A 141,318-nucleotide genomic window follows, 5' to 3' on the forward strand; every position below is an offset into this window, starting at 1 on the left:
CTGCAAACCCTCCTGTCACAGCCACTCAGTCTCCCTCAACAGGAGAGGGAGTTTCCAGCTAGGTTTTTCAGGAGAGCATCATAAAATCACCATCAATTCCATAATGTTCCCCAGGCTCTGCTCAGAGCCTGCTCAGCCTCTTGTGAACATGCAGGAGGAACTCTGGAACAGACACCCCAGAGCAGCTGTGGCTGCCCCTGGATCCCTGGAAGTGTCCAAGGCCAGGCTGGACCAGGCTCGGAGCAGCCTGGGATGGTGGAAGGGTTCCCTGCCCATGGGATGAGCTTTAAGATCCCTTAGAACCCAAACCATTCTGTGATTCTGTGATTGTGTGGCGGTGCAAACATGACATGACATTTGCCACAGGATCTGGTAGCCTCATCCCAGCTCATCTCCAGGGAGGGAGTGCTGGCAGGAGCTCACTTGGTGGCTGCTGCTCTGCTCTTGGGAAGCTGTATGCTCTCAGCAGCTCCTCTGTGCTGCTCCTTGCTCCTGCCCTCACCGGCTCTCCCAGCCCAAGCCTGCTCTGGGCACTGGGACTCGCCTGCTTTATGCTCCACCTTGTGCATTTGTTGACCATCCATGTTCCAGGCTGCTCCCAAGCACACACTTCTCCCTAGCCTGGATCCGAGCTGTAAATGGCTGGAACAGGCTGCCCGGGGCAGTGGTGGAGTCACCATCCCTATAAACATTAAAAAAATGCATGGATGTGGCTCTTGAGGACATTTTTAGTGGTGGACATGGCAGCGCTGCTGGGTTAATGGTTGGACTGGGCGATCTTCAAAGTCTTTCCCAATTTTAATGATTCTGTGATTTTATGATGCAACCTAAGGAAGGAATGTCATTCCACGCACCCAGAGCAGCTCGGGAAGGGGGCAGAGCTGCCTCACTGCTGAGAGAAGGCACCCAAGGCTAAGGGAGATTTAAGCAGCCACTGCCAGAGCCACTTCTGTCAGCCTGGACTGTTTGTCCTGCTCTGGAGCAGCACAGTGAGGGCACAGGCAGCAAACCTGGGGAAGGAAGGTGCTCCCAGGCAGAGGCCTCGGCTCTGGAAGTGTCCAAGGCCAGGCTGGATGGAGCTTGTGGTCCAGTGGAAGGTGTCCCCACTTGTGGAATGAGATGGGTTTTGTGGTCCTTTGAGCCCAAACCAATCTGTAATTGTGTGACAGTCCTGGGGGACCTTGGAGCCTGAGGGGCAGGAGAATGGAGCCAGGTGGGGTTGGGCTGTGCTCCCAGGGAGCAAAGAACAGGACAGGAGGAAATGGCCCCAGGGTGTGCAGGGAAGGTTCAGGTTGGATATTTGGAATAATTTCTTCCCAAACAGGGGTGCCAGGTGCTGGCACAGGCTGCCCTGGGCAGAAGTGTTCAAACAATGATGGGGTGCTTGGGTTAGTGCTGAACTGACTGCTGGACTCGATGATCTGAAAGGTCTTTTCACTCTTAACTCTGATTTGATGAATTTCTCCCATCCAGTCTGTGCTGGGCTCCTGGATGGGCTGGGCGTGTTTAACTGGATTTAAGTGGATTTTTTGTGGGTGCTCCCCAGGGGCAGAGGCAAGGAAACAACAGCGATGCAGGGGGCAGGATCCACACCCAGAGCAAGTGTCTGAAAACCTGTCTGGTGTTTTCTTTTGTTTTTTAGTACAAGGCAAAGCCTTTATTCCAACTTTTCATTCCTAGGGATACAACATCTGAAGGACACACATGGGGATAAAAAACGTAATATTGTTATAAAATGTCACATTTATTGCTACATTACTGTTATATACAGGACAGTTCTCAAAATCTACTTTAAAAAAGTTAGGATTATTTAAAAATTCCAAATAATCCAGCCAGCTGTTTTGACACTTGTATAAAATTATTTAAAAAAATGAAAACAATTCATATCTTGAGGCACTCAGAAACACAATTTCATCCCCCAATTGTGATTCATTTCAAAGAGCAACGCATTTCCCACCCCCAAATACTTTATTTTTTTTATTTTTTTTTTGCTGGGTTAGGCATATATATATATATATTTACTATATATATAGTTCAAAACTATAATGTGTATCTGATTTAAGAACAAGGATTTCAGCCACTTAAGTACATCTGGATTTACAGGTAGGCAGCATAAACATCAAAAGCAAGGACCATTTTTTATTTTAAAGGCCAAAAAACCAAAAAACAACCCATAACTTTCTACAGGGTTAAAAATAAACAACTTCCGCAGGCATCTCCCATCTGCTCTCCCACCCCCCATTCCTACAAAAATATAAAGAACATCCCAGGAATGCTTTGTTTCCCCGGAGAGCTGAGAGCTGGAGCCCTCTGCAGCCAACAGGTCACTCCCAGCTGGGACCCTCCCTGTCCTGCCTCTGTCCCCTCTGTCCCCTCTCCTGGCACAGAGCAGTGGCTGCTGTGGGGCTCCCACGGCTCCTTCCTGCCCAGTGCCTCCGTGGTACAAGGTTTGCTCAAAGCTGCTGGTTCTGGTGGCTTGGGAAGACATGGCCCTGGCAAGGGGGACCCGTGATGTCCCCAGCTTGCTGCCTCCAGGAGCTCCACAGCTCCCTGGGTACAGCCCAGGGGTGCAGGCACAGCCCAGGGGTGCAGGGCACTGCCCAGGGGTGCAGGGCACAGTCCAGGGATGGAGTGCACAACCCAGGGGTGCAGGGAACTGCCCAGGGATGCTGTTTGCCCAAAGGCCTCGGTACCAGGACACCCCTTTGGAAGCAGAAACCCCTCTGCTCTCCCAGGCTGGTGCTGCAGATGTCCCAGGTGAGTGTTACAGCCTCACCCTCCAGCACAGCATGGGCTTGGCTGGGCCAGGGTGGGAATGGGGAGCCCTGAGCAGCAGGAGGGGTACAAAGCCAGGGGAACAGAGACACCAATGTGGACACCACGACAGGAGTGCCCTTGGCCCGGAGCTGGGCTGCAGATGGACACACAAGGTTTGGCAGAAGGTCAGGAGGAGCCTGCACCACCCTCCTAAGCAGAGCCCCCCTCCCCCTGGGAGTCCTGCAGGCCAAGGCACAGCAGTGCTGGCTCCCTAAAAGGGCTGAATTGTCCTGGAAATCAAAGTACAGAGCACCCCAAGGGCAGGGAGAGGCAGCTGTGCTGTGGGACACTGGCAGCACCCACCCCAGGGCTGGCATGGGCTGCCCCTCTGCAAAGGGCAACAGCTCAGAGATGCTGGCTGGAGAGACTGGGGGGCATGGGAGGAAGGAAAGCACCCCTGCAGGCTGAAGGAAGAGCAGCCCCAGCCCAGGCTGAGGCTCAGGTGTTGGGACAGGGCAGGCTGGGCAGCAGCAAGGTGGAACAGAGCTTCTCCTGTCAGGGGGCTGGGGATGAAGGATGCTGGCAGAGCCCCACCAGCATGGAGCAGAAGGCACAGGAGGATGAAGGGTGAGTGGAGGAGCCCCAGGACCAGGCCCTGCCCCCTCCAGCTCAGTGCTCAGTACGAGCTGGGTGCTCCCACAGTCCCATCTGCCCCCTCCCAGCTCCAGAGCACAGGTCTCAAAATGCTTTTGGAGCTGCCAGGAATGAAGCTGGACCCTGAGGGCAGCAGGGAGCAGGAATCATAGGCAAGAGCAGAGAGAATGGGCTGGGCTGGGATCTGCAGAGCCCCGAGAGAGGGGAGGGGATAAGATTTGCATAGGATTTTTAACAGGGCAAAGACCTTGTGCAAGCTCGGGGTACAGAAATCAGGCCTTGCTATTGCTGGTGCTGGGCAGGAATGGGGGAGTCCAGTGGGCAGGGCTTGCTCTGGGTTAGCCAGCACTGCACGTGGGGGCTGGAGGCTCTTCTGGCCCAGCTCTGCTTCACCTCCCAGAGCCCAGGGGTGGAACTGGAGCTGGGCCAGGCTCCCCACCACAGCACAGCAGGGCCTGCAAGAGGAACTCGGGTTCCACTGGCCACAAAGTTGGCAGCAAAGCTAAAGGGGTGCAGGGGATTGGGGGTTTCCAAAGCCTCCTGTTTCTTGAGGAGAAGAACTCCTCAAGAGTTCTTCTTGAGGAGTTCTTCTGGAACTCCTGGAACCCCCAGGACTGGAACCACCCAGTAAGGGCCCAAAGGCTCTGCTGGCTTCAGTGGGGACACTGGTGACACACAAAGGACCTTGGGGAGCAGTTCCTGCCCTGACTCTGGAATTACAGCTTGAGTCCATCCTTCCTGCAGCCCAGCTCTGGGGTAGCTGTGGAAGCAGGGGAGCAGAGAGCCCCCTTGGGCTGTGAGGGGATCTGAGGGGTCAGGGCAGGGGTGAGTGCCACACAGCTGGAATTCTGCTCCCTGGGCTGTGAGCAGCCACCACTGCCTGAGCACCAACCCATGGGAGGCTGCAGCTTCTTTGCTCTGGGGAAAAAGCACATGAAAAGGGAGAAAAAACAACAATCTGCAATTTTGCTGTTCACAGACTGGATTCCAGATGCTCCCCAGTCCTGTGGCATGCACAGCTCGTGTGCAGGGAGGCAGGGGCTGGCTGAGAGGGGCAATGGAGGCCCCCGGGCTGGGGACACAGGAGATGTCCCATGGCAGTGCCCCAGTTCTGCTGCTTCCCTGAGGCAGCCTGGGCAAAGAGGAACCAGAAGCTGCACAGAAGGGAAGGCAGCCCCCCATGTGATAAAGGAAGCTTGGGGGGGCTCAGTGGCCCCCAAAGAGGAGGGAATGTGCCCCCAGGAGCAGCCATGCAAGCAAAGGCTGAGAGAGGAAGGAGGAAATGGAATAAATGGCACCATAGAGCATGTCACCCCCTGGGACACCTCTCCTGGCAGCACCACTGCTGTGGGGACACACAGACAGGCACAGGAGCAGGTGTGGGCATCTCTAACATCCCGAGTGGAATGGAGCAGAGCTGTGGGCTGGGTGCAGACCTGGCCCTCACTGACCACAACACCTAAAGACAAGAGTTTCCTTGCTACAGGGTGACATTTCAGGGCTGGGCTGGTGGGATTTTGGGGACAGCACCTGGCAGTGGTTGTTTTTAGAAAAGCCACTTTCCCTGGCAGGTTACAGGCACCATGTTCACACTGAGCCAAACACACTGGCGAGACAAAGGAATTTTTCCTTGCTGCTCTTCCCAATTGTTTCCTGAGCACCTGAAAGCAGAGATGCCACTGAGGCCACACTGGGCTGGCACACACAGCTGTCACCCTGTGCCATCGAGGCAGCAGTGCCACCCCCTACATTGTGCTTTTGAGATCATCTCTCCAAGCCCTGGCTCTGAGAGCTTGTGCTCAAGGATCTTCACCCAGGCCTTGCCATGGAAGGACGTTGGCTGGATTTGCTGTCAAAGGAACATTTTAAACCATTAAATTCAGCTGAAAAGCCCCATTTTTGTTGCAATGCCTGGGGATTCAGGGATGGTGAGAAAGGCTCTGGCTCATCAGGACTCCTCCTTGGCCTGCAGGACTCGGAGGGGATAAAGAAGTTCAGCAAATTTGTGAACAACTCATAAATCTTCTCAGGTTTCCAATTTTGTTGAATTGATGGATTTTTCTTCACTAGTCCCTTTAAGTCCAGTTGTCCATTACTGCCACCTCCAATTCTTGGGGCAAAATCAAAGGCTTTGTGAACCATTTTAAAATTTTTTTGTAGGGTTTCAAGCTTTCCAGGGCTGGGACACTGCTCCATCTGTCCTGGCCCTGGGACAGGGGCACTGAGCCAGCCAAACCCCTGAGCTGTGGGTTCTTTGCAGCCCCAGCACTGTCACCAGTGGAGCAGGAACTCATGGATGAAACAAAGCAGCTGCTGAGCCCTCCAGTTTGCACTCCAGAGCATGAATGGGAGTCAGGGCTGTCACACAGGGAGAAAACCTCATCCATGTCCCTGCCCACTGCTGCAGCAACAGAAGAGCCCCAGGGAGGGAAGTGCTGTAACCTGTGGAGCTGATTAGGCTGAAATCAGCCTAGAAGCACCTGGGTTACGGAACCACTGAGTTTCCTGCCCTTCCCAGGGACAGAGCTGGGGCTGCTGAGGTCTCACCATGCACAGGAATGGTGGGAGCACCCAAAAGCTTCAGAGGGATGGCTGGATGGTGGGGCAGGGCCAGGGGCAGCAGGGCCAGCCCCATCCTGCCCTGGCACTTGGAGTGGCTCAGTTGGAGCTGCCACAGGGCTGAGGCCACAGTGCCCAGGTGTGGGTGGGAGACAAGCACTGCCCTGAGCACCTCCAGCAGGGCCTGCCAGAGCACAAAGCACGTGGAGGAGCACCAGGTTGTGCCAAGAGCCTGGGGTTCCTGGGAAGTGCCACAGGAGCACATCCTGTGTGCCAGTCCCTCCTTTCCTGGTGCCAAAGCTACACAGCTTCCCCAGGAGCCCAGGCTGGAGCAGCACAGGGAGAGATGGAGCCTGCAGGGGAGAGGGGAGCTCCCCACATCCCCCAGAACAGCAGCCATGTCTGCCTGACTGGGCCCTGCAGAGCTGGGAAGAACCAGGCACAAAATGTTTCACAAGGGGAAGGAGAGGGAAGAAACAAGAGTAAATTCCTGATGGATGTTTTTCCATGGCCATCTCCAGACCGGCTGCTGCAGCTCAGCACCTCTTTGTTTGCTCCACACCTCCAGGGCACCCAGAGGGGCTGCCAGGGATCCTCCTCCTGCTGGGGGCACCAGAGTGGTCTGGAGTGACTGGGAATCCCTTGGAGTGAAGGGACAGCTGGCCCAGCCTGGCTGCTGGAGCACAGGGACAGGAGCTCCTGCTGCCCTCCTCCTCGTGTGCAGGTGAGGTGGCCAATCCCAGCCCGTGGCAGGGCTGAGCTCAGGCTGCCTCCAGGGACGCCTGGGAGATGTGACAGCAGGTGACAGCAGGGTGTGAAGCCACCCCTCTCCCCGAGCCAGCACTTTGCATTTCCGATGGCTCCAGTGCCAGAAGGGATCCTGCAGCTGCTCAGGGCTTTGCCCAGGCTGGAGTGGCCGGGTCTCTGCTCCTTCCCTGCCTGCAGCACCCTCTGCTGCTGCTGCTGCTGCTGCTCCTGGCCCTGTGTCCCACTGCTGCTCCGGCTGCCTCTGCCTCTTCCCAGCGCTGCAGCTTTGTCACCTTTGTTCACTCGGTCTTTGTTCCAGTGCTGCTCCTGGAAGTGCCTCTGGCAGCTCTGGCCCGTGGAACAGGCACCTCCCTGTGCATCCCTCGCTGCTCTGCTCACCCGGCAGTGCCTCAGTCCCTTGGTTCTCCTCCCCACGGTGACGCTGAAACAGCCGCGGTCACATCCTCTGTCTGCCCCGGGGGCATCTCAGGAACAAAGCGACCCCGCCAGCGCCTCAGTCACTGCCCGGGGAGGGAGCACTGCTGCCACTCGTGCTGTTTAACTTCCTTTTCCCAAATCAGAAGTGGCCGAAGAAAAGAGATGGTGAATTCAGCACAAGAGTTTGTTTGTTGTCATGGAAGGTACAAGCCAGGCAAGGAAGAACATTCCCTCACTGTGGCTACATTCGCTTTTAGTGGCTTTCCGAGCCGAATCTGAGAATTCCTCTCTTTATATCCAGTCTCTCTTAATACAATTTTAATATTCTGGTTGATCCTAAAGATGCAACGTTAACTATAGAAACAGCAGCAGAAAAGCGGAGGGTACAAGACATGTTTTTATACAAAAAAAAAATTTTTTTCGTTGCTTACAAAACATATGCAAAAGAAGCTAAAAAAACCAAAAGGCATTGCTATTTGTTCTACATAAAAAATCTCATAACTAATGTTCTTTTTTTTTAAAAAAGAAATATCAAGCTTAGGCACAATTTTGCTGCTGGCTGCTTGTGAACAAGCCAAGAGAACACGCCACCCCCTCCTAACTGAGTGATATGTATTGACTGTTCTGCACTTTATACTTAAGGCAATTTTTTGTTTCCGTTTTGTTTCTGACAAAGTGTTTTTTCCACTCCTTACGTCACGCCAGGATCCGGCTGCGTGTGTCAGTATGAGCAGTACTACAGTTCATGGGTCAACAGGGCTGCAGGTCACACCGAGGGTTTTCTTCCTACACACCTCCGTATCCAGAGGAACAAAATGATCTACAAATAAAATAAAATAAGAAAAATTTGAAGTGATAGAAGCTAAGTGAGAATAAAACTGTGCTGCTTGCACAGGGGGGCCCAGGGCTGGCAGTCCCTGCTGGGCTGCAGCTGAGCTGTGCCTTTGTTTTGGTCAGGCTGTCCCCAGGCACTCAGTGGGGCAGGGGACACCAAGGGACTGTGTGCTCTCCATGCACTGCACGGGATCAGCTCCTGACCCACCAATCTGCTCAATCCCCCACCCACCACCTCTGCACTGCTCACATGCTCCCAGGGGCCCTTAAAAGTGGGAACAGCCCATGGGAGCCTGTGCCTGCCACAGCCTCACCAGGGGATTTGCACCTTCTCTGACTCTCTTGGCATTTTTGGGACTTGCCCATTCCCTCTCATAGAGCCACAAGGAAAAGGAATTGTTGGTTTCCAGTAGTCAACTGGGGCAGGACTGGGAGGTGCAGAGCAGAGCTGAGCCCACCAGAGAGCTCCAAACCCCCATCCCAGCTATGGGGCTGCACTCTCCTGTGGGCCAGAGGCTCTGGGTGTCCATGGGGCACGTGACACACAGAGAGAGAAAATTATGGAATGAAAAAAAATTCCAGTTGGGCTGGAAGGGACCTTAAAGTTCAGCTTATTCCATGGGCAGGGAGACCTCCCACCATCTCAGGTTGCTCCAAGCCCTGTCCAGCCTGGCCTTGGACACTTCAGGGATGGGGCAGGCACAGCTGCTCTGGGCACCCTGTGCCAGGCCTGGCACACATGCAGGTCATTGGTTTCGGGGAAATGAAGCAGGGCTGTGGCTGCTGCTGAGGGAGCGGGGCTGACCAGCCTGAGCAGGGCATGGGCACAGGGCTGGAGCCACGCTGGGATGTGGGATCAAAGGTGGGGACCAGTACCTTTACATGTGTCCAACAGGGTTGTGACCGTCTCCTAGACCAGGATGGGAAGCTGACAGTGTCATCTGGGGGTCTCCTACCACTCCGGACACTTTCTCCTCTTCCCGACGCTTCAAGCAGGCGGCTTTTGGGTTCAGATTGCGCTCTGTGCCCAAAACAGCAAGGGAGGGGAGCAACCTCAGTCTGGGCACCAGCATCACCCTGGCAGCAGCACCCCAGAGGGACAGAGGGGACCATGCCAGGCAGGCCTGTGTGAGGAGATGAGCTCCTGCAGTGCTCGCTGCTGCCCCAGTCCCTGCAGGATCCTGCCAGGCCCCTGCTCGAGCAGAACCCTAGGCCCAGATGGAATCATGGAATGGTTTGGGTTGGAAGGAATATTACAGCCCATCTTGTTCCATCAACATGGAATCATGGAATGCTTTGGGTTGGAAGGAATATTAAAGTCCATCTTGTTCCATCAACATGGAATCATGGAATGCTTTGGGTTGGAAGGAATATTAAAGTCCATCTTGTTCCAACCCCCTGCCATGGGCAGGGACATATCTCACTGTCCCAGGCTGCTCCAAGCCCTGCCCAGCCTGCCAGGGACAGGGGGCAGGGATCCAGGGGCAGCCCCAGCTGCTCTGGGCACCCTGTGCCAGGGCATCTCCATGTGCTTGTTACAGGAACCCCCAAGTGCCTCAGCCAGCACTCAGAGCTGAGGACTGAATTTTCCAAAGCTGCTTAATGGGATCCAGGTGCAAAATCATATTAAGCATGAGCAGAGAGAGAGAACAGCCTCAAATCCACCCCAGGCTGGGGCTGGGGAGAGCTCAGCAGCCAGAGGTGCTGCAAACACACAGCTCAGAGTGAAAGCAGAGTGAGGACAGAGAAGCAGGAGCGTGCAGAGACAGGGGGAGAGACAGGCCCCGAAATGCACCTGCAGCGGTACCATACCTCGTACTTGCTGCTCCAGGCCCAGAATGACCTGCACGGCCTGCTGCAGGATGATCAGTTTGGTCTGTGCTTTGTCCGTTTTTAAGTGCATCTGGCACATTCGTCCCAGCTCTTTAAAGGCCTCGTTAATGTCCCGCACTCGCACCCTCTCCCTGGCGTTATTGGCCATGCGCCTCTCCCGGTCCCTCAGATCTTTGTCCTCCAGTGACAAGGCCTCGTCTGTACTGCTGGGTTCACAGCACCACAGGGTTAGTCAGGGGGTGCCACCAGGGCGCCTCTCTATGTTGCCGTGCTGGGAGTGCTCCGGGTGTCCACTGGAAAGGGCCCAAATGGCCTCACTTTGCAAAGCCAATTCCTCCGGGTGCTTCCAGAGCAGCCCAGGCTGTGTCACCTCTGCAAGGCCAGGGAAGGTGCTGCCAGCACAGGGCCAGGTGCCCAGGGGGGCTGGAGGGGCCACTGGGGGCAAGGGTGGGCATTGATGCAGCATCACCCACCAACACCTTCCACCCTCTGCAAAATTTTGCCTTCCTGTTTGTTTTCAACTGAAAACTCAAAGACTGGGGGAGGCTCTCTGCCAAAAATGTCAGGTTTGTCCCCCATAGAAAGATTTTGGCAGGAAGCAAATCCTTCTTTGTAAAATTTCCTTCCCAAATTCCATGTGCAGCTTCCAGTGCTGGTGTTTGGAGCAGTGGTGCTGCAGTAGCAGGAGCAGCCTGGCCTGGCACCCTCAGGAGCTGCTCTGAGGATCACACTCGGAGGCAGACACTGAATCCAGATCTTTCCACACAGCCAGAAGGGGTGATTTTTTTTTTCCAGGCACAGTGAGAAGCTCTGTGAGAGCCCCCACTGCTGACAGCACCCCAGGGATGCCCGACACAGGCAGGGGTGGGGGAAGCAAAGTTGTGCTGGCAGCATCTTGAACCGTGGCCTTGCCCACCCCCTCGAAAGCCCCAATTTAAATACAGACGACCTTCTCCCCCAGAGCAAAACTTCTTGCAGGAAGACACCTATCTGAGGAGGGTCCTTGGGTGACACCTGACACTGGGACAGCCTGTGGGCTCCTGGGAGCCACGTGGGGATCAGCCCTTAGCAAAGAGGGGCTGCAGAGTCAGAGCCCTCCTGGAGAGCCCACGGACAGCGCAGGGCCATGTGAGGGGGAGCAGGGGCTCCCTGGCAAGCACTGCCTGTGTGGGACTGAGGGCTGCCCACTGGCCCTGCTGCACCCTGTCCTCACTGCCCTGTCCCTGCCTGTGTCCCCTGCTGGCTGCCCCAGTGGCACTGCCACCTCCTCTCCACACACAGCACAGGCAGGGGGATGGGGCCATCCTGTGCCCCCACAAAGGACCCCAGATCCTCCCTCCAGCACAGGCTGGTGGCTGCAGCTCCTTGCTGGTGGCCAGTCCTGGCTGGTGGCTCCCCCAGCAGGGACAAGGCCTGGATGTCACACCTGGGCAGGACAGAGCCGTGTCCCCAACACCAGCATGTACCAGTGGCAGCTTGCACTGTGTGAGGATGGGATGCTTCGGCTGCCTTGTGCCCCTGCAGTCACCAACCAGCCCAAAACTCCTCAGTCTCCTCCTTTCCCTTCCTGCAGCTGCTGTGGCAGTGGGAGGATCCTGGCAGCCCCCCTGGCACACAGTGAGCCGATGGCAGCGCTGCCAGAGGGGCTGTGAGGGTGGGATCCTCTCCTGGAAAGCAGCACAAAGCCAAGGAGGGGACACTGCCTGTCTGCACTCTCTGCTGAGGGAGCCTGCAGGGCTCAGCCACCTCTGGCTGCCTCCAGGAAGGGTTTAAAAAGGGACAAGCGTGGGAGACCAAAGTGAACATGGTGCCAACTCTGCCTAAGCCCTGCCCCACCCTCGGCCTGCCTGGGATCCGTGAGCAGCAAGTACAAGGTAGAGTGGGACCACCGAGAGGTCACGGCTGGGGCATGTCTGTAGGAGATTGGAAAGAACAGAACCAAAAAGTATAAACTTGAAATAAAAAAAAAAAAAAAATCAAAAGGAAGGGGAAATTAAAAAAGAAGACAGGAAAAAATATACATGTTATGAAAGGCAAAAAATTACAAACTGAAGAGAGGCACAAAGGACTCCAACATCAAGGCACAGCAAGGCCAGCAGAGAGGAGCACAGGCAGGCACAGCCCCCGACGCGTGTTACACAGCTCTGCAGAGAGAAAGGGGTTAACCTGCCCGGAGCGCCGCAGGCGGGGCAGGGGCGGGACAGGAGCACATGCACTGCGGGATGGGGACAGAGCGGCCTCGGCCTGGGGGGACAGCCGGGACTGCCACCCTCGCTTCCCCCTGTCATGGGTGCACACACACCGTGGTGCACTCGTGTGGAAGGCAGCGAGCGTGCCCTGAGTGTGCCCTGAGCGTGCCCTGAGCGTGTCCCGGTGGGGGCAGAGGCTGCAGGACCCCGCTGGCAGCGCCAGGCTCAGAATCTCAGAATGCACAGCGCTCCCACACCAGTGCAGGCAGCCAGAGCTGCTCAGCCCGGGCATCCCGCTGCCCTCCCGTGCCCCAGGGCTGTGCCCGGTGCCACACTGGGTCACAGCAGCACAGAGCCCCATCAGGCACACCGAGGGGAAAGGAACGGGCTCTGTGCTGCCCTTGGAGATGGCAGAGCTGGGCCCCTCTGGGAGGTTCTCTAGTGGGGTTTCTGTCACTTTGCTGGCCAAGCACCGAGCACTCCTGGCTGCGGGCAAGCAGGACATGGCACAGGCGTCCCCAAGGGGACCAGCATGCAGCACACGCGGTGGCAGCGGGGGACAAAGGAGAGAACAGCAGGGATGGATGCAAAAAAGGTAAAAAAAAAAAAAAAAATTAAAAGGACATCGACGGCCTTGGGTTGGTCCCCAAGGCCACAGGGGAGAGAGACAGTGCGAGGCACCACAGCACGTCACAGGAGACAGACAGACAGACAGCCCCGTGCCGATCAGGTACGTAAATATCACCACTCCGGGACCCTCACTGACCTCTAACTTGTTGCTCCAGGTTCAGTATGACTGATACGGCCTGGTGTAGGATTAGCAGTTTGGTCTGCGGTTTTTCGCTGTTTAGGTGCAGCTGGCACATGCGTCCGAGCTCCTTAAAGGCCTCGTTGATGTCACGGACCCGCAGGCGCTCACGGGCATTATTGGCGACCCTCCTTTCTCTCTCTCTCTCGGCTTTTTGCTCTGGGGGAAGAAGATCGTCCTCCTCATCCTCATCTTGACTAATGGTTTAAAATAAGAACGAGACAGGGACATTCCTCGTGTGCACTCTCAGCACTGGTCAACTCACAGACAAGAAACACACGGTGACGCAGCGAGATGAGAGCCCCCCGTGTGCCCTGCCAGGGCCTGCTGCCCTGTGCCAGGGGCAGGGACACGCAGGGGCTTCAGACACAACCAGCTAAGGCTCTTCTTCTGCCTCTTTTTTGTTTGCTTTTGGTTTTAAACAGCAAAGAAAGAACACACAATGTGATTAAGGCCTGAGCTTGCTGCCAGGAGTGTGCTGGGTGGCCCAGCCAAGGTGAAGGCCAACATTGGAATCCCCAGCTGGAATCGGGGAAGATGCAGCCCTCTGCCTGCAGGGCAGGAGTGGGGCTGGTGCTGCCTCTTTGGGCACCATCACCCTGCTGAGGTCTCCGAGCTGGTGGCAAGGCTGCAGAGCAGCCAACAGGCTGAAGGACTGCACCTGAGCCACGGCCACTCCTCTGGCTGGATGCGACAGAGGACACAGGAGCCCAAAGCAGACAGCAGAGATGCCCCAAGGCAGGGAGGGGGTCAGACTGTGTCTGACTGGGAGCACTGGCTCCTTCCCTGCACAGGCAGGTGGGGGATGAGGTGCATCCCTCTGCTTTAGGAGCATGGGGATGCCCTGAGCCCACAGGGACAGGAGCCAGCAGGAGGGTGGCAGGGACCCTTCCCCTGGGCAGTAGCAGGAGCCCAGGCTGTGTGAGACCACACCAAGCTCCAGGGTGGGCAGGGCTGGGGGGGCTGTGCACAGGATGACCCCAGGCCAAGCCCAGTGCCAGGCGGGTCCTGGCAGCTGCACCCCAGCCCAAACAGCCCTGGCCTGGGAGCAGAGAAAGTGAAGGGAGAGACCTGTTCAAAGAGCACCTTGTTCTGGTCCGGGAGGGTTTCAGCTCCTTCTTCTCCTCTTCTGAGTTATCTGCCACCGACGTGTTCTCCTCATCCTCCTTCTCCTCCCTCTTTATCTCGCTCGTTCCTGAGGAGACGCTGCTCCGGCCCAGCCCCCCGGACAAACCTGCAGAGAGAGCAGAGCCTGAGGGGCCTGACCCACAGGGGAGGCTGGGGGGGTCCCCAGGCTCTGCTCCTGCAGTGGCAGCCCAAACTCATCCTGCATTGCTGCTCCACACTCGGGGAAGATGTGAGGCTGCTGCCTCTGCCCTGCTGATGCTCCCCCTTCTCCCTCTTACTTCCAATTTGGGAACCCAACCTACACAGCAGAGCACTGGGAACTGTGCACCCACACCTGGCAGGGGGAATGGGAAAATACAGGTCAAACATGTAGGGTTAGATGGGATATTGGGCAGGAATTGTGCCCTGGCAGGGTGGGCAGGCCCTGGCACAGGGTGCCCAGAGCAGCTGGGGCTGTCCCTGGATCCCTGGCAGTGTCCAAGGCCAGGCTGGGAGCAGCCTGGGACAGTGGGAGGTGTCCCTGCCATGGCAGGGGTGAAAGGGGATGAGCTTTAAGGTCCCTTCCAAGCCAGACCATTCTGGGACTCTGTGAAACCTCTGGAAAAGGCTCTAGGTAGAAACTGCCCTGTGAGAGGTGCAGCCTTGCAGAAACACCATCCATCTCCCCCCAGGCTGCACAGGCCTGGGCCCAGCCCCACAGGTGAGTTCCCCCAGCCCCCAGCAGGTGACTCTGGGCACAGGTGACCCTGGGCACAGGTGAGCCCCCCCTGCAGAGCTGCCTTACCACTGTACGTGTCCTGCTGCCTGCTGAGGTCCGGCAGCGAGCTGGGCTGCGATGGAAGTGTGACATGGTTGTGGAGCAAGCTGGGGGTGCTGGACAGCCCATCCTCAGGGTGGCCTCCTCCCACCTGCAGGAGGGAGCAGAGTGAGCCTCAGGGAGGGAGGGATGTGTCACTGCCAGCAGGTAATGGGGACATTCAGCTGAGCCGTCACCCCAGGCCATCCCCGGGATCCATGGACTGGGCTGAGGCACAGCTGGGTGCTCTGGGTGCTCCCCTTGCCCTCCCAACCCTGGAGCTCTGGGAAGCAGCAGGGAAGAGCCAGCCTGTACAGCAGCAGCTCTCTGGGACTGCGCTGGGGACACTGCAGCTCCCTGCTCTGAGCAGGAGCTGCACCCAGCCCACAGCCCTGCCACTGCTGTGCCCAACGCCAAGGAAAGCCCCTCTGTGCCCAGTGCAAGCACAGCGGAGAGGACACGTGTCCTGTGTCACTGAGCACCACTGCCACCTCCCCAGTGCCACCAGAGCAAGGACATGCCAGCAACATGAACTTGGCTCCAAAGGGCTGGAGGCAAAGGGTGAGGGCCCCTTGTGAGCCCACAGCCCCATGGCAGTGCCACACAGGCTGGGCACTGACAGGAGACTCCCCAGCTGGCAGCAGCCTGCAGAGGACACATCTCATTCCCTGCTCAGGAGCAGAACCAGGGAGCCTGGCAGGGGATCACAGCTGCTTCTCCAGAGCTGTGTCACTGCTTTCTGCAGCAGGCAGCAGCTCTGCCAAAAATGTGCTGCTGCTGTGGTCACCAACCTCTGGACAAGGGGGTGACCCTGCATGGGACCCCAGCAGCTACCTGCCCAGGGTGCCCTGGATCCATCCCATTCCCTGCAGCTGGAATGAGCCCTCACACACCACACAGGGACGTGGTGCCTGCCCAAACCATTCAGAGTTCCTGGTGACACCTGGCACTCCTGTACCCACTGGATCCCTCTTCTCCTCCCTGCATATCCCAGGGATGCCTTGAAGTTGTTTTGAGGGATTTTCAATCATGTTGCAGGGAAAGAAGAGCACTCACTCACCACCTCTGCCTGCCCTGGGAAGGGGCAAAAGGGAAGGGCACACAGAGCTTGTGCCAAGGCTGGACTCGATGTCCCCAGAGCAGCTGTGGCTGCCCCTGGATCCCTGGCAGTGCCCAAGGCCAGGCTGGACAGAGCTTGGAGCAGCCTGGGACAGTGGGAGGTGTCCCTGCCATGGCAGGGGTGGAACAAGATGAGCTTTGAGGTCCCTCCAACCCAAACCACTCTGGCATTCTGTGACTCAGCTCTCCTTGCAGGAGCATGGGAAGTGATTTCTGTGCCTGTCACCCATGAACGCTGCCAGCACCTGACCTGGGCTGACCACACTGAGCTGTTCCTGCACCAAAGGACATCCCCCTGAATGCCACGTCACACCAATGTGACACGTGTCCCCAGCATGTCCCTGCCAGCTGCCACACTGCTCCCACACTCACCAGGCTCGGGTGCCTGCTCCCCAGGGCCATGACCGAGGCAGGGAAGGCCTGGCCCAGGCTGCCCACGGCAGCACTGTGTGCTGGTGCTGAGCCCAGCAGCCCGTGCATGTCCCCGTGGTTGCTGGCCATGGCAGAGGTCTGGCCCACGGCGTGGTTCCTCAGCACGTGGATGGCTTCATCCAACCTGTCTTCCATTTTGTTTTGCTGGAAGGGCAGGACAGAGACAGGTCTGTGTTAAGTGCCCCATCTCTGGAAGTGTCCAAGGTAGGATGGGGCTGGGAGCACCCTGGTCTAGCAGAAGGTGTCTCTCTGCCCATGGCAGGGGTGCAATTGTCTGAGCTTTAAGATCCCTCCCAACCCAAACCTTTGCATGATTCCAATCCAATTCCATGGCTGCAATCCCATAGAGCCAGCAGCCCCCTGCTGCTCTGCACCACAGAATGGCTCAGGTGCCACAGGGCAGGGATGGGGAGCAATGACCCCCCCAGCCAGTACCACCCCAAAGGCACAATGGCTCACATCAGTGGAACAGCTCAGGACAGGCAGAACCTGCCAGGAGTCCCCAGGGCTGGGCCAGAGCCCGGGATGGGCCTGGGGCAGTGGGGGACTCCAGGTCAGGGATGCAGCACTGGGCTCTGCTCAGCTGCTGCTCTCCAAATATCCATCCCTGGCACCCAGCTGATTCCAGGCGTTCAGGGAGAGGGTGCCACCCAAAACTCTCTTCACTGCCCTGAGGGAAGAGAGAGAGAAAAGGAGAACCCGGAATTTGTGGTGCCACTCACCAAAGTGTGGAGGCTCCCTTCGTAACTGGGAGATAAGGCACCCGCTCCGCCCGCCCGCGGCCACTGCGACGAGCCTGGGGACAAACGCAGAGCTGGGGACCGGCCATGGCCACGGCTGCCACTAGATGGGGCTGGAAGCTGGGACACCGCGGAGCGCAGCGGCCACAGCGCCGACACGGCATGGCACGGCACGGCACGGCATTGCTCGGGACACCGTGCCAGCAAGGCATGGCTCGGCACTGCTCGGGCCACAGCAGCATGGCCCGGCACTGCACAGGCCACTGCGGCATCATATGGCACTGCATGGGCTACCATGGCACTGCACAGGACACTGTGGCACTGCGTGGCACTGCATGGCACTGCATGGATCACCATGGCATGACATGGGCCACCCCAGGGCTGTGTGGCACTGCATGGGCACTGTGGCATTGCATGGCACTACATGGATCACCATGGCATGACATGGGCCACCGCAGCACCACATGGGCCACCCCAGGGCTGTGTGGCACTGCATGGCACTATATGGGCCACCACGGCAGTGCTTGGGCTACCATGGCACTGCATGGGCACTGTGGCACTGCGTGGCACTACGAGCTCTGCTCTGGCTCAGCCCTTTAGGCCTAGAGAGTTGTACCCAATGTCCCTGGGCTCAGTGACTCGCTGTGACCTCCCTGGGCACAGGGAGCCTGGGCACCAGCTCTGCTGGGCACAACAGGACCTGTCCTGCCCGAGGAGAACAGCAAAGGGCTTTCAGCAGGTGCTGAATGTGGGTTTGAACCACTGGCTGCTTCCCAGCTCCCACTGCACTTCTCCTGTGGGAGGCAAATCCAGCCACGGCCTCTCTGGGATGGGACGTGCAGGGACAGGGGCAGGAAGGGCAGGGGAAGGTCCCAGGGTTGCTGCCAGCCCCGGGCTGAGGTTTTGGGGCTGGCCTGGGAAATTCAGTGCCTGGGAGCTCCCCAAAGCAAACCCCACCCCCCTCACCCCTCACATTGTCACTCACCTGCGAGGCCCTGCGGGGACCCGACCGGGGTGGAGGGGTTGGAGGAGAAGTTATTGCTAGAGTGGTCGGGGGAGTAAATCTGCAGGGACAGAAGGGGCATGGTCAGCAGTGTCACCTGAGCGAGCTGTCCCCTCCCAGTGGCACCCAGCACCTGCTGGGACCTCTCTTCACAGACCCAGAGCCAGCACAATGACCGAGCCCAGTTCCCCCCAGTGCCCCCATCAACCCCAGGGTGTCTCTCTGTCCCCATTGTCACCACCCCTGAGTGCAGCCTCTGCTCTTTGGGTCCCCTCTCAGGAGGAAGCAGGAGCTCTCAGGAATTGTTGCAGAGTCACTGTCAGCACCCCTCTGCCACCGTGCAAAGATCACTGAACGGGACAGAGGAAACTCTCTGGTGACCCAGTGAGACCAGTGCCCTCCAGTTTGAACCAGCACACACCGGGCAAGGACTACTGGGACCTGCCACAAGGTTTGTCTTGGCAGAGCAGCAGCAGGCTGGGAGGGCACAGGGCAGCAGATGGGGCTGCAGGGCCACCACAACCTGCAGTGCCTCAGTTTCCCCATCCATCAAAACATGCTGGGACTGAGATGACAGCACATGGAGACGGGAAAACCCTCCCCAAAGGCTGCTCTGGATGTGGGGTGCATTCACCAGATGTGCTCCCTGCTGGGCAGAGGGTCCCTGCAGCAGCAGGACTGGGACTGGGTCAGGACCATCCCAAGCTCTCACCGAGGCCAGAGCCTTCCCAAGCGCGTCCCCGGAGCTCCCGGCCGTGGTTCCTCTGTTACCTGCAAGAGAGACACAGGTGCCACTGCCAAGGCCACAGACCCCAGCAGCACACAGCACCCTACAGGACCTTCCTTGGGGTCACCTGCTCTGGGGTGGAAATTTTCTGCTTTTAGTGCTTTGCTTGAAAATTAAATGTTTGTCCAGCTCAGACATGGGGCACCTTCCCCTGGAAGCCATCAAGGGGCTGCAGGGACACCTCTCCAAGCTCTGGGCTTGAGGTGTAGTGCCACCAACAGCAATAAGACATCTCTGCTGCAGCACAGCCATGGGGCATCTCAAACCCCAGCAACCACCAATGCACTGGATGAGTTTAGGGAAGTTTTCCAACCTTAATGATCCTTTCATTCTATGAATCCCCAACTTCCTTCTCCATAGAAAAACAAGGTATTTTCTACAAATCTGTGTCAGTATCCTCATTTCCTGGGGAGCATGAGCTCATTTCAGTAACAGGGTCAGAGATGAAAGCACTCAGGGGTTAATGTGGTACCCAAACCCAGCATGAACATTCCCATTCTGGATCTAGGTGAGCAGCTTCATACAGCTGTAAATCCATCCCACAACTGGATGGATTTACAGCTGTGTGAAGGAGGAGCTGCTGGGCTCCTCCCAGACCCACCCATGAGCTGCAAACCCCCAGAGCAGCACCCAGAACCTCCCTGTGCCTCTTCCCCGGGCAGACACACGAGGTGACACAGGAGGGACCCAAGGTGTCTGGGTGTGCTGGATGCCTCAGGCAGCAGGTGTGCCCAGCCCAGGCTGTCCAGGTGAGCTGTGCTGGCTGAGGGGTCAGTGTGAGTGCCATACCCATGATGGTGTCGGTGCCGCTGATGGGGGGCGTGTGGCTGGACACTCCGTACGCTGCGGGCGCCGAGGAGAAGCCGGACACGGAGGGCAGCCCACCGTTCACCTCGCCCGAATGCAGCTGGTAGTTCTGCAGGGAGGGAGAGGGGGTGAGAGGAAAGGCTGTGGGGCTCAGCAGTGGGGCAGGAGCCACAGCCAGGGGAGGAGGTGACACAGCCACGGGGACACGTTACCATGCGCTCGTGCTGGTGTAAACTGTTGAAGCCGCTGGACTGTGGGAGCGGGGACGAGGAGCTGCCCAGCATGGCACCGTAACTCGACTGGCTCATGGCACCCGGGGAACTCCACAGGTCTGCAGAGTTATGGAGTCCATCTGCAGGGAAGCCAGAGCTGAGTGGGGCAGGGACAGCAGCAGGCAGCCCCCAGCCCCAGGGGGGAACAGTCAGCCCTGGCTGAGGGGCTGGGACTGTCCCCAGCACATCCTGCCTGTGCTGAGCATCACCCACTGAGCAAATCAGGACAAACCCTCTGGGACAGGGACAGGAGCCCAGCAAGGGCTGCAGCTGTGCCAGGCCTTGGCATGGAGCTCAGGGCAAGGTTCTGCCCCCCGAGGCTGCTGGGCACTGCCCAGGCTGCCCAGGGAATGGTGCCAAGGCTGCCAGAGCTGCAGGAGCTCCCAGGGGTGCTCAGGGTGGGGGTGTTGGGGTGGCTGTGCAGGGACTGCACTGATCATCCCTGTGGGTCCCTTCCCACTCAGGATTTTGGATGATTTTGGGGCTGCATTGTGCCTCATGCAATGCTGCCCTGAGCTCCCTCCAGATGTGCAATCCCTCCCATGGTCCATAATGGGCAAGGCTGCCCCTGCTCTGCCCGGCTTGTGGGATCACAGGGCTGGGAATAACTCACCTGTCATGTAAAAGGCTCCAGGATACACAGTGCTGGGAGGTTTTGAGGGAGTATATCCAGCTGGATCCCTGCTGTAGTCATCACCTGAGTTGGATGGATACACCTGTGGGGCAGGAAAGGTGTTGGAGACAAGGCCTTGGTCAGTCCACAGCCCCACACCCTCACCATGGCTGCTCCCAACCCTGCACAGCTTAAACTTCAAACCTCAAACTTCAGCAGTGTTTGACCACCTCTGCCATGGCAACAGATCAGCAGGTGCTTCACTCAACTGACCTTTTAAGGCCTGCAGGGACAGGACCCAGGGAATGGCTCCCACTGCCACAGGGCAGGGCTGGATGGGAGATTGGGAATCAGGAATTGTGGAATCCATCCCTGGAATGGATTTCCCAGAGCAGCTGGGGCTGCCCCTGGATCCCTGGCAGTGCCCAAGGCCAGGCTGGACAGGGCTGGGAGCAGCCTGGGACAGTGGGAGGTGTCCCTGCCATGGCAGGGGTGGCACTGGGTGGGACTGAGGTCCCTTCCATCCCAAACCATCTGATGACCCAGGAGCTTTGCTTTGATTCATCCCACAGCAGATCTGGGGGGAAACTGGAGCAGCTCAGCCAAAGTCCTCAAAGGGCTCAGCCCCACATGGAGCAGAGCAGGGCCCAGGGCACAGAGGACAGGGCAGAGGGCACAGAGGACAGGGTGCAGCGTTCCTTTCTGTTTGTTCCTGTCACCCTCCTTGGTCCCCAGAACCTGTCCAGCTCCAGCAGAAGTTTCGGCTCTGCTCCAGTTCCGTTTTCCATGGTTATAACATTTTCTGGGTAACCACAAAAGCCACCACGGCTGCAGTGACCCCACACTGGGGGAACAGGCTGGGCAGTGCCAGTGGGCACCTGTGTCACCTTGGTACCCCCCTGTGCCAACCCTGCCCTGTGCCAGGCTCCTGAGCACAGCTCCCACTCAAAGCCCTCAGGAAAACCAGGCTGAGGGGAAACTGAGGCATGTGGGGCTGAGCAGCCCCTCACAGCCACTGTCACAGGGCAGGGACAAACCTCAGACAGCCCTCACACACTCTTGGGTCAGATTTCTGCAGCACTGCTCTGCTCTGTGATTTAACAGCACATTAAACAGAAGAAAAAGCTTTTCCTTCCCTTCTAAATTACCAAACCTATCCTAGAAAGCCCTGACCGAAAATCAGTTTCTGCCAGGACAAAAACAGACTTTTCTTTTTTTAAAGCAGAAATTCGACATGCAAAGAAACCGAAATGGCATTCAAAGAAACTGAAATAGCTCTCAGATGATGTGAGAACTTTTGTCACAGGTTATTTTCATCTCCTTTGATTCATTCTGAAACCGATAATCTTTTTTTTTTAATCCAGACGAAAGCAGAGGTGGGGCAGGGGCCAGGCCCTGCCTGGCACACACAGTTCTCTTTGGGAAGGAAACTTGCCTGAGTTTCTTTTTCCCCACAGCCAGCTGCTCCCTTCCAGCCCTTGCCCTCACCAGTAAAAAGAGACAAAATTGATGGTGGGGAATAAAAGAAACAATCAGAGAATCCTTAAGGTTGGAAGAGACCTTTAAGATCAAGTCCGACCATGAAAGCAGCAGCAGCACCATGCTCACCACTAACCCATGTCCTCCAGTGCCACACCCACGTTTTCTGAACAATTCCAAGGTGGTGACTCCACCATGGCCCTGGACAGCCTGTGCCAGGCTTCTTTTTTGTTTAAAAAACAACCCCAAAGCCCCCAGAAATCCAGCAAGGGTCAGTGCAGCTGTGGAAGGGTCTGGAGCCCCAGGAGAGGCTGAGGGAGCTGGGAAGGGGCTCAGCCTGGAGCAAAGGAGGCTCAGGGGGGCCCTTGTGGCTCTGCACAGCTCCTGACAGGAGGGGACAGCCCAGGGAACAGGGACAGGAGCAGAGGGAACAGCCTCAGGCTGGGCCAGGGGAGGTTCAGATTGGAAACTGGGAAAATTTCTTCACAGAAAGTGTTGTGAAGCACTGGAACAGACTGCCCGGGGTAGGAGTGGAGTCACCATCCCTGAAGTGTTCACACAATGTGTGAATGTGGCACTTGGGGACACGGGTCAGCAGTGGCCTTGGCAGTGCTGGGGAACAGTTGGACTCTGTGACCCTCAGAGGGCTTTTCCAACCTTAATGACTCTGCGACTCTACAGAGAACTCGTAAAATAAAGACACAAAAAAGAAGAGAGAGGGGGAAGGGCAAATCCTGACAGACACAGGCAGCTGCCCTTTGTCCCTTGCTCAAAACAGGGAATTCCAGGCCCTGGTCCTCGGGATGCTGTGGGCAGAGGGAGCCCCGCATGGGCTGGGGGGTGGGGGAGGCACTGCAGAACGGGAATCCAGCAAATTGACTTTTGCTATAATTTGATTAAATAGCGGGAGCGGGCTGGGGAATGGAGTGCAGCACGTCTGAGAGCCCCGCGCCATCTGGCAGGGGCTGGCTCGGGGCCAGCGCCCGGCAGCTGCACCAACAGCCCAGCCAGGAGCCCAGCGAGAAAACAACGGCCAGAAAATGGCAGGGATGGAGGGACCAGCGCTGCAAAGCAGGGAAATTCACCTTGCTGCGTGCCCACCCTGCTCCAGCACCCCTGGAACATCTCCTGCACGATCCTGGGGGGCCAAGCTTCAGCACACTCCTGGCCTGACCCTGCTAATTGTTCCTTTTGCTGTCCAGCACAGGGGGGGCTGTGAAAAGCAAATTCCAGCAAGAGCCATGTGTGGGCACGGTGGGGCTGGGCTGGGCACTGTAGGCAGCTGGAAATCAGGGCCAGGCCCCATTCCCCATTCCCCATTCCCCATTCCCCATTCCCCGGCCCCAGCCCCAGGCCAGCAGCCCCGGGACCTCCAGGTGAGGTCATTTCCTTTGGTGAACATTTGCCAGCGCGGCGAGAGCTGCTCTGAAAGCCCCAGCGCTGGGATCCGCAGCGCTCTGTGGTCTGGGGTTGTTTTTCCCTCCCTGTTTTTCTTGCTCAAATGCAGAAGCTGGGGTGGGACTTTGGGCAGACTGAGGCTAAACAGAGCAGTGACCAGACTGGGAATGCACAGCCTGAAACAGCTCCCAGGCACTGAACTCGCTGTGGCAACAACATCCTGCAGGAACCAACTTGCACAGAATCCCTGCCCGGGTTCCTCTGGCACTGCAGCCGATGTGGGGCCACATCCAGCCCTGGATCCTGTGCCCAGACACAGCAGCCCCTGGCCAGGAGCTGGAGAGCTGCAGGGAGGCTCCAAGGGGCTCCATGCCCTGAGGGCAGCCCCAAGCCAGCACCTACTGCACAGTCATGGAATGCTTTGGGTTCAGAGGGACCTCAAAGCCCACCTCATAACCCCCTGCCATTCTAGGGACACCTTCCACTGTCCCAGGCTGCTCCGAGCCCTGTCCAGCCTGGCCTTGGGCACTGCCAAGGATCCAGGGGCAGCCACAGCTGCTCTGGGCACCCTGTGCCAGGGCCTGCCCACCCTGCCAGGGAACAATTCCTGATTCCCCATATCCCATCCAGCCCTGCCCTTTGACTCCTGGAGCCCCTTCAGGCCCTGCCAGGGGCTCTGAGGTGTCCCTGGAGCCTTCTCCTGTCCAGGTGAGCACCCCCAGCTCTCCCAGCCTGGCTCCAGAGGGGCTCCAGCCCTGGGAGCAGCTCTGTGGCCTCCTTGGCACAGAACCACTGAGCCCAGGGGCCCTGGGTTCCCAGCACAGCTCCTCTGCGCCCGTCCCTGCCTGGCATTGCTGCTCACACCCCCTGAACCCCTCTGGCTGCCCTTGGCATCACTCTCTGCTCACCCACCCTCCCTCAGCTCCTGCAGCCGCTGACCTCGGCGAGTTTTCAAAGCAGCTCGGGAATTACAGATTAAAGCACTTCATTTGAATAAGATGCTGATTAACCTATTTATTTTGCACGGGGTCCAGCGATAACACGGGGCGGGCTCCTGCATGGGCGAGTCAGACAAGAAAGAGCCTTTGATCCGCTGCCTTTGAGGCCACTCCTGCCTCACACTTCTGCTGCTGCCTCGGCACAGATCTGTCTCCCCAGGTGTGGAAGTTCAAAAACAAACCGGGAAGCTGCAGCTCCCAGCACAGGGAGGGTGAGGGAAAGAGGCAGAACCAGCCCCTGCTCTGAAAATTGGAGCTTTGGCATCAAGGGGCAGCTGAGGCAACAGCCAGGGCAGAGACAGAGATTTAGGTTGGATGCTGGGGAAGTTTCGTCCTGGCACAGGTTTCCCAGAGAAGCTGTAGCTGCCCTGGATCCCTGGAAGTGTCCAAGACCAGGTGGATGGGGCTTTGAGCACCCTGGGATAGTGGAGGTGCCCCTGGCCATGGCAGAGGTGGCGCTGGATGAACTTTAATGTCCCTGCCAACCCAAACCATTCCATGATCCTATGAAAGGCTGGAGCGCAGGTGTCACTCACACACAGGGAAGGGGCTGAGCTGTGGCAAATACCAAGCAGCTCTTCCTGTGGGAATCTGGGCCCTCCAGGGCTCTGCCAGCAGGACGGGCCAAGCCCCAACACTTTGAAATTCGAGGCCAATAAAGGCCATTTGTTGGGGTGATGTTTTCCCCACATGTCGACCGGGGTTTAAAGCTCCAAATTTCCCACAGAAATCTGAGGCAGCGACACAGATTGTGACTCAAGCAGGTTTTCCCTGTCAAAACACACACTCTTGGAGCTGGTTTTGCCTCACGTGGATCCACATGGATCCCCAGGTCTGTGAGCCCAAGCTGGCAAAGCCTCAGTGCCCTCCAGAACCAGCACCTGGGGGTCCAATCCCAAAGGCAGGGCCTGTGGTGCCGGTTCCAGCTGTGCACCCAGGGAATGCCAGAGCAGGGATTTCCCCCAGGATGGGGGTGTTCCCTGGGGAATGGAGCACAGACTGAGGGCACGTCTCCAGCACAGCACAGCCCCGGGCCGGGGACAGAGCCCAGTGGGACAGAGCGAACATTCCAGCCAGGAATGCAGCCCCGGCCCAGACAGCTCCCGTGCTCCTGCAGGAACCCCGCAGCCCGCTCCAATTAGCTTTCCTGCAGATCCCATTACTTGCAGCCACAAAGCCATTGTTCAGTCGGTTCCCCTGGAGCAGCCGCGGGAGCAGGGATATTCCTGCAGGCTGCTCAGCTTTCCTATAAAGCAGCGCACACCTGGAGCGGGCTCAGCTGCCGGCCCCAGCGCCAGCGCGAAACCCGAGCCCGCGGTGTCGCCTTTCAGCCGGACACGGCGGCGAACGCGGCACGGGCTCACGGCTCCTTCAGCTCCCCATCGGCTCCTTCAGCTCCCCATCGGCTCCTTCCCCGAGCTCCCCATCTCCTTCCCCAACTCCCCATCGCTTCCCCAGCTCCCCATCGCTGCCCGGAGCTCCCCATCGGCTCCTTCCCTGAGCTCTCCATCGCTTCCCCGAGCTCCCATCGCTTCCCCCAGCTCCCATCGGCTCCTTCCCCGAGCTCCCATCTCCTTCTCCGAGCTCCCCATCGGCTCCTTCCCCGAGCTCCCATCGCTGCCCCGAGCTCCCCATCTCTTTCTCGGAGCTCCCCATCTCCTTCCCCGAGCTCCCATCGCTTCCCCAGCTCTCCATCGGCTCCTTCCCCGAGCTCCCCATCGCTTCCCCGAGCTCCCCATCGCTGCCCCTTATCCCGCACGGCAATTCCCTTCCCCATCCCGCCGCAATCCCAGCCCGGGAGGCATGCAGGGCATGCAGGGTCCTGGTTGCTGGCGGCTTTAGTTTGGGAGAAATCCTGCAAAGTTTGTGAATTTTTAGGTTTGGTACCCCAGTGTCTGCCAGGGCAAGTGGCCACAAGCTGAGGCCATTTTCCATGGGAAAAAGAAGTAATTTCCCCAGGCTCTGGGTATCTATGGGAATTAAATACCCTATGTCATCACACTGCAACAGGTATCAGCTCAGAGGTGGCATTTGGGATTTTAAGGGAACACTCAGTCCTAGTTTCTGCAAGCTTTAGCTTGGGAGAAATCAAGCAAAGTTTGCAAAGTTTTAAGTTGGTGTCCCAGTGTGGGCCAGTGTGAGTGGCCCCAAATGGAGGCCATTTTCCATGGGAAAAAGAATCATTTCCCTTGGGTTTGGGTATCAGATTAAAGGTGGCATTTGGGGCTCTATCAGCATGCAGGGTACTAGATGCTGGCAGCTTTAGTTTGGGAGAAATCAAGCAAAGCTTGTGAATTTTTAGGTTGGCACCCCAGTGTCTGCCAGGGCGAGTGGCCACAAATGGAGGCCATTTTCCATGGGAAAAAGAATAATTTCCCCAGGCTCTGGGTATCAGCTCAAAGGTGGCATTTGGGATTTTAAGGGAATGCTCAGCCCTAGTTTCTGCAAACTTTAGTCAGGGAGAAATCAAGTAAAGCTTGTGAATTTTTAGGTTTGGCACCCCAGTGTGGGCCAGTGTGAGTGGCCCCAAATGGAGGCCATTTTCCATGGGAAAAAGAATCATTTCCCCTGGGTTTGGGTACCAGCTCAGAGGTGGTGCTTGGGGCTCTATCAGCAGGCAGGGTCATAGCTGCTGGCAGCTTTGGTTTGGGAGAAATCCAGCAAAGTCTGCAATGTTGCCATCAGTACCCCACTGCTGGCCAGTTTGGGGCTGCAGGCACTCAGGATTTTGGGGCACAGGGAGCAGGGAATGGGAACACAAGTGCTGCACTTACCGAGGAGGGGAGTCCAGGAGGCACCTTCCGAACCTTTTTGGGCTGTCCATCTGTCAGACAAGAGAGGATCTGAGTTTGCAAGGGTTAGAGTGAAGGGAAATGAGCCGCAGCAAAAGTCTCTGGGGCTGGAAACTGCAGCTACAGACAGGGCTGAGATTCCAAATGTCCCATGGCCAAGGAAGCACCAACACTGAAAATGTCCAAGGCTGAGCCTCTCCAAATCTTGTCTGCTCCCTTTGGGGCAGGTTTCATACCCACACAGAGATCCCAGGACAGGAAGGGTTTGTTGGGAGAGACTGAGCCCATAAATATAATAACATTTAACGTTATAACCCCTCATTGGGGTTTTTTTTTGGAAACACTTTTAACTTGAAGTGGGTTTGTGGAGAGAGGATGCAGAAAGGGAACACATGCAGGGCTGGGCTGTATTTTCATTTGCTTCCTACACAGGGATAGAATTGGGAAAGCTTCACTGCTGCAGGAGGCAGGGGTGTGCTTCTCAGGGACAGACCCCAGCCCATCCCTCATCCCTCCAGTTCCAGCTCTGGAGGGGACACAGTGTCCTGGGGGAAGGGGACAGGTCAGGGAGGTGGTGGGGAGACATTTGAAGTGGTTTAAGGGGAAGAACTGGCTAATTTTTTTTAAATTCTATTTTTCATAATTATTATTTTTATAACTATTTTCCTATACTTTTAAAAATTATTTTTAATAATATTTTTTAAAATTTATAATTAAGGAAAGCCCTGGCTGGGGGTGCAGGGTGCTAACACAGCAACCTGCCAAGCCAGGGACTCTGCTGGGATTGCCTCCAGAGCAGAAATTCATCCCACAGAATGCTAGAGAATCATTTTCCAGGCTCAAGTGGCAGCACCAGAGTAGGTGCCTTTTTCTGAAAAGCATTGAAAAGTGCACCCATCACTGGGTCACTTCTGGTTTCACTCGTTGGGGAAAGCCCAAAATAGCAGCAGGAAAGTGGCTCTGGTGGGTGCAGGGGAACTGTGACGAGAAACTGCAGTTCTGGGGAACTGGAGCTTGTGTTCCCTCTCAAGTTAAACTCACACCTGACCCCAGCCTTTATTCCCAGATCCATCCAGACATGGGCAAGCCCTGCTTGGGAACAGCAGAGCGGGCAGGGAGAGCTCCTGGAGCAAACATTCCCTGGTCCCAGGCACAGCTCCAGCCCCTCCTGCTGCCTCCCACACCCTGCTCTGCCAGTCCTGCTGCTGCAGCTCCAGGAGGGCCCAGGCACAGGAACAGCCTCCAGAGCAGCCCAGGGATTGCCAGGAAGGATCAGTGATGGGCAGTGTGGCTGGAGGTGTTTTTACAAAAACCTCAAGCCATTTGCTGCTTTCAGCTAATCTGGCATTTTCCAGAAAGAGGGAAATTCTACCTGACTCTTTTGAGGTTAGATCTCTCTCTATACATATAAAAGAGATATTTATATGCATTCCTTCCCCAAAACAGAGCAAACACCAGATTCATGCCAGGGGCACACATGGCAACATCAGTCCCTCATTCCCAGCATCCATGCCCTCATTCCCCAGGGCAGCTCTGAGCAGGGCACCTGCCCAGGTGGCATGGTGGCACCCAGGGACACACAGTCACTCACCTATGCTGCTCTCAGCACCTCTCCTGCGAGGATTGTTGGGGTAAGAAAAATACTGAGCCCCCCCTTTGCCCCCGGTGGGGGACAGCGTGCTGGGGCTGGCGATTCCCATCTCGCTGGGCAGGAAACCAGGCTGCAAACAAGCAGAGAGAAAAGGCCTTCCATGGAATCACACTGCAAAACGACTCACTGGGAGAGAACAGAGCTGCTTTGAGCCACCTTCACACCAATTCAGCTGAGGGGAAAAATAAACACGAGCCAAGGGGCCAGGAGGGAAAGCAAATCCGTAAATATGGGGGTGGAGGTGGGGGAATAGGTGTGGAGGAACAAAAGAGGCTTTCAGCTTGTGCCTTCCTGCTGGACCCCAGCAAGGAACCTCTGCAAAGCAGGGATGCAAACCAGCAGGTGCCATGGAGGGGGACACTGTGGTCCTAGTCACCTTGTAGGTGGGGGACATTGTGATCCTACAGTCACCTTGTAGGTGCCATGGTGGGGGACACTGTGGTCCCATGGTCACCTTGTAGGTGCCATGGTGGGGACACTGTGGTGCTACAGTCACCTTGTAGGTGCCATGGTGGGGGACATTGTGGTCCCATGGTCACTTTGCAGGTGCCATGGTGGGGACACTGTGATCCTACAGTCACCTCGTAGGTGCCATGGTGGGGACACTGTGGTGCTGCAGTCACTTTGCAGGTGCTATTGTGGGGGACATTGTGATCCCATGGTCACCTTGTAGGTGCCATGATGGGGGTCACTGTGGTGCTACAGTCACCTTGTAGGTGCCATGGTAGGGGGACATCATGGTCCCACGGTCACCTTGCAGGTGCCATGGTAGGACCTGCATGGTGCCATGCTCACCTTGATGGTACCAGGCTCACCTTGATGTCCAGGAGGGCAGCATGATCCCCATGTCACCAGCCCATGTTGTGGCCAGTGCTGTGGAATGTTGCTGCCACTGCTCAGGGTGGTTTTCTCCTGAGTTTTATCAGGGAAAAGCCAAATCCCTCTTTGTAAAGCCAGGAAACTCCTCCCTCTGTTTATCCCTGCTGACCTTGGGCACGCTGGGAAGCAGCAGAGCCAGAGCCCAGGGTGCTCCCTCCTGGGATGGAGCCTCTCCTCCAGCACTCTCACCTCAGGAGGAAGCTCAGTGTATTTACATGGAATTGCACAGGGCTGCCAAAGGGCCCTCAAGTCCCAAAAGCTCAGCTTTGACCCATCTTCCGAGGGCAACACATGGAAATAAAGGAGGATTTCAGGCTTTTGAGAAACTGGAAAAAAACCCCTTTGCTTTCAAACTCAGTCTCCTCCAGAAAGGGGTCAGGGAGGGAAAGAGGAGCTGGTGTGTTCACAGCTGGTGACATTCCTGCAATCTGTTCCAGTGCTCAGGTTTCCTGTGCTCCGGAGCCGCTCTGAGCGCGGCCAAGGAAAGCACCCGGAGGGATCCCGGAGCTGCTCCTCCTGCAGGCAGGAGACACACTGGGACTTGGAGCCATTTCCCACTGAAAGGGGTTTTCTTCCCATTTCCTCTGCCTGGGGATGCCCCAGGAGATGGTTCAGGGTTAAACAAAGGGGAAATGCCCTGCCAGCTCTGCCCGACCAGAGCAGGGCATTTTTGGGGCAAGGTCCCAAAAATGATCCCCATCCCGGGCATCTCCACCAGACAATTTTTCATCTTTTCAAAAACAAACAAAACAAAAAGTCAACCCCCCTCACTCCCCCAAACTGGAGCCAGAAGCAACAACTGCTCTGGGGGCCACAGAGGCTCCACTGGCCTCCCCCCACCCCCACAAGGGGGTTTTGTCTCCTCTCCACCTCAAGTGGGATTTGCCACCCGATCCCCAGCCCTGTGCCCGCCTCTCCCGGGGCCTCCCCCGGCCATTTGCCCCCCCATTCCTGTTACCTTATATTCCCCCTCCTCCACAAAAGCCCAGCAAAACCATCACATCCAAAAGCAACACTTGGCACCGGGCCCAGTGTTCTTTGAGCAGCTTCAGTGGTAAATGAAATCCACTCTGGCACAGCCAGCACAGCTGCTCCAGCAAAGGAAACATCCTCACTTCAGAGAGGAGGAAATTATGACAAATTTGTGTAAAATTAAAACATGTAATATGTGTGTGTGTACATGGATAAAATAAAAGCTGTCCAGCCAAAAGCTCCTCCCTTGGCTCCGGTGCTGGGACTGCTTCCCCAGGCCAGGCTGGGCACTGAGGGGGCACTTGGAGCCACACATCAAAGGGAGGTGCTCACTCCTTCCCAAACAGCTATTTCTGGATGCTGCTGGCTGCAGGGGAGGTTATCTCAGGGCTGCTCTGCTGTGTTCCAAGCTCACATTGACACCTCTGGTATTCCCCACAGGAAGCAGAGCTGTTCCCCCCAGCAGAGCCCTGGTTCACATGGGGTGACCCAGCAGGGCTGGGCTGTGTCTGCCAGAGATGCCCCTGGTGTGCTGGGTCCCTTCCAGGGCTGTGGAGATCATGGAGTGCCAGGAGGATTTGTGTTGGGAGAGACCTCAAAGCTCATCCAGTGCCACCCCTGCCATGGCAGGGACACCTCCCACTGTCCCAGCTCACTCCAAGCCCTGCCCAGCCTGGCCTTGGGCACTGTCAGGGATCCAGGGGCAGCCCCAGCTGCTCTGGGAAATCCATTCCAGGGATGGATTCCACAATTCCTGATTCCCAATCTCCCATCCAGCCCTGCCCTGTGGCAGTGGGAGCCATTCCCTGTGTCCTGTCCCTGCAGGCCTTGTCCCCAGTCCCTCTGCAGCTCTCCTGGAGCCCCTTCAGGCCCCAAAAGGGGCTCTGAGGTGTCCCTGGAGCCTTCTCCTGTCCAGGTGAGCAGGCCCAGCTGTGCCAGGCTGGCTCCAGCCCTGGAGCATCTCCTCCAGCAGCTCCAGGTCCTGATGCTGCCCCAGGGCTGGACAGAGCTCCTGCTGCACCCACAGCCCCACCATAAAACCAAAGCTCCACCTGGCAGTCACTCAAATGATGCTGCAACACCACAGAAACCCCCTCAGAGACCCTGCCCAGAACTGGACACTGGACAGTGGCCAGGGAAGTGGGAGATGCTGCTGGAGAGGGAGAGGGAAAGCCCAGGGCAGGCAGAGGAGGGGAAGGAGCCTCCTGGAATGCTCCATGCCCATGCCCAGCCTGGCACAGGGAAAGGAGCTTGGATCTGACTGCTGGAACCCCCCGAAGGCAGCGAGGCTGGGCCAGGGCTGATCAAACCCAAACCAGGAGTAACAACAACAAAATGAATGAGGCTGAAGAAGATTGCGACAGAAGTGAGAGGCTGCTACAACCAACATTTTCCAACCTCTGACAAACCTCTAACCTCCTCTGAGCCAGCAGCACACACCAGTATGAGCCCCCAACACTGCACAGAGGTTTTGGAGCAGAGCAGAGGCTTCCCAGGACCCCATGCATGGAGATGAGATGGAAATCCAGGCTGGTTTCATTATCAGATTCCCACTCTTGGGAGCCAGTAAATGAAGCAGAAAATCTCAGTGCATTTTATCATTACCTGGTTTAGTCCTGGCATCCCTGTGTCTCTTCCAAACGTGGAGTATGAGGCTCTTTCACTGCTCTTCCCTGCAGAAGGAGAAGAGAAAAGACAAGGTTTGGGGTAAGAGGGAAGTGGAGGGGGGTTTTTGACCCCAGGCTCCTGGACCCTGCCAAGGGACAAATCCTGTGTCCCATAAAGGAGCTCACCCTGCCCTCCCATGAGGGGACAGCCAGAGAGCTTGTGCTAAAGCAGGAGCTGCTCTAAGTTCACAGAGAGCAGGACCAAACCCACCAAAAGCCCGGAGCTGCAGTGGCACAGGGCAGTGTTTGTGGCCATGGACACTGGCAGTGCCAGCCCCCAGCCAAAGGCTCCCTGCAGACACTGAGAGCTGGACCTGGCAGGGGCAGGGCAGAGCACACCAAGGGCCAGGACAGAGCCCAGGGAAACGCACTCCCAGCCAAGGAGAGCTGAGCTCCTGCCCTGCACAGGGCACTGGGCACCTTCTGCCTCTCTCCTGGGGGAGGTTCAGCTTCCCCAAACCAGCAGCTCCTCACAGCCAGCTGGGATCTGTGTGGGCACAGCCCCGTGCCAGCAGTGCCCATGTGAAGTTACAGATCCCAGAAGGATTTGGGTTGGAAAGGACCCTGAAGCCCATCAGTGCCACCCCTGCCATGGCAGGGACACCTCCCACTGTCCCAGGCTGCTCCAAGCCCTGTCCAGCCTGACCTTGGGCACTGCCAGGGATCCAGGGCTGCCCCAGCTGCTCTGGGCACCCTGTGCCAGGGCCTGCCCACCCTCACAGGGAACAATTCCTGATTCCCAATATCCCATCCAGCCCTGCCCTCTGGCAGTGGGAGTCATTCCCTGTGTCCTGGCACTCAGGATCAATGAGGGCTTCTCTCACAACCACCTCACCCTGCACACATGCAGCTGAAAATAAAGTTTTGAAGAAAAAAAAAAACCAAAAAAAAAAGGAGCCCAGATACCTGGTGGGATGTTCCCTGTCTAAAACATCCTGGCAGTCACCTGTCTCATGGTCCCTGCCCTGGGCACAGCCTGGCCCAGCCAGCAGCACCCAGGGGTGCCAGGGCAGCCAGGGAAGGGAGGAGGGAATGGTTCTGTTCTGCAGCAGCTGGGGGCACAGCAGTGTCCTTTGGGATTCTCTCCATCCCTCTGAAGCACAACCAGACACTCTCCTAGTGGGGAACAGGCACTGCACCAGCCCTACCCCCAAACCCTTCCTGCACAGGGGATCACACATCACATCCTGCCTCTGCTCTGGCTTAGTGAGCACAATGGGAGGGGCAGGATTTTGCCAATCTGCTTAGCCTAAAGCCAGCCCCAGGCCACTAAGATGCAGTTTAATGCACTGGGGCTGGCAGGACCCTCCCCACACCACTGAGAGGTTTGGGGAGCAGAGGAACAGGGGAGGGGAAGCAAAATGCCTCAAACCATCCCCCCTGAAGCACAGAGAATGCCAGAGTGGTTTGGGCTGAAAGGGATCTCAGAGCCCATCTCATTCCAGCCCCTTCCACCATCCCAGGTTCCTCCAAGCCCCTTCCAGCCTGGCCTTGGGCACTGCCAGGGATCCAGGGACAGCCACAGCTGCTCTGGGGCCGGACTCATGGACCTGTGGGTCCCTCCTAGCTCAGGACATTCCAGGATTCTGTCATTCCTGTGCCAGATGGGAACAGAGAGGAGGCTGCTCATTGTGCAACCTTACCATGGAGGTCTTGAACTCAACCCAAAAATTTTAGAGTGGATTCCCCCAAGCCCCAGACCCCCATTCCTGCTGGGGAGGTCCTGGCACAGCTCAGCCTCCCCTCCCTCCCTGCAGTGACAGCAGGAGGTCCTGGGTGCTGCTGCCATTTCCTTTCAGAGGCTTAAATGTTAAGTAAACAAAGGTCACAATGTCAGAGGATGGATCTCCTAAATGACCTAATTTCTAAAAGAGCTTAAGAGCTCCATCCACTGCAGCAGCAGCCACGGGCACAAAGGACACAGCAGGTTGTGGCATCAGGCAGGTTCTGATTACTCCTAAAGCAGAGCAAAAGCAGGGTAATGCCAGGGGGGGCTGGCTGGACAGCAGCAGCCAGGTCTCCCTCTGCTAACACACTGCAGCTTCTATGTGTGACTGCAGTGGGGAATCACAGAATCATGGAATTGTTTGGGTTGGAAGGGGCCCTAAAGCTCATCCAGTGCCACCCCTGCCATGGGCATGGGCACCTTCCACTGCCCAGGGTGCTCCAAACCCCACCCAGCAGCCTCTGCCATTACCAGAGAGCTTGGGCTCAACCAGGGGGCTCCTGATGTGTGTGGGAAGCTGAAGGGACACTGGGCAATCCCCAGCCACGTGACAAGTGACAAGGGCAAGTGTCAGAGCCTGCCCAGGGATGGGGCAGCCCTGGGTGCAGGGACAGGCTGGGGATGAGAGGCTGGAGAGCAGCGCCCTGGGAAGGGCCCTGGGGGTCCTGGTCAGTGCCAGTTGGATCTGAGTCACTGCTGGGTCCTGGCAGCCCCAAGGGCCACCCTGTGCTGGGGGCACCAGGCCCAGGGAGGGATTGTCCCACTCTGCTCTGCCCTGGGGCAGCCTCAGCTCCAGTGCTGGGGGCACTTTGGGCACCACGACATCAGAAGGACCCAAAGCTGTTGGAGAGTGCCCAGAGGAGGGACACGGAGCTGGGGAAGGGCTGAGGAGCAGCTGAGGGCACTTGGCTGGTTCAGCTGCAGCCCAGGAGACCGAGGGGAGGCTCCTCAGGGGCTGCAGCTCCTCCCCAGGGCAGGCACAGGGGCAGGGGCTGAGCTCTGCTCTGGCACAGGGACAGGAGCCCAGCAAGGGCTGCAGCTGTGCCAGGCCTTGGCATGGAGCTCAGGGCAAGGTTCTGCCCCCCGAGGCTGCTGGGCACTGCCCAGGCTGCCCAGGGAATGGTGCCAAGGCTGCCAGAGCTGCAGGAGCTCCCAGGGGTGCTCAGGGTGCGGGTGTTGGGGTGGCTGTGCAGGGACAGAGCTGGGATCAATGATCCCTGAGGGTCCCTTCCAGCTCAGGATATTCCAGCATTCTGTGAACCCAGTGCCAGCTCTGCACTGCCCCAAACCCACAACCTCCTCTGGATGTCTCTCATTCCTCACTCAGCATCTGCAGCACCCTCGGGTCTGTGGGTGCCCCATGGGATGGGGGACATTGGCAAAGGGAGTGCAGCCCTGGCAGCTCCAGCTCCTGCACCCTCCATCATCACATAACAAGCGAAAAATGCAGTAAAAAACTCAGCAAAAGAGATTTTACATTTAACTGGCAGAAGGAAGAATGGCACCTTTCTGGATTGGAATGTACCTAAGCCTGCTGAAATTCAAAAGGTGCAGAGCTGGGCAAGGAAGGGCTGAGCTTGCCAGCAGAAGGAGCTGTTTCTGTGGGCATGCAGATGGCACAGGTGGCAATCCCAGACCCATCCTGTCACCCCTTGGCAGCCACAGCCCAGGGCACCAACCAGGAAAGGTGGCAAAGTGTCAAAGGTGGTAAAGAAGGAGGCAAGGACCAGGATGGAGACACATCTCAGTAACTTGGGAAAAACCCACCAGGAATCTCCCCAAACCCCACCTTGCTGCCAGCAGAATTACTGAAATCCTGCAGATGTGAAGGGATCCTGTGGGAGGAGGAGGAGAAGACAGTGGGAATAAATCCTCAAAGAGGAAAGGGGTTTCCTTTGGAAAGGAGGTGAAGCACACTGGAGGCACCTCGAGCCAGTGCACCCACACACTCAGAGAGCATTCAGCATTTCCAGACCCTCCTGGCATCCCCTCGTGCCTCTCCCCTGCCATCTCCTGCCCCCATGTGCCTGTGCTGCCTCCAGCCCTGCCCGAGGAGCCTTTCCCAGCCTCCCTGCTCTCCCAGCATGTTCCCTCTTGCAGGATTTGCCTCCCCCAGCCCTGCCTGCACCCAGGGCTTTTCCAGAGGAACCCCCACGCTGCTTGTGCCACTCCTCCAGTGCACATCTGCTTCTGAGCTTGAGGTGGAAAAACACAAACTACTCTTCCCAGAGGTTCCCACCCACCCTGGCAATGTCAGGCATTGGCTTTGGCACCCTGGATCAGGGCAGCATCTCACCTCCACTGCAGCAAACTGCTTTTAAATAATAATAAATCATGGCGTTGCCATTTCTCTCATAAACCACAGAATCACAGAACAGCCTGAGATATGGGGGTGGAGGGAAGGAACTCGCCTGAGCTGGAAGGGATCCACAGGATCACTGAAGTCCAACTCCTGGCCCTGCACTTGACAGGCCAAGAATAAAATATTTAAATGCTGCCTACAAGTTTTTCCAGCAGCCACTGGCAGAACCAGTGCCCCCACATCACCTCAGCCCCAGCAGAGCCACCACCCACCACGCACCTCCCCCAGCCCCACTCTGCTAATTCCATTAGAATTCCATTACAATTCTGGCCTGGGGGAAAAGGGGAGGCAAAACACAGCCAGGGATTAAAAACAGGGAGGAAAAAAAGAAAAAAGCAGGAGCAGCGACCACTCCCTGATTAAACCCATTGTCCAGGAAGACCCCAATCTACAGGCACTGACAATACCCACCCGATTAGGAGCACTGCTCTGAAAGGCAGCTAATTACTAGAAATAATTACTAGAAAGAAATCTGTTATGGCTTATCAGTTTCCTTGTTGTTTAACCACCCCACTCCCCACCCTGTCCCTGCTGAAGATGAATGGTAAATTGTGAAATTGGTGACTTGGAAAAGCCCTCCTCACCCTCCTCGTCCACTGGGATGAGCTGAGCTGGTTTGTCACTGGGACAGCCAGGGATGCTCCTGTCCCCTGTCCCCACCCAGGCTGGGCAGCTCAGAACTCCCCAGGAGCTTCCCTGTGCTCCAGGAGCAGCACCAAAGGCTCAGAGCTGGGAAACTTGGAGCAGGGAGCAATGGAGGGCTCAGAGATTGGTTCTGCACCCACCCAGCCTGGGATGCCCCTCATTCAGAGCACTGAGGGTGTTTCCATTCAGGGGTTTAGAATCACAAAATCCTGGAATATCCTGAGCTGGGTGGGACCCTCAGGGATGATCAGTGCAGCCCCTGTCCCTGCACAGCCACCCCAACACCCCCACCCTGAGCACCCCTGGGAGTGCTGGTTTGGGTTGGGAGAGACCTTAGGGACCATCCTGTTCCACCTTCCACCAGCCCAGGCTGCTCAGAGCCCTGTCCAGCTCTGTCACCCTGGGCAGCAGCAGCCACTGAGAGCTCAGGTGACACCAGGAGTGACAGACACGACCCCACTGCCTGCACTGCCAGCACAGCCAGCTCCACACAGGCTCAGAGACTGGACAGACCATGGAGTCCTGGAATGTGCTCAGTGGGAAGGGACCCTCAGGGATCATTGATCCCAGCCCCTGTCCCTGCACAGCCACCCCAACACCCCCACCCTGAGCAGCCCTGGGAGCTCCTGCAGCTCTGGCAGCCTTGGCACCATTGCCTGGGCAGCCTGGGCAGTGCCCAGCAGCCTCGGGGGGCAGAACCTTGCCCTGAGCTCCATGCCAAGGCCTGGCACAGCTGCAGCCCTTGCTGGGCTCCTGTCCCTGTGCCAGAGCAGAGCTCAGCCCCTGCCCCTGTGCCTGCCCTGGGGAGGAGCTGCAGCCCCCGAGGAGCCTCCCCTCAGTCTCCTGGGCTGCAGCTGAACCAGCCAAGTGCCCTCAGCTGCTCCTCAGCCCTTCCCCAGCTCCGTGTCCCTGCTTTGGGCACTTTCTAATTTATTTTCTTATTCTTTAGACAAATTTAGGTTATTCCATCCAGTGCAACACAGCCCAGAGGTCCCTGCCCAGTCCATCCTGGTTTTCCCCATCACCTGTGGAGCTGAAGTTGTGGCTGAGGGCAGGAACTGAAGGTTCCCCTCACACTGTGCCTTTAGTGAGAGCAAGAGGGGCAGCACCCAGAGCCTGTGGGAGCCCTGCTGGGGGAAGCATCTCCCCCAGTGCTGTGTCAGTGCAGCCCCTCAGCTCTGTGCTGAAGGTGCCTCCTAAAGCCAAGCTCCCATCGTGCCCCATGCTCATCCAAAAAACATCCGTGAACTCAAACTCAACAGCTGAACAGAAATCTGTGCTTTTCCTTTCAAACTGCTTTTGGCTCAGGTGTGCACCCTGTCATCCACAAGGTCACCACCCAAGACTGGGCTGGATGGGGTGAGGAGCAGTGACCATCCCTCCCTGGGGCCACTGCAGGGAACAGCAGGGGTTAAATCAGAGCTTTGTGCTCCCCCAGCTCCACCCCAGGGGCTGAGCAGCCCCGTCCTCACTGCCCTGGGAGGGGACCCTGGGCAGGGGTGACACCCAAGGGCCCAACCAGGACAGGAGAAAAGGGCAGGGATGCAGCCTGTGGGGTTTCAGGGATGTGCTGGCAGTGTCCTGCTCCCCTCAAACCAGAGCTGCTTTCCTTCTGTCCTGGGCCAGGCAGATCCCTCCAGCCCTGCCTGTCCCATGGACTTTGCTGCTTGTGGGGTTTGTGACACAGCTCCCAGCACAGAAACCTGGAAGGACAGAAATCTGGATGGACACACTCCACTGCTCCCTTACCCCTGCAGCCTCCCAGTTCCTGTCCTTGCTCCCTGCTCCTGTCAGATCAGTCTCAGTGTGACAGGACCTGTGCAGGAGGGTGAGCAGTGCCTGTATCTGGGATCCCCCTCCAGGGCCCCAAATGCCACCAGGCTGCAGGGACAGGGGAAGGCTCCACCCTGAAGGGATGTGATCACTGCTCCAAAGCTCAGGCTGGCAGGAGCTGCTCAGCCCACCAGACTGTCAGAGCACAGCCTCCTTTTCCATGTGGAAAATTGAGACAAGAAATCCCCATTTGCTCAATTTCTCCAATGAGTGCTGCCTGCTGCAGCGTCCCTTTGCTGGGGAAAGGTGCTCCCTGTCCCTAAAGCCATCCCCAGAGGACAGCCTGGCCCTGGGACATGCACAGACTGCAGGAACACAAAATCCAGAGGATGGGGGTCCCAGGAGGAGCCACCACCACCCTGAGTGCTCAGTGCTGACTTTGGGGGCCCCTTTCAGCTCAGCCTCCCTCTCTGCTGGCCCAACTCATCATTGCCAACACAGAGCATCCAGGCTGCTCCCAAAATGGTTCTTCCCACAGTCCTGATCCTCCTTGAAGAAACAGAGATGAGTGGGAAAGAGAGAAAAATTCTGATCTTGGAGAAGGGCTTGGATATTTCACACACCTTTCATCCATCAACAACCCCAACATGTTCATTCTCACCTGCTCCCTTCACCTCCTCAGATTTTGAAATTCCCACCCCATTAACATGAACTTCCCTCCCTGAGGGGCACCTTGCTGGCACCAGGGCCTGGCAGAGGGGGACACATTGCCAAAACTCCCCTTTCCCTCCCATTTTTCCTCTGCTTTTACAGAAGGATTATTTTATTTTATTTTATTTTATTTTATTTTATTTTATTTTATTTTATTTTATTTTATTTTCCTGCCTGTCCTCTCCCTTATCCCTTTGCAGTTTGCCACTGTAAAAGTTTTCAGAAGCAGCTTGGAAAAGAGGAAAAGAAAATCCCACCCCTGCACTTCCCCATGTCCTTCCTTCCCAGCACAGGAGCAAAGAGGGAGGTCTAGATTGGATATTGGGAGGGAATTGCTGGCTCTGAGGGTGGGCAGGCCCTGGCACAGGGTGCCCAGAGCAGCTGGGGCTGCCCCTGGATCCCTGGCAGTGCCCAAGGCCAGGCTGGGCAGGGCTTGGAGCAGCCTGGGACAGTGGAAGGTGTCCCTGCCATGGCACTGGATGGGCTTTGAGGTCCCTTCCCACCCAAAGCACTCTGTGATTCTTTGATTATACAATGAAAAATGATTTATGCATTTTGGAACCTGCTCCCAGAACCGATGCTTTCTACTTTAACCACATTCAATTTTAGAAACAAAAGGGACTTGGAAATGTGAGGAACCCTTCCCTGCTGCCTGTTCCCCATCTCAGTGGTGGTGCTCCTGGCGCTGCCCCTGGAGCCCTGGGTCCCTCAGCGTGGCCACAGCCCTGCTGGTCACAGGGCCAGGCTCCCCCTGGGCCCCAGAGCCACTGGAGTCCCCCAGGGAGGCCCCACGTGCCAGGGACAGGTTGGGCTTGGAGAGGCAGCCAGAGGCACCTTCCCCACACACATCAAAGGGGAAACCTCCTGTTCCTCCCCAGGAGCTCCTTCTCAGCTGGGAACTCTCAGGGCTGCCTTGGCCCCAGGGCTGGGCTGGGTCCCCCACGCACATCCCCCCCAAACCGTGCTGAGCTGCAGCAGGGCTCCCCTGTGCTCCCAGAAACTTCTCTGTGCTCCACTGACATCCTCTGGGGCACAGAGGGACAGGGCAGATCCTTCCTCACTGCCCCTGGGAGGGGACCCTGGGCAGGGGAGGAAGGCTTGGGCTGGGGAGACACCCAAGGCTTGGGCAGGGATGCAGCCTGTGGGGTTTCAGGGATGTGCTGGCAGTGTCCTGCTCCCCTCAAACCCAGAGCTGCTTTCCTTCTGTCCTGGGCCAGGCAGATCCCTCCAGCCCTGCCTGTCCCATGGACTTTGCTGCTTGTGGGGTTTGTGACACAGCTCCCAGCACAGAAATCTGGAAGGACAGAAATCTGGATGGACACACTCCACTGCTCCCTTACCCCAAGGGCCACTGCACCCTGCAGCCTCCCAGTTCCTGTCCTTGCTCCCTGCTCCTGTCAGATCAGTCTCAGTGTGACAGGACCTGTGCAGGAGGGTGAGCACTGGCTGTATCTGGGATCCCCCTCGGGCTTGGAAAGGCTCCTTCCCCTGCACAGATCCCCAAGGGACACCCAAACATTGTCCCCAACAGCACAAGGGGGGAAAGGGGGAGGCAGAGCCCACAGTGAGCCCCAAGCCCTGACCCAGGCCAGGAGGGGCCAACGTGTGGCTGCTCCTGTCCCAGCACAGCCCTGCTCTGCTCCTCCCCTCTGCCACCACATCCACAGGGGGGATTTTGTGTTGGAGGATTTTGTTTCAAACAGGATTCCCTTTTCTTACCCCTCTCTTCTCACCACGGGCAAGCCCTGCCCCAGCCCTGCTCCTTCCACATGTGCTGGAGCATTTCAACCACCCCTGCGTGGGCAAAGGTGGGGAGGACTAACCCCAATTCCTGACCTAATGCCATTAGAGCTCTCTAAGCCCTCCAGGAGGGATATTTTCTGCTCTTAATCTCCCCTCCCACCCCTGAGGTGACTGGGTGAATGGTCACACACATCAGCCATGAGGGATCACTGTCCCTGTGAGCTCCTCATGCTGCCTGCCTGGAGCTGGGCATCAGGGGCCACACCAGGCTGCTGGAGCCTGGCAGGATGTGGGAAGAGGCCCCTCCAAACCCCACTGCAGCACAGGGAGCACCCCCAGCTCCAAAGGGAGCACCCCCAGCTCTCTGGGGAGTGACACAGCCCCTTGCACATCACAGTCACTCAGGGGGTCTGGCTGGAGGTGACCATGGTGGGATCATCTGGTGCCACCTCCCCACATGAGCAGGGTCATCCCAAATCCTTAAATCCTTAACAATAAACATCTCTCCCACCCCTAATTCCCAGCTCCCAGGGGCACACTCAGCCCATCCTGGGGGGCACTGACCTGGAGGGGGCACCCCTGCCTTGGGGTGCTACCACAGAGCAGGGAAACATAACCACACACATGAAACAGCTGGCACAGCTGGCACTGATGGAACCTCTGGGTGCCACCTCCCTGGAGCACACCTGGAGCAGGCCCAGCACAGGGAATGCTGTCCCAGCACTCACCCACGAGTCCAGCTCCCAGGAACGGGGACGAGGAGATGCTGTTGTGGGACGGCAGCTCCCGGTGCTCGCCGTAGTGGGGGCCTTCACCATAGCTCTGCTGGGACAACAGGGGACAGTCACACACAGCAGGGGACAAAACACGAGGCTGACAGGGCCCAGCCACCCCCAGGAAGGGGCAAAGCCAAAGGCTCCTTGTGAAAAGGGACAGAAAGGATTTTATCTTCATGCCAAGAGAGAGCTGGGCAGTGCAGAGGGCATTGGGAGGGGACATGGCAAGAGGGGACATGGAACCACTTTGAACCATGCTGGCAGCTTTTTGTCACCCATCAGGTAAAATCCAGGCAGCCCCTCCCTGAACCAGGAGGGTGAAGGGGAAAGGAAAAGGCTGGATAAATATAAATGTATATTTTTAGATATATTTATATAAATATATCAATTCTATATATACAAATGAGAGTTGACAGCACAGCCCCAGCTCTGCTGCTGATGGGAGAGGAGGGCAAGGTGCCATTGCAAAAATGAATCACACAAAGCCATTAAAACAAAAATTACACCATTTCCATGAAGTTTGTGGCATTTCTCTCTTCCCATACTCAGGCCCCAGTCATGAGTGCTGCAGCCTCAACTCCTTCCCTGCAAAACCTTCCCAAGTCTCCATCCCCACCAGGGGTGCCATGGCCAGACAATGTGGTGGACTGCAGGGATTCCCTCCTCAGGTTCCCAAAACCTTGTGGGTGGATGCTCAGGAAGCTTTGCCATCAGATGAGATCCCTCCACCCACCCATCTGTGTCTCCTTTGGGGACCTGTCCCACCCCTGGGTCCCCTCTCCCCACACCAACACTGGGTGCAGGGAGGGAGATGCCTGAGCAGCCACAGGAGCCCAGCCTAGTGCAGATCTGGGAGGAGGAACCTCAAGGGAACCTCAAAGGGACCTCAAGGCAGCAAAGCTGGGGAGATGGGGATGGGGAAAACCCCAGAGAGTTCACAGAACCCATGTCCAGAGTGGGTCAGAAAAGCTGTTGCAGGGTTAGACCTGGCTCTGGCAGGCCTGGGAAGGACCCTGTTTTGTTTTGGTTGGAGTTTGGTGCTTGTGCTTTGTCCTTACCCTGCCTTGGTCAAACGTGGAGCTGTTTTGATCTGCCGTTCCCCAGGAACCTGATCCCGGCCTTTCATCCAAGCCTAGCGAAAAACAGGAAGAACAAAGGTTACTCTTTGCTTTATCAGCAAAGCCTCAAAGGTGTTCTCGTAAAATTAACTCTTCCTTCTACAAACAAAACAATATTTTCATTAATAAACCACTTCCACTTGGCGTGACCCAGCCTCCCCTCTGCCTCCTCACCTTCCCACTCCCACTGGGAGTTATTCCACAAACTTCAAAGCACATCCCACCACAGCTTGGAAATGGTTCAAAACATGGGACAGTGGGAAGAGGAGAAACAAGTATTTTAACTCCTTTATTCCAGAGAGCACCCACGAACCTCCTTCCCCCAGAGAGCAGCAGTGAAAGAGACTGAACTATAAATCAAAACCACATTGCATCCATCTGGATGCTCCAGCAGGACTTGAATTTTGCCCATGGTGGTGCAAGATCGTGGGCCACACTCAATTCAATCTGAGCAGAGTGAAAGAGTGCCCAAAGGTGGGAATTGCTGGGGGTCCAACATTACAGAGTCACCTGTCTGGGGGGGCCCTTTCAGCCCCCCAAGGTCCCCCTGAGGAAGTGGGGCCATCAGAGCACACCCCCAGCCCTCTCAGCTCCAGCCCTGCCCAGAGGATCCTCAGCACAAAGGGATCCAGCAGAGGAGCAGGCAGGAGGTTCTGCAATGTTCCTGCACAGGCTGTGGTGGGAGCTGAGCTCCTTTCATCCCCTGCCAAGGCCAGGCAGGCGGCACCTCCTGGGCAGGCAGAGAGCCGGGCATGGGCTGGGCTGGGAGGGACCTCAGAGCCCATCCAGTGCCACCCCTGCCATGGCAGGGACACCTCCCACTGCCCAGCCTGGCCTTGGCACTGCCAGGGATCCAGGGGCAGCCCCAGCTGCTCTGGGAAATCCATTCCAGGGATGGATTCCACAATTCCTGATTCCCAATCTCCCACCCAGCCCTGCCCTGTGGCAGTGGGAGCCATCCCTGTGTCCTGTCCCTGCAGGCCTTGTCCCCAGTCCCTCTGCAGCTCTCCTGGAGCCCTTCAGTGAGCTGGGAATGTCCACCATGACACAAAACCCTGGGGATGTTGCATCAGCACAGCTCCCACAGTTCCAGCTGATACCAAACCACACAGAAGGAACCTTCTGGAAAAAACCTCAACCTGACTCAGCTGCAGGATCTCTGACTGTGCTGCTGCACCTCCTCCTCCAGTGGGTGACCAGGGGCTGGGGAGCAGCAGTTGGTGTTCAAAGGGAGCAAATCCAGGGATTTGGGAGGGGCTGGGCAGGGTGGGGGCATCCATCATCTTTTGAGGTGCTGCACAAACACTGTGCACTCTGCTGGGTAGGACAGAAGAAATCCCAGATGTGCACAAGGCTGAGAGTGAGGGTGGCACCAACCATGGACACCTCCCAACCCAAGGACACCCCTGTCCCCAGCAGGGGCACACTGCAGTGACATCAGACCCTCCAGCAGCAGCACCAGGGCCCTGTGGCTCTCTGGGGACCCATCCTGTGCTGGTTCTTCCAATGGGGGTGGCACCTCCAGATGCCCCAGGATGCCCTTGTGAGAGCAGGAGCTGAGTGGCAGCAAGGACAGGGGGGCAGGGGGTCAAGGCTCACTCCCATTTTGCTTGGCAAAGCTGATTATTATGGCAAACATGCCTCAGATTTGTCTCCTCCGCTCCCCTCACTGTTCATTTAACCAGAAACTTCTTTCAAATTACATCCTTCTATTTCTGTGCCTTTGTGTTAATCATTTCCCCAGAGAATTGGTGTTTAATTGCTGTCTAATTTGCATAATTATGCATATTAATCTCCACACCTAATGAATATTCATAATTCTCATTTAGATTTTGTTTTCTAATCAAAAATTTCCAATGTGATTACTGTGCAGAGCAGGGATAAGCCTCTAATAATACCTTGGATACTAGGGAGAATTACTGCCAATTCTCCCACCTCCTACTTCCTAGAATAAACTTTTGCTTTGCTAATGTGTTTTTCCAAAGCAATTCATCTGCAATCCCTGCAAACCCTGGCGAGGCAGGAGGCAGAAATGCTCCTTTGAGTCATTTTGCTGTCACGGGTGATTTTAAAGCTCCCCAAGGCTCATGGAGAAGACATGAGCAGCATCAGCAGCCTTGGACGCGGTTGGAAAAATGGTCCAAGGGAAAAATGGTCCCTTCTGGCTGCAAGGACAAGGACTGCAGCAGCACAGTGCCCATGAGGAACCCCAGGAGCCTCAGAGACAGAGGGGAAGCCAAGGAATGGGGGTCCAGACCCTCACACCCACCCCTGCCCCATGCAGGATGGGCTCTGGGGGTCCTGCGTCACCCTGACCTCTCATAGAGCCCTTGGTCCTGCCACCACCCCAGTGACAGCAGAGCAGCATTCCCAGGCTGGAATATGCTTGGAGAGGATGCTAAGGGAGCTCTAAAGGGGGATAGGGGGCTTGGAAGATCAGGGATATTTTCCTCAGGTTGTGGAGTCTTCCTCCCCTGAATGTCCCTTCAGATATTCTCTGAGTTATGCCAAAACAGCCTGGACACAATCCTGTGCCCTGTGAGATGGGATCAGAGGAGCCACTGTGGTCCTTCCAACCTCCCCCATTTTGGGATTCTGTGCCAAAATTCCTGAAAAATAAAATTAAATCCTTGCCTGGCTCCCCAAGAGGGAAGGAGATGAGACAGAGAGTGGCACAGGGGGCACAGGCTGAGGCTGAGGGTCACACATCCCCTCCACAAGGACACAGCCCTGGCACCTGGAGCTGCTGCACCCTGTGGTGCCACCAGCATGGCAGAGCCTGGGGAGGGGCAAACCCCTGAGTGCCCCAACTGCAGAGCTTGAGCCACTCATCCAGAGCAAGGACAGGTCCCCAACCCTCCTTGGCCCCTCTGTCACCCCAAATGGGCTCACAGCAAACCAACCCTTTCTTTCAGGAAGGAATTCCTCCCTGGCAGGGTGGGCAGGCCCTGGCACAGGGTGCCCAGAGCAGCTGGGGCTGCCCCTGGATCCCTGGCAGTGCCCAAGGCCAGGCTGGAGAGGGCTTGGAGCACCCTGGGACAGTGGGAGGTGTCCCTGCCATGGCAGAGGTGAAACTGGATGGGCTTTAGGGTTCCTTTCGACCCAAACCATTCTGGAATTCTACAACCCCCAAGGAAACCCAAAAGGCTTTTTGCACCCTCCAAGGGTACAAAAGTTTCCAGTTCCTGTGGCTGCCAAGGTGAAGTGAGATTCCACTTTCCCACCAAAGCAGCAAGAGCATCCCAAGGTTCTGGAAGCTCCTCTGAAGGTGCCCATGCCAGCTCTGTCTGATGTCTCCTGGAGAATAAAGTCTTGCACCTTCCCCAAGCTGCAGCTTCTGGCTTGAAAAGTGACAGCAAAAAATCTCCCTATTTTCAGCACCTGCAGGTGTTGTAGGAATTCAGGGATTTCTGGGATGAAGCCAGGAAAAAGCAGACTGCCCTCTTTCAACGTCTGGCATCTGTCCTACATTCCCTGCCAGCCCACTCTCCCCTCCCCTCGTGTTCCTAAGGATCTGCAATTTGGCACAAATGCCCTCAGCCAGCCCTGCAAAGCCAGTGTGTGCCCTGGGCAGGTGTGTCTGGAACAGCTCCCATCAGCAGGGTTGGCTCACTCACTCACACAGCCCCTGAGCAGGGTCACCCCAAACAGCCCCACACCCTGGGAGCAGCCAGGATGGACAGGAGGAAGAGGAAGAGGGGGAAGAACACGGCTCAGCAGCCCCAGGGCTCAGCCAAGGGCACCCCAGCAGCTGTAGAGGTGACCCAGGTGCCCAGGCAGGCTCAGAGGCACCTTGGGGCACCTGGAATGTGTTTCCTGCCTCTGGGCACTGCCCAGGAGCTGCCCCAGGTGAGATGGAGATCCCCTGAGAACCTTCTGGGCCCCAACTGCTCCATGCTTGTGGACACATCTGCTGCCTTAAAACACCCCCAGGGCTGGCAAAAAAACACATAAATCCAAGTCACCAAAGAGAGATCATGGCCAAAGGGCCACAGAGATGCTACAAGGTGCCCCTCTGCTCTGGAGCCAGCCTGGCACAGCTGGGCCTGCTCACCTGGACAGGAGAAGGCTCCAGGGACACCTCAGAGCCCCTTTTGGGGCCTGAAGGGGCTCCAGGAGAGCTGCAGAGGGACTGGGGACAAGGCCTGCAGGGACAGGACACAGGGAATGGCTCCCACTGCCACAGGGCAGGGCTGGGTGGGAGATTGGGAATCAGGAATTGTGGAATCCATCCCTGGAATGGATTTCCCAGAGCAGCTGGGGCTGTCCCTGGATCCCTGGCAGTGCCCAAGGCCAGGCTGGGCAGGGCTTGGAGCATCCTGGGACAGTGGGAGGTGTCCCTGCCATGGCAGGGGTGGCTCTGGATGGGCTTTGAGGTCTTTCCCAACCCAAAACTTTCTGGGATTTTGTGATTTTGAAAACTCCCACGGCACTGAGCTGAATTCTGTCTGCACAGGGAGCTCCATCCTGGCAGAGCTTGGCTTTGCCACCCTCCCAGTGCTCTGCCACCCTGAGGTGTGTGAGTTTTGGAGACACCCACGTGTCCATGCTGCTGGCAGGAGCCAAGCTGATTTTAAAATACCCCCATTTCCCAGCTCCCCAAGTTGAGGCACACTTTCCAATTGAGAAACGACAAAAATAGGAGCTACCTCCTCTCGCCATTAATACAGTTATTAAACTGAGTACAGATTAATTGTGCATTTTAATAACCCTCAGCATGAATATTCATAACACATTTCTTGCTCATGTTCTAATTAAAACATACTAATAGAATAAGATGTAGCTGTCAGACAGTCATTTTTTTTTTCCTCACGGTTTTCCTGCCACAGCCAAGAAGAGCTGATAGACAAGAGCTGTCCTAAGCTTCAGCAGGGATAAAAATAATTTAACCACATTTAGGCTCAGAAAAAGCATCCTTAGTGCAGCAATGGACCCTAATAAAGGCTATGGATGAGTGTCCAGTGACACAGAGCCAGGACAGCTGTTCCCATCCAGGAGGAACAGAACACTTTGGACACACAGCTCCAGCAAGAAACACAGGAGAGTGACAAGAAAGGGACCTGTTTTACCTAAAGGAGACAGATTTACCTCAGATACTGGGAGGAAATTCTCCCTGGGAGGGTGGGCAGGCCCTGGCACAGGGTGGCTGCCCCTGGATCCCTGGCAGTGCCCAAGGTCAGGCTGGACAGGGCTGGGAGCAGCCTGGGACAGTGGGAGGTGTCCCTGCCACGGCAGGGGTGGCACTGGGTGGGCTTTAGGGTCCCTCCACCCCAAACTATTCCAGGATTCTCTGTAAAAGCATTAAAAGGAGGCAGGGTTTTGTGATCCACCCCACATCCCACATCCTTCCAGCTCAGCTCCCAGCCTGTGCCTCCAGCTGCCCTCGTTTGAACAACCAGAGCCCCAAACCCAGCTGGGCACAGGGGCTGATCCTTGAGCCCTGAGCTCTGAACCCCAATCTGAGCACTTGGAGATGCTGTGGGGGGGAATGTGGCTCTGGAGGCAGCTCTGACCACCTGGACACAGCCAAGGACCCCACAAATCTGTGTGCATGGGCCAGGGTCAGCAGTTGGACTCAGTGGTCCTTGTGTGACCCTCCCAGCTCAGGACATTCCAGGAGTCTGTCAAAGGTCTTTAGAACAAGCTCATCCCTAACAACTGCCTTACTCAAAGCAAAGCTCAAGGGTGTGCAGCCATCCTCTGGATCCAGAGGACATGCAGGGATGGACAATGGCATGTTGTGCTCCTGAACCCTCTCAGATACCATCTGTAAAGCAAATACAGAGTTTTTGTTCTTAAATCCTGTACCAAGGCATACCCTCTCCATGAGGAGAACATGCAGTGCTGGAAAGCTGCAGTGCTGCAGGCTCTAATCATGGAATGGCTGGGTGGGAAGGGACCTCAGAGCCCATCCAGGAACACCTCCCACTGTCCCAAGCCCTGTCCAGCCTGACCTTGGGCACTGCCAGGGATCCAGGGGCAGCCCCAGCTGCTCTGGGCACCCTGTGCCAGGGCCTGCCCACCCTGCCAGGGAGGAATTTCTGGGATTTCTGTGACTCAGAATGTCTCAAAGGCACCTTGTTCTCATGTGTCAGGAGGAAGAGGCAGTGAGGGACCCTCCCAGCAGCCCCTGGGTGACACTGGGGGACACTGCTGGGTCTCTGTGCTGCTGGAGCTGTGACTGAGCCAGGCTCAGCCTCTCCCTCCCCCAGCCTCCACAATCTGCCCTCCCTAATCTGATTCCAGCAAAACCACTGGGCCAGGCTTGCCTATTTTTTTTTTTGTTTGTTTGTTTGGTTTTGTTTTTAAATTCTATTAAAAATATTTAGGCCAAATCCCTCCTGTGGCTGGAGGAGGTTGGGAAGCAGCTGTGGCTGCTAGGAAGGTGCATCTTCCATCCTCAGAGAGCCCAGACAGTGCCCATGGTGGGGATTTGAGTGCCAGGAGGGAAATTCCAGCTCTGCAGCCACAGCAGTGCCCGAGGGCTGGAGCAGGACAAGGATGTGGTGGCAGCTGGGAGGAAAAACCCCAGAGCCAGCAGCTTTTGCAGCTCATGGAATACTCAGCTCCATGGGATGGTTTGGGTTGGATGGAGCCTTAAAGACCACCTAGCTCCAACCAGCCATGGTTATTCAAGGCAGAGAAGCCCTGCTCCCCACCTGCCTCCCTCGGGGTGGGACAGCACAAGCCACCACAGGCAGGGCCACCGGTGCCACTGTAATTTGATTTGAAGCAGAGGTGACAGAAGGCTGCTCGATAAACACTTCCAAATTAAGCAGCTTTGTGTGCTAATCGCTCTGGCAATCAGCCCCACAGCAAAATCTCTGCTAAAAGGGATTGGAAATCAATAAAATTAGTTGACTAGTAATTAGCTTTAGTCCCAGAAAAAGCAGCAAAGTTGTTTTTCCTGAGGAGAGTTTGCTGCACTCGGAGCAGCCCGCCCTGGCACCCCCAGGAAAGGCTCTGAAGAGCTGGCACAGCCCCAGGGAGGGACAAGGGGGTGCTGGAAGCAGCTCCCAGAATTCCTGTTTATTTACCAGCCCCATCCACCCCCAAATAGGAAAAAACAGCTGTGAGTGGAAGGCAGCCGGGAGCTGTTTACAGGACGTTATTGTAGAGGGACCATACAATTTGTTCACTTCCTTTTCCCGGAGCACGACAAAACAATTACAATAAAAATAAGGGGGGCCTGGATAAAACAACCCACCCTGAACACCTGGAGGGCAGCACGAGGGCCCTGGCAATGCCAGCCTGGAGGGTCTGCTCATGGGGCAGGGCAGGGGATGTTTTATCCCCTTCACTGCTGGGAAATGTGAGGCTGGACCAGAGCTCCCTGCAGGGACAGTGAGGCTCAGCTCTTCTGCTGCCCTGGCAGTGCCCAAGGCCAGGCTGGACAGGGCTTGGAGCACCCTGGGACACTGGAAGGTGTCCCTGACCATGGCAGGGGCTGGAATGTGCTGCCACTTCCTGACCTGTCCAGGGGTACCAAAAGGGCCAGGTGGCATCTCCCTCTGGCACAGGGACAGGAGCCCAGCAAGGGCTGCAGCTGTGCCAGGCCTTGGCATGGAGCTCAGGGCAAGGTTCTGCCCCCCGAGGCTGCTGGGCACTGCCCAGGCTGCCCAGGCAATGGTGCCAAGGCTGCCAGAGCTGCAGGAGCATTTGGACACAGAATTCCAGAATCACTGGAAGAGACCTTCAAGGTCATCGAGTCCAACCCAGCCCCAACCCCTCAACTGAACCCTGGCACCCAGTGCCACATCCAGGCTTTGTTAAACACACCCAGGGATGGGGACTGCACCATCTCCCTGGGCAGCCATTCCAGAACTTTATCACCCTTTCTGTAAAAAACTTTTCCCTAATATCCAACCTATATTTTTTTTCCTGATATCCAACCTGTATTTCCCTTGGCACAGCTTGAGGCTGTGTGCTGTGGTTGTGTCAGCGCTGCTGCAGAAAGAGCCCAGCCCAGCTGAGCACAGGCACCTTTCAGGAGCTGCAGAGAGCGATGAGGGCACCCCTGAGTCTCCTTTTCTCCAGGCTGAGCACCCCCAGCTCCCTCAGCTGCTCCTCACAGGGTTTGTGTTCCCAGCCCCTCACTGACAGAGCCCTCAGGGGTGTCAGGGTGGGGTTTGGGGTGGCTGTGCAGGGACAGGGGCTGCACTGATCATCCCTGAGGGTCCCTTCCAGCTCAGGATATTCCAGGATTCCATAAACAGATGCTCTGACCCAGGAGAGCCCAGAGACATCATCCACAGGGGGAACACACAGCACCCACATCAAACTCACAGACCCCTGCACCATTTCTGGGTCCCTTTGTCTTTGTGATGATGAATGACCCCAGAACCCAAAGCCACCACAGCCCCACCCACCCCACACACAGCCCTGATCCAGGGAAGCACCTGCTGCTGCCACCCCCTCCCCAAATGTGCACTCAGGGATAATTTTTGACTTCAAAAAGCTGATGCCACCACTTTGGTGATTGTGAATTCCTCTGCTCAGCATCTCCTGCACTGTATTCCAGTTCAGCACTTTCTGCACACACAGATGGGGTTTAGGAAATGTTTGGGGCGGGGGAAAAATAGGAGAGAACCAGGGAAGGAGTGGAGGAAAATGATCCATTCCCCAATGGCTTTCCACGATGGGTAACTATGGGGAGAAAGCGAACGTACACCAAAACCAAACAAAGCCAGAAAGAGGGGAAAGGAGTCAAAGAAGCTCTTTAGCAACTCCTGCTCATTTGGAAGCTGCTCTGGCACCACTGAACCTCAAAGGGCAGGGCAGGCTCCATGGCAGCCCCTGGGCTGGATCTGGGGGTGCTGCTGTGGCATCCCAGAAACAGAACCCTGGAATCCCTGAGCCACAAGGGATCCACAAGGATCACTGAGTCCAACTCCTGTCCCTGCTCAGGACACCCCAACAATCCCAGCATGTGCAAAACCAGTGATAATTATATGCAATAATAAATGTACATATCAGTGCCAAGCACAGGGGTGAGGAAGTTTTGGAAAAACCAACAAAACCCAAAAACCAAACCAGCAAATCTGGGCATCCCTCACAATAGACACAAATCATATTTGCAGATGTAAAGGAAGGTCCCCAGTGCATTTTATGCAGTGATTTTAGGGTTATCAAAATCAAAGCTTGCCTTTATTTTAAGTCATCATTAAGGAAATTAATGACTTGGGCCAGCACAAATCTCATCAACGCCTTGCAAAATGACTGCACAGGGTGCCCCTGGTAGCACTGGGTGACAGCCACCGTCCCCTGTGTCCAGGACATGGCCAAGGACCTGACACAGGGTGCCAAGGTTCACACCAGCAGTGAAACTCAAAAAAGGGAATGGATGTGGATGGATGGATGGATGGATGGATGGATGGATGGATGGATGGATGGATGATGGATGGATCAGGAGCAGCCTGGGGGAAGGACTTGGGGTGTTGGTGGGTGAGAGGCTCAGGCTGCCCCAGAAACCCCCCCTGTGCTGGGCTGAGCCCCAGCGTGGGCAGCAGGGCAGGGGGGGATTCTGCCCCTCTGCCCCTGGGCTCAGGTCAGACCCCACCTGCAGAGCTGCCCCAGCCCTGGGCAACAGCAGCAGGAGGACGTGGGGCTGCTGCAGCCAGGCCAGAGGAGCCACGGAGATGCTGCCAGGGCTGGAGCCCCTCTGCTCTGGAGCCAGCCTGGCACAGCTGGGCCTGCTCACCTGGACAGGAGAAGGCTCCAGGGACACCTCAGAGCCCCTTTTGGGGCCTGAAGGGGCTCCAGGAGAGCTGCAGAGGGACTGGGGACAAGGCCTGCAGGGACAGGACACAGGGAATGGCTCCCACTGCCACAGGGCAGGGCTGGGTGGGAGATTGGGAATCAGGAATTGTGGAATCCATCCCTGGAATGGATTTCCCAGAGCAGCTGGGGCTGCCCCTGGATCCCTGGCAGTGCCCAAGGCCAGGCTGGGCAGGGCTGGGAGCACCTGGGACAGTGGGAGGTGTCCCTGCCATGGCAGGGGTGGGATGGGAAGGATTTGAGGTCCCTTCCCAGCCCAAGCCATTCTGGGATTCTGTGATAAAAAATCAGTAAGACAAGTGAAGGCAGAGAGGCTTTTGGGCCTCCCAAATGCAGGGAATATCCTGCTCCCTCCAAAGGAAAGCCCCAGAGCAGCAGCCAGTCCCTCTCCCAGCCCCTGGGAGAGCCAGCAAGATGCCACACGGAGAAAGAAAACAAACCTGTGACGACAACCAGAGGGAAGAAAATAAACTTTAAAGCTCAAAACACTTCCCCCAGCTGTAAAAACAAAGGCCAGCAGTGACCAAACACAAGCACAAAGGAGAGGCAGGAGAAGGGGATGGAGGATAACACAGTCAGGGCTTTCTAAAGGTCACCAGCCTGCAGGACGAACCCACCGTGTCCCCTGTCCCCAGGCTCCTCAGGACAAACCCATCTGTGTCCCTCAGCCCCAGCCTCCATCCAAGCCTGACAGCCCTGCAAGAAGCAGGATGTCCACGAGGGTCCCAGGGACAACAGTGCAGGGAAACAGCCCAAGAATAACACTGGGCTGAGTCAGAGCCACAACAGGTGTCAGAGGAGTCTGTTCCTCACTGTGCCCTGCATCAGTTCTGCTCTGCAATGGACACAGAGACCCAGGGGGAGGTGACACCGGGGACCCACAGCCAGCCCTGCACTCTGACAGGGTGGGTGACAGGGATCAGGAGGCTGGGAGGGCACAAGGGGATGTCCCAAAGCTCTGGAAGGAGCTCCTCCACAAGGAGGTGACCAGACCCAAACATGTGGTACCCCCTTTACAGGAAGGTGTCATACAGCACCATGTTGGTCAGTACAGAATCATGGAGAGGTTTGGGTTGGAAGGGATGCTGAAGATCATCCCATCCCACCCCTGCCATGGCAGGGACACCTCCCACTGTCCCAGGCTGCTCCCAGCCCTGCCCAGCCTGGCCTTGGGCACTGCCAGGGATCCAGGGGCAGCCCCAGCTGCTCTGGGAAATCCATTCCAGGGATGGATTCCACAATTCCTGATTCCCAATCTCCCACCCAGCCCTGCCCTGTGGCAGTGGGAGCCATTCCCTGTGTCCTGTCCCTGCAGGCCTTGTCCCCAGTCCCTCTGCAGCTCTCCTGGAGCCCCTTCAGGCCCCAAAAGGGGCTCTGAGGTGTCCCTGGAGCCTTCTCCTGTCCAGGTGAGCAGCCCCAGCTGTGCCAGGCTGGCTCCAGAGCAGAGGGGCTCCAGCCCTGGCAGCATCTCCGTGGCTCCTCTGGCCTGGCTGCAGCAGCCCCACGTCCTCCTGCTGCTGTTGCCCAGGGCTGGGGCAGCTCTGCAGGTGGGGTCTGACCTGAGCCCAGGGGCAGAGGGGCAGAATCCCCCCCTGCCCTGCTGCCCACGCTGGGGCTCAGCCCAGCACAGGGGGGGTTTCTCTGCTGCCCACGCTGGGGCTCAGCCCAGCACAGGGGGGGTTTCTGGGGCAGCCTGAGCCTCTCACCCACCAACAGCCCAGGTCCTTCCCCCAGGCTGCTCCTGATCCATTCTCCCACAAACACACAGACAGCCCCATGGAGAACCTTCCTTATTCCTGCCTCACACACACTCAACAACATCAACCCATTTGCTACCACAGAACAACTGAAATTCAGGAGATACGGGGTAATTCCCAAAGCCAGGGGTTATATTCTATTACACAGAAAGCTTCAGGGAGAAGACTGAATCTAAATCCAAATCCTGGTTTTTCCAGGTCATTTATTGTACCACAGAGCTGCACACTCATGGCAGGGCAGACACTGCACACTCACACATGGATTGCTGCCCAAAGAGACAAACCTCATTCTGCTGAGTGAACAAGGGAGCTCAGCAGCCTGGAGGCAGCGAGGACTGAAACACACCGGCTCCCCTGGGACACCCCCAGTGACCTCTCGTGTTCCTCCAGCCATGGGTGTTTTGCACACCCCCACAGATGCACAGAGGAGCTGCAACACCCCCACTTACTCCACTTAGCAGCAGCCACCTCTACTTCCGCTGTGATTTGCATCTTTCCAAGTATTGTTTAATTTGCAATGTAAAATCAAATTACAGCCGCAGAGATGCAACCGGAACACCGGGGAACAAAAATCTTCTCCCACTTGGTTTCCATTACTCACCAACAAGACGAATGGGGAGAGAAGCTTGTTTACTTACAAGTGACCAGAAAAACCCCCAGAAGTTTGCCAGAGAGGCATTTGAGATCAAACAGGCAGGCAGTGCCAGCCGTGCGTACGTGAGCCCTCCCAGCCCTGCACTGCTGCAGCCCTACAGGTAGGGAGGCCAGGGGCTGTTAAAAATTAGACAAATTAAGGATGGCTTCCAAATAATGTGGAAATGATGTGGGGAAGTGGCCAAACACACGTACACCCCACCAGGGTGGCCTTGGCAGTTTGTTTGTGAGCCTCCTCTCAGCGGGGAGAGGGATGCTGGGGAATGACTTGTGCACTAAAGCACAAACCCCTGTGAGCTTCCTTGGGGAAAACAGCCCCCAAAGGGTGAGGGGGACAGCCAGGGTGGTTATTTCAAGCAGGGCTGTGATCTGTGATCCTGGGGGGTGCTGGGTCCCTGTGGATGCCCCTGGCGCTCAGGATGCGGCCGCAGCAGCCCCAGAGCCAGCGCTGGCCCAGACGATGATTCAGCCCACAGGAAGGATCATCTCAGAAGAATTGCTGGACACAATGAGGAAAACTTTCCCAAACAAAGCGTTCTCAGCACCACCTGCCTCCCTCCCTCAGCCGGCTCCTGCTCGCGAGTAACCTCGGGGCTCCGCTCACCACAACAAAAGTCGTGCGGTGTTTTTGTTTTCCCCTTTCCCAAGGTGGGCATTCCTGGGGCACAGCGGGCTCAGGATCCCATCCTGGCCCCCGAGAGCAACGCACAGGCTGCTAACAAAGCCCCTGGCCACATCCAGTTACAGCCAGCAACCTCATGGCTGCGAGCTTCAGAGCTGGATAACCCAAAATCTACAAGCCAGGCTCCCTAAGGAGTCCCTAAAGCAAATCCATGGGTCAGAGCATGCCAGGTGCAGAGTTTTGGGGATAACTGCATGTACAGCCAAAGAGTTCTCCTTCCCAGACAGCAGCTTTTTACAGAATCTGGTCCATGTGACACCACACAGTGAGGTATTTACCTGAAGAACAATTTAAAGACAGATGTGACCTATTTAGAGCTCTGCCAAATATTTCTGTAATTGAATAGACCATTGATTATTTAAATTGCATTAAAAAGGGCTGAATTCAATCCACTTGCTCCTACAAAGCACCATTTCCATGACCAACTCTTTTTCTCCCTCTTTAAACATAAACACTTCAAGATGTTCACTTGTCCCTTGCCCTGAAAGGATCCACATCTTTGTATAACCATACCCCATGCCCTAAATTCTCCTTGCAGCCCTAAAGCCACAAGGACAAGTCACAAGAAGAGTTTACCTGAATACAAATCCCATGCATCAGCTTTAAGGCACCAAGGCTGTGGTGTGTGTGGGGCAGGGCCATCACCCCATGCCCTGGTAGAGTCACTGGTGCATGGCACTGCCAACCAGCCCTGCAGACCTTGTCTGTCACACTCTGCTCAGGGGACACCAAAAAGCTGCTCCAGCCCCTCGTGCCCTCACCCCCTTGTACCTAAATCCAGCTCCAGTACACATCTCCAAGCAGTGCCAAAACACTGGTGGAGGGATTGAGGCACTGAGGTGGTGGGGAGGAAGGTTTTATAAATGTCCCTGTGTCACCTGGGTGTAGAGAAGAGCTTGGGGCAGCCCCAGGGGGAGGACAGGACAGAGCCAAGGGCTGGATCCAGCCTGTGTGTGATGGATCGTGGTGGCACCAGCTCTGGCTGGCACGTGCCACCCTCAGCAGGTGCTGCCAGGCTCCTCCTGCCCTACGAGGGGCAGGGAGTGCCCAGAGAGCAAAGGGAGCCCACCCTCAGCACCCCTGCAGCCTGGGCACCCACTGCCCTGGGATAACGGTGGCACGGGTGAGGTGCCAGTAGATGGCACTCAATGAGTAGCACGGATCCTCCTCCTTCCCAGGACTAACCAGGGAAGCACCTTTCTCCTGCCTGCACACTGCAAACCATTGCCTGGGTGCAGCTCTGGCATCACTCAGCAGCAGCTGGCAGGAGCTGGTGGGTGCTCCTTGGTCTCATCCCCAAAATGTCCCACAAAAACCCCACTGCCCTGGAAGCCCCAGAGATGTCAGGAAAGCAGATTTTATGATTTTTATGGACATCTCTCACATTACCCTGGGCACACACTGACTGATCATTGTTTGGGTTGTGGATAGGTGACCCTGGGAAGGGGGAGGCAATTTCCCCTCCCTGCTCCACTGCAGGCAAACCCACAGCAGCACCAGCCTGCCCTCACAGCCCATCCCAGCCCCTCCAGGGCTCTCTGCTGCTCAGGACAAGCTGCAGACAAAAAGAGAGCCATTAGATTATCTTGTCTGTGTCTCCTCTACATGAGCCTTCGATTTCTGGTGCTTTTGTCAAGCCAAGCACTAACACTCCTTATCAGGAATCCTAATACAACTGTCTAGGAAAATTGACCATTAACAAGCTCCTCTGATATTTTGCTCAAAGATTGCTTTCTTTTAACTATCAGAAGCTCAAAGAAATGTTTTCCTACATGAACAAAAAGAGCTGCAGCAGTTAAAAACCTGGAGCTGCAGTTTGCTGGGATGGTGAGAGCTGAGCTCACCACTGTGGATGAGAAGCTGCTGTCTTGAAGGAAAGTGGCTGCATTTTGCAAATGCAAGTTTGAAACAAAACAAAAATTAAAAATTATATGTATAAAAATGAGAATAGGAAAAAAAAAACCCACAGCATTCTCAGAGTAGTGCTGCAAGGAAAACAAAGACCAAAGTCATCCCCAAACCCCTGGACTGGCTCCAGCATGTGAGCTCTGCTGGCAGCTCCCACCTCTGCTCTGGGGACACCCAGGGCCATGCTGGCCCTGACAAAGCTCCCTCCAGATGCTCAGTGCAGCAGGTGAGTGCTGCTCAGGGCATGGCAGCACTGGCTGCTGTGGGAGGAGAGGGCCCTTCCACCCTGCATTTCTCTTGAGTGAGTTCTGGGCTCGCTGGACTTTCCAGGGGCTGCTGAACATGTAAGGCAGCAGGAAACCCAAAGAAAATCAGTTCCCCATTTGGAGCACAACGTGCCCCAGAAGCCCCCAAGATGGGGCAGGCCAGGATGGACGGGAAGAGGAAGATCTCAGCTGGCAGCTGGTTTGCAAAACCACAGCCCCACACCTTCTCCTCTGAGAGCCCCAGCGCTGGTGCCACCGTGGCACAGGGAATGAACTGCCCTGGCTGATCTCACCAGAGCCCTCATCTCCCCACAGAATCAAGGGGAAACAAGCTGTTATCAACCTCTCTGGTGCCCAGGATCCACCACACTCTGGGTTTGTTCATGCAGCTCTGCCCACACTGCTGTGGAGAGGGCGAGGAGCACTCACCAACCTCTGCTCACCTTGGCACAGAGCTTGAACTCTCTCAGAGAGTCCCACAATTGGTTGGGTTGGAAGGGACCTTAAAGCTCATCTTGTTCCACCTCCTGCCATGGGTAGGGACACCTTCCACTATCCCAGGGTGCTCATGGGCACCTGCTCCTGGGCTTGCACAGCTCTGCCCACCCTGCAATCCCCCCTCATCTTGCAGCATCCCAAAGCCTCAGCTGCTCCCTGGCATCCCAGAGAGAGCCCAGGTTGCACCCAGGATGCTGCCTCACCTACACACAAACCCATGTTTATGTAAAACTCAGAGGTGCAGATTTCCCAAGGTGTCCCTGGACCCCACCTCAGTTCAAAGCAGGCACCACATTCAGACTAAATGTTCCTCTTAAGTTACAACTCCACACACACAAAAAACTCCAATCAAAGCCAGACCACCTCCAGGGAGCTGTGCCTTGTTTGATTCATATCTAAAACCACCTGAAATAAAAACCATCCCACGAGCCCCTTGTAGCGCAAGGAAACCCCACACCCAGGCCGTGTCCCCACAGCAATTAACAATATGGCAATTAACAATACGGCAATTAACAATACGGCAATTAACAGTGCCAGGATGGGCTCTCGGGGTGGTGGCCATGGGTGACCCTACACAGGACCCCCTCAGCTGGCACCTGAATTTGGTGCTGTGTCCCCAACTGCAGACCCCTCTCCCCCACAGCCCTGCCCTGGTCACAGCTCTGACAGGCTTAGGGGACTTGGGTACACACAGAGGGGAGGCAGCAGACACAGCTGAGCTGTTCATGCTCCCAAAAAGGGTTGGGTGTCCTCAGGCAGCTTTAGGGCTCTCAGTTCCTGCCCAACAGCACCAAAAAGCACCCAGACCGTGAGGAAACCCTGCACAATTCCAGCCTGCCCCACCACAGCCCACCCAATCCCTCCAGAGCCCAACTCCCAGCTGACCCAGCACAAACCGCCCTTGCCACCCCACGCTGCCAGCCCTCCCCCAGCCCCGCTGCAGCCGTGTGGCAGCACACGTACCCCCGGGCAGGCTGTCCTGGGCCGCCATGGCCCCGAGCCGCCGGCACCGAGACAGGAGCGGGCCCGGCGCCGCCGAGAGCCCCGGCCCAGCCCGGAGGGAGGAGCAGCTCCGGGGCCGCTCTCCCGTCCTGCCCTGTCCTGTCCTGCCCCCACCGCCTGCCTTTGTCTGGGGACTGCACAGAGCTCACTGCCGGCACAGGCAGGGAAACGAGAGTTAACGCAGTTTATGGGGTGGGTCAGGTTTGCCAGGGAGGTTATGAATGCTGCCTGGAGAGCAAAGAGCAAATGGCAGCATCTCTTCCAGAGCAGGATTGTTCATAGGGAGCCCTGGAAAAAAATCAGCCAAGTGCTTCAGTCATGCTCTGATCCACAGGTGAGGGTGGGCAGGCCCTGGCACAGGGTGCCCAGAGCAGCTGGGGCTGCCCCTGGATCCCTGGCAGTGCCCAAGGCCGGGCTGGGCAGGGCTGGGAGCAGCCTGGGACAGTGGGAGGTGTCCCTGCCATGGCAGGGGTGGCACTGGATCATCCCTAAGGTCTCTTCCAGCCCAAAGCACTCCGTGATCCCATAATGTTCTCGTTATCTCCTTGCCAGGAGCCCTTCAAAGGCCAGGCCAGCACCAGAGCTGCAGCTGGAGCAGTTTTTGCCCTCTCACAAAAGGCACCTCCACCCAGCCCTGCTCAGCTCTGCCATGGTGATCCAGGGACTCCCTTGGCACAACTCTGGGCACTGGTTATTGTTTGGCTTTCCTTTATCTGCAGATCTCAAAGCACTTTGTAAATGTTAAACCTCGAAGGCTCTCCAGGGAACAAAACTCTTTCTGCTATTGTACAGATGGAGAGACTTGCCCAAAAATGAGGGCAGAACTAAGGGAGGCAGCAGAGCCCAGAGCTGAGCCAGCTCAGCTTTTTACTGGCACAAAGTACAGTGGCACACATCATCCCTGGGAGAGCTGTGTGGACAAATACAGCTCCTGGGAGAAGCACTCACTCTCCAGGTGGGAAAGCCTGGCATGCTGGAGCACCCAAAACTTTATTTACAACTGGTGCTCCAAACCACAACGTCTCACCCATCTTTCAGTTTTCTTTTTTAGGTTAGAAAAAAAAAAAGCAAAAAAAAAAAAACCTCAAAAAACCCCAGTTCTATAGTTTCAACTTTTTAGAAAATTATTTAAAGAATACAGAACAAAAAACCACAATGATTTTAAAAATACAAAGCAAGCTGGGGGAGAAGGGCTCTTCTCTATTTCTGAGCTGACCCAGGAGGGCTGGGCAGGGCAGGGAGCTGGGGGAGATGCTCCTGCCTGGCTCTCAGCTCCATGGGGGCTGGAGGGAGCTCCCCATTTTTCACCCAGCTTTATTTCCCATGTATTTCAATTTAAAGGAACCTGAGGGCCAGCAGGAATTGGGAATTCAGTGCTTTGCCCATTGCTGCAGGGAAAGGCTGCAGTGAACCAGGTGGGATGGAACTGTACCAGCCTTCACCTGGGACATCTCTCAGTGCCTGTCAGCTCCAGCTCAGAGAAACCCAGCTCAGGGAGTGTCTGGGATGGAAGGAGCCAGCACAAGGGTGCCCTAGCAGCTGGAAAACCTCACAGGGATGAACACAAGCAGCAGCAGGAGCAGCCCAGCACAGGCACCCTCTGGGATGCACAAACCTGCTCTGCTCAGGCTCAGGGTGTTGGGAGCAGCTCCCAGGGGAAGCAAGTGAAGTCCAGGCCTAAGGAACCTCCAGGGGTGACTAAAACTGCAGCCAAAGAGAGCCCCAGAAGTTTGCTGTGAACTCATGGTTCCAGACATCACATCCCTGAGATGCGTCAATTCCCAGAGCCTTCTCAGAGGGTTTCCCCTCCAAGGCCAGGACCTCAGTGACAGACACTCCTGCAGATTCTGACCTACACCTGGGGCTCTGTGCCACAGGAAACCTGGAAGAGCAGAACTGGCCATGAAGAAGGCATGGAGGGACAGGACACAGGGAATGGCTCCCACTGCCAGAGGGCAGGGCTGGATGTGATTTTGGGCAGGAATTGTTCCCTGGCAGGGTGGGCAGGCCCTGGCACAGGGTGCCCAGAGCAGCTGGGGCTGCCCCTGGATCCCTGGCAGTGCCCAAGGCCAGGCTGGAGAGGGCTTGGAGCAGCCTGGGACAGTGGAAGGTGTCCCTGCCATGGCACTGGATGGGCTTTGAGGTCCCTTTCATCCCAAGACATCTGGAATTCTGTGACGAGCATGTAAAAACCCCACAGGACCGAATTCAGCACTCATTTTCCACTCCAAGCTGCTCATATCCAAGTGGTGTTTCCAGCAGGACAGAACTCCACTTGGATCAACCCCACGCCTCCCTGCAGAGCCAGGCAGTTCCTGGAAAGCCAGCACAGGGACAGCAACACCTCAGGGCCACGAGCCCTCAAAGGGGGAGCACCAGAACTGCCGGGCTCTGCCAGGGCTCCCCCGCAGCTTGGGAAGGAGCCAGAGCTGGAGGGGACACGAGGCAGCTCTTGGTGACCCATGGGGAGAGACCCCAGGCACCTCAGCCAGAAACAGCAGCTTGACATTGAACAAACCCCAGGTTCTGAGTTCTGAACTGATGGAAACTGAGAGGAGCTGAGCAGGGCCCTGCTGCCCACAAGGCTCCTTCCCCTTCAGCTGTTTCAGCCCCAGCCTCAGAGGCTGCTCCTCCATCACAGCCAGGCTGCAGACAGCGAGGGAAGCACAGCTGGCATGGGCACCACTGAGCTCCACACTGAGCCAAAAGGGAGTTGGATTCCACCAAACACAAACCAGGAGCCTCAGGTGTGAGGGTCAAGCAAGAAGGTGCAAAGTGGAGCTGTTTGGGTGAGGAGAAGCTGTGGATGGCAGCTGGGGCTGCTCCCCAAGGAAGCTCAACATGCAGGACCCCCCAAAGGTTCAGATGAGCTCAGCTGGCCAAACCCACCCTGCCCTTCCTCTCCATCCTGCACCTTTACTCTCCACTGATTTCCATGGAACTGCTTAATTAATTAATTAATTAAAGTGGTGATGGCTGCTGGGCTTCATGATACCAACAGTGAATCAGGTGGGTGGGCAAAGAGAAGGGGGACAGGGTTTGGGGCAAACACTGCCCAGGTGGGATCACTGCCACACCCCTGAGGACAGGGCTCAGGAGCCACCCCTTCCATGCCCACCTGTGCCACATCCCCAAGGCTGGCAGTGCCAGGATGCAGATGGCTTTTGCTCTGCACATCCCTGGGCTCAGGGACACCTTTGGATTGTCCCAAGTGACCCCTCAGGGAGGCAGGGACAACAAGGCTGACCCAGAGCTCAATGTGCAATCCCAGACCAGACCAACCCTGCTCCTGCCATGCACCTCCTGTCCCAAAGCATCCACAGGGTACAGAGGTGACAGTTCTCCTATTGATGGCATACCCAGAGCCTCCTGCCTCAGTGCCCAGCATCTATGGGGTCAGAGAGCCTCTCATGCCATGGGAAGGTGCGCCAGCCCTCCTGTGGCAGAGCCCCCAACCTTTCCTGGGAGAGATTTTAGAGTTAAAGCAACACTAAAGCATCCACAGGGTACAGAGGTGACAGTCCTCCCACTGATGGCACAGCCAGAGCCTCCTGCCTCAGTGTCCAGCATCTATGGGGTCAGAGAGCCTCTCATGCCATGGGCACAGTCCCCAGCCTTTCCTGGGAGAGATTTTAGAGTTAAAGCAACACCAAAGCATCCACAGGGTACAGAGGTGCCAGTTCTCCTATTAATGGCATAGCCAGAGCCTCCTGCCACGGTGCCCAGGGTCAGAGAGCCTCTCATGCCATGGGAAGGTGCCCCAACCTTTCTCGGGAGAGATTGCAGATTTAAAGCAAGACCAAAGCATCCACAGGGTACAGAGGTGACAGTCCTGCCATTGATGGCACAGCCAGAGCCTCCTGCCTCAGTGCCCAGCACCTTCTCATGCCATGGGAAGGTGCCCCAGCCTTTCCTGGGAGAGATTTTAGAGTTAAAGCAACACCGGTAGTGGGATTGTCAGCAGCACAAATGCACAATCAGGAGGGGAAGATGTGGGGGGAAAGCATCCAACTGGCAAATATAATACTTGGAAGGAAAAGTAGATTTTTAAAAAAATAAAAAATGAGGGGGTGGCAAAAAAAAAAAATCTCAGGAAGTCATCTAGTCATTCCTGCTCTTTGCAGAAACAATAGACTCGGGATGCTGGCTAAGTTATAAATAATCCTGCTGGCTACACAACACAAATCCAAGAGAGGAGCAGGGTAACTATCAGCCCCATGGAAAGTGAGTCACTACCTTCTTACAGCATTCCCAAAAAGGGAAAACATCACGGCCCCATTCCCGATCTGCTCCACTGGCCAGGACCCCGTCCCGAGGGCAGGAGCAGCTCGGGGACACAAGGTGGTGACACAAGGTGGTGACACACTGTGACATCCTGAGTGACAGCGAGCTCCAGCAGCACAGCAGGACACACAGCCTGACACTCACAGAATCCTGGAATATCCTGAGCTGGAAGGGACCCTCAGGGATCACCCAGGCATTAACCAGGAGACCCCAACACCCTGAGCAGCCCTGGGAGCTCCTGCAGCTCTGGCAGCCTTGGCACCATTGCCTGGGCAGCCTGGGCAGTGCCCAGCAGCCTCGGGGGGCAGAACCTTGCCCTGAGCTCCATGCCAAGGCCTGGCACAGCTGCAGCCCTTGCTGGGCTCCTGTCCCTGTGCCAGAGCAGAGCTCAGCCCCTGCCCCTGTGCCTGCCCTGGGGAGGAGCTGCAGCCCCCGAGGAGCCTCCCCTCAGTCTCCTGGGCTGCAGCTGAACCAGCCAAGTGCCCTCAGCTGCTCCTCAGCCCTTGCCCAGCTCCGTGTCCCTCCTCTGGGCACTCTCCAACAGCTCTGGGTCCTTCTCACACTGTGGGATCAGCGGCAAGAAAGCTCAAATTGGGGCAAATAATGGGAAGCCACCAACTCCACAACATCCTTCTCTTTTTAGAAAGGAAGTTGCCATTGTGAGATGCTTTGGCTGAGCTGTTTTCCAGATCCCTGCTCTGAACCTGAGGGCAAGCACAGAGATGAGCAAAGCCAGCGTGCCTCAAGATGCTGGTGGAGCTGAACTGCCCCAGGAAGGGTGAGTGTGCCAGGGCCTGTGCCCCAAGCAGGGGACACTGCCCCTCTGGGCTGGCAGCTCTCAGGGCAAAGGGAAGATGCATCTTTTTGGGCACCCAGATCATCTCTGTCACTTCTCTGTGTTTGTGGCTGACCAGGACAAGGAACTCAAAGTGCAGCACCCAGGACTGGATGTCCCTGCATGGCCACAGCCCCCAGGAGCCCTCATGTCATGGGCAGAACATGGAATCAAGGAATGGTTTGGGTGGAAAGAGACCTCAAAGCTCACCTCATTCCACTATCCCTGGGTGCCCCAAGCCCTGTCCAACCTGACCTTGGAAACTCCCAGAGATAAAGAGCCCCCAACCCCTCTGAGTAACTGATAAAGGGAAAGAGTTTCCCAACTGGAGACTTGGAAGTGACATAAGCTCTCCTTTCTTAAAAAAAAAAAAAAAAAAAAAAAAAAAAAAAAAGAAAGAAAGGCAAAGCTTCCTGACTTGTTATTCCATTACCCAAATCTGGAAATGTAATCATATTAGTTCAGCTGCATTAACACAACAAAAAACCCCAACAAAAACTGTCTTAAAAATTGATCTCCAAGGAGTGAAGAGAAAGGAGAACAAAAGTCAGAAACCCAAAGCAAGCAGCTCCCCCTGTGAGCACCACGGCCAGCCCAGCACCCAAGACACTCTCTGATGACAGATTCACGGAGGATGTGAAATAATCAGGATGTGATGTGATTTTTAAGAGCTCTTTTTGCCAGGTAGGTGAGGTAAAAGGTCAGTGAGAGCCATGTGAGCACACCCAGCTCAGCAACGTAACGCTGAGCTTGTCACAGAGCTTAACTCAGCTTAAACAGCCCTCAGCCAAGGGCAAAAATCCAGCCCTGAGCCAAGAGGGAAGTCCAGGCAGCTCTGAGGGACTGTGGGGATGTGCAGAGCTGGCTCAGCAATGCTCTGGCTCCCCAAGCCCTGCTCCTGTTCTCTGGGACCTGGGGAGCAGTGCCCAAAGCAGGGCCCTGGGTGGGGAGGGGTTGGGAGCAGCCACTGCTGCAACTGAAGGGAAAAACCAAAAATCCTCAATGCCCACCTGGGGCTGCAGCCAGAGCCCTGCAGGGAGCAGCAGGAGCAACGTGGGAGCTCCTGTACAAAAACAAACCCACCTGAGGGGCTGGGAAAATGCACTGAACCCCATCTGGTTTGGGCTGGAAGGGACCTCAAAGCCCATCCAGTGCCACCCCTGCCATGGCAGGGACACCTCCCACTGTCCCAGATGCTCCAAGCCCTGTCCAGCCTGGCCTTGGGCACTGCCAGGGATCCAGGGGCAGCCCCAGCTGCTCTGGGAAATCCATTCCAGGGATGGATTCCACAATTCCTGATTCCCAATCTCCCACCCAGCCCTGCCCTGTGGCAGTGGGAGCCATTCCCTGTGCCCTGTCCCTGCAGGCCTTGTCCCCAGTCCCTCTGCAGCTCTCCTGGAGCCCCTTCAGGCCCCAAAAGGGGCTCTGAGGTGTCCCTGGAGCCTTCTCCTGTCCAGGTGAGCAGGCCCAGCTGTGCCAGGCTGGCTCCAGAGCAGAGGGGCTCCAGCCCTGGCAGCATCTCCGTGGCTCCTCTGGCCTGGCTGCAGCAGCCCCACGTCCTCCTGCTGCTGTTGCCCAGGGCTGGGGCAGCTCTGCAGGTGGGGTCTGACCTGAGCCCAGGGGCAGAGGGGCAGAATCCCCCCCTGCCCTGCTGCCCACGCTGGGGCTCAGCCCAGGACACAGCCAGGAGTGGAGCTGCCACCAAAAACAAGTTTTAAAGAGTAAATCTAATCCCTCTCCCTCATGAGGCTGGAGCTCCAGCTCCTCACAGGCCTTGCAATGACCACCCAGCCAGACAAATCCAGTTTGGGAGGAAAGGTGTGAACACTTTGAACCATGGGACAAGAAACGAAGGAACTCTGCTTTAAAATTTTTTCTTCAAAAAGGAAAAAAAACCAAACCGACCAACCATATGTGATGGGGAGGCACATCCACCTTCCCACAGCTTTTTGGGCCATTCATCATTTGGATAAAATCCAGTTTCACATTGAAATTCAGCTGGACTTTCAAATGCAAATCCGAGGAGGAGAGCAACATATGGTAGAGGTTAGTGCGTATTTTTCCTAATTAGATGGCAAACTGCTGCTTTGTATAACAATGTTAACAGGGCAGGAGGAGCCTTTGCAAGGGAGAGCACATCACTGCAGAATAAAATGTCCCAGAAAGCACAAGGGGCCCAGGCCAGCCCCGCTCCCAGGGAAGGTCACGCACTCACCGCCACCAGGATGGGTTTTGTCACTTGTCAAAAGTGAGATCTGTCCCCCCAGCTTGGCAAGGAGGAGGCACAAAGGTAAGAGAAGGGGTTGGCAACAAAGACCCCAAAGCTTGTCCTGAAGGACTTTGGCTTCTTCCAGGTCAGGTTGTCCCCAGGTGCCACACACACATATCTCGGAGGGCTTTTGGAGGGGGAAAACGTCACCAACCCCTCACGCCAGGGCCAGGGATGGAGCAATGAAGGGCAGGAGATGCTTCAGAACTCCCTGGGAAGGGGAGGAACAGCTCTGCTCTGAGCAGTGCCCAGCAGCCACCACCAAAGCAGCCCCAGGAGAGGCAGGTGCCACCACCAAACCTGCCCCAGGAGGTGCCACCAGCAGAGGTGACCCCAGGGCTTGCTGCCACATCCAGTGCCCACCCACTCCCCTGGAAGGTTATTCCCAGCCAGGACAAGTCAAGGCTTATGGATGACTGCCCCTTGCCCTGCTTCATCCCAAAAAAGCCACCTCCTCATGTCCCTGCGTGCTGGAGGCTGCCCTCCCTCCCAGCCCTGGCCCCAGAGGCTCTGATATGAAGCTCATTTATTTATTTTCAGTCCCTGTCTAACTAGGCAAACTCCCCTGCTAGAAAAAGCTTATGCCACATTAACTTCACCTCCTTCTTACTCCTGACGCAATCCCCAGCTAAATTTAGAGGAAGACATTGCCTGAGGTCACTTTGGAGGTGGGGATGTGCTTCCCAGGTTTCACAGGCAGATGGACACTGTTTTTTAGATTTTTCTCCCTGCTGGCTTTGGAGCTGGGCCTACCTGGTGAGTTAATTGAAAAATTCAGGATTAAAAAATGAGGGCAGATGTCCTGGACTGCCTCTTTCCCTTCTTTACTGGGAGAGTGAGGCACTGGAGGCAACTTCCCTCCAGAAACATTAATCAGGGCAGGGAGAAGAGCATCCAAACAGCCACTGCAGAAACCCTCAGAAGCTGAACCAAGAAATCTCCTCTCACAGCTCAGATTTTCCCTTTCTGATGTTTGTTCAGATGTAATTCCACCCTGCAAGGCAGGGTCAGACAGACCAGGATCTCTGCAACCCATTGGCAAAACCCCCACCCTCCATCCTCCCCCCAAGCTGAGGCAAATCCCTGTTTGGATGGCAAAGGCAGAATGGCCACAGTGGCTGCTCCTGAGGGGACACAGCTGGGGACACTGCCACCAGCCTGAATCCTGCCCAGGAAAACCCCAACAGTGCCACACCTGTGGGCACAATGACATCTCTGCTGTGATGGGGGGTTGGCCTGGTCCCCACTGGGGAGCATTGTGGAGGTTCTGTCTGTCTGTCTGTCCCCCCAACGGGCTCTCTGCTGTCACACAGCCCACGACAGCTCCGTGCCTGCCTTGCCTCAGGTGATCCCTGATCCTCAGCCGTGCTCCCAGGCCCCTGTACAATTACACATTCAGCACCACAATGTATTTCTAACTGTATTTCATGCCTCATTTGGTAACAAAATTAATTAAACTCTAAGTCACCACTGAAGGAGTGCAGCACCTCTTCCCTCCGTGGGTATAACACAATTTGTTTAAGCTAATGTGCTCATCAAAGCTTGCCAGGTATTCGGGGAGCTCCTGGCAGAGGGGGCACTGAGGTGTGCACAGGATGGGCTCTGCTGGGAGGGGACCAGGCACTGTCCAAGCACACAGAAAGCCACCAGGCTCTGAAAGAGCTCAGATTTCCTAAAATGCAACCCCTCCTCACCTGCAGTGAGGCCAACTCATCATCCCAGGGCTTTGGGGGTGTGGGAGCTGACAACTGGCTGGAAATCACAGAATGCTGGAATATTCTGAGCTGGGAGGGACCCACAGGGATCATCGAGTCCAACCCTGCACAGGCACCCCAACACCCCCACCCTGAGCACCCCTGGGAGCTCCTGCAGCTCTGGCAGCCTTGGCACCATTGCCTGGGCAGCCTGGGCAGTGCCCAGCAGCCTCGGGGGGCAGAACCTTGCCCTGAGCTCCATGCCAAGGCCTGGCACAGCTGCAGCCCTTGCTGGGCTCCTGTCCCTGTGCCAGAGCAGAGCTCAGCCCCCACGCTCCTACCTTCCCTCAGGAGAAGGACCCCAGTGACCCCAGAGGATCACTGCCATCCTGCCTTCCCAGGCTGATCAGACTGAGGCTGCTGCAAGGATCCAGCTGGGCCTGGGATGTGCCAGGGAAACAACAGCACCTGGTCCTGGCACTGCCCAGGTCCCTGGTCCTGGCCACACAGGGGCTGGTGGGCAATTCAGTGCCCGCACTCCCAGCTGTTGGAGGTGCTCAAAGAGGGCAGGATATCCCAGCCCAGACAGATGGAATCCAACAGGCAGACACAACCATAGAGTGATGAGAGTTAGAAGGGACCTTAAAGCTCATTCCCATTCCCTGCCATGGCAGGGACACCTCCCACTGTCCCAGGTGCTCCCAGCCCTGCCCAGCCTGGCCTTGGGCACTGCCAGGGATCCAGGGGCAGCCCCAGCTGCTCTGGGAAATCCATTCCAGGGATGGATTCCACAATTCCTGATTCCCAATCTCCCACCCAGCCCTGCCCTGTGGCAGTGGGAGCCATTCCCTGTGTCCTGTCCCTGCAGGCCTTGTCCCCAGTCCCTCTGCAGCTCTCCTGGAGCCCCTTCAGGCCCCAAAAGGGGCTCTGAGGTGTCCCTGGAGCCTTCTCCTGTCCAGGTGAGCAGGCCCAGCTGTGCCAGGCTGGCTCCAGAGCAGAGGGGCTCCTTTCCACTTGATGTGGGTAAACTTTGTGACATCCCTGGGACTGCTCTATTATCCCTACATCCACCACAGGCTCCCCCTGGGCTCCCTCCCTTCCCATGATGGAAATGGCCCTGGGTGAATCCTGCACCTAGAGCAGGGAGCACAGGAGTGAACAGGATCCTCTCCAGACCCCCAGGACAACAGAGACAACAGTCAGGTATTTACAGTGTCCTTCAGCTGTGTGCACTGGGAATGTGGTGCCAGGTGAGAGATGAGGCCCTCCAGATTAACAAAACAGCACTTAGCATGAAATCCACCCCCTGAAGACACCCATTTGTTGTCTCTAATTAAAAATACTACTAATAATTGCAGTTTGAGTGTCCCTGCACACAACCATTAACAATGGAGATGCACCAGGCTGAGGAGCTGGTCACACGTGGGACACGTGCTGCAGCAGGGCACCCCACAGGGCATGAGGAATTGCAAATTAGCAGCAGCCAGGTCCAGTAGCAACACTTGCCAGACCTGCTGGGCCCCTTCCAAAGCCATCTCTCCCCTTTGGAAAGGGCACAATGAGCGTGGAGGGCTGGAGCTGGCAGGCTGAGCCAACACGTGCTGCTCGGGCAGCCCTGGGCTGGGGCAGGATGGGAGGTGAGCTCAGGCAGGGCTGCACCAAACCCCAGAGTCCTGACCCCAGAGACCATCTGAGAGCTCAGAATGGACATGGGAGCCCTGTGAAAGAGGGAATTCACAAAATCCCAGAATGATTTGGATTAGAAGAGACCTTAAAACCCATGCAGTGCCACCCCTGCCATGGCAGGGACACCTCCCACTGTCCCAGGCTGCTCCAAGCCCTGTCCAACCTGGCCTTGGGCACTGCCAGGGATCCAGGGGCAGCCCCAGCTGCTCTGGGCACCCTGTGCCAGGGCCGGCCCACCCTCATAGGGAGGAATTTCTTCCCAATATCAAAGCTGAACTTACTAATTACTGCCCACCAGTACTGAACTTACTAATTACTGCCCTCTCGTTAAAGACAGGGCAGTGCTGGAGGCTGTACCTGTTCTTTCAGAGGGTGCACAGCAAGCCCAGCTTCCCCTCAGATTTTTACACTGATCCCATCAGAGCCCCCTGAGCCTCACAGCCTGGAACTGCCTCATGCATGGGAGGAAAGAGCTCTGCTGGGAAGAGAGCCCTGCACTGCCTCAGCAATTCTGGCAAAGTTAAAGCTGTGCTTAAACAAGGTCTGTGGCAAACTGGCAGTTTCTAAACAAAAGCTGTCACTTATCTCAGTACAGCTTTGGCTCTGGCACACCCAGCATTCTCTGTACTCTTCCACAGTTACAGATCTTAAATCCAGTCAGGAGGATTCTTCTCCAGGTGGGGGATGAATAAAAAAACCCCAAAAGAACCCCCCAAAACCTTCCCTTGAAAACATGCACCCTTCACCCTTCAAGTTAAACACACACTGAGACAGGGACTGGGTTGTATTTGGCTCTCCCCAGCTGCTGCCAGAGCATCCCCACAGCACTGCCACCATGTCCCTGCTCTTCCCACACTTGCTCCTCATGTGTCCATTAGAAACCAGCTGTCCTCTGGCAGGACACGACACCCTCACTCCCAGGAGTGAAATAAAATTCAAGGAGAAGCAATTAATTGCAAGAAAGAGAGAGCCCTTCATATTTCAAGCCAGGCTGGACAAGGCTTGGAGGAACCTGGGCTGTGGAAGGTGCCCCTGGCCATGGAAGGGAATGGAATGAGATGGGCCCAAATCATTCTGAGGTTGTTTCAACATCGCTGCAAAGGCTCAGGAGAAGCCCCTGGGAGCAGGAACGTGCACAGGAGGATCAGAGATGGGGTGTGACCCTGGATTGAGGCACACAGGTGTGAAGACCTCCCCCTGACATTTGTTGCCCCAAACATGTTTCCTGCTGACCTGCCCTCCCTGCCCCAGCTTTTGGCCCCTCCAACTCTTTTCCTCCAGACCTTGCTTTCCATATCCTGGTAAATGGGATGTGCCCATGGGAAAAACAGGGAGCAGAAAGGGGAGAGGGAGGAGAGCAGGAGCTTCCCAAGGGCAAAGGCAACACCAGAGCAGAAAGCCTGACTGGCACAGAGGAGATGAACTCACTGAGAGTGCCCAGGCTGTGTTAGCAGCACACAGGTGTGTCCCTGCCATGGCTGGAGCATCCTCCTGCACCCCAGCAGCAGCAATGGAAAGGCTCCAGAGCTGTGGAGAGCAGGGGGTGGCAGGGACTGGACTTGGAGGAATGAGACTGCACAGCTTTGCAAGCTGGACCTGGCCATGGCAAGGATTTTCCATGGAACCCCAGAATGGTTTTTGGGTTGGAAGTGACCTTAAAGCTCCTCTCCTTCCAACACCTGCTGTGGCCAGGTTCACCTTCCATCATCCCAGGCTGCTCCAAGCCCTGCCCAGCCTGGCCTTGGGCACTGCCAGGGATCCAGGGGCAGCCACAGCTGCTCTGGGAAATTCCAGGGATGGATTCCACAATTCCTGGCCAATGTCCCATCCAGCCCTGCCCTCTGGCAGTGGGAGCCATTCCCTGTGTCCTCCATCCACACACTCCCTGTGTCCCCAGTCCCTCTGCAGCTCTCCTGGAGCCCCTTCAGGCCCCAAAAGGGGCTCTGAGCTCTCCCTGGATCCTTCTCTTTCCCAGGTGAACACTCCCAGCTCTCCTTTGATTTCAGTTGATAATGGCTAAACAATAACATTTACTTGGAAACAAATGGTCACACCAACAGCCTGGCAAGTGAGTTTTCCTGCTTTGCCTTTTTCTGTTGTGGCGGCTTTGTGTTTGGTGTGTTTGGTGACAGTTTGCACGGGCACACCACAAAAACACACAGCCCGGATCCCAAACTTGAAGGGGAAGTGCCAGTTCTAAATATTGAGTCCCATATTGCACACCTCATGTCTGCCTTTCATCATCCATCAAAATAGCAAGTGGAGCCCAGCACTCCCACTTCAGCATAAGCAAAACATGTGGGAACTCGAGGCAGTTAGTAGGAAAACGTGATACAGCCTTGCTAATAAAAGCTCCTGCTTTCCTCACTATGGAAAACAGTTGCAAATGGGTTTCTGCAGCCTGGGACTCTCTGCTGACAGCACGGTGACAGAAATGCTGTGCTTGGCTCTTCCCAGCCCTGCTGTCCCTGTAAACCACCCAGCTCCAGAGCAGAGGAGAGCCCAGCACCATCCTGCTGTACCAGACCCTGCCCATCCCACTCAGTGCTTCCCAACGCACTCAAAATAATTAAACCTTCAAACAGCTCCCCCATAGCACCAATTAAAGAGACAACCCCAGCTTGCAGAGAATTTATGACTCTCGGTGCTGTTGCCACAGGTATCTGAGTTTGTGCTCTGTTTAAAGAGAGTTTCAAAGGGGATCCGGGCTCGCCTCCCTCCAGGGAGAATCCATTTGCTTTGTTCACCAGACTATAACTTAAAATTTGTTACGTGCACCAGCTTGTAAGCCTTTGAAAAACTCCCTGCTCCACCAGCTTCAAATGGACTTGATGAACTTCCCCTGATCAAAGCAATTCCCTCACAGGGAGCCTCAGCTCACGAGCAAGGAAGCACCCAATGAATTTGGGGGGTGGGAATCACAACATGGGCCAGGAGGGGACTCTCCCTCCCAAACCCACCTGAGAGCCCTAGCAAAGAGCCCAACCCACTTTGGCACAAAGCATGAAGAGAAAGGCATTAATGCTGAATTTGCTTATTTAAAAAGGGAGGAAAAGAAAAAAAAATAACAGAGGTTTTTCTTGCTGAGAGCAGAATAATTTGTCAGAAGAGACCCCATGGCTCCCGTCCCATCAGGACCCAGCCCTGGCACCCCACAACATTTGGAATGGGAAGGGAGATGGTTGCACACCCCCCACACCACCCACAGGTGGAAGTGCTGCTCGTGTGCTGCTCCAGGAGATGTTTTACCTCACACACAACCAACCACATGCCTTGGGTTTATTTCCCTGCTCTGCAGAGCCCAAACCCCATTGCTGGAGCAAAGGTGCAGCCAGCACGCACCAACCCTGCCCAAAACTCAGCAGCCACGAGGCCACAGCACAACTCTGCTGCCTCCAGCCACTCCCACTGCCTCGATGGCAATTAAAATGGTCATTTCCATGTGAAATTCAGCCCCAGTGGTTTCCTGCTCGAGGCAGGGCTCGATGAAGCACTGGGAGGGAGCTTGCTGCAGCTCAGATTAGTCATTTATGAACTATGATACGACGGGGGACACGCTTTGAGATGTTTTGCTACTGCAATAACAAACACACTTTGGGGAGTGGAAGGTGAACCCCTTTGAGGCACGGGCTGAAATAAACACCCAGCAGAAAACAGCCCATGCTGGCAAACACTGGTTGCACTGCCAGCCCCAGGAAGACCAACTTCCCGCGGTGACCTATATGTGCTATAAATGCTGCAGCCACGGGCTGGGTGACGTCAGCTCCATCCTTGTGGCAATTGTTGGGTCTCTCCTTGCCAAGAAAAGGCAAAGCGGAGGTGCTGAATTGTCCATGCGGCGGGGGAGCGAAACCAGTTCCTCCCCGGAGCATTTGAGGACAGAAAGGAGGGAAACAGTGGCAGGGCTTAAAATAAAAGCAGGAGGCAAATAGGAAAGCAAAGGGATCTCAAAGCTGGAGGGTTTGCATGAACTCTTTGAATTTTTTTTGGCCTCGGGAAGATAAAAGGGTTCCCTTGGTAAAGGGCCACCAGCAGCTTGGCCAGGGCAGTTAGAAACATGGAATTGGAAGGTTGGAAATTAAACATGGAATTAAGGTTGGGAAAGATCTTTAGGATGTTCAAGTGCAACTGTCAGCCCAGCACCATGTCCTCAAGTGCCACACCAACACCTGCTCTGAGCACTTCCAGGGATGGTGATTCCATCCCTGCTCCGGGCAGCCAATGGTTAACAACACTTCTGGTAAAGAAATGTTGAATTAGAAAAGGATTTGGATTTGGGATGATTTTATCACTGGGACTGCCTGTTTCAAATGCTTCTGTTCCTTTATTTACCAGCTGGGCTTTGGAAGCAAAAATCTCATTTTGGCCAGCACTGATCAGTCAGTGCTTTGCTCCCTTCCCTCCTTCCTCCTCACTTCCCTGGGGAGGAAAGAGCCTGGAGATAACAGCTCTTTTGGAGGGGAAAAAGAATAAAAGCTGCACACTGCCCCAGCATTTCCACACTGAGATGGGAAGAGGCACATCATGAATTCCCATGTCTAACCCAATTACACCAACCCAGGGACTGGCTCCCATCCTGGGGGAAGGATAAAACACCATTATTTCTTGGCACACAAGACAACATCAGTTTGTTATCTTGAGGTTACCACAACAAGCCCAAATAAAGAGATCCTGGTGCTGCGGTGCACAGCATCAAGCTAAGACTCAGACAAATCAGTGTTTGCTTCTTCTTTGCAGGCAGAGGGGAAATGCTGCACTGCCTTCACTGCTGGTCCAGGCCCTGGCTGAGAAGTGCTTGGAACACATGTGGCACATTAAAGAAACAGCCCAGGCCTTCCTGCACGGCAAGATCTAGGGTGATCACATCCAGGTCCAGGTTGTGGTGTGGCTGTGAGGTGCTCTGCTCCCCCTGCAACTCCAGATCCCCAAATCCAAGGACCATCTGCTCTCCACCCTCTGACCACATCATAATGATGATTCCAAATCAAATTTTGAGCTGGATGACTGCCTGTGTCTTGGGGATGAACTGCCTTGGGGGATGACCAAGGCCAGGTTGGATGGGGCTTGGCGCAGCCTGGTTTAGTGGAAGGTGTCCCTGCCCATGGCAGGAGGTGGAAAAAGATGAGCATTAAGGTCCCTTCCAACCCAAAGCCTTCCATGATCTGCAGTTCTACCTAGTACCTGATTGCATCTGTGATTAAAGCCAAACCAACAACCCAACAATCTCTGAGAACAACCTCTTGCCATTTTCTAGGGCCTTGTTTAGGCACCTTGGATCCTTCTAACAGGCAGGGCACAGCCCTCTGCATGGCACAGCTCACTGACGTCATACTGCAGTTATTCACCCACCAGCAAACAGCCAAAGGTGCAGGAGCAGGAAGGAGTCCCAAAGCTGACACTTAGATGAGATTTGTCCCCTGAACTCCAGGTGAGACCAAGGATGGCTGACCAAGGGATAAATGTGCTGCTGGAGCAGAGCTCTTTCCCTACACCCGGCCCAGAGCTGCATTCCCAAGGCAGGATGCCCACAGCAGGATGAGGGAGCCTCTGCTGTGTCCGAGGCTGGGACAGCAGGGATTGTGCAACGTCCCTCAGTGCAGTTGTATAACATCAGTGCTCTGTTTTCATGAACTGCTCCCAGTCAGGCCCAGAGAGCAGCAGCCCAGAGGAAGGGTGGTGTCAACATTACCTTTCACTCACCCGAAAGAAAAGAAAGGGTGGGGGGAGAATCCCAGATTTGGTGTCGTTTGGGCTAGAGGGGGTCTGGCTGTGCTGCAGGGCCCTGCTCCAGGCTCTGCTCCTGGCCAGCACCACAGAGCAGGCAGCCAAGGCAGGCTCTGAGCAGGAAACGGGTTAATGGGAGCTCCTGCACTGCTCTGCTCCCCCCAGTGTGCAGCACGTCTTTTGTGGATTATTTTAACAGCAGAAGGCACACAAGGAACACTCGCTGAAGAGATCAGCTTCCATCTGGGCTAACCCGAGAGTTTTCTCCCCTCCAATTTCCTCCAGCACCCACTCAACAGCTTCCCTCCCTGCCAAAGTGTTTGCTCAAAACCATCTTGACACGCAGTTAAACAGCTCAGTTGGAGAGCATCACATTTGCCTGCTCCAGGAGGGCAGGAGCAGGGCAGGGCAGGGCAGGGCAGGGCAGGGCAGAGCTCCCACCCTGCTGCTGCAGGTCCCCAGTGCCCAACTGGGGCATCAAAGCTGCTCTCCAGAAACCCCAGCCCAGTCTGGGATGCTCCCAGTGTCACAGCACAGCCAGGAGTTTCCCTGTACAGGGAAGGTCAAGTTTTAACCATCCACAAAGTGTTCAGCAAGAAGGGCAGATGAGCTGAACTTCCCTCGTGCCAGGGGCTGTGTGAGCCCTGCACAGAGCAGCTTCCCTGGGCATTAAAACCCTGGCCCAGCACTGTCTCAGCCTCAAACCAACCAGCACAATTTTCAGCCTCCAATTGCAGCCACTTCTCCAGCCCACTCCTCCCCAAAGCCCTTGGATGTTGGCATCCCTGCTCCCCTCCTGGCACCCTGGAAGGCTTTGCAAGATCCCTTTGGGAATGCTGAGATCCCACCCACCAGCAGCAAGCTGCAGGAGGGGCTGCATGGAGCAGACCCTCAAAATGCACCAGGAATGAGCCACCACCCCCCATCTTCAAAAGGGAACAGCAAAAGTCTTCCAGGGCAGTGCAGACACATCTAAGCAGCTTAGAGAGCAGCTCTGTCTGCTCCCAGGCTCCTGGAGCAGTGGGACAACAACCTCCAGCTCAGACAGCAACATCTTAATGGGAGACAGCTCAGCAAGAGCAGCTTTGCCCACCCAGAGACACATGGAGCAACAAGGAAACCATCCAGAGCACCACCCGCGAAATACATCACCAAAATACAGAACCCCCTCCCCGACGGCGTCTCTGGAACCAAACACAAATTTATTGCAAGAAACATTATGGCATGAGGGGAAAAACAAGATGACAGTACCTGATCCTCCAAACTGAGTGCTCGCAAGGGTCGTGGGTCTGTTTTTTCCATTAGCCACTGGCAAGGGAAACATCTAGAAAAACAAGGAGATGAGAGAGAAGGGAAGAGAAAAGAGATTTCAGTATGTTGGTTTTACAGTGCTCTACAAAGGGGTCACACTGGGGGAGGGGAGGGGAAGGCAGCCCATTATTGATGCAGAAACCTTTCCTTGGCTCAGGAGGGGCAGGAGGGAGGCACAGCCCTGCTCCCACACACATCCCCACGTGTACAACCCCTGCTCCTGCAGGGGCAGCTGGAAACCAGCCAGGGAGCATCCCTGCCGTGCTCCAAACCAACATTCCATCCCGAAGCTGCTCACCCTGGCTACAGGTGAGCCCTGGGGAAAGGCCAACTCCGTTGATAAAAGCCAGCAGGATAATGACAGCAAAGCTGTTTTATCCCTCACTGTCCCAGCTCCCACAGGAGCCCTGGTGCCATCCCACACCTCCAGCCACGTGCAGTGCCTGGGCAGGACAAGGGCTGCCTGTGGGTCTGGCTCATGGATGAGCCCCCAGCTCATGGAGCAGCTCCCACTCCGCTGCTTTGGGAGCACCAGGACCTGACACAGCCCCAGGCCTGGGGAGAGGAAGCTGCTCCAAGGGCAAATACAGTTACTCATGATTTAAAAAATTAATATATTTCACAGAATTGGTCGCTCTGGAGACTTGTTTGCTCTATCACTGCAGCTTCATTATCACAACCGAGCCTCTCCTGCCAGGAGCTTCCTCAAAAACACACCTCGTCACCTAACCTGTATAAATATTTTTAATAAAAGTTGGGAGAGTTTCAGAGGCTGCTATTTAATAATTTACATGCACCTGAGTGCAGCAGAAAAGAAAACTAATTCTCCTGCACACAAATGGAGCTCCAGCCAATAAAACAACTGGTGGGAAAACACTTAGTGAATTAACATTTTAATATCCTTTTTCTACTCAAGATACTTTCACCACCAAGTCATTTGAATTTTTATTATTTTTAGCTTTGTAATGTCTGAATAACTCAAAAGTTTAATGCTTTGAAGATTAAACAATGTAATGGCACAAGAGCCTACAGAAAGGCAGCGTTTCATGCCCTGACATAGCTGATGTCTGGCTGTGGTCAGAAACATTCCTTTGTACAGAACTGTCTGCCCAGCTTTGTTTTCACAAATGCTGGGGAGGAGAAAAAAAAAACAACAAAAAACAGTTAAATGTGGTAAAGATGCAAAGAGAGCAGTTAAGGAACCAACTGCCATTCATAAAGAGCACAAATTTGGGATCATATATATGCATGTGCAGGGTGTAGATGTTTTATCCACGGATTTAAATGAAGGTGTAAACAGTGTTTAGTGCTCATCCCAGCTGCCTGCACACACCTGCCCTCACCTGCCTGCACAGGGCCCCCTGGCCCCCTCAGATGTGCCCCGAGGCTGCTGCTCACCCCAGGGGCTCCTGAGGTGTTTGGGGTGGCCCAGCAGCCCCACTGTCGGATGAGCTTTGTTTCCTCAGGAAGTTGGGCTAGAAAATAAAAACAAACCCCAAAGATTGCAGCTCACCTTCCTCTGCACTGCTGCAGGGCTTCCCTGCATCCCCTCCCCCTTGCAGGGCAGGAGGGGGGCTCTGCAAACATCTCCAATGGTGCTGAAAATTGAACTGAGGTGCCTGATCCCACCCTGCCTGTGCTCTCACTCCCTCTTCTCAAGGTGGGGAAGATTGAGATCAAACTCCCTTCTTGCCAAGTGGCAATGCTGCATGTGTGAGCAGGGGGGAAGGGATGCACCATGAACCGACTAGAAAAAAGCACACTCACACAAGAAAAACCAACAAAACAAAACAAACCCCAAAACAAACAAACAACCCCCCCCAAAAACGGCACTGCTGGCTCTTTTCATGAGCATTTCTGCTCAGCACTTGCTGAGGCTGAAAAACTCAAGGTTTGGGCAGCAAACATGAAGGGAGAAAAGGAACAGCCTCGTTCCATTGTGCACCCAGGACCTTCTGCTTGTACAGAACAGGAGTGACCCCCACAACAGCAATGCCCAGCACCCCCAAAACACCCCCACACAGCCCAGGGAACCCCTCCCCTCCTCCAGCTGCTTGGAGAGAGATTTTGAGCTGATGCAACACCTTCCTGCTCTGCCTCCCCAGGGGATTTAGGAGCCATGGACCCCTTCCTGCAGCAGGGCAAGGAGAGATGCTAAAGGACAGAATCCTGGAATATCCTGAGCTGGAAGGGACCCTCAGGGATCATTGATCCCAGCCCCTGTCCCTGCACAGCCACCCCAACACCCCCACCCTGAGCAGCCCTGGGAGCTCCTGCAGCTCTGGCAGCCTTGGCACCATTGCCTGGGCAGCCTGGGCAGTGCCCAGCAGCCTCGAGGGGCAGAACCTTGCCCTGAGCTCCATGCCAAGGCCTGGCACAACCTCACGCTGTCAAAGAAGGGTGATGGGGAGCAGAGAACCCCAGGTTACCCCTCCACATCTATCACTTGCCAACCACAGGAGGCGTTTTGGGCTTTTTTCTTGCTCCCAGCCTCTTTTTCCACTGTGGTGTGGGCTGAAGCTGCCCCGAGGAGCCCGGCACAAGTCATACATGAAGTGCCTTCGCTGGCGTGTGTTGCTCAGAGGCAAAGTTCATCCACCCACTGCAAATTTCCTTTCTGCTTTTAAATGCTGCTTTAAAAATAAACTGGGGGCAGGGAGGAGATGAACCGGAGCTGGCACCTACCAGGGGACCCAGGCATTGAGGGACCCATGAGCTGTCAAGAGTTGTAATTGGGTCATTAGTTGGCCTTTGTTAGATTTGAATAATGTAGATTTGAACGGTTATGTAAAATCCCCTATCTTAAGTTGCTGTATTTGGTTTTTCAAGCCCTATCTCCAGCCTCCCTGAGAGCTGACAACAACTTCTTCGGTCCCTCCTAGCTCAATTTCCACCCCTTCCAAAGAATTTACTCTCCCTTAATTTCTCCCTGGGTAAAAGAGGCAAATCCAGAGCATGAGAAGATCCAAATACCTGCACCCTCCTCTGAGGAGGTTATAGCCAAGAGATCCCCACAGTTCACACAGCAAACTCCCAAGAAAGAAAGGGAATTTGCCAGAAACGAGGAACATCAAGCAGCATGTCATTTATTGTGCACATCTAGAAATGCACTTCTTTTCAAATTAAATCAGTGCTCATTCTCTCTCCTCTCCCACCTGATGAACTCCAGGCTGAACCAACCTCACGCCTGAACTCCAAACCAAAAATCTATTTTGCAGCATGGAAAGCATCCAGCTGTTAATTTGGGGAGAAGAGGGAATTTGACTCAAAATACATACAGCAGGACATTTTATACATGTTCACTTAAGACAGACCTTCCTGCCTCCAGTCCCAAATGCCCACTGTGTGTGTGTAGTCAAACTTTAAACTCCACAGCTGCTTCACTCTGAACAGAACTCTGAGTTTTACCATGGAAATGCAGGCACTGGGCCTTGGCTGGAGCAGGGCACGGCCTCAGCATCCTCCAGCAGAGCAGCAGGAGCTGCTCCAGCCCTGCCTGCTGCCAACACTTGGGTTCCCACCCCCGGATGCGGGGCTGGAGCCGCGGTGCGGCGAGAGCAGCAGGTCCTGTGTGACTGCTCAAGCCCCTGCCCACCCTGCAGAGAGCCAGAAACCCCCTGTGCCAGGCAGCTCCCCGCAGCATATGGTTAATACTCTGCTAATAATCATGGCTGTTAGCAGCACCTCGCTCCTGCCAGAGCCCCCGGCTGGCACTGGCACGCACCCGCTCCCAGCTCGGCTGGCACTCGGTGCCACCAACACCCCCAGGGCTGCTCTGCCCCCCTGTCCCCTGCCTGGGCTGTCCCTGCCCTCCAGAGCCCAGCCAGGACACCTGTGTGCCACCTTCCCACTGCACACCAGCGCTGGCACAGCTGAGACACTGCCTGGGATAACCAGTAACCACGAAAAGTCCTACAATGCTGGAATATCCTGAGCTGGAAGAGACCCACAGGGATCCAGCCCCTGTCCCTGCACAGCCACCCCAACAATCCCACCCTGAGCACCCCTGAGAGCCTGGATGTGGCACTGGGTGCCAGGGTTTGGTCGAGGTGTTGGGGCTGGGCTGGACTCTATGATCTTGGAGGTCTCTTCCAACCCAGTGATTCTGGAATTCTGTGATTCTGTGTCCAAACGCTCCTGGAGCTCTGGCAGCCTTGGCACCATTCCCTGGGGAGCCTGGGCAGTGCCCAGCAGCCTTGGAGGGAAGAACCTTTCCCTCATATTCAATTTCTTGTGGTTGAGCATCTCCCAACAGCAGAGGCCAAGGGCAGCTCCCCCATACACAGCCTGGCAAAGCCTGGCAGCCACCAAAGCCCAGCCTAAGCCATAGGCTGAGCTGCCCACTCGGGTCTATAGGCAGGATGTTTTCTCGAAAGCTCCTCTCCAGATCTGGCAGCCCATCAGGGCCTGCTGCCAGGGAGCAGTGGTGAAGGCAAGCTTACAAATTACCTGCACTTTGGGGTAATTAGAAAAGGCAATTTATCTGGGGGTAGAGGCACGTGTGCTGCCATGCACACCCCAAACCATCACTGGGCCTTTCCTCTGACTCCTGCTCACTGGCAGATTCCTTTGATTTTTGCTCTTTTTGGCAAATTACAGTGGCACAGAGCTTTTGGAAAGTGCTTTGGAGTTCAATATCTACCCAACAGATTTATTTATTAAAGAGGGGATGAGTCTCTTCTTTCAGGACTGCAAGTCCAGTTTGCAGCATCTCACACAACCCTGTCATTTACTGACCCCAGGAACTCATGGCAGGCCATGCCACCCCCTTAGGGCCTTAAAATTCCCTCCCTGCACAGCAAAACACATTGCAGGGCTGGACCACAGACTGCTGGGGCTGAACACATTTTTCCTAGAAAAAAGGAATCAAAATACTGATCTGAAGCAAATGCTTCCAGCTGCTCTGAGTATCTCTACTTTTCCCTCCCCTCCACTCTCCTGGAGAGGATTACTGAACCAATGCTCCACTCCTGTTTATTCAAAGAAAAATATAAATACTCTTGAAAGAGCGAGCTTTGTGGTCAAAAATCCTGCATCCCAAGGACACGGAGACAGCAAACCATGGAGCACCTCTTCAACAGACCCATCTACTGTCTAGGAAGCTTTTCCATTTCAGCTCCTCATCCTCGAGGAGAGCTGTTAATATTCCCTTTATGCAAAGAGAGGAGCAGGGTGTGTGGAGATGAGGGTTTGTGAAACAGAGCTGGCTGCAGGCCAGGCTGCGCCGGAGCCCATCGGCCAAGGGATCCTGCAGGGAACATCTCCGAGTCATCTGCTGGCAAATGACATCCACAGGCCCTGGTGCTGTGAGCAGCACCCCCAGCACCCCCACACCAGCCTTGGAGAGCACAGGGTGAGTTCTGGTCCTTCCCAGAATTACACCAGTGGAAGAGCGTTGAATCCAACCCCAAATTTAACCTTTTTGGCGTGGATTCACCTCCAAGGACAGAAATATTTGTGGACAGAGGGACCAGGTCAAGACTCCTCCTGGGAATACAGCTCTAGGCATGCAAATGAGGATGGCTGGTTAAATTGGAAAATAAGGTCTTGGGGGTTTTTTAAAGCTCTAAATGGTGAATGGGATTTGATTTTTTTTCCAAGAAGGAGAAAAAGCGAAGCAGGAGCTGCTGCAGCCCCCATCAGGGAGCAGATTCTGGGTTACTGACCCAAAGTGCAGTTGATGGAAAGCTCCAGGGCTCCTGCCAACCTGCAGGATCTCTGAGAGGGACAAATAACCCCAGAAAACTCTGAACAGATTCCTGGTTTGACAGGGATGCCATCACTGCAGTCCCTGCACCACTTTAAAACATTCTGCCAGAAAAGCCCATGACCAGCAATTTAACAGAAGCAGCCTCCCAGCAGAAGTATGAAACTGGGTGCCCTGGGCCTCTCCTGCAGGAGAATTGCTCTTGGGGGGCTGAGAGACACCCCCCAGAGCCCTGTGAGGACAGGTACAACCCCCAGCTGTAGAGAAAGCTTTATTTCCCAGGGCTGAACCTCAGTGTGCGGATGCAGAGCAGCAGATGAGGCTCAGCACACCCCCAGGTGCCACAGGTGAGCCCAGCTCTGCCACCCCTGTGTGTCCCTTCTCCCCACAGGGCAGGAACATGAGCCCAGCAGGGCTGTGGGCCGGGTGACCCAGGCTGGGGTGACTCTCACGGCCATTCCCCCTCCTGGAGCTGTTGTTTCTATCTCTGCAGCACGTTTGCTTATCTCCACAGCAAGACACAGGCTTGGAGAGCCATGAGGGTGCAGCACACAACAGAGGAACCCAACAGACAGTTATGTGCCTTTGAACAGCAGCTCTGCCCTCCACCATCACCTGCCAAGCAGAGGCAGCAGCGCTGGCAGTGCCACAGCGGGATGTGCCAGGGACTAACCCCGCTCTGCTGTGACTAAAGGGACTTCTCCTCCCCCCGAGCTGTGCACACCCTTCAGGGGGAACTCTTAGGTCCTGTTTCTTTGAAAATAAACAGCTCCTAAATGCAGCTCAAGGTTTCCAGGATACAGAAGAGCAGAGCATGGGGAGCACAAGTGTCCAACTCCTGCAAAAATAACGCGCTGCAGAGCTTGGACACATTTCAAACTGTGACAAAATAACCTGTGGGAGCAAAAGTTTAATAGTCTGGATCTAGGGAGAGGAAAAAAGCTTGATTAATCAGCTACTGAAGTTACATCTCTGCACGGCTGCAGAAACAGTCACCCAGTGAGCATTTAAACAGAGAACACACAACTCTGTTAATTCCCCCAAAATTTCCCATCCAGAGAAGAAACCTCTCTGCCTTCCCTGCGAGGGAACAACACACGTTCGAGGGGAAGAGGGGGAGAGGAGGGGCAGAGGCTTTGCTTTAACTTGAAAATAAACAAGTTGCAGCACATGTGCACGCACACAAACACGGCACATCTGAAAGCCATCATGTCCAATTTACAGGCTCACATTTCCTCCCCGGTGCAGCTCCCAGCCCCGGGGCTGCGCAGCCCCCCGGCCGCGCTCGCTCACCATACTGAAGTCCAGCAGGTCACTGAGCTCTTTGTCTGTCCCAACTGCAGCCATTCTCTGCTGCTGCTGATTCATATTCCCACAGACTCAACAGCGGCAGTCCTGCAGAAAGCGAGGGGGAGGGGAGAGAGAGATTTTAATGACTACAGCAAACTACCCACCCCATTGATGAATATTTTAAAAAGACAGAGCGGAGGGGCAAGAAAAGAAAAACCCCGAGCGTGTCGGCAGCGTCCAACTGCGGGGCCAGAGCACAGTCGGAGTCCTCACACAGCACCCAGCGGCAGGAACAAGCCTGCTATTGACCAGACACACTTGTATGTTAGTTTTTTGCTGCCAATTCCACTCGTTCAGGCCAATTCTGTTCCTGGCGTGTGGCGAATGAAGGGGGGGAAAAGGAGAAAAAAAAATAAAAAAAAGGGGGGGAAAAAAAAGAGTGAACTCATTTATCAAAGGGTTCAGGCAAGTTATCACTCAGGCGCTTGTCTGGCTCAGCTCGCCCCCTCGCCTTCCCCCACACTTGCTCCCCGCAGGAGGCTCTCTTGTCCTTGCCGAGTTTTGTTTAAAAAAAAAAAAAGAAAAAAGAAAAAAAAAAAAAAAAAAAAGTCTGATGTTACAGCTCTTTCCTTCGGGTCGTCGAGCACCTGCAGCTGCTTTTTCAGGGGCTGTGTTTGGGGATGCCCAGCCAGGCCGTGCTCAGTGAGAACTGAACCTCTCCACTCCCAAAAGGGGCTGGAAACAAAAAAAAAAATTTGTTTTCGGAGTGTTTTTTGCAAAAATAAAGCCCTCCAGGCAACCTTGCAAGATAGGTAAATATTATTCTTCCTAATTTTACAGATTATTTTTTTTCAAAAGGGAGATTGATCTTTTTGGCCAGCTTGCTATGATAGAAAAATATTTCTTTGGGAGGGAGGAAGAGAGGCCTGGGATGAGATAAAAGATTCCTTTTTTTTTTTTTGGCCTTTTTTTTAGGAACTCATTCATGGTTACAAAGGGCAGCTGGCCAATAAATTTAACTCATTAATCGTAAGGTTAAAAAAAAAAGAAGAAAAAAAAAGAAAAAAAAAGAAAACTCCACATGATCCAAAGTGTTTGTAGGCTCAGCCACTACATTTCAATGAAGTTTCATAAAAAAAGCCTGAAATCAGCCCAGCGTGTAAAAAGCCTTCGCCACTATAAAAAAAACAGCCCGGGAATTTTCTTCTTTTCTTTTTTTTTTTTTTTTATTTTCATTTTCTTTGAAAAGCCTTTTTCAAAGTGTCATCAGTGCATCTGGTCAGTGTTTTTAAAGCCACTTTCCCAACCTTCTGTCCCGGTGCCTCAAGTGGGGCTGGGGGACACGAGAGAAGCCGTGGAAGGAGCAGGGTACATTTCATCCCAGCCCCCCAAACCCTGCACCCCCGAAGCACCGGGGGACAACGTGAACAAAACCCTGGGCCGCCCCAAAGCCAGGCTGGGAGGGTTATTTTTATTTATTCCACGCACACTTTCTGACCCCACAGCAGCCCGCGGGGCCGGGGCGCCGGGCCAGGACCCCCTCGCAGATGTGTCCGCGCCCCCGGGGTCCCTCCCCGGCCCGGACAAAGGCGCGACTGCCCCGGGACGGCCGCGGGCCGGGGCTCAAGTTGTTGCTGCCCCCGGTGCCGTATGGAGGGGGTCCCGGCCGGCAGCCCCCGCCCAGACCGGGCAGCGCAGGAGGGCGAAGCGGCCCCCACGAGCCTCCCCTCCCTGCCGGGGGGGAAAGCCGAAGCTGCCGCCCCCGCGCTGGGTCCCGCGGCTCCCGAGCCGGGAAGGGGCTCCGGGACCCCCGGCGGGCTGTGCTCGGCTGAAGTTCGCGGCAGGACCGAGCTCCGGGCCCCCCTGCCCGGCGGGGACCGCGCACCCCCTCCCCGCGGCCCGCACGCCCCCCGAGCCCGCCCCGCCGCTGCCGCCCCCCTTTCCCCGGCCCCGGCAAACTTTGCCGAGGGGACAATAGCGCCGAGCCCGTCCCGTCCCGCTCCGCGCCCGCACCCCGAGCGCTCCGAGCCCCGCCGCACCGGCACCCGCAGCTCCGGCACCCCGCGCCCGCTGCGCCGGGACCCCCGCTCCGCGCAGCCCCGGGGCGGCGCGGCCGGCTTGGCGTGGTTATTATTTTATTATTCCTACATTTTGTTTTATTTTGTTTTTTACCTGTTCCAGGCCCGGCGCGCCCGGGGCAGGGGAAGCGCATGAAGGGTGTCGGGGGTCGCGGCGGGGGCGGGGGCGGCCGCGGCGCCCAGGCCCGGGGGCGGCGGCGGCGCCTATTGTTCTCCGCCGCCGGCGGATACAATGTAGCGAAGCGGCGCGATCGCCCCGCACCGGGCGGCGCGTGCGCCCCGGCCCGCCCCGCGGCCCCGCCCCGCGCCGGGCCGGGCCCTAACGCTGCTGCTGCTGGTGCTGCCGCCGCCGGGGCCGCCGCCGCCGCTCCGTCTCCCGCCGCTGTTCCGCCCGCCCGCCCCGCGCTCCCTGCATAGTTCCCCGCGCGGCGGCGGCAGCAGCAGCGACGGTGGCTCCCCCCCGCGCCCGCCTCTGCCGCCTCCCCCCCGCACGCCCTCACGACTCGCGGCCGCACGCCCCGCCCCCGCCGTATCGCTCCGCTGCCCGCACAAACAGCGGGGAGCCATGGGGGTGATGCTGTCACGCACGGGCCTCGCGGAACGGGCACTGGCGTGGCCGCGCCCGGGCAGGTGGAACGGGGCGGCGGCGGCGCGGTGGGGGCACCGCCGTGGCGGGGACTACATTTCCTAGCGGAGGGGGACGGGCGGCTGGTCGAGCAGCGCCGGTGACGACACCGGAGCTCCGCGAGATGGACTGATAAGGCAGCGGGGCCCCAGCCAATGGAAATGCACTGTTGCTGTGATTGGCAGGTGTTGCGGCCAACCGGGGTGCGGGCTGTGGCGGTCCCCGCTCACCGAGCGGGGGGCGGGGCGGGGCCGGGGGAGGCCGCCGGTTGCCGTGGCCGCCCACAGCTCGGCTCCCCTCGCGCCGCCGGCGGGGCCCCCGGCGGGGCAGGGCGCGCAGGGCCGGGGTCCCGGGGGTCCCGCCGCGGAGCCCCCGCCCGGCAGCTGCTGCCTCGCAGCCGCCGCCCCCCGGAACCCCCGCCGAGGGGCCGCAGGGGCCCGGCGGGACCTGCGTGGCGGCCGTGGCCCGCCCGCGCCGCGCCCTCGGGGGCCCCGGGGCACCTTCCGCGCCGCTGGGGATGGCGGTGCCCCCGGCAGAGCGCAGGCCCGGGGGTGGTGGAGCCGGGGCAGCACCGCTGTGGGGGCACCGGGGAGCGCCGAGGCCTGGACCGGCCTGCGCGGCTGCGACCCGGGCCCGAGCGGGCCCTGCAGAGCAGCGGGGCTGGGATGGAGAGTCCGTGTGAGACATCCTGGAGCGCGTTGGGTGCGGAGAGGCCTCAAATTTCGTCCCGTTCCACCCCCTGCCATGGCAGGGACACCTTCCTCTATCCCAGGTCACTGTAAGCCCCCTCCAGCCTGGCCTTGGGCACTGCCAGGGATCCAGGGGCAGCCCCAGCTGCTCTGGGCACCCTGTGCCAGGGCCTGCCCACCCTGCCAGGGAACAATTCCTGATTCCCAATATCCCATCCAGCCCTGCCCTGTGGCAGTGGGAGCCGTTCCCTGTGTCCTGTCCCTGCAGGCCTTGTCCCCAGTCCCTCTGCAGCTCTCCTGGAGCCCCTTCAGGCCCCAAAAGGGGCTCTGAGGTGTCCCTGGAGCCTTCTCCTGTCCAGGTGAGCAGGCCCAGCTGTGCCAGCCTGGCTCCAGAGCAGAGGGACTCCAGCCCTGGCAGCATCTCCGTGGCTCCTCTGGCCTGGCTGCAGCAGCCCCACGTCCTCCTGCTGCTGTTGCCCAGGGCTGGGGCAGCTCAGCCCAGCACAGGGGGGGTTTCTGGGGCAGCCTGAGCCTCTCACCCACCAACAGCCCAGGTCCTTCCCTCAGAGCTGCTCCTGATCTGTTCTTTATCCAGTCTGTGCTTTTGCTTGGGATTGCCCTGACCCATGTGCAGAACGTTGCACTTGAGCTTTTTGAACTTCATGATTTGGCACAATCCCTCCTCTCCAGCCCTTGTAGGCCCCTGTGGTTCCCCATCCCTTCTCTCCAGCGTGTGCCCCCACAACACAGCTCTGTGTCACCAAGTGCCCTGGATCCTCCTGTCTGTGTCACCCATAGAACTCCTCACCTCCCCACCCATCTCCCTGCCCACTTTGCTCTTGTAGCCGGTGCTGGCACTTGGGAGCAGCTGGCAGGTGCTTGGGATCAAAGGTGCCAATGGGACCATGGAATGTGTGTCTGTCTGGCCTTTTGGATTGAGGGAGTTGGTATCATTCCCCAGGGTCCTGGGAGCTGCTTTTCCCCCGTTTTCTCCAGTGGGTTTTAGAGGAGCTGGGATTCAGTGTGGGGATGGATGGATGGATGGATGGATGGATGGATGGATGGATGGATGGAGCTTTGCCCAGTTTCAGGAGGTGCAGGAGGCAAAAACATGAAAACATGTGGGCAAGGGTTCACCTCCTCTCCCTGCATCCACCCTGGATCCCAGCACAGGGATCTTGGAGGAGCTGGGCTGTTCTCCCTGGCTAAAGCTGCTCCAGGCTCATCTGTCAGCAGCGCTGGTTTGGGTTTCCCTGTGCCTGACCCCTCTGCAGCCAGATCTGGGGCCAGCTGTCACCTGCAGCTTTGGGCCATTTGGCTTTTATTTTCTTTTTTTTAAAGTGGAAAGAATTGCCCGCATTTAAATGGGGTCACTGACCAAAGTCATCTCCTGTCATCAGGGATGGATCATTGCAGGGTGAGGATGGCCCCTGCCCCAGTTCAGCAAGGATGGGGGTGTGGGCTGGCAGTGAGGTGCTGGCCCAAGGCACATGGAATCATAAAATCATGGAACAGTTGGGGTGGAGAGGACCTTAGACTTCATCTTGGTCCATCCTCATGCCCTGGGCAGGGACATTTTCCACCATCCCAGGCTGCTCCAAACTGATCCAGCCTGGCCTTGGGCACTGCCAGGGATCCAGGGGCAGCCCCAGCTGCTCTGGGAAATCCATTCCAGGGATGGATTCCACAATTCCTGCCCAATCTCCCACCCAGCCCTGCCCTGTGGCAGTGGGAGCCATTCCCTGTGTCCTGTCCCTCCATCCCCTGTCCCTCTGCAGCTCTCCTGAAGGAAGTTGAGCATTGCCTCATTGCTGCTGCTCTGTACAAAGGAGCCATTCACCACCTTCTGCCACATCTCCTCTGGGCCCAGTGGCCCTTGGGACTGGTGTCACCCCCCAGCACCCCCAGCCCTGTCACTCCCCCCACTGTGGGGCCTCCTGCCAACCTCATCCCTCTCCTGCTGCTCCCCCTCCGCCTTCCGCTCCCGGGGATGACAGGGAGAAGATGAAACATTTCCCTAACACAATTATATTCTAATTTTGCATCTGTGGCCATAATTTCCCTGTCAACAATTGTAATTAAACCTTTGAGCTTCGCTCTGCTGCTGCTGGTGGCTCAGCAAAGCTGAGTGATGGAGGGGAGGGGTGGGATGGGATGGGATGGGATGGGATGGGATCCATGGGATGGGATGGGATGGGATGGGATGGGGTCCATGGGATGGGATCCATGGGATGGGATCCATGGGATGGGATGGGATGGGATGGGATGGGGTCCATGGGATGGGATCCATGGGATGGGATCCATGGGATGGGATGGGATGGGATGGGATGGGGTCCATGGGATGGGATCCATGGGATGGGATCCATGGGATGGGATGGGATGGGATGGGATGGGTCGGGTCTCACTGGTTTTCCACAGGCATTCATGGCCAGGACAGTGTGGGATGAAAGCTGTGAGGAGATTTTCCTGCTCTGAGCTGTTTTGGTCACTTGGTCTATGTTGAAAATGGAATTTGTGTTTCATAGAATGGCTGGGCTTGGAGGGGACCTCTCTGGAGATGATCCAGTTTAAGTCGCTGCCAAGGCAGGGTCACCCAGAGCAGGTGACACAGGAACACATCCAGGTGCTTTTGGAGTCTCCCTCTTTTGGGCAGAGGCTCCACAGCCTCTTTGTGCAGCCTGTACCAGGCCTCTGCCACCCTCATGGAAAGAAAGTGTTCCTCATGTTGAGGTGGGACTTCTGGTGGTTTAGTTTATGGCCACTGCTCCTTGTCCTGTTGCTGGGCACCAGAACAGAGTCTGGCACCATCCTCTGACTCCCCGTGGAGATGCTTGTATGGATTGGTGAGATCCCTCTCAGTCTTTGGATTAACCAAGCCCAGCTCCTGTGGCCTCTCCTCATCAGAGAGAAGCTCCAGACCCCAAATCATCTCTGGAGCCTCCCCAGTAGCTCCTTGTCCTTCTTGTCCCAGAACAGGACACAGCAGCCCAGATGTGCCCCCCAAGCAGAGGGGCAGGGTCCCAGTGTCCCCCCAGCCCCAGGACACTCTGCTGGCTCAGGGACAGTTTGCCATCCCCCAGCACCCCCAGGTCCCTCTGCAGAGCTGCTCTCCATGGGTCACCCCCAGCCCGTGCTGGCCCCTGGGGTTGTTCCTCCCCAGGGTCTACAAGGACTCTACACTTGCCCTTGTTGAACCTCCTTAGGCTTCTCTCCACCCAGCTCTGTAGCCTGTAATTAATTAGTCTATAATTATTAATGCCTCCTTCCTGATGGGTGGCAGCATCATGGCGCAAAGTGTGTCCCCAGGCCTGCTGGTGGGGAACCAGGCAGGCTTAAACCTCCTCTGACATTGTGGGGTTTTTCCTTGCAGCTGAGAAGTTCCCCCTTCCAGTTCACAGCATGGCCCCCTCAGTTTCCCATTTCAGGCTATTTTGGTCGGGCAGGAGGAAGCAGAGGGGATGAGGGGATGCACAAGGGGCACCACGGGGATGCTCTGCAGACACGTCCACCCAGAGGTGACACCAGAGGAGCTCTGGTGACATTCCCCACCTGGAGAGGGGCTGGAGGCTCAGGGGCAACTTCAGCATCCCCTGGCACCTTGTGAGGTGGGTAGGGGCATAAACACAGCATGGGCAACACAGAACCACAGAATCGTGGACCTCCTGAGTGGGAAGGGACCCACAGGGATCATCCGACTCTAGCTCCTGGCCCTGCACAGCCCCAAGAACTGTCAAGATTCTCCCAAGAACCTCAAAAACAGCTCAAAGTTCTCAATTTCCATTCCCTGGACCTTTGGGATGGGAGTAGCAGTTTTCACCACCTTCACAATTGGTTGTGCTGATAACACACAGCTGATAAATAAGAAAATAATTCTGGGGTTGTGTCCAGGTGCTGGAGCTGTGGCTGAAATGAAGCAGTTTCACAGCAGCTCTTGCAATGCTCAGAGCTGGCAATGCCGGGGGAGAAAAGTGGAGTGGAGGCTCCAAAGGCAGCACTGTCCAAAGGAGAGCATGGAGAGCTTCCCCCACAGGCAAGGTCACCCTCCACGATGGTTTTCCAGAGCACAGAGCAGCTGTGGCTGCCCCTGGATCCCTGGCAGTGCCCAAGGCCAGGCTGGACAGGGCTTGGAGCACCTGGGACAGTGGGAGGTGTCCCTGCCCTTGTCAAGGGGTGGCACTGGATGGGCTCTGAGGTTCCTCCCAACCCAAACCATCCCATGACTCTCTGATCTCCCCTGGAAGAGGAGCAGTTCCTCTGGCTGGGCTTTTACCTCTGTCCCTGATCTCCATGCCTCAGTTTCCCCTCAGTGTGATGACATCAGGGCCACACTGCTCACATGGAACCCTTGGAGACCATTGTAGGTGCTGTCGGGTGTGAGCCCAGCATCCCTGGGCAGGGCAGCCCTGGACAAGCCCCAGCAGAACCTGCCTGACCCAGAGGGGCTGAATGAGGTGTCCTGGGCCCAGTCCCAGAGCCAAAAACCAGCTGAGGTCACTGAGATCAGCAAGGAGGTGCAGGTGCCACTTGTGTCCTCAGAGCTGCTGGGGCAGAAGGAAAGGCTGAGACCTGAGGATGGATGGATGGATGGATGGATGGATGGGGGATGGATGGATGGGGGATGGATGGATGGAGATGGATGGATGGATGGATGGATGGATGGATGGGGGATGGATGGATGGGGGATGGATGGATGGATGGATGGATGGATGGATGGATGGATGGGGGATGGATGGATGGATGGATGGATGGATGGATGGAGATGGATGGATGATGGATGGTGTAGTAGATAGGGTTAGGTGCTCAGAAAATCTCACGATATCACAGAAAGCAGCAGAATTCCTCTCCCCCTAACTCCTAGTGATAAGGAATCACCCAAAAATGTAGTCCCCCCTAACATTAGTAACTTTCGACTCCTTATTAACCAATTACAGTAAGGTAAGACCCCTGACGTAGAGAAAAAACCTTCCTGAGTATAAAACCCGACAAGACGAGACAATAAAGACCTTTAAACCGTCCACCATGTTAGTGCCTGCGTGTATTCTTAGCCCGAGTGACCCTAGAGAGTTTAAGTCGCCGTGCCGTTTCCTCAGAGCCAAGTTGCCTTGCCTTGCATCAAAAAGCAACAGATGGAGATGGATGGATGGATGGATGGATGGATGGATGGATGGATGAATGGATTGTTCAAAGGCAGCTTTGGGGCAGGTCGTTCTGCCTCTGACCCTCCACCTTGGCCTGTCAGTGTTCCCAGGGCACATTCCAGGGGTTCATGAGGGTCTGGGGAAGGCTCAGTCAGTCCTTGGCCAGGAGGGCTTGGAAATGCTGGCCTGTTCCAGCCTCTGTCGGTGGGAATGGGTGGGGGAGGCTGTGTCCCCAGTAGGAGCTGTGGGACAGCAGCAACTGCCCTCAGAGCCTCCCACCCCTTCTTACAAAACTGGAAATTAATAAAGTACAAGTCAGTGCCAGACAGCAAAATAGGCTTTAGAAAAAAATCATATATATACTGCAGAAAAGTCTCAATTTCCCTGGAATTTCCTTCAAGCTGGGCTGGGTTCCCACCCTGTGATTCCCTGGCCATGGCACTGCCCCCTCCAGGGACCCAGACCCTTTTTCCCTGTGTTAGTGACTGGGGACACTGTGACAGCCCCCCACACCAGGGACCTGGAGCTGGTCCAGAGGAGATGGACGGGCCAGGACTGCCCAGCGAGGCCGGAGGCTGCACTGAGCCCGAGGAGGTCCCCTCAGTGTGGGGACAGCGAGGGGCACGAGCAGGAGCGTGTCCCACCCAGAGCCGAGGTGTGACAGCCCCATCCTGCCCCGGCTCCCTCTCAGGGAGGTGGAACAGAGCGGGGCTGAGGGGCAGTGCCCGCTGCAGTGCCCATCCTGGAATGGCAGTGCCCACTGCAGTGCCCATCCTGGAATGGCACTGTCCCACAGGGGTGCACCCGCTGCAATGCCCATCCTGGAATGGCAGTGCCCACTGCAGTGCCCATCCTGGAATGGCAGTGCCCACTGCAGTGCCCATCCTGGAATGGCACTGCCCTGCCGGGCTGGGCCCACTGCAATGCCCATCCTGGAATGGCAATACCCACTGCAGTGCCCATCCTGGAATGGCACTGTCCCACCGGGCTGTGCCAGCTGCAGTGCCCATCCTGGAATGGCAATACCCGCTGCAGTGCCCATCCTGGAATGGCACTGCCCTACCAGGCTGGGCACTGGCAAGGGGCCGGTGGGAGCCCGGGGCTCCTCGCTGGATCCCCAGGACTTTAAGGAGCAGGTTTGAGTTCATATTTGCATTTAGTCACAGTGTGAGTCAGACATTCCAGCCCTGGCTGCCGAAATGCCTCAGCTCTGACTTCTGATTTCCCACTGCAGCCTTGGGTTGGTTTTTGATTTTCATTATTTTGTTTGGGTTTTTTTTTCCCTCCTCTTTTCTCTTTCCCTTTCCCTTTCTCTTCGTTTTTTTCCCTTTCTCTGACCCTTCTGGCCAGCCCCAGTTCAGAGGCAGGGCACTGGCACAGGGCACAGGTGGATGGGGCACAGGGGTGGGCAGGGGCATCCTGCAAGGGTTTATTCTTCCCTGGAGCAGTGGGAAGATTAAAGCCAAGGGAGAGTTAAACCCTGCCAGGTGGAGGGGGTTGAGCAGTGCTGGGGGACACGGGGGTGGCACTGCAGCCACCAGCACCTTTTGGCCATTGTGGAGACCCCAGGGCAGGGCAAAACGGGGGGCAGGAGTGGAAGGAAATGGAACAAAGTGCCAGGACAAGCCCAGCAGAGCCTCCCCTGTGCTTCGGGGTGCGTGTCAGGCTTGTGCAGGTTTGTTTGTCCTCAGCAAAGCACCAGTTCTTGATTTGTAAAGTTTTTCATTAAAACCGACCTGGAGCTCGGCGGGCTCGGAGCAGGAGCTGCCTCCCCCTTGTGTCCCCCCCTTGCTGTCCCCCTCACCCAGAGGCGGCTCCCACGGGGACATCAAAGTGTCCGGGCCAGACGTGGGGGCTGCGGGACCCCCGCTCCGGGGGTGGGGGCGGGAGCCGTGCCGAGCTCCTGGCCAGAAAGGCGATTTTGTTTTTGGTTTCCTGGATGATGCATTCCACATGGCGTTGCATCACGCACAGCTGTTACATCACTTTAGCCAGGAAATTTAAAACAAGTGGCCTGGGCTGGAAATGGTGGTTTAATTATTATTTATGGATCACAACAACAACAGCGAGAGAGAAGAAAGGCCTCAAAACCCTTTTCGTCTTTTTTTTTTTCCCCCCTTTTTTAAAGCCCGCCCATCTCTCACATTACAGCGACTTTGTTCCCAGCCTCTGATGGGGAGCAGCCCCAGGGGGGCGACTTCTGGGCTTGGCTTGGCTGGTTTGGACACCCTGTCCCCCCGAGGGTGTCCCCTCCTACCTGGCAGCTGGGACACCCTCCTGCCACCCCCGGGGACACTCCTGCACATGAGCCCAGCACGGGCCACAGCAGCTCCCTCAGAGCATCCTTGGCATCCTTGCTGTCCTCCCTGCAGGTGCCATTTGTCACCAGCAGCCCCTGCTGCCAGCTGAGCTGTGACACTCACTGTCCCCCAGGGGATATTGGAGACACAGGACAGATCCAGTTCATCCCTGCCTGCTGGGGCTGCCCCACAGGGCACCTGAGGGACGCTGGTGACAGGGATGGTGACACCCATAAGGACATTGATCACAGGGATGGTGACATCCATTAGGACATTGGTGACAGGGATGGTCCCTCTCTCCAACCTCTTTCACTCCTTTCCTTCCAGCTGTGGGGACAGAAGTGATGCTGAGAGCATTGCCATCCTCATTGTCCTCCCTGCCAGGAGGCATCAGGGACCCTCTTCTTCCTCTGTCCCTTTGGGCACAGCACAGAGCAGGGACACCGGTGGCTCTGCTCCCCCACTGCCACCACCTGGGAGTCGCTGTCACCGGGCAGGGCACCCCTGTCCATGGGGCTCTGCTCCTGGCACTGTGACTGATGGCTGCACATGGGCCATGTGTGTCCCCAGGGCCCTGGTGTGACCTGCCCAGGGGGTTTGCACAGCCCCCAGCCCCACTTACATCTTAGGAAACCAAGGCAAGGGCAGTGGGGGGACACTGAGCATCCACAGGCACCTGCAGGCAGGGCCACGTCCCCTTCCATGGGATGGAGGGGACTCAGTGAGGGGACAGGCCCGGAATTGGGACCCAGCCCCCAAACCGGGCAGAGCTGGGATGGAAACTCCTCCGGCGCACGTCAGAGAGCCCGGGGGCAGCTCTTGGAAAGTTCTGGGGGAATTCTGAGAGCAAGCCCCGTGCTTTGTGCCAGTGTTGAAGAATGCAGCAGTGCTTGCAGTGCTCCTTTGCTGAGCTGCTGCTGTCACCAGACCGCCCCAGCCACCTCCCACAGCCACCACGGGGCTGCTCACCCTCCTCATACCCACCACGATCACCTAAATCCCTTCATAAGCTGATGGGAGCTCTGCAGAACCCACCCCAGCCCTGGGCACACCCACAGGGCTCGAGGAAAGTGATCCCCAAATTGCCACGTTCAGATGATCTGGTTGTACAGAAATCCCACCCTGGGTGACTGTGGGAATTGGATTTTTAGAGAAATTTTAAAGTTTGATTTTTAAAATTTTTAAAAAATTTTATTTCTCTACAAACCCATCTCCTCCAGGTGGGGGCCAGGTCCTTCTGCTCTATTTTCCCTGAGCAGTGGGGAAAATATCATCCCACAGGCACAGCAGAACCTGGGGATCCTTGTTAGAACTTGGGGATCCTTGGGGAACTGCTTTGGGAGCTCGATCCTGCCCGGGGGGCTTGGAAAACGCCTTTAAAATCTACAAAAAATGATCTGGGCTGCTGAGAGCACCCTGGCAATGCGTGGAGGAGGAGGAAACGCGGCATCCCCGGCCCCAGGTGGGGTCCCCCGGCGGCTGCAGCCCAAGATAGAATCCGCCCACGGGCAGGAAACCCTCGGTTCGCGTTCTCGGGGCGGGGAAATCTCCTGTGAATGGAAAGGAAAGGCGCCCTCGCCCCCAGAAACCATCGCAGCGCCGCCCCCGAGGCCGGGGGATCTCCCCGAGGCTGGGGCTGTGCTCTCCCAGCAGGGCATGGCTGGGGTGAGTGGGGTGGCAGAAACCCAGAGAGGGCTGGGAGAGCCTGGGCTGGGCACAGGAACAGACAGGAGGCTCTGGAAAAGGGGATGGGGACAGGGGGAAGGAGAGTGAGGGATGGAGAGAGAAGGAAAGTGAGGGATGGAGCGAAGGAGATGGCTGTGATAGGAGTTGGACATGGAGCAGGGGACAGGGACAGGAGCCTTGCCCACAGAGGCTGTCCAGGATGCCAGATGGGGCACCCAGCACCGTCACAGGTGAAACCAGCAGGGGCTGAGGCAGCTGTCACACCTGAGGGTAAATATTGCCCAAGGAAGGGGACAGCACCCAGGAGTGCCCAGGACAAGTCCCACAGCAGGGATGGGTTGTCCCACAGTGAGGAAGGCACAGCAGAGTTTTTGCCTGGCTGAGCTGGAGTTTTGGATGTCACTGGGATGTGAATGTGCCATTCTTGGGGGAATTTTCCTGTTTTTTTTTTTGAGCTAAAACAGCTCAGTGAATCCATCATTCCTGTGGGAGAGGGTCAGGAGGTTTCAGCCTGCAAAGGTGCTCTGAAGTGGAGCTGATCCAAGCCCTGGGGCATCAGGTCCATGGTGGCCTTTGTGCCTTTGTTCAGGGGCAAGGAGGGGACGCCGTGGTGCCTCTTTGGGACCCAGTGGGGTATTTCCCCTCCCTCCCCAGATTTCTTCACTCGGTGGGTTTTGTGATCTGATGTCAGGTTTCAGCTTCGTGTGAGGAGTAATAGAAACCACACAGTGAGGTGAGTCCCTGCTCCAGGCTCTGCCCCCAGTGCGTGGCAGGGGCTCAGCAGATCCAGTGACAGCCCTGCTGCAGCAGGAGAGGGCTCAGCCAGGAAAGGGGAGCCCCATGTTCCACCTCAGCCCCATTTCCCATCCCAGCCCCATTTCCCAATCCCAGCCCCATTCCCCATCTCAGCCCCATTTCCAATCTCAGCCCCACATTCCATCTCAGCCCCATGTTCCATCTCATCCCCATGTTCCATCTCAGCCCCATTTCCCATCCCAGCCCCATTTCCCATCTCAGCCCCATGTTCCCTCTAAGCCCCATTTCCCATCCCAGCCCCATTTCCCATCCCAGCCCCATTTTCCATCCCAGCCCCATTTCCCATCCTCCTTTCTCAGGGTCTCATCCCAGGGGTGTTGTGGGCACCACCTGCCCTGTCTGCCTTCCCTCTGCTGGATCCAGCCCTGCTGGCTTTAGGAACATCCTCTGGCTCTGTCCTGTCCCACACTGCACCATGTCATTACTTGTCCCACTGTGACTCTGGCATGGGTGGAATCCTGGAATATCCTGGGTTAGAAGGAAGCCACAGGGATCGGGCACAGCCACCCCAACAATTCCACCCTGAGAGCGCTGTCCAGGGATGCTTCTCATTCAGAGCACTGATGGTGTTTCCATTCAGGGGTTTAGAATTATGGAATCCTGGAATATCCTGAGCTGGAAGGGACTCTCAGGGATGATCAGCCCAGCCCCTGTCCCTGCACAGGCACCCCAACACCCCCACCCTGAGCAGCCCTGGGAGCTCCTGCAGCTCTGGCAGCCTTGGCACCATTCCCTGGGCAGCCTGGGCAGTGCCCAGCAGCCTCGGGGGGGGGGAAGAACCTTCAGTGCTGAAAACTCCCCATGTGTGACCCCTGAGTGATCTAAATTCATGGTTTATCTCCCCAGCAAGGGGCTCAGGGCTGGGTGTGCCTCACTGGGGACACAACCCCACATCCCCCTTCAGGACAGCTCCACATCCATCCCTGTGTCCGGGAAGGGCTGGGCACAGGGTGCTGTGGCCGTGCCAGCCCCTGCCCCTGCTCAGCCCGGCTGCAGCTGTGGCACTCACTGTCCCCCAGGGGATGTCTGAGCTCGGCTCTCACTTCCCCAGGCTGAGATGGTGCTGGGGAACCGAGCCCAGCACAACTGGGAAGCCAAGGGAGGGTCAAACCCTGCCAGGGAGCCCCCAAATCTCTCCAGCAGTGCTGGGGGACACGGGGGTGGCACTGCAGCCACCAGCACCTTTTGGCCAGTGTGGAGGTCCCAGGGCAGGGCAGAACTGGGGAGGAGGAATGGAAGGAAATGGAGCAAAGTGCCAGGACAAGCCCAGCAGAGCCTCCCCTGTGCTTCGGGGTGCGTGTCAGGCTTGTGCAGGTTTGTTTGTCCTCAGCAAAGCACCAGTCCTGGATTTGTAAAGTTTTTCGTTAAAACTGACCTGGAGCTCGGCAGGCTCGGAGCAGGAGCTGCCTCCAGAGCCGGGAGCTCGGGGCACTGCGGGGACAGAGCAGCGGGAGCGCCTGGCAAGGCTGGGCAGGGGTGCCAGGGGAGCCCCCCGAGCTGTGCCCTGTGCCCCGAGGGGCTGAGGGTGCCAAGGGGAACCTCCTCGAGTGCCTTGTCCCCCCAGGCAGCGGCTAGGGGTGCCAAGGGGAGCAGGACAGCCCCCCCGAGCTGTGCCCTGTCCCCTAACAGGGGCTCCTCTGTCCCCCCCGAGCTGTGCCCTGTGCCCAGAGGGGCTGAGGGTGCCAAGGGGAACAGGGCAACCCCCGAGTTCCTGTGCCCTGTCCCCAGCAGGGGCTGGAGCTCCTCTGCCCCCCCAAGCTGTGCCCTGTGCCCAGAGGGGCTGGGGCTGTGCCAAGGGGAGCAGGGCAGTGCCCCCGAGCTGTGCCCTGTCTTCAGAGGGGTTGGGGGTGCCAAGGGGAGCCCCCCGAGCTGTGCTCTGTCCCCTGATGTGCCCCCCGAGCTGTGCCCTGTCCCCCAAGGAGGGGCTGGGGCTCCTCTGCCCCCCGAGCTGTGCCCTGTGCCCAGAGGGGCTGGGGGTGCCAAGGGGAGCAGGGCAGCCCCCAAACTGTGCCCTGGCCCTGCTGTGTCCCCCCCGAGCTGTGCCCTGTGCCCAGAGGGGCTGTGGCGGTGCCAGGGCGGTGGCACAGGGCAGGGGGCACAGCCTGGCCCTGGGTGCCCGCTCTGTGGGTGAAGCTGTGGGGTGCTGTGGGAAATGGTGAAGGTAAGGAGGTTTTTAGGAAGCTGAGGAAACAAACCTTAAAAACAAACAAACAAACAAAATCACCAAAAAACTAACTGCAACTACAAAATATAAAAATAGAGAAAAAGACAATAATATAACAAACAAAAATTATCATTGAACTCAAAAACTAACTGCAACTACAAAATCTAAAAATACAAAAAATTACAATAATATAACAAACAAAAATTACATATAAACTCGAAAAATATCTGCAACTACAAAATTTAAAAATAGAAAAAATTACAGTAATGTAACAAGCAAAAATTACAATAAACCCCAAAAAATTAACTACAACTACAAAATCTAAAAGTAGAAAAAATTTACAATAATATAACAAACAAAACCATTCAAAAATAACTTATGTTTTAAACTGAAGTAAAGCTTAAAACTACATAAAAAATACTTAAAAAAAATTTTTTTAAACTTAATAATAACATATTAATGTATATATTAATATATTATTAATAAAACACCCCAAAATTATATAAAATAAAAATGTATACTTTTAATCATTAACTAAAACAATAATCTATAAACTTTAACAATACAATATTAACGAAAAAGTTTTCTGAATATAGCAAAAAAAAAATATTAACTACTACTAACTACACATAAATTTTAGCATCTTTCTATTATCTTTACCGTATAATAAAACCGTTATTGTAAACCATAAATAAAACTCAAGAAACATACCCAAACAATCCCATCCCATTCATAAAAAATAAATAACTCCCCCAGCACAGGGTCCTCTCCCTGGCATTTTTTAGGGCACTTCCCCTCCCCTGGACTCAGGGTTTTGCTCAAAGGAGGGCATGGAGGGGACGTGAGATGAAACCCAAAGGGGGTTAAGGGATGCTGAAGGAGGAAGAGGAGGAGGATGAAGAGATGTTGAGCCCTGAGGATGCAAAAGATCCAGCACCAAACCCTGTGCCCCCAGCTGAGCCCAGGATTTGTCATTGGGGGTCAGCTGGTTTTGGATTCAGTTTTTTCCTAAATCTTAGTACAATATATCATTCATAATTCTATTTTTCTAAAATATCTAATATTTTTTATAAAACTATCTTTTAAAAATTATTTATATTTTTCTCTTAACAATATCTATCTTATTCTATAATATTTCTAAATCAATATTTCTTATATTAAAATTTACATATAAATATTATATATTATTTATAACATATATAATACATAATGCATAATATATAATATATTATATATTATATATTAGATTATGTATATTATTCATAATATATATTTTATAAAATATATAAAAGTATTATTTATATTATCTATATTATCTATTATCTAATTATTATTTAATTATTTAATTATATTATATTAAATATTATTTAATTAATATAATATAATGTAATGCAATGTAATATAATATAATATAATATAATATAATATAATATAATATTGTATTAAATTTTAAGCATTTAACAATGCTATTAAATTTAATAATTTTATAATTAAGAAATTAATAACTCTATTTCATTTAATAATTAAGAATTTAATAATTCTGTTAAATTTTAAACATTTCCTACAAATCCATTTCCCACAAGGAGGGGGATGTTCAGGGTTTGGGAGGGTGCTGTGCCCATGGGCTGTGGGGTTCGCAAGGGCTGGGGGCACCCCCTGGCACCCCTGCCCCCCCCAGCACCCCTGGCACCCCTGGCACCCCCTGGCACCCCCTGGCAGCCCTGGCAGAGCGGAGCTGGGCTGGGGGAGGGCAGGAAGCCGATAACGAGATGTGAGATGTGGGGCAGCCCCAGGTGGCAGCTCTCGGCTCGGGGCCTCCCCCCTCCCGCAGCCCCTCCCCACCCCCAGAGCCGCATCCGGGGGGGCTGCGGAGCGTCCTGGGGGGCGGGGGGACAGAGGGGCTTTACCTTCACCGAGCCTGGATGTGCCCTGGTTCCACCTTCACCAACCCTGGATGTGCCCTGGTTCCACCTTCATTTAACCCTGGATGTGCCCTGGTTCCACCTTCACCAACCCTGGATGTGCCCTGGCTCCACCTTCATTTAACCCTGGATGTGCCCTCGTTCCCAACCGGCCTGGGCACCCAACTCATCTCCAACCCAGAGCATTGGCACCCAAGAGTTTCCTCATCTTAATAATATAATAAATTTATTTACTTATTTATTTTATATATATATATAATCTGATAGCCTCCTCTTATACATAATATTTATTCTATTATATTTATTCTATTTTTAAGATATATATATTTATTTAGATATAATCTGATATCCTTCTCTTATACATAATATTCTTTCTATTCCATTTATTCTATATTGAGGAGATACGTTAATATTTATTTACATAGAATCTTATATCCTCGTCTTATACATAGTATTTATTCTATTTATTCTATATTTAAGAGATATATAAATATTTATTTATATAGAATCTTATTTCCTCCTCTTATACATAATATTCTTTCTATTCTATTTATTCTTTATTTAAGATATATATATTTATTTATATATAATCTGATATCCTTCTCTTATACATAATATTCTTTCTATTCTATTCTATTCTATTCTATTCTATTCTATTCTATTTATTATATATTTAGGAGATACATGAATATTTATTTACCTAGAATCTTATTTCCTCCTCTTATACATAGTATTTATTATATTTATTCTATATTTAAGAGATAAATAAATATTTATTGATATAGAATCTTATTTCCTCCTCTTATACATAATATTCTTTCTATTCTATTTATTCTTTATTTAAGATATATATAAACATTTATTTATATGGAATCTTATATCCTCCTCTTATACATAATATTTATTCTAATATATTTATTCTATTTATTCTATATTTAAGATATATATAAATATTTATTGATATATAATCTTATATCCTCATCTTATAAATAATATTAATTTTATTATATTTATTCTACTTATTATATATTTAATATATATTAAAATATTTATTGATATATGATCTTATATCCTCCTCTTATACATAGTATTTATTCTATTATCTTTATTCTATTTATTGTATATTTAAGATATATATAAATATGTATTTATGTATAATCTTATATCCTCCTCCTACACATAATATTTATCCTATTTATTCTACTACTTATAAAACGATATATATAAAATATTTATTTATATATAATCTTATATCCTCCTCATATACATAATATATTTTGTATTATGAATTATAACCTGAACATTATAAAAAACAAATATGCATATACTTTTAATAATGGACTAAACCAATTATCTATAACCTTTAACAATACATTATTAACTAGAAAGTTAATAGAAACAAAAACCCTGCCTGCCCCACAAGCTGCCCCTCTCCCACAAAGCATCTTGCTCACATTTTGAGCAAAACCAGGCAAAAAGCAGCCTGGAACCCCCTGGCCCTGCCATCGGCTCTGCTCAGTGTTTGGCACTGCAGGAAAAGGTGCCAGGAGATGAGAGAAGGGACAAAAATGAGCCCAAAATGAAAATGGGCACCTGGGTATTGCCCAGACACACAGAGTGCTCAGGGAGGCTGTGGCTGCCCCGTCCCTGGGGGTGCTGGAGGCTGGACAGGGCTTGGAGCAGTTTGGGGTGGTGGAAGGGGTCCCAAGAGGGGCTTTGGGGTCCCTTCCACCCAAACCAGTCTGGGGCTCTGTGTGCAGTACCTGGGGCTGTGGGGACCTGACCTCCGCTCACCTTGGGCAGCCCCAGACACCTTTATCTTATCTTATCTCGTCGTATCTCATCTCTGCATCGAGCTGTGCTGCAGGGAGAGTGCCGAGTGCCCGGGCTTCCCCTGCTCCTGCCTGCCAGGGCACCCGAATAACCCCTGAGGCACACCCCCTGCACCCAAGGGACACCCACAGATCCCGAGGGACACCCACAGCACCTGTGGGACACCCAAATCACCCTTGGGTGACACCCCCAGCACCTGTGGGACACCGAAATCACCCCTGGGTGACACCCTCAGCACCCGAGGGACACCCAAATCACCCCCGTGGGACACACAAATCACCCCTGGGTGACACCCACAGAACCCGAGGGACATCCACAGCACCTATGGGACACCCGTGGCACCCGTGGGACAACCACGGCACCCGAGGGACACCCAAATCACCCCATGGGACACCCACCGCACCCTTGCCAGGGCACCCCCAGCACCTATGGGACACTCAAATCACCCCTGAGTGACACCCCCAGCACCTGTGGCACACCCACAGCACCCATGGGACACCCAAATCACCCCTGGGTGACACCCACAGCACCCGAGGGGCACCCACAGCCCTTGTGGAGGACACTCCCAGCACCTGTGGGACATCCCCAGCACCCGTGGGACACCCACAGCACCCCTGGGTGACACCCACAGCCCTTGTGGAGGACACTCCCAGTTTCCGTGGGACACCCATAGCACCCGTGGGGGCCAACCATGGCACCCATGGGGGACACCCACACCAGCTCCATGGAACATCCACACCACCCCTGCCAGGACACCCAAATCACCCCTTGGTGACACCCACAGCACCTGTGGGACACCCCCAGCACCCGTGGGACACCCACAGCACCCCTGGGTGACACCCCAGCACCCATGGGACACCCACGCCCCTGAGGCACAGCTCCCAGAGCTCATCACAGGGACAGGAGACACATGTGGGAGCATCTGCTCCATGCAGGGGAGCAGGGATGTTCCCCATGCTCAAACTCCTCCTCCAGCACCCCGGGAAGGGATGAGGATGAGGATGAGGATGCGGATGAGGATGAGGATGAAGATGAGGATGAGCTGCCAGCCCCCAGCCCTGTCTCTGCTCCCCCATCTCTGGTTTTTCTGCAGGTTCCCGATGCCTTTGGGTGCTGAGCTCTGGGGCACAGCCGGGGGTTTGTCCCCAATCCTGCCCACAGCAGGATAAATCCCCACTGCAAAAGGCTTCAAAAGCTGCTGCAGCCCCTCCTCACAGGACACCCCTGGCACTCAGACCTTGCTCTTGTCCTTGCCTGCTCCTTTATAAACCCAAATATTGGCGTGGTTTGCCCAGAGCAGTGGCAGGAGACAGGGATGGGGTGCGAGGAAAGGAGTCTGAGAGCCCTTCACCCCCCAAGATGGGCAAGGAGGGGGGTGTTGAGTTTTAAATTTTTGTTTGTTAGGGTTGGGATTAAATATGTTGTTCAGACTTAGATGTTTCTTAATTTTTATTTATACTACTATCTCATAACCTGTGAGTTTTACAGTACTTTAATCAAATAAACTAAAAAACAGAGTTCTGTCTTTTCCTTTACAAGGCTTTTTAAGGATAAATTGTCTAATTAAGAAATGACACCTAAATTATTTTTATTTTTAACCTGATAACTAACCACCTGTGCCTTGTAATGTGGACTTTTAAATCTAATTATATAATATCACTTAAACTCATGAAGAAGAAGGTGAAGAGAAAGGATTAGCTTCTGTCTTAAAGCTTCTATTTTGCTTTATATATACTACTTTATATAGTATATAATATATTTTATATATACTACTTTATATAGTATATTATATACTACTTTATATAGTATATATATAATATATATACTATATATATACTACATATATACTTTATATAGTAGAGTATATATACTATATATATTATAATATATAGCATATTATTGATATGATATGATTGATATAATAAAATATAATGTAATACAATATAATATAATGCAATACAATATAATATAATATAATACAATATAATAAAAATATAATATAATATAATATCATATAATATCATATAATATCATATCATATCATGTTACATTATTTTAATATATTACTTTATATATATAACTGTATTCTAAAACCTTGAACGCTAAGTTTTCTACTGGATGATATCACACACTTCTATTCAAACCCCACACCCATAATCTCAGTTTTATCATTCCATTTTGGAAGTTCCTCCACGGCCTCAGGTGAAATGCAGTGTTCTCTTGAGGGTCAATGCCTGAGGGCACAGAAAATCTGAAATTCTCGGCTCCAGCAGGGTTTGCTGTGAATAATTTCCATTTTCGCGGGGGACCCGCGCCCCCCGCCCTGCCCCGGTGCCGCTGCGGTTCGCGGGCCCCCCGGGCCGGGTGGCAGCACAAGCAGGGCAGGATGTCACCTCAAACCTCAAGCGGAGCTGCTGCCGGGGGGGAGGTGCCCGGGATGCACCCGAGGGGGTTTCGGGGCACCCAAAGCAAACACGGGCGCTCCTGTGCCAATCCTGCGGGGCTGGACGTGTCCTGTGTGCCCCGGGGGACATGGGGGGCATGGGCAGAGGGTGGGGACACCGCCCTGGGCAGGGCTGGGGGCTCCGTGACTGCAGGAAATGCTCGGGTGCCCTCAGAAGGGCTCGGGTGCCCTTCTTCCTTCCAAGTGTTCCCCCCTCTCGGTACCCTCGAACCCACCCGGAGTGGATTTGGGAGCTTTGGGACCGTGGGTGGGGACCCTGCAACCCCCGAAGCTCCTGGGGGAGGGGGACACAAATGGGGCGGCTCTGTCCTTAGCCCTCTCTGTCTCTGGGCTCCTCAAGAGCTCTTTCATACCCATTTACTGCCCATCATCACCACAAATCCTTCATGTTCATCCGTAATCCGCAAATCCCTCCTCAGCCCACCTGAAAGCTGGACCGGGACCCTCGAGCACATCAGGGCCTGCGACCCCCGGGTGTGGGGCTGGGAGACAGCGAGGAGGGGGCCACGAGTCATCCCTAAATTCCTGAAACCCCCCCAGAGCCCTGCTGGCACCCGGTGACCCTAACGGGGCTCAGGGGGTGCTGGGGAGGGGGTGGCAGTGCCCGCTGCGGTCCCCTGCTCCTCGGTGGAGCTGTCTGCCACCCTGGGGACACAAGGACCCGGGGCTGTGTGTGCCACCCTGGGGATACGGGGACAGGGCAGGCTACGTGTGCCACCCTGGGCAGGGCACCCGGGGCTCTGTCTGCCACCCTGGGCAGGACACAAGGACCTGGGGGCTGTGTCTGCCACTCTGGGGACAAGGGGACCAGGCTGCGTGTGCCACCCTGGGCAGGACACCCGGAGCTGTGTCTGCCACCCTGGGGGCTGTATCTGCCACCCTGGGGACACGGGGATCCGGGAGTTGTGTCTGCCATCCTGGGGACACGGGAGGCTGTGTGTGCCACCCTGGGGATACGGGGACAGGGCAGGCTATGTGTGCCACCCTGGGCAGGACACCCGGGGCTGTGTGTGCCACCCCGGGCAGGGCACCCGGCTGTGCCTGAGGTTTGTCCCGCTGGGGACAGCTCCTCCCGCCCGTGTCCCCGCCAGCCCCGAGCGCTGTGCAGGGCACGCAGGGCCGGTCCCTGTGGGTGATGCCCGGGCTGGGGATGAGCTCAGCTCCGCTCCCGCATCCTCAGGGAGCCAGCGAGGATCCAGCCCCGGCCGGGCCACCCTCGCCACCACAGCAAGGGGACCACGGGAGGGGGTCCCGAGCCTGCGAGCAGCAACTTCTGCGGCTGTGAAAGCAAAAAAAGATCCCTGCATCCCCAGGAGCAGCTGTTCCCGTTTGCCCGTCTCCTTTCCTGCTTTTATTCCCTTTTTTCTTTAATCATTTCTCTCGCCTCGCCCGCACCGACGCTAAGATGGAGCCGCTCCCCTCCCCTCCAGCGCGGCTCCCTGCGCCTCCCCCAGCCCGCAGCGCACCTCGGGGGTGACAGCGACAGCTGCGAGGGTGGCGGGTGTCCCTTCCCCCTCCCGCACACCCCTCGCCGTCCCCCTGCTGTCCCCAGCCCCCCGCCGGGGCCGAGCCCCCCGAGCCGGGCGGCCCCGCAGCCTTTTTGCCTTGACATTTGAAAAATGCCAGGCTGAGCCGGAGCCGGCAGCTGCAGGGTGGCACGCTGCCAACTATTCCGTTTTGGGTGGGTTTCGGTTTGTTTGCCGTGGCGGGAATGAAAGGGGAAGGCTGAGCCCCAGCCAGGTCCGGGGGGCGGCTCGGGGGGGGGCAAGGATCGGTGGTTCTGGGGCTGGGGCATCACCTGTGTGGGGCTCGCAGGTCTGGTGACAGCTCCCCAAATCATGGGGGTACCCGAGGGTGGCCCCGCACCTTCCCGGTGTCCCTGTGCCAGCCTTGGATGGACCCTGGCCCCCAACGCACTCGGGGGTGGGAGGAGAGGGATGGAGCAGGGGATGATCCAGAGCTCAGGGGAGCAGCACGAGAGGTTCCCGATGTGTTCAGAGCAGGATCCCGATGTGTTCAGAGCAGGATCTCAATGTCCCTGCAGAGCCGTGTCACCAGCCAGCCCAGGGTGTCACCACACAGGGACCCCGCAGTGAGGAGTCACCTCCCGGATTGGGTGTCCCCAGTCCCCCCTGGGCCCCAGGAACCTGCATGGCCCTGGCACTCGGGGTTTGCTGAGGGTTTGCTGGGGGCTGTGGCACAGAGGGGAGGAGGGGAGGAAGGAAGGAAGGAAGGAAGGAAGGAAGGAAGGAAGGAAGGAAGGAAGGAAGGAAGGGAGTTGTTTTTCCCCTGCCCTGTTGCAGGTACCCAAGGCTGCTGCTGGCAGTGCCAGTGGGGACGGCACAAGGGATGGAGACCTCCTCAGTGCCCCGTGCCCTGCTCGGCCGGGGATCCGGAATTGTGCCCCGTGCCCTCCTCGGCTGGGGCAGGGCACAGCAGCCAGCAGCAAGGACACCACTTGGATACTCATATTTTTTATTCATGTAAGCACCATAAATCTGCCTGGCTGCTCTTTCCCTGACAATAGAATTCATTATGATGGAAATATCCTCCGGAGGACTGCAGCTTAATTACCTCCTCATTTGCATTTTTGCATATTAATGACTGCAGAGCTGCTAATTTTGCTGCATTATTTTAAAGGCAAAGCAGCCCCTCTCCTCCGTTGTCTCTCCTGCCATTTTGTGTTCCCTCACTTTGTCCCCGCTGGGGCCGGAGGTGGCTCAGCCCGGGCTGGCCGGGTGTCCCCGGTGTGTGCCCGCTGCGATGTCCCCGCTCTGTCCCAGTGCCACCCTGGGGATTCCAGCCCGGTGCCTCCGCCACCCCTTTGGGCCGCCCAGCCCGGTGTGTGGGGTGTCCCCCGGCTGGGATGCCAGGCCAGGTGCCCATGCGGTGTCCCCAGGATGTCCCCGGCTCCTGGCGAGCGTTGGGGGCGGCGTGGCCGCTGCGTCCTCCGCGCTCCCTCCCATTGTTCTGGTGGCGTTTTTGGGCAGCGGTGTCACCGCCTGTTACTTCCAGTCCATGGCTCCAACCGCAGCGCGGGGAGGGGCGCGGGGGCTTCGCCTCGCTGCTCCCGCGGGCCCCGGGATGTGCAGAGGTCACTGCCCGGAATCTCTGACGGGAGCGGGAGGGCTCCGGGGTGGGGGGTGCTGAGCCCGCTCCTGCCTCTCCTCGGGGCGCTGTGCCCCTTCCCTTCCCTTCCCTTCCCTTCCCTTCCCTTCCCTTCCCTTCCCTTCCCTTCCCTTCCCTTCCCTTCCCTTCCCTTCCCGTCCCGTCCCGTGTCCCTCCCACCCCACAAGGGCCGAAGCAGAACCGGGAGTTTGCCGTTCCCGGCCCGAGGTGTGTCCCCGTGTCCCGCCCGGTGACCCCGGTGCCACCAAGGCAGGGCTGCCCAGCGGGGCTCGGCCTGGCCGGTGCCACCAAGAGGGGCTGGCGGCGTGACCCCCCCCGGGGGATGCTGAGCACCAGGGGTGGGATGGGCAGGGACGGGGACACGGACAGGCGAGGGGACCGGGCACAGGGACAAAGCCAGGGCAAGGCTGGACACAGGGACAGGGCTGGAGACGGGACTGGGCACAGGGAAGGGACAGAAATGGGCTGATGGAGGGGGACAGGACAGGGACAGGGCTGGGGACAGGCTTGGAGATGGGGCTGGGGGCCCGAACAGGGATTGGGTCAGGGCTGAAGACAGGGATGGGGACAGGACAGAGCGCAGGGACAGACACGAGGTCGGGGAAGGGGCTGGGGACAGGGACAGGACAGAATCGGGTCTGGGCATGGAGACAGGAACAGGGACTGGGGACAAGGCAGTGCACAAGAGCAGGGCTGGAGACAGAGCAGGGCTGGTGACATGGACAGGGACAGGGACAGGGACGGGAACAGGACACAGGGACAGACACACAGACACAGGAATCGAAAAACAGGGACAGCCAGGGAGACAATCATGGACAGTACACAGGGACAGACACACGGACAGACACGGACAGGCACATGAACAGACACATGGACAGGACAGGGACAGGCACGCGGATAGGACACAGAAAAAAATGCACACGGACGGTACAGGGACAGACACATGGACAGGACAGGGACAGGCATAGGGACAGACACAGGGACAGACACACTGACAGGACGGGGACAGACACACCGACAGGACAGGGACAGACACAGGGACAGACACACGGACAGGACGGGGACAGACACACGGACAGGACACGGACAGGACAGGGACAGACACAGGGACAGACACAGGGACAGGACGGGGACAGACACACGGACAGGACGGGGACAGACACACGGACAGGACACGGACAGGACAGGGACAGACACAGGGACAGACACACGGACAGGACAGGGACAGACACACGGACAGGACGCGGCCGGGGAGGGCTCGTGGCGCCACCTGGCGGCCGCTGGGGGCACTGCAGGGCCGCGGGCTCGGGGGGTCCCGGGGGGCGCGGAGGGACCGGGGGGGGACAAAGATGGAGACAAAGGCGGGGACAAAGGGAACCCCGCCCTGGCCCGGCGCCCCACGGGGGATCCCCAAGGATGGTCTGGGTGGCTGTAACTCCAGAGCCTCTCGCAGTTCCCCCCATCCCTTCACCCCGGGAACCTGTCCCCGACGTGTCCCCCCGGGGGACGGCAGTCGCACGCCGGATCCTGGGGACAAGGGGCAGGGACCCCCAGGAGAGGGGACAGTGCGGGGACAGCGCAGCCGGGAGGGGCAGGAGCTGCCCGCTAGAGGGCAGCGGAGCCCAGGAATTGGGGTCCCCGGGCGGGACCTGCATCCTGCGCCCCTCACCTTGCACCCCTCACTTTGTACCCCTCACCATGCGCCTCTCATCCTGCACCCCTCCCCTTTCACCTCTCACCGTGCAACCCTCACTTTGTACCCCTGCAACCCTCACACTGCCCCCATAACCCTGCACACTTCATCCCTCCCTCCTGTCCTTCCCCCCTGCACCCCTGCACCCCATCACTCCTCCTCCTGCATCCCAAACACCTCACACTGCACCCCTGCATCCTCCATCCTGCCCTGCACACCTCCACCTTCCATCCTACACTCCTCACCCAAACCTCCTCCCCTGACATCTTGCTCCCCCCCTCTCGACACCCTTCCCTTCCCTTCCCTTCCCTTCCCTTCCCTTCCCTTCCCTTCCCTTCCCTTCCCTTCCCTTCCCTTCCCTTCCCTTCCCTTCCCTTCCCTTCCCTTCCCTCTCCCATCACTCCTGGGTCCCTGCTGTGCCACCCAGGTGTCCCTCTCTGCCTCAGTTTCCCCAGAGAGCACCACACCCACTCTCACAGGTGATCTGGCACCCCCTGGCACTCGGTGCTGCCAATTTAACCCTCACCCTCCCAAACCAGCAGCATCCCCTAACGCAGCAGCCCTGACACCGTGCCCTGCCCCACAGCCCCCCCTGCATCCCCGAGCCCCCCACCCGTCCCTGGGGACCCCCGGTGTCACCGTGGCAACCGGAGCCGGTCAGCAGCCGCTGACCCGGGTGCCCTGGAGGGAGCCCCGGGCCGGGCCGGGGTCAGGGGGTCAATCAATCTCATTGCTATGCACAGAGCCCTCCCCGGCCCCACAGTGCCAGGGATGGAAGGGGGGAAAAGGGACAAAACAGGGGCAGAACGACAGAAAAGCAGCTCTGAGGGTTTTCCCCAAGCCTGTGCCATGTTCCCCAAATGGGTCCCTCCAGGGCTCTGCAGGGAGCTCAGCACAGAGGGGTGTGCTGGGGTGGGGGTCCCTGGGCAGGGTGGGGTGACCCAGCACTCCCCCCAGGCTCCCCCATCCTGCCAGACAATGTCAGCAAGGGCTGGGGCAGAGGGGGCTTTGCTGCACCCCACAGCTCCCCCTGCCATGGAGGGGAGGGGGCAGACAGCCCTGGGGCCCCCCAAAATGGGGAAAGCCCCTGGGGAGGGGGGCTCTGATTGCTGAACAGGGGACCTGATGGCAACCTTCCTCCACCCTTTGCTCTGAGCCTTCCTCACCTTCTTCCTTTCCCCTGCTCTGAGCCTTCCTCACCTTCCTCATCCTCTCCGTGCCCCCGCGGCTGAGCCGGGCTGAGCCGAGCCAGGCTGGGCCGGGCTGAGCTGAGCCAGGGTGATGGGATGGGATAGGATGGGATGGGATAGGATGGGATGGGATAGGATGGGATGGGAGGGGTAGGGCTGGACGGGATGGGGCACCCAAACCTCCCCCAGCCTGGTGCTGCTCCTGGGGCGCCCCTCAGGGAGCCCAGCGGGGTGAGCACCCCCAATTCCTGTGCAATTCCCATCTCAGGATGCTCCGGGGCTGAGGGGTGCAGCCACCCCCGGACGAGGTGCAGCCCCAAAAGCCACCAGGTCCCACCGAGGCCGCTCGGGCCCTGCACTGCCACCCCTGTCCCCTGAACCCCAGAGCGGGGGGATGGCTTTGGGGCAGCGCTGTCCCCAGAGCTCCGCCGCTGCTCCCCCAGCCCCGCTCTCCCCCCAGCGCTGCTCGGGGCTGCAGCCTGCGGAGGACAGACAGACTCGGTGTCTCCAGCACAACCACACTGCCCCGGCAGGGGAGGGGGCTGCTCGGAAGAGGCTCCCCCGCCCCGCGGGGCATTTACCGGTACTGGGCCGGCAGCACCGGCTCGGGCCCTCCCAGCTCCTCCCGCTCCCCCCCAGCGAGGCAGCGGCTCCGAGGGTCGCGTGTTCCCGGTGCCGTGACAGCCCCTCCATGTCCCCGGGGTCCCTCCATGTCCTTGGGGTCCCTCCATGTCCCCGGAGTCCCTCTGTCCCCTGCAGGACAGCCCCACACCCATTGGGGCACCGGCTCCTCCTGCGCTCCCCAGCCATCCCCAGGTTCCCATTTGGGCTCCATCCCCCGAGGGCACCCCCGGGACGCCCCAGGCCCCCCCGGTGCCGCCGTTCCTGCTGCCCCCACCCCCGCATCCCGCCCGGAGCCGGCCCTGACGGCGGATTGCAGCTGACGGCTGGAAGATGGATTTATTGCAATGATGCAAAAATTAGTTTATAGAATATATATAAATAAAGATTTCCTTCCTTGATGGGCAAACTCAGCACAGCAGCAGCTCTTCTGGCAGGATTTATTAATCACCCCGGCGCTGCCTGTGCGGTGGCAACAGTTTCACAGGGCAAATTGGGCCAGTGGTGCTCTGAGAAGGGGCAAAAATCCCCAATTTTAGCTTCTCTTGGCTCCAAGGGGCAAAATTCCTCAACTTTAGCTTCTCTTGGCTCCAAGGGGCAAAATTCCTTAATTTTAGCTTCTCCTGGCTCCAAGGGGCAAAATTCCTCAATTTTAGCTTCTCCTGGCTCCAAGGGGCAAAATTCCTTAATTTTAGCTTCTACTGGCTCCAAGGGGCAAAATTCCTCAATTTTAGCTTCTCCTGGCTCCAGAACCATTTACTGCTTCTGTGGACAGGCCTGGTAGATCATCCCCCAACCCTGGAACTGGCTGGAATGGGAACATCCTTCCAACTGGCTTGGGCATCAGTGGCAGGACAGGGGGAAAGGCTTTAAGCTGCAGGAAGGTAGGGTTAGATGGGATTTTGGGCAGGAATTGATCCCTGGGAGGGTGGGCAGGTCCTGGCACAGCTGTGGCTGCCCCTGGATCCCTGGAAGTGTTCCATGCCAGGCTGGATGGGGCTTGGAGCACCGTGGGATGATGGAAGGGGTGCAAGGAGATGTGCCATCCACCAATCCTGGGCACCCAAATAATTCTGGGATTCTGGGATTCGCCTGGATAAACACGGGGAAACTGAGGCACGGCTGCAGCGTGGCCTGGCTGAAGCTGTGCGAGCCAAAGGGAGGATGCTGGAGCACCAAAGGGGGCTGAGCTTCCTCTGGGACCGGGAGAAGGAGGAGCAGCGGCCCCAGCGGGACCGTCGCCGAGGTGGAGCAGGGAACCCGGGCCCGCTGTCCCCTGTCCCCTGTCACCCTCGGGGGGCCGGGGCACGCAGTGGGACCCCCCTGGCCCCGGGCAGGCTGGCGGGGGCGCCGGGCAGCGGCGGGGTCCGGGCTGCTGCTCTCTCTCTGTGTCTCCTTGCTGGGCGGTCGATCCCCAGACAGACTCCTCGCCTTGCTGCGTGTGCTCTTTCGAGCCCATTGATTTCCCTGAGTAAGTGAGTTTGTATGGATCATGCAGCATGCAGGCTGGGCTGCCCAGCGGTGCAGCAGCCGGCGGGGGGGAGGGCTGCGAAGGGGGGGCACCGGGGAGAGAGCAGAGCCGATCAATACGGACAGTGTGAAGTGAATTAATGGAAGACGTAGAGCCTGGCTGACAGCGCTGCCGGGGCCGCGCTGCCCTTCGGGGGCTGCTGAAGGCAGCTGGCCGTGCCCAGAGGGCTCCCCGGGGGCTGCAGCGCTGCCCGGGGATGCCGCTGGGCCAGGGGGCGGCCACAGGGACCTGCTGGCTCTGGAGATTGTCCCCAGAGCGAGGTTTGGCTCTTGGGCTGTGCCCAAGGGTTGCCCCCTGTCCGTGCCCACGGGCAGGCAGCTCGGGGGTTAAAGAGTGGCGAACACAAAGCTCTCGGGGGGGGGGGTTTGGTCAGGGGTTCCGTGAAAACGTTCTGGGGATGGGATGGAATAAAAGGGGAGAAATATCCCCGGTTTTCTATGAAAATCTGTTGGCTTTTCTTTCAACAGGAGTGTTCGGAGGAGTGGGGTGCAAGCAGATCCAGCCCACAGCTCCCGCATCTCCTTTGGCTGTGCAGTGTTTGGTTGTGAGCTGGGAAAAAAGCAGAACCCTAAAATCCCCCCCCCCCCCGAAATGTTTTCTATGAAAATCTGTTGGCTTTTCTTTCAACAGGAGTCCTCAGAGGAGGGGGGTGCGAGCAGACCCTGCCTACACTCAGCCCGCAGCTCCCGCACCTCCTTTGCCCGCGCAGTGTTTGGTTGTGAGCTTGGAAAAAAGAACCCTGAAATCCCCCCCCCCAAAATGTTTCCCGCGGTGCTGAGAGGGCAGGAGCAGCCTGGCACAGCCGCTGGCAGCAGCAGCACCCTCAGCTCATCCCCAGCTCGGGAATGCTCAGCTCGGGGTGCAGGGTTAGGGGGAGATTCCGAATTCTGGCAATGTCAATCAAACAGGAGCACTTGGGCAGCTCAGAAACCTCCCAAACTCCACCCAAAATGAGGTGTTTTGTGACCCATGCTTTTGCTGAGGCTCATTAGGGTATTATTAATTGTCACAGAGTCCCAGAATGGTTTCAGTGGAAGGGACCTCAAAGCCCACCCAGTGCCACCCCTGCCATGGCAGGGACACCTCTCACTGTCCCAGGCTGCTCCCAGCCCTGCCCAGCCTGGCCTTGGGCACTGCCAGGGATCCAGGGGCAGCCCCAGCTGCTCTGGGCACCCTGTGCCCCCTCACAGCCAAGAATATTTTCCTAATATCTGATCCAAACCTCTCTCAGTGTGAACTCCTTCCCCCTTTCCCATCACTCCAGCTCCTGATGAAGATCCCCCTCTCTCAGTGATTATCCTTCCTTTCCTGCCTTCTCTTTGCTGGAATTGAGGCACAGAGGAGGGGACCTCGGTGGCATCGCTGCCTCTCGGTGCTCAGGGATTTAGGAACAGGAGGGTTTCCCTGCAGGGCTCAGGGCTTGTTCTGCCCGGGCTGTGCAGGCGGAGCCACCTAAGAGAGCAGCTCCAGGTGCTGCCACCGCTTTGTCACTCCCAGAACGGGACCTCGAGTGCCGGAGGGGAGGCGGGCACAGCCCGGGGGTGGAAATCCGGGATGCACGGTGGGTTTGTGCGGGATGTGCAGAGCAGCGGCTCTTGGGTCGCTTTTCCTGCTCCAGGGAGGCCATCGCCACTTTGGGGACTTTGGGAGCATTTCCCCCGTGGATTTTGAGCAGGAGGAGAAGCTATTTACCCCTTTTTGAGCAGGAGGAGAAGCTATTTACCCCCTTTCGAGCAGGAAGAGAAGATGTTTCCCCCTGTTTAGAGCAGGAGGAGAAGCTGTTGTCAGCCAGCAGTGCTTTGGGAGCCAGGCTGGAAACACACTCCAGGTGCTCTGGGCTCCCAGTGAGTCCCTCTGGACTCCAGACAAAGTGGGGATCCCTGATTGTCCCCCCTTTCTTTCCCTTTTACTTTTTCATCTGTAAATTCTTGTTCCTGTGCCCTGGCTGGCTCCAAAAGCTGGAAGAGAATTAAAATGAATTGTTGCACCTCTACTCTGGAGCCAGCCTGGCACAGCTGGGCCTGCTCACCTGGACAGGAGAAGGCTCCAGGGACACCTCAGAGCCCCTTTTGGGGCCTGAAGGGGCTCCAGGAGAGCTGCAGAGGGACTGGGGACAAGGCCTGCAGGGACAGGGCACAGGGAATGGCTCCCACTGCCACAGGGCAGGGCTGGGCGTCCTCTGCTCCCCAGAACCTGAGGAATCCTGAGTGTTGGGAGGCTGAGGAGGGGAAAGCTGTGTCCATACAGAGCTGCAGAGCAGGGAGGAAGCTGCTGGTGGTGGCAGAGATGTGCCCTGAGGATGGCCCCCACGTGTACCTCATACTGTGGCACAGGGGTGTGGCACTGGGGATGTGATGGGTGCAGGGTGTCGCCACCAGCCTGGCGTGCTGTCCTGCCTGGCAGGTGACACCTGGGGACACGAGGCTCCTCTGGGCCCTGACACGAGGCAGATGGGCCTGGGGAGGGGGAGGAAGAGGAGCTCTGGCCCTTTAAGGGAATAATTTCGGAGCTGGCCTACTGAGTTATTGATTGGCGCTATGGTAACGTATATTAGATTATGTATGGCTGGAAATGTGTTGTGGACTGGGAGCCTTGTTTGGGAAGCCAGCACTCCTCTTCTTGTAAACCAGCTCCCCGCAGAGGTTTGGGCTCTGCTCGCTCTGTGCAGTGGCAGCTCCAAAGGAGCTGAGCACAGGCAGGAGCTGAGCACGTGAGGGATCCTTGGCATTCTGCCCCTGGGGGCTCCTGGGCGCACAGGGACCCCCGAAGCGTCTGGATTCAAAGGCTGTTATGGACAGGGGGGGATGGCTGTGGAATTGCTCAGAAGTGGTGAAAGCCCAGAGCAAAACCTTTCCTCCCAAAGCAGCCACAGCTTTCCCCACGTCTGGTCTTTCTTGGAGAAGGAAGGAGCCAGTGCCATGACCCAGGGCAGGTGAAGAGTCGGGGCTCACCCCAGGCTGTCCTTCTGCCAGGGCTTTGCCTTTGCAGCTGGCTAAACACAGCTTTTCTCTGGGGCTGTGGCACAGGGGGGCTGGTGGAGAGGTTTTGGGTTTGCCAAAATCCTTTTCCAGCCAAGTGCTCCTGCTCCAGGTCCTGTGGCGAGCCTGAGCCCTGCAGCTCCATGGGCTGGGTGTGCTCTGGCACTGCAGGGGAGGCTCCTGCAGCTCCAATACTGGATCTGCACAGACCCCGGGAGCAGGAGAGGAGCTGGGATTCACAAAACCCCTCTGCAGCTCCTGCCCAGGCAGGCAAAGCTCCCAAATCCCTTCAGAGCCTTCTGTGCCCATTCCTCAGCAGGAACAGGACAGGATGTGGCTCACCCTGCTCCTGCTGGGATGGCTCTGGAGCCAGGCTGGGAGAGCTGGGGGTGCTCACCTGCACAAGAGGAGGCTCCAGGGACACCTCAGAGCCCCTTTTGGGGCCTGAAGGGGCTCCAGGAGAGCTGCAGAGGGACTGGGGACAAGGCCTGCAGGGACAGGACACAGGGAATGGCTCCCACTGCCACAGGGCAGGGCTGGATGGGAGATTGGGAATCAGGAATTGTTCCCTGGCAGGGTGGGCAGGCCCTGGCACAGGGTGCCCAGAGCAGCTGTGGCTGCCCCTGGATCCCTGGCAGTGCCCAAGGCCAGGCTGGAGAGGGCTTGGAGCACCCTGGGACAGTGGAAAGTGTCCCTGCCATGGCAGGGATGGGATGAGATTAAGTTTAAGGTCCCTTTTTAGAGGTGTCTTTGCCTCCTTTTTTCTTTCCCCCTCTTCACCCCTTCCCTTTTTTTCTCTCTCCCTTTTTTCTCTCCCTTCCTTTTCTCCTCTTCCCTTTTTTTCCTTTCCCCATTTTTTACCCACTTTCTAATTTTTAGCATTCCCAGAGGAGCTGCCAGCTCAGACTCATCTGGACGTGAGGGAGAACAAATGGGCGGGAGGGGAGGTGAGAGGAGAGGCTGCGCTCGGGCCGCGCCTGTCAGACCCGCATCGGCATGGGGCCGCCCTCAGGGCCCGCAGGCCCTGTTAGCCCCGTTAGGCCTGTAGCCATCCCTTAGGGGCCCGCTAGCCCTGTGGCCATTGCTCAGGGCCCCGCTAGCCTGGTGGCCATCTCTCATGGCCCCATTGTCACCCTCAGGGCCCCACTAGCTCCATGGCCATCCCTCAGGCCCTGCTAGTCCTGTTAGCCCCGCTAGCCCTGTGGCCATCCCTCAGGGCCCCACTAGCCCTGTTAGCCCCCCCTGCCCCCGTGGCCATCCTCAGGGCCCTGCTAGCCCCATGGCCATCCCCCAGCACTCAGCTAGGGACCTGAGAGAGTCCCGTGGCCATGTCTCAGGGCCTTGTGGCCATCACTTAGGGCCTGCTGGCCCCATGGCCATTGTTCAGGGCCCTGTGGCCATCCTCAGGGCCCCGCTAGCCTCGTGGCCATCCCTCAGGCCCCTCTAGCTCCATGGCCATCCCTCAGCAGTCTGCTAGTACCATAGCCATCCCTTAGCCCCCCTAGCCCCCTGGCCATGGCTCAGTACCCCACTAGGCCTGTGGCCACCCTCAGCCCACTAGCCCCGTGGCCATGGCTCAGCACCCCGCTAGCCCTGTGTCCATCGCTCAGGGCCCACTAGCCCCATGGCCATCTCCCAGCACCCCTCAGGGCCCCGTGGCGACCCTGAGGGCCCTGCTGGTGCCATGGCCATCACTCAGGGCCCCACTGGCTCCGTGGCCATCCTCAGGGACCTGCTAGACCCATGGCCATTGCTCAGCACCCTGCTAGTCCTGTGGCCATCCCTCAGGGCCCCGCTGGCTCTGTGGCCTTCACTCAGGGCCCCTCAGGGGCCTGCTAGCTCCGGGGCCATCTCTCAGCACCCTGCTAGCCCTGTTAGCGCTGCTAGCCTCATGGCTATCCCTAACACCCTGTTAGCCCTGTGGCCATGGCTCAGGGCCCTGCTAGCCTCATGGCCATCTCTCAGGGCCCTGGTAGCCCCATTAGCCCTGCTAGCCCCATGCCCTGGGGGCAGGAATGGGGAACAGAGAGGAAGAGGAGGAGGCTCCATGGCCACCCTCAGCCTGTTGGCCCCATGGCCATCCCTCAGCAGCCCTGTGGTATTTTCAGTGTCCCCCATGGTGGGGAGGAAAGATGACTCTGACTCCATGTTCTTAGAAGGCTGATTTATTATCTTATGTACTTACATTAAAGAATGCTATACTAATACTGTACTAAAGAACAGAGAATGGATACTTACAGAAGGCTTAACAAGATACTAATGAAAAACTCGTGACTCTCCAGAGCCTCGACACAGCTGGACCATGATTGGTCATTAAATCAAAACAATTCACATGAAACCAATCAAACAATGATCAGCTGGTAAACAATCTACAACCACATTCCAAAGCAGCAAAACACAGGAGAAACAGATCAGATAATTATTGTTTTAGTTTTTCTCTGAGGCTTCTCAGCTTCCCAGGAGAAGAAATCCTGGCAAAGGGATTTTTCAGAAAATATGACAGTGACACAGCCTGCTAGCCCTGTTAGCCCTTGAGGCAGGAACAGGGAGCAGAGATGAAGAGGAGGAGGAGGAGGAAGGAGAGGCACGGGGTGCTTGGGGACATCCCTGAATGGGGCTGAGCTGCCACAGGGAAGACAGGTCTGTCCCCTTGAGCAGAGCCTTGTGCTGGGGGTTCCAAGGATGTGGGAAATGGATTTGTAGGGAATTCCCAAAGCCTGGCAGAAGCTCAGAGTGTGCACCTGTATGCAAACCTGGAGATGAGAAATGCTGGCTTAGAAATGCCATGGAATAGGACAGACATGGCTGAGAGAGAAATGGAACTAGAAAGTTTCAAAGGATGGCCTTGCAAATAAGACTGGATACTTTAGAGAAATAGAACTGTGAAAGATGCATTGCCGTATGACCACAAGGGGTAATTTTAGATGATTGGCTTTGAGGCATTTACAGCATGGTGTGGCTAAAGCTGAGAGGCCAAAAAATGTTTATAATTCATTGTAATTAGGAGGTAGTTAACTTCTGATGGCGATGGCATGAATTATAACATCTGTATTGTTTCACCCTTCACGTGAGACTGAAAATGGAATAAAAGTTTATAAAACACCTCTCAGTTACCCCAACTCTGGGTCAGAAAGGGATCTAATCCAACAAAAGGACGCTCCCAATCACAGCAGTGCCACCACACTGGAGCAGCATCCATCTCCAGGATCCATCCTGGATCCCTCCCTCACCCCCAGGCTTGGCTGTGGGTCCTGCCCGGGGCTGTCAGGGCTGCAGTGAGACCATTCCTGCCATGGGGGGAGTGTGGCTGCCCTGCACCCGGAGCTGGTGGCACTGGGATGGCCCTGCCAGGAGGCAGCTGGGGACTCACAGCAGGTGTCAGAATAAGAGGAGGGGTGACAGCCCTGCTGGCTCCTCACAGCATGGAGCAGAGCCAGGGATGCCACCAAGCTGCATTTGGTGGCATAAATGGAAAGGGAGCAGGAGGAGGGAGGAGCTGTGGGGATGTAGGGGGGTTCCATTGGGGTTTGTCCAGATTTTCCACCCCTGGAAGTTCCCAGGGCCAGGCTGGATGGAGCTCTGAGCAACCTGGTCTAGTGGAAGTTGTCCTTGCCCATGGCAGGGGGCATTTAATGTGAGCTTTAAGGTCTCTTCCAGCCTAAATCATTCTGTGATTTTCAGCCCAGGAGTGAGGAGGAGGAGGAGGATGGGGGATGCCTCCTGAGCATCCACCCTTCCTGGGAGCCGGCTGCTCTGTCCTGGGGCTCCTCTCTCACCTGCCCCAAGGAGAGGGGGACAAACCCTCCCTTCTCAGGGCAGGGGGACCACTGGGGCCATTGTCCCACTGGTCTGCACTTCAGGGGAGGCCACACATGGGCAATGGGGGTTTTAAATCCTTCTTTGGCTTTAGGTGCTCCTGGGGTCACCCATGGCCGAGGTGGGCACAGACCAAGAGCCTCAGAGGAGCCCCGTGCTCCCAGCACTCCTTGGCACAGCTCCAGCCCCCCTCTCCTGATCCCCTCATTAGCTGCAACACGGAAAGTGTTTTGAAACCTTTGCAGAGGGGTTTGTGTCCCCCCCTCTCCTCCCCCTGCCACTTTTCCCGTCACGCTCATTAGAGCCCTGAGTATCAATCAGGGGGAGATGAAAGCCAGCTGGGGATACATTACAACACCTTGGGAAGGGATGAAAGCGCCTCTTTAGTCCTAACAAACCTCTCCAAGCCCCATTGCATATGGATGTGAGCGTGGCTCTCGCTGCCTTTCATCTCAGGTTTTGCCTTTTGGGCTCTTTGGCTTCTGGCCCCCCAGCAGTGACCCAGTGACACCACGAGTGTGACCAGCATGGTGGCCTGGGGACCCTGGCATGGGTGGCACAGCCTGCTGGACACACCACAAACATTCTTAGGAGGTTTTAGACATCTCACTTTGCCCATTTGTCCCCTCTGATATCTGAGGGCTGAGAGGGTGACCCAAAATATGCCCAGCAGGAGTTTCCATGGACACCTCCAGGTGCACATCAGCCCCATCCCAGCTCTGGGTGATTCCCACTGAAGGAGGGGGGCAGGATCAGGCTGCCTTGCAATAGATTTTAAATTTAGAAATTGTTCAGATTTGTACTTTGGAAAAAAAAAATCCATGGGGCATTAAATATTTACAGAAAATCAGCAGCTGCGTAAATAATAGAAAAATCCAATATTCGGCGAGTGGACCGGTTTTCAATAAATTTGAAAATTTTATGATATTGTTATTATTATTTATTGCCTATTTTATTTGCTGGTGTCTCTCCTCACAGGCTGCATGGATCTGGGTGTTGGACCACCCCGTGCCAGGCCAGGGGTCAAACTCCTCCCGCCCAGAGCTCTGCTGCTGAGCCCGTCCTGCTCGCTGCACTGATGGGATGTGCCCGCAGCAGCAGGCAGGGACAGGATCCCTCTGCCAACGCCTGCCCTGCTGATGTCCACCCTGGCACAGCCCCACAGTGCCCTAGGGGTCCCTCAGGGCCACGGGAGCCCCGTGGGAGCAGAGGGCTGTGGAGGGTGACGGCGACGTAGCACCTCCTCTAATGGGATCCTCTCCACAAGTAATTAAGCTCCGGCTAATGCTAACCGTAATGTGATGTATGTATGCCTTTAACTAATCATTTATTAGCCTCGTTGATGGTTTGTCAATATTAATTCATTTATTTAAACAACTCCGAGCTGTAATGAAGATGTTTGCTTTAAGGGGGGAAAAAAGAGATGGAGCTGCCAGGAGATTTTTTTGTTGACTCGATGTGTGTCGCCCTGCCCTGGGTGACGAGGAGCCGCTGCCACCGCTCAGCCCGGGGCTGGTGGCCTGTCCTGGCTGTCACTGCTGGAACTGGGAACCAGGGGGAGCGCAGGGAGCTCCAGGATTCCCGCAGGGCAGCGGGATCAGGAGCTGTTTCTTGCCCCAGAGCGATGCGGGGCTCTGGCACGGCTCACACGGGAGCAGCTCCAGCGCCAGGCAGCTCCGGAGAAACTTTGGAACAATTTCCCTTGGTTTGACCTTAAAACGTTCGAGCTGTGCCTCAAAGCCTGAAATCAAACCCAACCGTGCTGCCTGACCCACAACTATCGGTTTTTGCTCTACTTTCGATTTGTTAATGATTTCGGGACCAGTTTTCACTTCAAATCAAAGTATTTCTATTTATTTTTTTTTTGGAGCTGGGGAGTGGGAAACTGCTGATAAACTGGAAAAAAAGTACTTTTGGTCCTGTTTGATAAGCTCGGGTTGGATCACATTTGGTGCTTGTTTTGTGCCCTCTGGGCTGCAGCAGGTGGGATGCAGGAGCAGGGATTGTCATGGGAAGCATCCCGGGGCAGAGGGGTCCTGCCCTGGCTCTGGGCTCAGCAATCCTGAGGCAGAGCCTCTGGTCAGGCGTTGGATCAGCTGCTTCCAGCTCTCCTTGGCAGCTTCTTAATATCAACTAGATCACCGTATTAAAGTTAACTTTCTCTTAAACAGGCTTAATTAGCGTCCTTCAGACGAACATAAATTAATCCTGGGCTGCTCAGGAGGATGTGGAGTTTCCCCTTGATCGATCGCCAGTCCTGCCTGGAGACAAACTCCTTGGAGAGCTGGGGCAGCCCTGAGGCTACACCTGGAGCTGGGAGCTGGCAGCTCCTCGTGCTCTGCCCCAGGCTGTGGGCACAGAGAGCTGCCCCCAATGTCACCACTGCCACGTGGGACCATGTGTGACCATGTATGACCACACGTGACCATTCACTGCTGTGCAGGACAATGTGTGACCATGCACAAGCACACCTGAGCATTCCTGAGCATTCCTCATCATCCATGAGCACACACAACCACACACAAGCCAACATTGTCATGTCTGACCTCTCGCCATTGTGTGTGACCTTGTATAACTACAGATGACCACACACGACCATTCACCACCACACAGAGCCATGGACAGCCAAATATCAGCGTGCACAACTGGGCGTGACCACACACGACCACTCACCACCATGGCTGACCGTGGATGACCACACACGACCACTCACCACTATCCATGACCATGTGCAACCACGGATGACCACACACAACCATTCACCACCATCCATGACTGTGGATGACCATGTACAACCATGTACGACCATGGATAACCCCACATGACTGTTTACCACCATGGCTGACGATGTACAACCATGGCTGACCACACGCAGCCATTCACCACCATCCATGATCATGCACAGCCACTGACCACCATCTGTGACCACACATGACCACTCACCACTATGGGTGACCGTGTACAACCACGAATGACCATGCATGACCATTCCCCACCATCCATGACCACATACAGCCACACACCATCATCCATGACCATATACAACTATGGATGACCTTGTAGAATCATGGATGACCATGTAGAATCATGGATGACCACACACAACCATTCCCCCTCATCCATGACTTTATACAACCATAGATGACCATATGCAATCATGGATGACCATGTAGAGTCATGGATGACCACACACCACCACTCACCACCATCCATGAGCATGTGCAACCATGAATGACCATGTATGACCTTTCCTCACCATCTGTGACCACACAAATCCACACACAACATTGTACAACTCAATATCACCTCGAACAACCATGTATGACCACACACAGCCACTTGCCACCACAGCTGACCATGTACAACCACGGATGACCATGTACAACAGCAGATGACCATGTACAACAACAGATGACGATGCATGACCATTTACCACTGTCCATGACCACACAAAACCCCACACGATCACGGACATCTCTATATTCCCATGCACAACTCTGTATGACCACACACAATCACTCACCACCATCTGTGACCACACACCACCACATGTGGCCACGGATGACCACGCCCAATCCTATATTACCATGTATGGCCGCTCACTCTCATGTATGACCATGAACAACCATGGATGATCACACACGGCCACTCACCACCATCCATGACCACATACAATGCTGCACGACCACACACAACCAAATATTACCATGCGCAGTTGTGTATGACCACATGTGACCATTTACCACCATGGATGACCACACATGACCGTTCACCACCATCCATGACCACAGACAGCCACAGATGACCACAGACAGCCCTGTATCACTGCCCAGCTGTGTACAACCACACATGACCACTCATCACCATCCATGGCAACACACAACCGTGGATGACCATGGTTATGAAATGTCCTCCCCACCACAGATGCAGCCCCAGCTACTTCTGCAGCCCTCAGGTGCAGGGTTGGTGTCTTGGCTGTGCATGGCCATGGATAGTTTGCCTCCCATGAAAATGTTCTTTGTTCCTGAACACCCTTGCAGTGTCTGCAGCATCATGCTGTTGCAGGGGACATTCCCATGGGGAAGGATCTTCTCCCACATGGTTTGATCCTGCTGCCTGCTCTTTTCCATTTGTGACCTTCATTGTGTCCAAGAGGGACCAGAAAGCAGGCTCCTTCTCTAGGGAAAAAATAGGGGAAAGAAAGATGGAGATTTGATAGGAGGTCAAAGGAACCTGGAGGTGAAAATCACTGTGTTTTGGGAAAACTGCTGAAAGGCTTCCAGAACAGCAGGAACCTGCATGGATTCCTGAGGAAACAGGGATGAAAAAAACCAGGTTAATTCTTTTCAAATCATTGGTGGTATTTGCCTGTGTGGATAAAAGCAACAACTAAAACTACTCGAGACTTCAGTGGCCTTCAGCCTGGAATCCTGTAGGAAAAGGGGGTGAAGATCCTTCACTTTGGAGGCAGGGAAACTGAGGCACTGAGGGTTTGACAGCCTTTTGGGGGTGCCACAGCCATCTCATCCCCAAACTCCTCATGCAGTGGGCTCAGAGCCTTGGAAGAATCACTTGAGCTTGGGGGAATCACTTGGGAAAAACTTGGGGATCCCCCAGCTCTGTGCACAGAGCAGCTCTGGGTGGCTCAGCACATCCAAGGGGAGATGATGGGGGGATTAAGAACCCGTGGGGGGACATGGGGGCTGGATCCCCTCAGGGTGAAGGCACAGAGGGAGCAGAGATCCCATCCCACCCCGGGATGAGCAGAGGGATGGCAGCGGCTCGGGGGAGGCGCGGGGCGGCCGGAGCTGCCCAGCCTGACACCGGGTCACGGAGCCGGGAGCGGGGCGAGGTGCCGAAGGGATCAATAGCAATTCTAATATCATACGAGTCAATTCTGACCTGCCATGGGCAGCGCGGCAGGCTGACTCCGGAGCTGCAGGACCTGATAAATGGGCTCTCAAAACCATATTTATAGCAAGAAAAAGCTCATAAAATGGAAACAGGGGCAGGGCGAGGGAGGAGGAGGAGGAGGAGGCTGCAGCCTGGCCGCGCTCCGGCCATTATGTTGGCTGCGGGAAGGGAAAAGGGATGTGGGAATGGAAAAGGGTTGTGGGAAGCTGCCCACCCTGGGGGCTGTTTAGGGGCTAGGGTTTGGTGCTGGAGGGGTTGTGGGGTGTTTAGGGGCTAGGGTTTGGTGCTGGAGGGGTTGTGGGGTGTTTAGGGGCTAGGGTTTGGTGCTGGAGGGGTTGTGGGGTGAAGGCTCTGCCCATAGGGCTGGGGAGCAGCAAATGATGGGGTTGGTGAGGGACAGGTGTGAGCATGGAGGGACGCATGGCTCGGGGGGAGTGTGGGGTTGTTAACCCAGCAAACTCCTGCCCCAGTCCTCTACAAAACCAGTTCAGCCCCAAATCCCAGGGACACGGCTGTGGGAGAGCCCTGGGACACCTCAAACCTCGCTGAGGAGTCCTGAGCTATTTCTGGGGGACACACATGAGCTGTTCCCCCTCATCCCTCCCCAGGAAAAACGAGACTTGCAGCTGCTCATCCCTGCTCCTCTCGGCTCCCATCCTGTCCCTCCTGCTTCCCCTGCAAAGAGCAAATCCTGGCTGACATTTCCAGCAGCAGCAGTTTTCCTCCAGGCCTTGATGAGGAAAGAGAAAAATTGGGGAAAATGGAGACAGGCAGGTGAGGGGCATCAGTTCACCTGTGCCCAAAAAGGTTTGTCCCCTCTCCTCTGTCCCAGCCAGCAGGACAGCCAGGGGTGACTCCTCATGCCAGGAGAGGTGTGAAAGGTCACGGTCTCTGTGTGGTTCCCCTGCCTTCCTTTGCTTCTTCATCCCTCTCCTGCCTCTTTATCCTCCTCCCTATGGATCAAACCCCACACAGTGCTGAAGTGTTTCTCTTCTCCACCTTTTTGGCCATTTTCCTGCTGTAAATCCTCCCCAAATGTTGCTCCCTGTTAACCAGGGAGATTTATCACCCTCAAAGCCCCTCCCAGGAGGTGGGCAGGGGGAGCAGAGGGAGCTGAGCTCCTCTCCATCCTCTCTGTGCCTTCCCAGTTCCTGTGGATGCCTGTGGGCACTCAAGGAAAACCAAAGCACCCAGACATGGTGTCTCATGATTTATTCCATATTCCATTCCACATTTTCATGTGCATTTAGCCAGGCTGGCTGGAGTTTCCTGTGTTACAGGTGTGATGAGTTTGCTGGGCTCAGCTTGGGTCCTCTGAAGGGGATTCTGTGAGGGAGGGCTGGGAGGAGGAGGAGAAGGTGCTGAGGGAGGGTGGGACATGAACAGGGGTTGGATTTGGCATCCAAGGTCCTCCCAGAGCTCAGACTGATCCTCTGAGCTGTGTTCTCCATGTGCCTTGTGGCATTTTTGGGATGCTTCGTGCTGGATGGCACTGCCAGCAATTTGGGATCTTTGCCTTCATCCAGAGCAATAGAAGGGACAGGAAAACTCCCACCCCCAGATTTCCCATCCTTGTTATTTTTGTCCCCTTGGAGCTTCTCTCCCCCCTCCCTGTGCAGCAAACACAAAGTTCTGATCACACCTGGATCGATGCACCCTGAGAAGAACCTGCTGCAAACCCAGCCCTGTTCGTGCTGCTCCTTCCTCCTTTTCCTCCTCACTCTCCTCCTCCCAGCAGCCTCACATTCTCCTCCTGCTCCCTCTTCTGTCCTTGGCACCCCTGGGGTGGCTTTGTCCCCTTACCCCTGCCTGTGTGACACTGTGTGGCTGCTGTGCTGCTCTTGCGTGGCCCTGCCCTGTCCTGCCCAGCTGCTGAGTGCAGGGTGAGGGGGGGATGCACCCCCAGGCTGGAGCCACATCCCAAAATCCCAGACAAGACCTGTCCAGCTTGGCCTTGGGCACTGCCAGGGATCCAGGGGCAGCCCCAGCTGCTCTGGGAAATCCATTCCAGGGATGGATTCCACAATTCCTGATTCCCAATCTCCCACCCAGCCCTGCCCTGTGGCAGTGGGAGCCATTCCCTGTGTCCTGTCCCTGCAGGCCTTGTCCCCAGTCCCTCTGCAGCTCTCCTGGAGCCCCTTCAGGCCCCAAAAGGGGCTCTGAGGTGTCCCTGGAGCCTTCTCCTGTCCAGGTGAGCAGGCCCAGCTGTGCCAGGCTGGCTCCAGAGCAGAGGGGCTCCAGCCCTGGCAGCATCTCCGTGGCTCCTCTGGCCTGGCTGCAGCAGCCCCACGTCCTCCTGCTGCTGTTGCCCAGGGCTGGGGCAGCTCTGCAGGTGGGGTCTGACCTGAGCCCAGGGGCAGAGGGGCAGAATCCCCCCCTGCCCTGCTGCCCACGCTGGGGCTCAGCCCAGCACAGGGGGGGTTTCTGGGGCAGTGCCCATGGCCGGGGCAGCCTGAGCCTCTCTCACCCCAGGGCTCTCAGTAGTTTGGGAATCCTGGGGAGCTGCTCCCCTGATCTGTGCCCCTCTCAGGAGGACTTTCCTTCCTCCCAACCTCTGCTGGGACAAGGTCGGACTCTGCTGTACTGGGGTAAAATCCCCCAGGAACACCCCAGGGAATTCCTGCTCCAGGGGCACACGGCAAGATGACATCCCCCTGGGACTGGTCCGGGAAGATTTCACATGAACCAGCAGCTGCCACCAAACGGGTGGAGTCCAGAATGAATAAAATAACTCAAAAATCAGAGGATTTCTGGCTGAGGAGGGGACGGAGCCGCTGCTGCCCCTGCGCTCCCGCTCCTGGCCAGGAGGAGGGCTGGGTGCTCGCATGGGCAGCAGCGGCAATGAGGAAGGAATCAGCTCTGTCCTCGGATTGTTGTTCATGTATTCTCAGAAAATGTGAAGTTTTCTGCTTCAAAAAGGAGAGGAGAAAAGAAAGATCGGTGTGTTGGAACAGACAATTCCAGTCCCGTCTTCCTCCCATCTTTCCAAGAAAATCCACTCATTTATTTATGAATTAGGCTCACAAAAACCTTTGAGCATCTGGGGGATTTTTTTGGTGTTAAAAATGCTGTATTTCCCAAAAAAGTTTTATGTATGGATTTTTATATTTTAAATAAATATCTCTGGAAAAAAACAATGTCTTTGAAGCCCCGTTTCTCACCGTGTGGGGGAGTCTATCAAGGAGCTTGGTTGCAGGGATCTCGGTGAGGGTGAGATATTTTTCCCAAGCTCCCTGCCGGCAACAGGCAGGTAAAGAGATTTCCAAACGGCAGCGGTGCTGGGGGCAGCCTTTTGGGATGGAGCCAGGTGAGGAGCAGGGTATAGGGCTGGGTGTAAGGATTTGGTGCTGCTCAGATTGTTTGTTGCCCTGCAAAAGCTCGCAGGGTGGGAGAAGAGAAAGTCACAGAACCATGGAATTGTTAAAGTTGGAAAAGACCTCCAAGATCTTTGAGTCCGAGCATTAACCTGGCTTTGTTTCTCCACTGAACCACATCCACATGGCTTTGGAACACTTCCAGGGATGGTCCCTCCCTGGGCAGCCTCTGCCAGTGCCTGACCACATTTCCAGTGAAGAAATGTTTCGTATCCAATCTGAATCCCCTGCTGGAAGGATTTTCCAGAGGTTCGATTGCCACAGGTGCTTTTGCAGAGGGAGCTCTGAAACTCTGTTTTTTCCCTCTGGTGAGGATCTCAGGAAAGCATCTGAGCAAAAGCTGGGCCATCAGGACTTGGTTTCCCCCTTTCTTCTTGGTGGGTACCTGGAAGAGGTGGGATATGCCTGGCTGGGTGGGATATGGAGGATTTCCATCCCTCTATTGCTGGGGTGCAATAAGAGCAGGACTCTCACAGAAATCAGGAATCTGAGGCCACCAGGGGCTGCCAACATGCAAGGACCAGTGCCCTGCCATGTCCTGCCTTCCCTTCTCCACTTGGCCACCACTGATATGTCCCAAAGGCTCCCAACAACCCTGCCCCATTCCCATCTTCATCTACCACCTTCCTCATGTCCCACACTCATCTTGCCCCACCTTCATCCTGCCCCATGGGCCTTCCTGATGTCAGGAAGGGTATTTTTGCATGGGACAGAAAGAGGCCAGGAAATGCCAGTTTGTAGCTGGTGTCTGGAGAACCACCACTGTGGTGGGAGGTGAGCTCGTGACCAGCACCTGCTGGTCCTGACTGGAGCAGAACAGCTCCTGGGTGAGCCCTGTTTCTGTGCTCATGGGCACTTTGGGGCATTCATGGTGTTGGGCAGGGGTGGCCCTGTGTCCACCATCAGCTGCACCATCTCCTGCCTGAAGGGTCTCCAGCAGCATCAGCTGCCACCACCCCAAGGACTGAGCACCCCAGCTCAGCTGCTGTCCCCAGGGATGGACTCACAAAGCCCAAGGCAGACAATGGCCAGGAAAACACGGTTTTCTGCAGCTCTGAGGAGCTGAGCCCAATCTCCTGAGGTGTGCTCCACACTCAGCTGGGGCACACTCCCTTGCTGATGGAGACAGACATGTCCCAGAGGTTCTGCTCCATCCCTTCTGCTCCTTGGCCACCTGGGAGAGTCTCAGGTAGCTGATTGATAATTGCTACCCCGAGATGTGCAGGATGTCTCTGTTTCAGCCCACGCTGCTGAAGAACGAGTCTGGACTCTTCACTTTTTGGTCTTGAAATTGTTTATTAATTCTTATCTATAAAATTTTCTTTCTGCCCAGCCGAGATCTGCTCAGCAGGGCAGCCACAGGCACTCTGACCGCCCCCAGGGCAGTGTTGTCTTTTTATACTACAAACTACATATAACATATTTACACTTAATTCCCATTACCTATCACCTATAGACAGTGCACGTCTACTCTAAACCAATCCCAAAGTGCCAACATCACTGCAGAAAATGGAGATAGAGAAGAAGGAGAAGAAGAAGAAAGGCTGGACACGCCCAAGTTACTCCATCTTGTCCTCATAACCCCCATACCAAAAATCCTAAAATCTACATTTTCACCCTGTGATAATTTTATTATTACACCATTCAAATCTCTGTGACATTCAGGTCCTCATACAAAGCTGGCAGCATGCTCCAGGGGTCAAAATCAAATCCCCAGGTGCTATGGGCTGTGTGCCAGGGTCTCTGAGCCCCCTGGCATGGTCCTTGGCAATTCTGGACACCCAGAGGGATGCAGTGAGCTCTGACAGGAGAGCCCCTCCGTTGGTCCAGACCAGTGCTCCAGCCCGGCCTGTTGGCCACAGCCCAACCACCGCCATCCCAGGCCTACCTCCTCCTCCAGGCCCATGGCTCCCCAGGCCTCCATTTCCCCCACCACCCATTCCTGGGCCAACTGTGGAAAAACAAGCAGCTTGTGTGGAGAACCCAAGCGTGGCAAACAGCGCTGAGTCCGGGAGAGGACACCTCCCCATCCATCTCCTCTGCCAGGCCTTATCTCGGAGGAAAGGCGCATCCGGAGGGAACGAGGAAGAGCTGAAGGGGACATCTGGCTCCTGGAACCCTTGGCCCCCATCTCCATGTAGCCGGTGAAGATCCTGGCGTCCTCTTGACGGAAGCTAGGCTGCATCCCCGGCCTTCCTATCTCCTTGCAGAGCATGGCAGTTCCTGAATTGCCTGCTCGTGGCGGGCCCTAATGGCCCAGATCTGATGTTTTATTGTCGGGTTTAAAAGTGTAATTAGTTCAAGTGTAAACAAAAAAACCTTGCTTAATTAAGAATTTTTAAACAGGGCACAGAGAGATTCCGGAAACATTAATGAACCCCAGGCAAGCACCATAAAATTGATCGAGGGAAGAGAGACGGCGAGGGCTGGGGGAGGGCTGGGGTGGGATGGGGGAGTGAGGAGAGGTTTTACCACAGGAATAGCCTCAGTTTACTTTGGCCACTTTAATGCCGGAGTGCATTTGGAGGCTGCGTTTATGGCGATGGGTCTCCATAGAAATGCCTAATGATTTTTGATGCATTAATGGGAGAGATGGACGGCGGCAATGCATTGTTTAAGGGGATGGAGAGGATCCTTTTAAAGGCTGACGTGTTATAGATCAAGACTGACGAGGCAGGCCCTGCCATGAGGGTCCCTTTGCCGTGGCCTAGTGGGGCCCACACCTGAACAAGGAGCCAATCTCAGGCTGGGCCTCTAAGAGTCCATACAAACAACAAGTAAAATCAAAATGTTGTTTTCCCACCGCCCCAATCCCGCTTTCAAAGCTCTTTTTGGTTGGTGCCAAGGCAGGTTCCCTCTGCCATGGCCTGGTGGGGCCCACACCTGAAAAAGGAGCCAATCTCAGACAGAGCCTCTAAGAGTCCACACAAACAACAAGTAAAATCAAAATGCTGTTTTCCCACCACCCCAATCCTGCTTTCAAAGTTCTTTTTGGTTGGTGCCAAAATGAGTTAAATAAATCTGCCTTCCCCATCCATGGGCAATGGGTGGGAAGAGGGTCTGACCCTTTGCCATCCAGGCACTTCCAGGTGTGTCTCCATGCTCTGTGTATGTTGAACCACCTGAAGCAGGAGAAGAGGCCTGGAAGGGCCTTCTTCTTCCTGTTGACTGGGAGGCAGCCACAGGCTCTGCTGGGCTCTGCTCGAGGCCAACCAGCCTCTCCCTGGACAGCTGGGTTGTGTGATGGGAGGTGCTGGTGAAGGTCAGCCCTGAAGATTTTGTGCATGGGTGCCCCATTGAATGGAGGCTGAGAGAACTGGAAGGGCCAAGAAGAAAATGAAAGAGGAAGAAAAGTGACCTTGAGGCTTTGGAAAGGTCATCCCTCTTATTGCACAGGCAGGGCTGAGGAGCCTTTTGCCCATGGAAGGAGTCCTGCTGCCTCTGTCCTGGGCTGAGAACCCAGCTCTGCTCCAAGGGTAGAGCAGCCCCTGCTGTGGGCAGCTGAAGGACTTTGAAGGTCAAAACATGTCTTGGCTTTTCCCTTCCTGGCCCAGCATAAGGCCCCGAGGATGTCGTGCCCAATGCTTTGGAGTAGCCAAGTGCTGGAGAAGTTGAGCAATTTCCTGTTCTTCTGGTCAAAGTTCCCTTTGGAGACCTCTGTACCACATGCAATATCTCTCAGAGTTCTGCAGGAATGTCCACCTTGTCCTCCCCCAGACCTCTCTAACAATCATGTTCAGGGCCACCAAAGGCCACCAAAATCCTCAGACAGAAGCTGGCTGCTGCCCAGGAGCCCATCTTCAGCCTGGATTGGTTTCTTCTGTCCTCCCCTTATCTGAGATGGTGAAAAAACCAGCCAGTGTCCTGTCCTTCTGGATTTGCTGCTCTCTTGTCCCTTCTGGAGCACGTGAATTCACTGCCTTCTTCTCTTCCTCAAAGGCCAAACCTCCTGTTCCTGTCCATTCCCTTCATGGTTCTCCACCTTGTCCACATTTTCCTTGTAGACCTGGTGCCCCACCCAGGGGAGAGGCTCTGGTGGGGCCCTCACTGAAGCTGACTGGAACGAGGTGTGGCTGCCAGGTCTGGTGCCTCACCTGGCCTCTGTGCCCTCCCCGGCCTGCTCAGGGCTTCTCCCAATAAACCAGAGTCCTGTGGGCTCTGCTGAGCACTCAAAACTTGCCCTTGACAAGGGATTGGAATGAGCAGGGCCACCAGGAGACACATCTGTGCTCAGTGGGACCTCGCCCTGTGAGCTGGGTTGGCAGGGTTGGGCACAGAGAGGATGACCAAGGAGAGAAAACAAGTCACGGAATCATAAAATCCCGGACTGCTTTGGGTTGGAAAGGACCTTAGAGACCTTATTCCAACCCCTTTCTGGGGCTGTCTAGACCAGCCACTGTCTAGAGCAGCTTCACTGGATGAGCTGTGCTCAAACTCAGCTCCCAACAGTTTTGGGAGGTTGGAAAATGAGGTGTGAGGAGCTTAGACCATCCCTAGCGGCAGACACAGCACTTGGGACAGGCTGTACTGCCATGGGGGGACACAGAGGGAGGTGGAGCTACACCCCGAGCTGGTGGCAGAGATCCCAGGCCAGCAGCTTGCTCCCTGGGCACTGTTGGGGTCTCCTGGAGGTGCTTGTCCCTCCCCCAACGATGGTGGGCAAGCAGGGACAGTTGGCAGCACCTTCCAACCCCAGCTAGTCTGGGGTGACTTGTTTGGTGGTTGGTGGAGTTGCTGGCAGAGATCTCAGGCCAGCAGGTTGTCCCCTGGAAGCTGTTGGGGTCTCCTGGGGGTGCTTTTGTCAGGAGCCCCACTCAGGGCTTGTCCCTGTCCTGATGATGGTGGGTAGGAGGGAGAGTTGGCAGCACCTTCCAACCCCAACTAGTCTGGGATTTTATGATTCTGTGGCTTGTTTGGTGGTTGGTGAGCTGCTGGCAGAGGTCCCAGATCAGCAGGTTGTCCCCTGGGCTATTTGGGACATTCATGGCTTGTCCCTTTCCCGATGATGGTGGGCAAGCAGGGACAGCTGGCAGTGCTGGCCCTGGGCACTTTGCTGTGCTGAGGGTGCCCAGCAGAGGACAGAGCCCACACCTTGCTCCCCACAGAGGCTGTGACACCCACGGGACAGTCCCTGTCCCGCTGTCACCGCTCCTGTCCCACCACAGCCAGGGCAGAGCCCCCTCGGGGCACACCATGCTCTGGGAGCTCCCCGGCCTCTCTGCCTCTTCCTTCATTATTTCCCCGCTCCTCCCACCCTCTCCCTGCCTCTCCTCCTTTCCCTGGCTTTTGTTCCTTCTCTCCTCTTCCCCTCCCTCCTCCCAGAAGCCTTCCCCCATCTCCAATCCCTGCTCCGGCTGCCCAGCCTGTGTCAATTAAGTATCGATCCCCTGTTCTCTATCAGTGGTCAGCTGAGCTAACCAGTCCTGCTCGCTGCTTTTCACCGGGATGAATAATAACAATAATAATAAAGGGGTAGGGGGAGGCAGCTGCACTTCGTGCCTGCAGCCCTTCACCTCTCCCTACCCCGCACACGCCCGCCCTCGCCCCCTCCACAGCTACAGGCAAAATCGATAGCTCGCGGAGTCAGGAATGGAATATTTTTATCCTCTAATTGGGAAATGTGCTTTGACAAAGCCCGAGGAGCAGGGAGGGGGCCGGCAGATACTGTACCGAGAGCCAGGCAAGGCGCAGAGCCCGGCCGGGGCAGGGACACCGGGGATTGTCTGTGCACATGGGAGGAGGTGGCGGTGGTGGCATCTCCAGTGGGTCCGGGCACGGCTCTGCAGGGCTGGGCCCATGCAAGAGCCACTCTTGACCCAGGGGATGTCAGTGCCAAGATGAAAGGAGGACAAAAAAGCCCATCCTCCCCCTCAGCTCCTTGTTGCAGCTGCAAGAAAGGAAGGAAAGGTGTTCCCTGCTCTGGCTGCATCCCAGACTCCACAGCCATGGCACCTGTGCCTGCCCAGGCCAGGGGGACAGCGAGGTGTCCCAGGGAGCCACCAGCCCTCCCCTGTCACCCCTGGCAGATCCTGACCCTGCCAGGCCCCAGGCAGCTCATCCTGCTGTGCCTGCAGAGATGTGGGTTGGGCTCCAGGATGTTAAATGTCTTTTCCAACCTGAACGATTCCATGGCCCAGAATGATTCTGTGCCCGCCCAGGTGGCAATCCTGCCACCAGCCTCATGTGCAGCTCCAAGTTTGTCACAGCTGGCAGCACCTTCCTCTCTCCAGCTGTGCCAGGAGAGATGTGTTGCCTTTGCCCGTGGCAGGGGTTGGGATGTGATGATCCCAAAGGTCCCTTCTCACCCAAACCTCCCTGTAATTCTTTAAATTATCCCCTTGCTTAGGTCAAACCAGCTCTGGCAGGTTCTCAGGTGGGTTTTTCACCACTGAAGCCACACAAGGCCATAGGAAAACACCAAAGACACAAAGCCCAGCCTCTGGAGGGATTTAAAGGAGATGTGGATTAGGGACATGGTTAGTGCTGGGTTAATTGTTGATGGTTTTGGAATCATGGAATCATTTAGGCTGGAAAAGACCCCCCTGGATCTGCTCCAGCCTGAATATTTGAACTACACTGGGTACATTCTGGAGATGGAAATTTGGGTCTTTTCTCCCAGGTAAAAAGTGACAGAAAGAGAGGAAATGACCTCAAGCTGCCCCAGAAGAGGTTTAGTTTGGATATTAGGAAGCATTTCTTCCTGTAAAAGGTGGCCAGGCATTGGCACAGGCTCCCCAGAGCAGTGGTGCAGCATCACCACTGGAAGGGTCCAAAAATAAGTGTGGATGTGGTGCCTGGGGATGTGGTTTAGTGGTGACCACAGGGCTGGTTTAATGGCAGGGCTTGATGATCTCAGAGAGCTTTTCCAAAATTAATTATTCTGTGATTCCACTGAGCCCTGACCCTGCAGCCCAGCCCTGCTCCCTTCCTCAGGAGTTTGGAGTGAATCCATTTGTTGTCTCTGAATTTGTTTCCAGTCCTCAAACTGGGAGCATGTGGCACCTGCTGGCTCTTCCTGAGGGTGCCCAGGCAATGCCAGGGTGCCAGGGCTGCAGAGGAATCCAGCTGGGAACGTGCCAGGACCTCAGGCTTCCCACAGCTGCTGAGCCTGGCTGCTCCCTTGGAGGAAAGCTGAAAATCAGAGCAGGGATGAGCAGGAATGGAACCTGTGATGTGACAAGTCCTTCATCAGACAAACACCAGGAGCTGTGTTGACTTCAGCTGAATGAAGTGGCTGAGGGAAAGCTCCGGAAGGAAATGCTATTTAAAAGCTGAAATTAAATACTTTGACCTGCCAATGCAGGATGTTTCAAATGGTACTTAATTTCCATGTGTAAGGTGCCTCTAATGCTCCTGAGTAAGTGAAGAAGTTACTCGGGTTTAATCCAATTGTATCTTCCCTGGGTTTATTTCAGGGGAGATGTTGACAAGCTGTAGCTTCAGGGGATGAAAAATAAAGGCTGAGAATGATTTTTTTCTCATGACTCTGGGCCAGACGTGGAGATTCCTGCTCCCACTCAGCCCTGTATGTGGGACCTCAGCAGAAGGGTTGGATGTGGCTTTCCTGCCCTGAAGGAACCTGAAGGAAACTGAGTGTGACCCAAAATGTGGCCCACCTGCAGATTTTGGGATGTTAAAGCCTACAGGAATTCTGTCCTCAGCAATAAACGGCAGGAAAGGGACAGCAGAGCCCTCCAGGGCAGGTGCTGCTTTGGGGCATTTCAGATGAACTCAAGAGGATTTGGGTAAAGACCAAGATGATCCTAACGAGGCACCCAGGGCATGAAACCCAAACCAGCACTAACAAATCTCCTCATCCAGCCTGTGAGTGAGGTTTTGGCTCCCCCAGAGAGGGAAGGAGATGGGGCTGGGCTGGAGCCAGAGGGGGCTCAGCTGCTGATGGTGCTTGGGCAGCCCAAACCTCCCCTTGCCATTTACTGCAGCCTCAACCCAGCAGCTCCTCGAGGAGTCTGAAGTGATCTGGAAAAGCCTGAGGGATTTTTACACCATGCAGTGCCTGTCTTTTTGATCTGGCTTTAGGTTTGCTTTCAAACCTTTTAAACATCTCATCCTCTCACATCCAGCCCGTGCTGTCGCCCTAAGAGCACTCTCTGGCTGCCCTTGGCTGGGTTATTTTTATTTTTAAGCATCTCTGCCTTGTTGTGGCTGTGCTCACGAAACCTCTGCAAGGATGGAGGGGAGACCCAGCATAGAAACCACAACTCTGCTCTTTTCCACCCTCTTCCAAACACTTGCAGCCCTCAGGTGGAGTGGATATTTTTGCCCCTGATGAAGGGGAGGAATGATGAGGAGGACTTCATTGATATCAGAAGGCTAATTAATTACTTTATTATGCTATATCATTCTATATTATATTACACTGTTACATTACAGCTAAACTGAATCTGCCAAGCACTCAGCTCTGCACACACTGCCCAGAATCTTGTGACTGTCACCCTCAGTCCTGACACATACACACACAGCTGGCCCTGACAGGCCAAGGAACAAAACCACCATCACTGTGGGTAAACAATCTCCACATTGCATCCTGCTTTGGCACAAACACAGGCACAGCAAATGAGATAAGAATATTCTTGGGAAGAACTGTGCCTTGCTTTTCTCTGTGAAGAGAAATGTGGGGCTACACACTTGGCCCTGACAGGCCAAGGAACCAAAACACCTGTGGGTAAACAGTCTCCATATTGCATTCTACTTTGGCACAAACACAGGCACAGCAAATGAGACAAGAATTATTTTTCCTTTCTCTGAGGCTCAGAGAATGTGAATCTCAGAAATATTCTTGGGAAGAATTGTGCCTTGCTTTTCTCTGTGAAGAGAAATGTGGGGCTACACATTGGGATGTGATGACCCTGACAGGCCAAGGAAGCAAACCACCATCACTGTGGGTAAATAATCTCCACATTGCATTCTATTTTGGCACAAACACAGGCACAGCAAATAAGAATATTCTTTGGAGAGATAAGAATATTCTTGGGAAGAATTGTGCCTTGCTTTTCTCTGTGAAATGTGGGGCTACACACTTGGCCCTGACAGGCCAAGGAACCAAGCCACCATCACTGTGGGTGAACAGTCTCCATGTTGTGTTCTACTTTGGCACAAACACAGGCACAGCAAATGAGATAAGAATTGTTTTTCTTTTCTCTGAGGCTCAGAGAATTTGAATCTCAGAAATATTCTTGGGAAGAATTGTGCCTTGCTTTTCTCTGTGCAGAGAAATGTGGGGCTATTTCCTGACAGGCCAAGGAACCAAACCACCGTCACTGTGGGCAAACAATCTCCATGTTGTGTTCTACTTTGGCACAAACACAGGCACAGCAAATAAGAATATTCTTGGGAGAGATAAGAATATTCTTGGGAAGAATTGTGCCTTGCTTTTCTCTGTGAAATGTGGGGCTACATACTTGGCCCTGACAGGGCAAGGAACCAAGCCACCATCACTGTGGGTAAACCATCTCCACATTGCATTCTACTTTGGCACAAACACAGGCACAGCAAATGAGACAAGAATTATTTTTCCTTTCTCTGAGGTTCAGACAATCTCAGAAATATTCTTTGGAAGAATGGTGCCTTGCTTTTCTCTGTGCAAAGCAATGTGGGGCTGTTTCCTGACAGACCAAGGAACCAAAACACCATGACTTTGGGGAAACAATCTCCACACTGCATTCTACTTTGGCACAAACACAGGCACAGCAAATGGGATAAGAATTTTTTTTTCCTTTCTCTGAGGTTCAGAGAATCTCAGAAATATTCTTGGGAAGAACTGTACCTTGTTTTTCTCTGTGAAGAGAAATGTGGTGACACCCAGGTTTTATGTTTTTGTTTGCTCCTGGCTGCCCTCCACCAGCCCAGCAGTGCCAGTGGGTGAGGTGCCAGTTTGCCCACCCAAAGAGAGACTGGTTTGGGGCATGCCTGGGGCTGGGGCTGAGCCAATCTTCTGGGGAACAGAGACAAAAGTGCAGCTCTGGCTCCTCAGCAGGGCAGGAGTGATGGCAGTTGCCATAGCAGTGTCCTCTCCCTCCAGCCCTCCCTGGTTATTTTTGGTTATTGTTTTCCAAGATGTTTTCAATGGAAACAAGAGTGAGCTGGAGGGAGGCACAAAGTGAAGTTGGATTCCTCTGCTTCTCCCCTTCTCAAAGGGCAAACTGAGGGCAAACTGAGGTGGTTGTGGGTCTGCTGCAGCCCTTGGGACACAGCGAGGCTGAAGGCCAAGGGGAGGGGATGCAGCATCTCCATAGCTTGGTTGGAATCACAGAATCCTGGAATATCCTGAGCTGGAAGGGACCCCCCAAGGATCAAGTCCACCCCAACAATCCCACCCTGAGCATCCCTGGGAGCAGTGTCTAAACACTGAAATTAAATTAAATACTACTAAAATTAAATACCTTGACCTGCCAATGCAGGGTGTTTCAAATGGTTCTTAATTTCCATGTGTAAGGTGCCTCTAATGCTCCTGAGTAAGTGAAGAAGTTACTTGGGTTTAATCTAATTTAATCTTGGGTTTAATCTAATTTAATCCTGGAGCTCTGGCACCCTTGGGGACGATTGTGGGGAGCCTGGGCAGTGCCCAGCACCCTCAGGGGGAGGAACCTTGCCCTGATGGCCATCCCTGCACTATCCCAGGAGAAAACAGGGCTGTCCCATGGGTGTCATCCCTGCCCATGGCAGGGGCTGGAACCAGGGGATCTTTAAGGTCCCATCCAACCCAAACAAATCTGGGATTCTCTGATTCTGTGAAAATCCAGATCTGCAGGATTGCTCCATGGGATCCCAGGCCAGGGGATGAACAGATTGAACAGACCTGAGGACAGACATCACATACAGGACAGAACAAGGGCTTGAAGAGAAGCCCTCCATGGCAGAAGCCTCTTGCTGGGTAAAGGATCTTCCTCAACATTCCTGTTTATTGTCACAGACATCTTTTATGGAAAATCCTTTCCTTAGGATTTTTCCTCCTGAGAAGCTGAGAGGCCTCAGGAACGAAATGTAAACATTGATTATCTGCTGCTGTGGAATGCAACAGGTGCATCTGTGATTGGTCTCATGTGGTTGTTTATAATTAATGGCCAATCACAGTCAGCTGGCTCAGACTCTCTGTCCAAGACAAAAGCTTTTGTTATTCATTCTTTCTTTTGTTATTCTTAGCCAGCCTTCTGATGAAACCCTTTCTTCTATTCTTTTAGTATAGTTTTAATCTACTATATATAATAAAATAGTAAATCAAGCTTTCTGAAACATGGAGTCAGATCCTCATCTCTTCCCTCATCCTCAGACCCCTGTGAACACCATCACAGTTTATCTTACAGGACCTGTTGCCTCTTCCATGCTCTCCAAAGCAGATCCCCTCTCCTCTCTCCTCTTGGGCCTGCTCTGAGCTGTGGCTGCGGCTCCCAGCAGGGCCCTTTGCAATAAACCCCAAATTCCAAGGCCAGAAGAAGATTTATTGTATTGTAATGGGAACCTCACCCTCTGATCCACTATTTTACTCTCTCATTCTCTCTTTACCACTCTCTTTATCTCTCTCTCCCTCTTTGGGGCCTGCTCTGAGCTGTGGCTGCAGCTCCCAGCAGGGCCCTGCACCCAGGCCCTTTGCAATAAACCCCAAGTTCCAGACCTGGCTGCAGAGATCTCTCATCTCCATCCATCCCAACCCTGCTACCCCTTGACATTCCTACACTGGCCCTTCTTCCCCTTCCTGATGCCAAACTAAAATTGTGGAATCTTTTCAGCTCAAACGCAATGTTCTCTTGGGAATCAGTGCAGAAAGCCCAAAATTCTCAGCAGCCAGG

General features: G+C 55.7%; 1 protein-coding gene across 8 annotated transcripts; it reads right to left on the reverse strand.

Annotated features, from left to right (window-relative positions):
• Nucleotides 1-7,033: 7,033 nt before the first annotated feature.
• TCF3 (transcription factor 3) lies at nt 7,034-86,792 on the reverse strand. Of its 8 annotated transcripts, none has more exons than XM_054290916.1 (20): nt 86,723-86,792; nt 84,554-84,655; nt 77,494-77,566; nt 43,147-43,220; nt 42,041-42,134; nt 32,291-32,358; nt 28,775-28,904; nt 27,166-27,215; nt 20,517-20,619; nt 19,844-19,983; nt 19,614-19,740; nt 18,750-18,808; nt 18,020-18,098; nt 17,017-17,090; nt 16,235-16,438; nt 14,732-14,855; nt 13,906-14,053; nt 9,802-10,028; nt 8,866-9,010; nt 7,034-7,975 (listed from the first exon to the last, which is right to left on the reverse strand). In XM_054290916.1, the coding sequence occupies exons 2-19, from the start codon at nt 84,626-84,628 to the stop codon at nt 8,868-8,870; spliced, it is 1,992 nt and encodes a 663-aa protein (XP_054146891.1). In that variant the 5' UTR covers nt 84,629-84,655; nt 86,723-86,792; the 3' UTR covers nt 7,034-7,975; nt 8,866-8,867. The 8 variants fall into 8 exon arrangements, with proteins under 8 accessions (XP_054146891.1, XP_054146890.1, XP_054146885.1 ...); XM_054290915.1 differs by lacking the exon at nt 9,802-10,028 and adding an exon at nt 12,778-13,016; XM_054290910.1 differs by lacking the exon at nt 9,802-10,028 and adding an exon at nt 12,778-13,016 and having other exon boundaries at nt 13,891-14,053.
• Nucleotides 86,793-141,318: the final 54,526 nt, after the last annotated feature.

The sequence above is a fragment of the Melozone crissalis genome, unplaced genomic scaffold (genome assembly GCF_028551555.1).
Source record: "Melozone crissalis strain CALT ecotype California unplaced genomic scaffold, PUWL_Pcris_2 ptg000088l_1, whole genome shotgun sequence".
NCBI classification, from domain to species: Eukaryota; Metazoa; Chordata; class Aves; order Passeriformes; family Passerellidae; genus Melozone; species Melozone crissalis.

What these genes read in the sequence shown, in the direction of transcription:
- TCF3 (XM_054290909.1), bottom strand. Translation starts at nt 84,628, where the DNA reads ATGAATCAGCAGCAGCAGAGAATGGCTGCAGTTGGGACAGACAAAGAG. An exon ending in ACCTGCTGGACTTCAGTATG is followed by an intron (nt 77,567 to 84,553) that starts GTGAGCGAGCGC and finishes TTGTTTTTCTAG; the next exon opens with ATGTTTCCCTTGCCAGTGGC. An exon ending in AAGGGAGCCTCCACACTTTG is followed by an intron (nt 16,439 to 17,016) that starts GTGAGTGGCACC and finishes CTGCCCTTCCAG; the next exon opens with CAAAACAAAATGGAAGACAG.